Raw genomic sequence first — 128,834 nt, 5'->3', positions numbered from 1 at the left:
CTCCGACGCACCTTAAGATCAGGTCGGGTGGGAGTATTGCGTTTGATGAAGTTCTTTACGACACCCCCGCGTCCTGTGGGCCCCGGGCTCGCGAGCAGCTGGTGTCGCTGCACGGCCTGCAGGAAGTTTTTCAATGGTCTAACAACCTAAGAGGAGAAGATGGAGGGGAAGTCAGTACCTGCCAGGAAAGGGAGGCAAGGAAGGGCCGTGGCACCCGCTCACCTTGCTAGCCGGAGAGGAGGAAGGTGGAGTCTGGTTTGCTGAACTCTTGTGCTTGTCATGCAAAGGGGAAAGGGTGTGACCCCCTGGCTGCTGCCCATTCCATATAACCCCCATTGCTTGTTTATAGCTTCTCGTCCTGATGGCATTAAGAAGAGGCACATTAGGCGACCGGCACGCTCCCCAGTCTGGCCAGCAGCGTTCACCTGCTGTTACAGCCTTCCCTCTGCCTGCTCGCTGCCACCGGAGGACACGGGACTCCTATGAACCCCGTCGGCCCTGGGGCGGGCGCACCATCCAGTCGTGACCGAGGACAGGACAGGCACGCGACAGCGCGGCAGGGGAACACCCGTGTTCCAGAGCCGCGATGTACAGCATCGCACTCGCTCTCCTCCTCCGCTCCGAGTCCCGGGGAGCAAGATGTCTTTGTTATATCTGGCATTAACAGCACAAGACAGACGCAACCCCTCTGTGTTCGCAACTGCCCAGCCCAGCTTACCTCACTGCCAGGGCTTCTCATGCTTTATAAATACTTTGGACACTCGCAGATTTACCTGTGTCAGAAGTGACTTCACCTGCATCCCCTAATTGCAGGGAAAAACAGGGGGGGCTGCTTCACTGCACAATCAGGGCCCCATCCAGCAGCAGCCCTGAGGAAAGCTGCAGATCCTGACCCATCACACGGTGCTAAGCATCCATGTGAGAACAGAGGTTGCTGGATTTCCCCTTCCCATCCACTACCCACAGCAAATTCACCCCAGCAAAGCCAGGACAGGAGACCGAGGGCAAAGCTAAAAGCAGGCGAAATCTCACGTGAAACACCAGCAATACAAGCAGTGAGGAAACAAGTCGGGTATTCCAGACACTTGCACAAGATAAAAATAAATAAGTCAGTCACCTTCTCACGTTGCCTTCTTTAACTACTCCCGGACCACCCCTTTTTGAACCACGCAGAGTCACGTCTAAGCTGTGAGTTAACCACGCTACCTTAGTCACCTTTGCGGGTTTGTGCATGAGCTCACGTGCCTGCTTCCCAAGCCAGACCTGGGTCCCAGACCCAAACAAGGCTCAAGAAGTCACAAGGAACTCCCAGGAGACAAGATTTGGCCAAAGAGGGTTTCAAAACTACACTGGAAGGGGGAGTCGGGGGGAAGGTAGGGAAACAAACACCCAAAGCTTTTTAAAACAAATTACTTAAAAGGCCAGGCCCAAGTCCTTCCAGACCACCGGTTCACTCCTCCCTCCTTGCAAATGTCTCATACCAGATGCGTGAGGGATTCTCCTGGGACTTGGCACAGCGGGGTTGTTCCTGGTTCTTGTTCTGGCGTTCGCTGTTTGGATTTACACAGCTTCCTGTGAAGAAATCTGTAGTTAGCACCACGTGCAAGGCATCCCGCAGGGCTCTGATTCTTGTCTCCAGCTCTCCTGTGCTCGGAGCCCTGTAGCATGTAACCAAACTGAGAAACCAGAAGCCTGGATGGCTCCCTGGATCATCGGTGCTGCATACGCACACCGTGACGCATGCTGTAGTACCCGTCCTGTGCAGACCCTTCTGAACAGCCACAACCTGTCTCACCAAAAGGCCTCCAGCTGCTCTCCCCGCCACTCCAGCTACAGCTGCTTATCAGATCCTACGGTTCCCGTGGGGGATAGACAAAAAGCCTGAATCTCTCCCTCTCTTTGCTTTGAGGCACAGTAAATAAACGGGACCTGCAAATCCTCACATAATGTAAACCCAGAGGAAAGGGGTGTCGGGGAGCTTTAACAGAGTGTTACACTATGTGCAAGACTCCAGGTCTACGAGCAAACTCCTTCCAAAGTGTCCCCACTTACTCATTAAGCAGGCTGACATTGGACAGGGCAGCATTTGTCTCAGGGCTTGGGCACGTTTCCAAGATGTCCTTGCTTATCTAATTGCATGCCTCACCTCTTCAGGAGATCAAAAGTTTACTTGAAAAATTACCTTGACTGGTCAGAGGTGGTTTTGTTTCAACGCAAGTGCCAGATCTCCCACAAACCCTTATGCTGACTCCCTGGTCTGTGTGTCTTTGGGGCTTCATGCAAGAAAAGCAAAACCAACTCAAAGTTACCTTCATTGTTCCCTGCCTGCTGCTCAGGAGGAGAAAAGCGCTGGGCAGGAGGGCTGGCAGCTTGCATACTTTTGCTTGAAACGAGGACATCTTCAGGACTCTGCGGGAAAAGAAAACAAGCATCCTCTTAGCGCAGCTGCTCCAAATAACAAGGCTACCACGGACCTGCTGCCCCAAAAAAGCCAGTCACTTCCAACTGCAATCCAGCTGCTAGGCTAGCGCCTGCTTCTCCCTCGACTAGAGCTGTGCTGCACGGATGCTGAATGCCCCGTTTCAGTAACAGGGGCTCTGCTCCTGAAACACCAGCCTCCGCAGGCAGGACACTTGCCCAGCACTTCTCAACCAGAGCAGGAGCTTTACTGAGCCTGGACTTCAAAGTCAAAGTGCCTCGAGAATGACAGGCAGCTTCTGCACCCCTTGGAGACACCAATTTTCAAACTACGGATATTCCAGTCCTGAAAGAAAGAGGAGAGCCTGCACCGTGTGCCAGATTACAAGGCCATTAGGCACTTGAAGTACCATTACCGTATATTCCCAGGAGGACAAGCAAAAAAGTCGCTGCAGCGCAACACCCTTCCATGTTACGAGGCTGCCCGTACACAGGCCGTGCTTTCCCTACCTGCTAAGCCACCGCCGCGAGCCGGAGCAGAGCCACCTGCCCCTTCCCCAGGGCAGCAGGGAGCTGCTCCGCAGCAGTGCCCACCCCTCTCTGCTGGACTGGTTTTCACCTCGGCTCTCGCAGCACAACCCCACAGGAAGATTTTGCCAGCTCCAAGGCGGGGATGGGTTTCTTTGCCCTGCTAGCACTGCAGGCTTACGCTAGCTTGTTGCGTACATCGCCTCGGCGGCCAAGGAAAGCACATCAACTTGAGCCGCCCTCCTGATTTTTGTAGCTCAGACCAGCCATGCAACAGAGACAGGCTAAGAATACACAGTTACCATGCCCAGCTGACAGGCAAAAGCTTGCTGACTCCCGGGAACCCAGCCAAGCACCTCTAAAAACTCCGTCTTGAAGAGGCCTTATCAAGGCACAAAATGTCTCTGCCCACCAGGAGCCGAGCGCCAGCCGGCCTGACCGGCTGCCTAAGCTGTCCAGCCCAGCAGCGCCTTCGCTGAGCTCGAAGGGACGCGACAGAACGATGCCTCGGCCACGTTCCCTGCTCGCGGTGGCAACGCTCAGCAAAAGGTATCAACTCAGGCAAGGTGCCCAGACAAATAGCGTGTAGGCTGTTCCTTAGAACTTACCTTTTCACTTGGGGGATTCAGTTCCAGTCCAGGTCTGTAAAAGAAGAGCTATTTTAATTATTTCAACTCTCTGAAGGGTGAGTTACAGGTGATAAAAGTATGATGGAGCCAGCATATGGGACCCCAAGGAAAGTGCGGATAAATCTAGGTATATCCAGAGGCACAAGCCTGTTTCAGCCAGGCCACACAGAGGTGGAGCTGTAAATTCTTCTGATGGACCGCTCCATCGCACTACCGAACACCGCGCTGAGGAGCCTTGTCCCCTTCTGCCGAACTTCCAGGCAGCAGGCACAAAGGGAGCTCCGACACCACCAGGCGTTCGGAGGCCGGTCACAGCCAGGAATCCCGGGACATAACTCGCGTGATGCCAGCCCACGCCAGGCAGGGCAACTGCTGGCAGCCTCCCAGGCCTTACGGCATAGGCTGGACCCCCGCTACCGCAGTGATTAACCTCACCCTGCTCCGAACAGGCTTCTGAAAAGGAAGGGCTGCGCCTGAACAGCACAAACTTGGAAATATCAACCAGCCCCAGGTGACAACATCACCTAAACAGTCTGTTACAAAACCAGTCCTATGTCTGTAATATAAAAGCGACCCATAGAGCTTCCTTGCAGGGTTTTCTGTGGTTCCTTCCTGCCTGCTTTACGTGGTAGCCTCACCTCATGCTGCTGGTCGCATCTTCTTCCACAAAAACCTCCAAGGAGCTTTGACCTGGAGGAGAAGAACATAAGCTAGCTCGGGGATTTCATCCTGAGGCTTCCCAACAGCAGCAACGTGTGCGTGGTAGAGCTCAGGTCTCTGTGCAGGCTTTCCTCCCAGGGAACACGCCGATTGCTCATCTCAGCTTTCCACACCAGCACCACCACCTCCCTCAAGTGTCACTGACAAACTGGTGTAGGCTGGGAAGGCAGAGAGCTGAAGCAGCAGCTCCTCTGCCTGCAGACTGCTCCAGCTGCACAAACACGCTCTTGCCTGTGTCAGAGATAGCATTTCCCAGTCAATTGACTTCAGCTCCTGCCTCCCTACACGGCTTTCTGCAGAGCTTTGGTGGATTTAGGCTGATTTCATTCCCCCCATAACACCACTTAGCTGAAAGTGTTATAACAAATGCCTAGATACAGCGTGACTCAAAGCTGACAAAACTAAATACCAAAGGCCTCAGCGCTCTATTAGAAGCCAATCTGACTTCAGAAGCAATGATTTTAGAACGTCCAAATAGCAAAACCTTCCGAGGAGCAGTGGGAACAGAGGATTTGAGGAGTTCAGTGCTACCAGGAATAGCCTGGATTTCTGAATCTCGTTCCCTTCGATGACTGCACTATTTGGTTCTCAGTCCATCCACTCTGTCTTCACCCAAAAAGCATTTAAGTTCCTCTGCCAATTTCAGCCGAGTTTCAGGGGGTGGAGACATATAGTTCCTATAGATGTTTTTGGAGAGCTGGCAGAAGACACTGAAATTAAAGCCCCTCCCCGGGAATGCGATCGTCCCTTCTGATCGGCCAAACGGCACACGTGGATAGAACCAGCCAGACCGCGTTTTCCCCTTCCCTCTTGTCTTTTTGCCCCTCCGCAACCCGCGTAACCCAGCCTCCAGCCCCCGCGCCCCAGCAGATGCTCCCTTCGCCCGCTGCAGCGAAACACGGCCCGAGACGTGGTCCACAGCGGACGAGGACCTGAAGATCGCGCCCCGGAGGGGCGGCAGCCACGAGGGCTATCGACCAGGAGGCTAAGGGGAGCTGGAGACAGCCTTAACGCGGATGAGCAGCTCCACAGCTGCTTACCCCCCACACCGACGCCGAGAAGCTGCTGTAGCCAAATGAATGCACTCAGCAGCTGAAAAACTTACAGCTCACTCTGCTGGAGGCAGAGGATGATTCTCGCGCCGCCGCCTTCTTTGAAACGGCCCTGCTGATAGACCTCCGGATCATGCTCTCCCTTTTGCTGGCCAGTGAATATTTTTCTGCCAAGGAGGCCCTGCGGCTCTTGTGGGGGCCGCCCGCAACGCTTCGGCGCCCAGAGCAACGGCGCGTTTTGGATCTCGCTGTGGTTATTTTGCTGTCAGAGTCCTGGAAAAGCCCCTTTTCGAGGCCTTGAGGAGACGGATCTCCTTGGAGCGTGGCAGGATCTCCTTTTCTAGCAGCCTTGGGAGTGGAGGTACTTGCTCTTCTTTCGGGGGCCTCCTCCCCCTCCCTGGCCGCCTGGCCAGCGGGGACCTCGGTGACAGCAGACGCATCGTGCCGCTCAGTGGCTGCGTCCCCCTCGGGCAACTGCCCCCCGGTAACAGCCTGACAGGCTGGGCCACGGCTCTCGGCGCCCCGCGGGCAGTCCTGGCAACCCGCCGCTGCCACCGGGCCCCGTGCCCCTGCGGGCCGCTTCCCAGCCGGCGCTGGGAGCTCGGCGTCAGCCCTGTCCCGAGGCCCCGCCGCGCCGCCGGGCACGGGCACCTCTTCCCCCCGACAGCCGGGGTTCTGGGGCTGCTCTTTGCTGTGGCGCCTTTGGGAACTTGGCTTGATGCTGCTTCTCCTTCTGGACAACCTTAAATAAAAACAATTTGAAATGAAGCCATGAAGAAGTCTCCTGCTCCCAAATCATTTTTAGACAAAAAAAAACAGACAAGTTTTGAAGCGACCCTGTAGGCTTCTTCCCTCCACCGTTCCCCCTCGCAACCCTTCTCTGATCACTGGTGAAACGCAGGAGCTGAACCTTGAGAGCTCACAGATGCGCTCCGGCAGATTTAGCTGAAACACCTTAGAAATTGCTGCTTACTGCTCTCTGCGAGATGATTTTTTGCTGGAGGTTACTGCTCTGTACCGTGGGCAGGAACGCCGGGCGCACACCCGCGCTGCAGCCCTCCCAGCTGCCAGCCCGGCACACCGGGCTGGCCCGCAAGTAAAGGTTGGATCCTACGGACACAAACCGGCGGCTGAGGTACCAGGACGCTCGTGTCCCCGCAGCCAGGAACCCACAGCCCCAGGCGGAGCCGACACCAGGGGACAGCACAGTCACGGTGGTACAACAGCTCCACGCTGTTTGCCTTGAGCAAAGCACGGACATCCACACGGGGAGGGATTTGGGATCGAAGGTATCACAGTCTCCCATGATCAGCTTCGCGTGGCGGCCTGCCCTATAGGGATCTACAAGATCCCGGCCAGGAACAGAAGGCTCTGCCGCTCTCTGGCAAGCCGCTCAGTATCAAACACATCCCAAGCACTGAGAAAACACCCATGGCTCTAAAGGCAGAGTTTGTGAAGAGGCCGGGAAACACAGCCATGCTGCCACACGTGGTACCCGACAACGTCACCCTGAGGAAGGCAACACAAAATACTGTACAGTCAGGACCCATGAATTCTTTGAATTGCTGTTATTTAAGAGAAAAATGATGGGTACAGTAACTGTCTCTAGCTCTATTGCTTCAGTTAAACCTGACCAACTACGGAGAGGCTTGGGGAGCTTCGGCACCGAAATCCTCTTTGCTCCGTTAGGTAACTTGCCACCAGAGGATGGAGCCGCACACTTGATCAGCAAGTCAAGGAGATCAGGTGGACAAATCCAAACCCAAAGGACAGCTTTGGCTGCCCAGAGAAAGGCGGCTTCCGATGCCAAAGCGACCCAGAGGTAGCCAAGGTAAAGGGCAGAGATTGGAGACACAGAGGAGATGGAGAGCTAACGTGGAAGCGCGCACCAGCCAGAAAAGGCAGCTGAGAAAACCCAGCACGGTGCAAGAACAAGGTTTTACAGCCCCTGGTGCAAGACCACCAGCAAGCAGTGACTTGTCCTCCTGCCAGCATTCAAGCTGACACCCTCTGCCTCCCTCCAGCCTCGTTCTCTTAACTCCTCTTTCTGACCTCTAGCAAGAGGAGGGACTTTCTGCTAGAATGAGCAAAACACTACTAATTGGGAAATGTGTAGCTAACAATACGCTAAGAAATGGGTTGTAAAATACATACCGAGAAAAACAGAGCAAGGAGAAAAACAACAATGGCCTGGCCCCGCAGGACGGAGCACAACGTGCCGAACCACAGCACGACCTTCCTGTTGACAAGTGACCGCCCGCGCATTTTGTCGCATCAGCAGATCTTTCTCAAAACTGAGTTTAAATGAGGAAAAATACACGCAAGACTTGTCTTCTTCAGGGGAGCAATCCAGCGGCTACCTGGAACCTAACAGTATGTCTTAAGAGCTCTCCCCGTTCAGATCTGCAACATTTTCTTCTCCTGCCCTCCTTCACCACACACACACACACACACACACACAAACTTCCCACGCTTCCTTACTATTCTTGCTGTTCTCTCCATCCTCCCTGTCTGGTTTCTGACAGTCTTTTAGTTCTAACTCTTCCTCTCCAACTTCTGTGGGTTTTTCACCATGGTTATCAAAATTTCAGTGCCTTAATGCATAAACAGTTACTACTGTGTGCCCAGTGACGAGGTTTGGGTCACCCTACAGCGACTGCCAGCACACCTACCCCCAGCCCACGCTGCTCGGAAGGGAGGGCTCCCGACCCGCCTCGCCGCTGACACCCGATCAGAGCAGATACGCAGTCGGCTACCATGAAGCGGTGGCACCGAGGAAGTTAATTAGCATCACAGCCATCCCTGACTACGCACACAATTAAATCATGCCCTACGCCATCCTGCCTTGGCATCTGTTTGCCGGCAACTGTTGTCTGCTTAGGACTAGTTTTAAAAACATCAAGTACAGCTGCTTCTAAGCAGATCCCTTGGAATTTCCACTTCGGTTTCACCGCTAATCCCTCTGAGCCTTTCTGCCTCCCAGCTCAAGCAACGACCGCAGACGCGCTGCCGCTGCGCGTCGCTGGCAACAAGTTCCGCTCTCAGGTACCAGCACAAAGGTTTAGGGCGTGAACACCAGTAGCAACCTCGGGTCAAAACCGTGCTGAAACAAAATCAAACCACACAGAAATGAAATTGAAACAGACAAGAAGATAGAGTATTTATTGTTGTTTCTAACCAGAAGAAACAAAAATGAAAGAGAAGGAAACCAGCCAACTCCATCCCAAACTTTCACAAGAAACAAACGTTGATTGATCTTGACGTGCTCTTTTAAACATATTTGCTAACTCAGGGAATAAAACAGCTATTTTATGTTCTTGTGCATGTGGAAACAGTTACTATTTTGCTTCACTCCTAAACGCCGTGCGGCGGGGCCAGAACAAACCGACTCGCCTACCTCCTCCTGTTTGGCTCCTTATTTTCATCTTTCAGGCAGGAGGATGGCCTTTTCTTGGGACGTCTCCTCTGTGATGGTGTTTTGGGCATTAACTGGGGCTCAGCCCCCAAGTTGCTGTTGAGCAAAGGCAGAAGACAGATTGCTCCCCCCCGCTGCCTACAACGCTACCACCCACAACCTACGCAAAACGGGGGCTCATCGAGAAAGAGGAGCGAAACAAGCGAGGGAAAGGAACCGGCCGCGGGGCCCAGCCCCGGCTGCGGAACCCACGGCCACGGCAGATCCCCGCCACACAGCTGCGGAGCCCCCCGCCCGCCGGGCCTCGCCCCAGCGCTGGCCCCCAGCAGCCGGCGGCGGTGTGAGGCCGCCCGCTGCCCGGGGACAGGGCGGGCCCCCACCTCTCCAGCATCCTCAGGCCCTGCTCCTCCACCTCCCGCAGCCAGGCCAAGTGCTTGTGCTCGGCGTCGTGGAGGAAGCGGGAGAGCCGCTGCGCGCACACCGCCAGCAGCCCCGTGGGACCGGCAGCCTCCGCCATGGCCCTGCCTGGAACACAGAGGGAGAGGCTCGCTGGCAGCCGGGGAGAGAAGGGAGGCGCCAGGCCCGCTTCCCGCCCCGGAGCGGGGTGCGAGGGCAGGCCGGGACTCGGGGCTGCGCCCTGGGCAGGCCCGGAGCTTCAGCCCCGGAGGCCCCCGGGGCCCCGCCGCCTGCCGCCCCCCGAGGCGGAGCGGCCCCGCGGCGCCCGGCCCCGTTCACCCCGCGCCCGCCGGGCACCGCCACGCCGCAGCCTCCCCCTACCGCCCCCACCAATCACAGCGCCTGCCCCCCGGGGCGGGGCCGCTTAGTGGTTACTGCCCACGTCCATCACTCCCCCGCCGTTAAAGCCCTGCAGCCTATTTGCCTGCCCCTTCAAGCCCCGCCTTCCAAACCGAGTCCTCCGCGACCACAGAGACCGGCGAGCAGAGGGGAGCCGATTTTGAGCGCTCCCGTGTCGCCTCGCAGCCAATGGGGAGGGCGGGCGGGGGAGCGGCGCGGCGGTGATAGGCTGGCGCGGCGGTGACGTCGCGGGGCGGAAGGCGGGCGCTAGATTTGAATTCCAGGCGGGCGGCGGGGCCGGGGGCGCGCGCGCGGGCGGTTGGGGCAGGGGCGGCCGAGGCGATGATGGCGGCGGCGGGGGGCCCGGCGCAGCTGCCGGCCGTCTGCAACCGGCGGCTGGCGGAGTTCCTGCGGCAGGTGGACGACACCGACCTGGTGTGGCTGCAGGAGATCCGCGAGGAGGCGGTCAGGATGTTCAGCAGGTACCGGACCCCCCCCGCCCTCAGCGGGCCGCTGCCGGCCGCTCCCCGCGCTGACCCCCCCGCCGCTCCCCTTCCCCTCGCAGCCACTACAGCGACGAGCCGGAGCTGATGCCCAAGACGCCGTCGCAGAAGAACCGGCAGCGGAGGAAGCGGCTCTCCGCCCTGCAGGAGGAGAGCCAGGAGCCGGGCAGGAAGAGGTAGGCCCGCCGGGGAGCGAGCGGCCCCGCTCCGCGCCTGGGGCCGGGCCCCCGCCAAGGGCCGCGGGGGGTAACCCCGTCCCGTTCCCTCCCTCATCCCTGCGGTAGGCTCTGGCCGGGCGCCGTGCTCCGGGGCTCGCTGCCTGCTGGCACAAGCGCGCCGTGGCACCGCGGGTCCCCTGAAAACATGGCAGTTTGTCCCCCGGGTCCCTGCGGTACCTCTGCGCTTCTTCGTGCTCTCTTCCACTCTAAAGCGATTGCGTGCGTTAGCTACTTTCTGCGTTAGCCGCTTTCCGCAGCTCTGTGTACGTGCAGCTCTTGGAGGGGCTCGTCCCAGACGTTCAGCTTCGTTCCTTTGCGCGTTCCCGTTTGTGCACGGAATGGCTTCGGTCTGTTCCTGAATCCAGCTCCAGTCTAATGCGCTGTTCCCATCGCTAGGTTATCTAGAAGGAGGAACAGCAGTCGCAAACTGGTGTCCTCCGTGCGATATTCTCAACGGCTCCGAAATAAAGAAAACCTGGAACTAATCAGGGCTCAAGCCAAAGAAGTCTCTCCACCTCAACGTGTGACAAGATCCCAGGCTGCAACATCTGCTAAAAGCTCAGAGGTCGTTCCTGAGACCCCTCCTGTCCAGCAAGTAGAAGGGAAGTTTCCCTTCGTAGAAGCTGATGTCAGTGATCGCGTTAGCGCAGAGATGCACCTCCAGAAGGGTGCATCTAAACCAGCAGAGCAGCTCTCCATGACCATCCTCTTGAGCTCAGGTGATGGCTCTCCCGAGGAGAGCAGGGTTGCCAAATTGCCGCATGTGCCTGCAGCCTCTGAGCTGATGGTCCCTCGCACCCCTGAGGCAAATGATGCAGGAGAAAGCGAGGCTGTGCCTAAGCTGCAGACAGCAAAGGCAGCTAATAGTACAGTCATCTTAAGCGAAGGGCCGAGCCTGGAGGAGGGAGATGACTCTGCTCAGGTACAAGAGGGGTCTGATAAGGAGCCGTCCCAGCGCATAAGGGAGAGCCCAGGGACGCCGACAGGCTCGAGGCAGAGCCGTCGCTCAGTGCGCAGAAGCCTGATGGGTAAAACGTCCATGACTCGCAGAACCTCCTTGGCAGAGAAGTACTCACTGGCCAGCAAGAGGGAAAGCATGATCCGGAAATCTATCACCAGGACAATGATCAAGAGGAAGGCAGCTCGAAAGTCATCGGTGTCCTCCAGTCGCATGGACGGTAAGTTTGAATATCGCCAGCTGAGTTTGCTTGGCACCGTTCCTGCTCTTTTTTGTTGATCTACTGCTTTTTGCTGCTGAAGGAAAACAATGTTATGGGGCTACCTCTTCAGTTTGGGTGCAGCAGCTGATCTTCCTAGGCCGGACAAGCTGCAGTTAAGCATGGATGCTCTAACTGGCTTTCTAGAGACCTATGTGACTAGAGAAACCCAGGTAATGGTGCTAGTTCGTGGCCTATGAATTCAGCCTTGTAAATCAACTGGGGGAACAGCCTTAATGTCTTCCGAGTTTGGTGGTTTGCAAAGTTAAAAAGGAAACTAGCTGGCGAGGGGGGCTTGTGGCTGCCTCAGAGGGCTACGGGCTCTCACAGAGGCCTGCGTGTTCTCTGGGAGATGAGCTAGCTATCACAAATTCACTGCTCTTTAAACAGAATCTGGCTGTTAGTTTTAGAGCTTCTCTTTTGAGAAGGGAATTTTTGAGGCTGAACTTTGTAAATTTATTAAAAGCCTTCCAAACTTGTGCAGTTTGCAATAGAGGCAGGTTTGGGTGAAGGACAAACTGATTTAAATGTTCTTCTGTGCTACCGGAATGCAAGCATGGGATTTAGTGCAGGAGAACAAAGCGATGCCTATACCCTCTCTTTTTATTCAAGCTGAGGGAAAGGAGTGGCTAGTAAGTGGTGGACTAGTAAATGGCTCCTGAAATGCAGGGGACGCCAGAGAACCTCTTCCACGTGATTTGATGTTGCGGAGAGATTGGCTGTTTCGCACAGCGTACTTCTGGGTTTGAAGGGAGAACTCATACAGCCGAAGTAACGTCCCTGTGGTGGGCTCATCTGCAGCGTACTAGCTGTGTGGGATTTGTGCTGTACAAAACGGACTTTTCTGGAAGAGTTATCCCATTTTTGCTGTAGAAGGATGTATCTGGAGAAGCACTTTAGTGGTTTTTTTCCATACCAATTTAACTGTTGTAGCTGAATGTTTTTGCAGAACGAGAGCACAGCGGTCCCCATTACAGGGTTCCCTGTGCTGGTAACGGGGTCGTGTGGAGATCTCTGTGAGTGTCCAAGCGCAGTGTTGAGGGCTCCCTCAGTAAAAAATGAAACCGCAGGGAAGTCTCATCTGTAACTTGAAGAGGCACTGAAGAAGCTTTATCTACCCAGTTTAAATGACCAGGCTGCGTAGTTCGGATCTGGATTACCTGGGAGGTTTAAGGGAGGATTTATTTCTTCCCTCTGCACTACTTGACACGGTTGTTCTTCTGGCTAGTCAAAATTTCCGGGTGTAAGGAGAGGAACTGAGATGTTTCAGGTGGCTCCAGTTAAGCTCGTTAATGCTTGAAAGCCCAGAGCACCTTAATTGGCTGCAGAGTGTCTGCCGTGTCTCTGGTGCACCACGTCTTGCACTGGATGCGCGTGCAGCGCCTGTGTTTGCGCTTCCTTCCATAACGTCTGCAAGGGAAGTGTGGGAGCAGACTGCGTGCTCGCACGCTCCGACTGCACAAAGTCTGCTCGCGTCCTCCACTCAGGCTGAAGCTACAGCGCCTTATTAATAATTAACAGCAGTTTCCGGCTGTGCTGGTACTTAAAAGCCAGCTACCGCTGAGCCAGCCGGAACGCTTAGCAGGAAGCAGCGCTCCGACTGTAAATAACACCGCTTTTAACTACCGCTAATATCTGGACGTGGCCCTGCAAAATGAGTCTAAGCCCAAACCTAGTCACTCTTAATGTAAGCTCATTGACTCTCATTTTGAACTCATCTATAATTGAAAGCATCTGTTTTCTTATATTAAAATTGCAGGCAGCGTTTTCCCTAGTGCTACTTCGGTGTATTCAGCTGCCCTTGCTTGTAGCAGCGTGCGCTTGAATTGCGGGCGGTAACCCAGGCGGCAGCGCAAATGCCTCCACAACAGCCTGGAGTGAACTTGGCTCCTGCAAAGAGTCTTGGCCCGCACCTGTACGTTACAGCGCTGGCTTTTTTTTCTTTTCCTGCAGTCTCCAGCTCTGGAGAGGTGCCAGAGGATGAAGAAACAGTTGTCAAAACTGGGTGAGACTACTTTAAGATATTTCTTTGTCCTTAATATCCTGCTTGGAGGATTTTTTTACAGTGGCGTTCTTGGTATAAAATGCACTGCTTGCAGATAACAAGTGGCTGCCCAGTTTCCTTGATGTTATTAAACATGGCTGCATTTTTTCTTTCTTTTTTTTTCCCTAGGCCTCCTCCTGGACCTTGTACCCCGTCCAAGTTGGTAAGATTGGAGCAGAGATTAAACGTATTTCTGGTTGTAGGGACTTGTGAGCAAAATGTGTTGAATACACCTCTCATTTATTATTGGGGAGCTCTGGCCACAGATGGCCGGACTCGGTCAACCTGCTGCAGAGCACTTGACTGGAGAAGGCATAGAGCGCTCAGCTCACGTACGTGCATGAGCCTACCCATGGCCTCCCTGGTTCCGATACACAGGCTAGAGAAAGTCTGAGATTGTCGAGTCTGTTTTAATCACAATGTTCCAAAATCGGCAAAACAAAACCCAGTAAAGTTTTATTTGGAAAATGAGCACATGTGACCCAAGGCTTATTTTGGATGCAAGCAGAGGTGTTCTGTCAGTATGGTGTTACAATCCAGATGCTTTCAAAGCCAAGGCTAGCTTTGACTAGAAAACAGCGTTCTCTCTGTCATTTTGCATAAATATATTTAAGTGTCAATGATGGGTTGATGCACACCAGCGCTGAATACCGACCTTGCTGTTGCTGGCATTCAGAGTTGAGTCTTGCTTTCTGGCTCTTGCTAGAGATCAGTTGTACGAAAATTCAATCCTGACTCTAGACAGATAAATAACCCTCTTATAATTCAGGGAAGTTTTTTTCAGTTGGACAGGGTTTGTACACTATTGCTATTTCTGTATTTTTAAAGCTTCTTTTGACCTTTTCGTTAGGCCTGCAAATTTTTCAAGGCTTGTCAGTTTCTCTTAAGACAGCGACAGAAATTTGTAAATATCATTCAGATCAAAAGGTATCCCTCCACAATTGTCACTGCCCTCCTGAGGAAGAAATCCCAGGATTATGTCAGCGTTTTGTCCAGAATAATTTTCAGTAAGCAAAGACTGAATTAATGGAGCGGAGCTCTGTGGCCTTAAGCGCTTCTCCAAGCAAGGACAGGCTTATACATGCTTTTATGGCCGTGCTTGTCAGTAGATCTGCAAAAGTTCAGATAAACTCAGTTTTTCTCGTGCCTCTGGGTTTTTAGCTTGCCTGAGTTAGAATTGTAGAAAAGCTTTAAGGGAAAATGCAGAGAAGAGAAAAATGAGCAAACGGCTTCACAGATTGTGAATAGCGGAGTCGTGTCTTCCGTTTCTGTACCCTGATGCGCTTATAAATACAGTCTAGTCCGTGCAGTGTATTTGATCTATCCTTGAGCCTCATCTTTTATTTCTGGACCACTGCTGTTGGGAGCGGGACCTCGTAGCCTGTCCCGTCCCTAGCCTGTGCCACCAGGTTACCTTGCCCTGTCTGTCGATCAGCAGTTTTCCTGGCAAACCAAACGTGGTTTGGTTTCTGCCAGAGCCTTCCTCTGGGAGCTGTGAGCAGCGTGGAAATGTGGGGACTCGGCAACCTTCTCAAACCAGAAAATACCTTTGTCTATAGGAACGTATAAAGACAGTACCTGTATGCCTGCTGTTGCTTAAAGGTCAGATTCTTCTCAGGCCTGATCTCGGATTAATTAGATCTATGTCCTTCTCTTAGGCTACAAGATGCTTCCTATACCTACCCGTAGGATAAGACGCTACAGAAGCATTTGGGGAGGCTAAAGTTTCCATGCTTCTTTCTTGTCTTCCCAGCTCCTTTGTGTCCGCCAGCCTGCATGCTGGCCAGCGTGGCTTTGGGGAGTGGAGTTAATGCTTGTCTTGCTAGCGGAGCGCAGGTTTCAAAAGCCGTTGCCTGCTCTCTCACAGGGGTATAAAACCATTATCGCAGCGGAGTTTTGTATCGGTGTAAGTGCAAAGGCAGCAAATGGCAACGCATACCGCATTCATAACAAACAGATCAATCAAGGGAATGAGCTGTTTGCTGTCTCCCTGTTTGTCCATTCATCACTGCTAAGGAAAATGAGCGCTGCCTGACGTTGCCAGAAGTCCAGCAAGCACTAACAGATTTCCAACTTGAAATGCTTTTGTCCTTAATAGTTTATGAGTTTGTTCAGTTTATGCAGTCAATCCCTCATTGCAGATACTTGCCTCCTGTTAACGTCTGTGCTTCTAGTGGTGGCACGACATCAGGGAATTTACCAGGATGGTGTCCCGAGGTATTTTTCACAGCTGGAGGTTAGGGCTTCGCTCTGGGCACTGGCACCAATACTTTACACTATGCACGTGGTTTTGCATTCTCTGGTAATATTGCAGACAGCATCCTTGTCAGAGTGACATCATGATTTGAAACAGTAATTGGCTGCTTCTGTGTGCGAATTGTGCTGAAATCCCTTTGCTTTTCCCACAGAATCCCCAAAGTCCGCGAATGTCACTTCGCTCTCGAACCGTCAGCAGAAACGAACCGCCGCAGGAGACGAGCAGCAACGGTAGCTTCCAGAGGGTTTTTGTGGCAGGATTTTAATGAAAGTCATCACTTTGTTGGGAGGCTGACTGGGAAGTTTGCAAGATTGGCTAGTTAATTTCAGAGCCCAGTCGGAAAGACTCCTCTAATCTTTGACAAGCGAGGACTTGTTTCAAGAGATGAGCAGTTAGGAAGTTGTGTGCTGGAGTTGTTTTCCACCCTGGGAAGTGCACAGAAATGGAGATGGAGGGATGCGTGTTCTCCAGGTTATGGGAGGCCTAGCCGAACCCCGTTTCTGAAGCAAGCAGTTGCTCTGTATCTGTGCAGAACACAACAGCATTGCATTAGTGCAGACTGCATACCACAGATTACTTTAGACAGCTTTGCTTTATTTTGTATTCCTCGGTTTGAATGGCGCTGTGCGGTTGCTTGCTGAAAGCAAGAAAGGTCCTGCTGTGCATAATTCATGGCAGGGTTTTTTGCTATTTAGTAAGCTGCTAAATCTGTTGTCTGCTTTCAAAGCTGTGTTGGAAGGGACTTTTTTTCTGCTAGAACTAACTGTGTAACTATGTTTTCTTTCAGAAAACAACTTAAATAAGAACAGGGAGATCCAGGAACCACCCCAGAGTGCCAGGTATGTTCGTAGAATCATTCCGGTTGGCAGGTGCCTCTGGAGATCCGTAGTCCAGTTCAAAGCAGGTTCAACACTGAAACACCCTTAAATGGCTTCAGTCTTTTGTGACCATGAAACTTTTGCAATAAGCTTTCTCTGCCTCTACGAGAAGAGGATTTAATTTGTATCTTCTGTCACATTAGAAATTTTTTATTGGATATCTACTGGTGCATACACAATGAAATATCTTTTAAGCTAGGATAGTTTTATGACCTTTTTTTAAACCTGACTTTGAGACAATCAGGAGGATTTGCCATGGATGATGGACTGTAGCTTTCTTGCAGGAGAAAGCCAAGTTACAAAAGAGCTGTGGACGAGCGCTATGACAACCAGCACGCAGAAGATGGAGGGCTTTCTCCTCCCAGAAGAAAGACCCCATCCCCTACCTTTCCAGCCAGCAAAGTAAGATCCACGTAACCCTGATGCACTTCACCAAGACCCGTTTCTTACTCACGCTCCTGAGATTGTTTTTGTCGTTCCTCTCCTAGGTTGTGCGTCCTTTCAAAACATTTTTGCACACTGTGCAGAAGAACCAGCTCCTCATGACGCCAAGCTCCGTGGGGAGAAATGGAGTAATAAAATCTTTTATCAGGTACAACACTCCTCTCCAGTCTGATCCCAAGGTAAGACGAGACCGTTGTAAGCTACTATGTGATGGTCTGATGAGTGTCTAAGTTAAAGCACAGATGTGAAAGAAACTTTTCAACCCATATTAAACTAAGAAGTAACTTTAAGCTGTCTGTTCACACTTACATAAACTAAATGAAATTGTGATTAGGCAGCTTCCTAAAGAGTTCTAATTTGGACTCTAAGCTTTATTACTGTAGTGTTCCTCTGTGGTATTAGCAAGTAACAGCTGGGAAGGAAAACTGGGAAATGAAAATGGAGGGGATTTTGAATGCTGCAGTTGAGGTGTATATGTAACTGAAGGCTGCGCATCCAAAGTCTCCTTTCTAGGACTTTTCTAATGAGTGAGATCTGAGCAAATGCCTCTTAAATCCAAACTTCTGATGTTCTGAGGTTTTTCAGACCTTTGAAGCAGGAAGAAACATGAGGCTGTCCTGAATAGGAGACTGCTGGGTCAGTGAGACAAGTACGCCAGCGTCCAAATCTACTAGGCATCTTCTCAGTGTAGTGTAATTGTTGCAGCCAGCAAAGGCAAACAACGCACCTTTGCTGTTTGGGGGCAGATGCCTCTACCTATGCGATACCACCGCGAAGTTTACAGCATCACAGGGGAAGCTCCTGTACCCCAAACAGTGGTTGCTTGGGTGGATGGGGCTGGAGAAGATCTGGTTCTAGATTTCCAAAGGGCATTCATTTTCCCTGTGTTCTGCTTACACCCGGTCATAAATCATGATCATCTAATTACATGGGCTGGACTTGCAGTAGGAATACTACCTGCGTCGCTGATGGGCAGCCCTCACTCTTACCTGACCTGCGTTTAGATTTGGTATTTAACGCAGAAGAGAAGTCAGTGCTCAAGGAAAAGCAGGTTTCAACCAGCGAGCTGTAGCTCCTATTCTAGAAAAGCACTCTGGCAGTGTCGGGCAAGTCCGAGGGCGTAGCTTCGTGGCTGCGCCTAGGGACATGCTCGAAGCTGGCATGCCGAGCATAGGTTGCTCGTACTTCCAATACCCAACAACTTGCCTGCAAAATAAGGTAGTTCTAGGGCTTGTTTTCACTTGCAGGAGAGCTGGGGAGGGAGAGGAGGGCATGCTGCAGAAACTGGTTTTCCTGCATCTAGCTTATATCTGGCAGCCTGATATCAAAACCACTTCGTATCGCTTAAAGCTGTCACGGTTGTGCTGCTTGGAGTCTTGCTGTACTCCAGCTAAGAGAAGTCCGTCCTTAGGAAGCAGTGAGGGACTCGGGCTTCAGTCTCACTGGTGTTCCTGCTGCCGTTAGCGTCTGCATTGGCAGAGGAGCTAACAGATGAGAAAAGAGGCTTCTGACTCTTTGCGTCCTTTGTTGCTGTCAGTTCATTGAATGTTATATTTTAGGTTCCATTTCAGTGCGGGCAACTTCCCCTCAGGACTTTTTCTGTGTGGGGGCTAAACATAACTAAATAGCACCAGAGCAATAAGATATAGTCGTTAGTTTTAAATTAGCCAGTTTGGATACTAAGAACACTAATCGTTTACAACATGGAGCCCGGCATAAGGTAATCACTTGAATATTTCACTGTGCTTATCAGTGGGTTTGCGCTAAGACCAGGCCTGTCATAATTAGGCATCTGCATTATTAAATCTGGCATTAAATTAGTGTATCTTAATCTGTTTGCTGTGACTGTAGTGATGGCTGGATCCTGCTCTTCTAATTGGCAGGCTACTTAGGCTGAGTTAGCTGGACTGTTCAGAAAAATGAGAAAAATGCCCTGCGTTTCTGTCTAGATGACATATGGGGCTGGCTGTGTGCTCAAAACACGCTGTAAGCACTCTGTCTACTTGGTGGTGGTTTACCAGGAGATAAAGCTTTGTGGGAAGCAAAGATGCCAGTGGGAGCTCTGAGTTGAAGCAAGCAAGGTGTTTCCTAGAGCACCATCTGTCCCCTGCGCGCTGCAGGAAGTTAGTCTCACTGCCAAGCATTAGCGCTGCTTTTTTCGTTCTTTTTACCAGCATAAATCGCAGTGCTCTCTGTCTGCCGTCTCTGCGGGAGCTGCCTGGACTTCAGGAGCTGATGCTTCTGTTTCAACTTCCCAGCTTGTTCTCTTGCTCTCTAAGATTAGCACCCCTGCCTTGTTTTCCGTCGCGTCTGCTCCCAAACATCCGTGACCACATCACAGGCTACCTGAGCCCTGTTTCAGGGTTGTTACCTGGTTGTTACTTGGTTCTGGCTGCAGTTCCTTGGTCTTATCTCTGGGTCCTTACTTAACCTGAGCAAGTTGAGGTAGAAGGAAGCCCTGGCAGGTATGGGTATAATCACATTTCAATCCACCTCAGGAGAAGGAGAGACAGAAGCTAGAGACTCTGAGGAAAAAGCAAGAAGCCGAGCAGCTGAGAAAACAAAAACTGGAGGAAGAAAAGAAACGGCGGCTAGAAGAGGCAAAGCTGTGAGTATATGCTTTCTGCCTTGTCTGGACTGCTCTCTCTGCGCCTGTAGGTCCCTATATTGAGGTCTTCTATCTTGCAGAGCCCATACATGCAGCAAAAATTCTTGTCGGCTTGCTCTCACACCACAAAGACAGCATTTGTTCTCATAGTATCTATCTAGAATGCTAATGAAAAGTTAGCTCTCCTAGCTGACTGCTTCTTCAGCTTTTCGTCTTAAGTCCTCTGTCTCAGATGGAGCTTAAAAATATTGCTAATGTTTAAATGAATGGTGTTCTTGGTTCATTGAATTTCCTGCTGCCCGCGAGCTGTGTCTGTTGGCCTTGTATTTGAGCTGTAAGGAGCTCATCTAGCTGGACTACAGTGCTAACGTTGCCCTGTGTCCTGTAGGAAGCGCGAGGAGCGCCTGCGCAAAGTGCTGCAAGCTCGGGAACGGGCAGAGCAAATAGAGGAAGAGAGGAAAAGGCGCATTGAGCAGAAGATAGCTCTGTTTGATGAGAAGACTGAGAAGGTAAGGCCCAATATACCTATAGAGTTTATTTGGGAGAATAAATAATCTGTTGAGGTAGCTGTGATGCCACACGAGTGTGCCTTCCAGAAGGAGAGGAGCTGAGGCTGCTTGAAATCTGGAGAATGAACCGGAGAACAGTTGACTAAAGAACTTTCCAGAAACTCGGTGATTCTGAGTGACTGCCTTTCTCTTGGTTACAGCAAATGGCAGATGAAAACCCTTATTTTCCAGAATTATGAATCTAAATGGGCTTTATTAAGCCTCTGTTATTCAGATGGGAGAAGAACTTCAAGTAGATAAAGCCAGCCTAATGGCCCTGAGGCTTTATCTACTTGAAGTTGTTCTCCCATCTGACTAATAGATGGAGAGGTGAAAATAAACATCCTTCCTCCGGCCCTTTCTCGTATCTGAGACTTTCAGATAATTTGCGCATGTGACCGTAGCAGTAATTTGTCTGCTTTAATTATCTCCAGCTGCTTTTCTTATTTCATGGTTCTGAGAATATATTCTGATGGCTTTTGTGGTATTAGATCTATAAATACCAGAACAGGATCATCTCTTCCTGTGGAGATGTAAAAGAAGGTAATTTCCCTAAATATTACCTTTTTAAAATAAAGCACAGGTCCCATTAGCTCCTGGTGGCAAAAAAGGGAGCTCTTGCCCCGTGAGAGGGTGGGAGCTCTGCATCCTTGGGATTCACTGCTCTGATATTTCACATGCAGGGAGAGCTGTCCCATCGGAGACTTAGGTATTCACCTAGCTTGTGTGCGTGTCTTAGGTGCGGGAAGAAAGGCTGGCAGAAGAGAAGATCAAGAAGAAAGCAGCTGCCAAGAAAATGGAAGAAGCCGAGGCGCGGCGCAGGCACGATGAAGAGGCCAGAAAACAAAAAGCACTGCAGCAGGTCTGTGCTGGAGCCCATCCTGTCGTCCTGCGTGCAATTAGAATGGCCGCAATCTGCCATGGTCTTTGTGAGCAAGGAACCCAGCGGGGGCACTAACACGAACCAACTGAGTGAAAATTAGCGTAGCGAGGAGGCTTTGTCCTTAGAGCCCTCCGCAGTGTGGTGCTTCCCCTTGCAATATGCTGTAAGCTGTTAGTGGCGGTCGTGACCCACGCTTCTTCCGCAGTTCTGGGCAGATTCTTACTAAAGACCTCAATTTGTGGATCGGCAAGTATTAAACTCTCTCAGTTAAACCTGTCTCTCGGAGATCCAGAGCGTGGTGGCCATTAGGCCCTTTGGGGCACATTGTGGGCAGGGAAAGGCCAGCACTGAAACAGCTGGAGAGATGATGCACCTACCTTGAAAGCGCGGGGACTTCAGCCCTGCTGTGTACCGATGGGTGCCAGAAACTTGGGTCAAATAAGGTGTTCCTGCTCCCCTGTTCTGGAGCCTGTTTCTGTATGATGTAAGGTGGGTAATTGCCTTGTTGGGCTTACCAGGAGGAGGAGGAACGTCGGCACAAAGAGCTGATGCAGAAGAGGAAGGAAGAGGAGCAGGAACGTGCCAGGAAGATTGCTGAGCAGAGACAGGCAGAACAGGAGAGAGAGAAACAGCTGGCTGCAGAGAGAGAGCTGGAGAGGAGGAAGGAACAGGAGAGGATCCAGGCAGAAAGGTAAGACAATATCCATTTATGTACTAAATTCTGTGCTGGGACTTTGAAAAGAAGCAGGAACAGAGGGCACTAGTGAGAGGCCCAAGCAGCGAAGAGCTACTTTGTGCTGTTGGTGCAACTCTGGACCATCAGGTGTACGGAGCTGCCAAGCAGAAATTCTGGGCTCGATAATGTGGGAAGTGTGGTGGGGAGTGCACCGAAAAGCTGTGAGAGAGGGGGGCTGCAGCAGGCACCGGGTGGGAGGGTGCCCTGGGTGGTTTTGAGAGTAACGGTCTGTTGCTTTGATTCTCAGGCTACGTGAGCAGCAGGAGAAGGCTGCTCGCCTGCAGAAGGAAGCGTTGGCTGCTAAAGAACAGCTCCACAAGGAGACAGAGAAGAAAGTAAGTACTCTCTTTTTGTAGATGGGTAGAGCCACACGGATCGGACTTCAGTAGCTGTTACTGTTAGCAGCTGAGCTGTGAAGCTATTAAAACCCTGCCCAGTTGCACTTCTGAACTTGAGCCAACCAAAGGTGCTTTTACCCAGAGTCTGTCCTCCGTCCGTTTCAGAAGGTATGCTTGCGCTCTTTCGATGGCAGCAGCGCAAGAAGAAAGGGCAGGTAACGCACACGTTGAATGGAAGTGAGGTTTTCGGCTTTTCCCCCTTTCTGTGCCCTGGTGTATCTGTACCTCTCGATATCAAGCAATAATTAATCCCAGACTTTTCATAAGCAACATCTCAGTTTTACATTTGTGCCACCTTCAGCAGAACCACAAGTACAGACTGTCGACTGTCAGGTTATTTTCTACAACAGACATGCCAGCATGGATTAACTAAGCAGGTGGTTTTGCTCATGGTGTTGAAGAGGGAACTTTTGATGCCTTGGCAGTCCCTGCTATTTGAATAAAGCAACTGCAGCTGGATAGGCTCAGGTTTTTGCTTAACTCGCAGCATGCATTTTCACCGGAGAAGAGCTAAAGCCCACAGGTGTTGTTCAGGTCGCGTTTGGAATGTCCCTTCTGAAGGATTTGCACACAATAATTGCTGGGAATTGGTAGCAAACCCTTTGCTGTTTGGACTGCTGCTTTTTGGTTTATACAAGGTCTGTTACAACTTGCACTTGCGAGACGATTTGTGCGAAAGAACAGGAGGTTGGAATAGTTGATTGGAAATTGTCCAATGTTTGTCTGAAATCGTTGTCACTCCGCTTAGCAGGGCTGTGGTATTAGCAGGCTGACAGCAGCTCTCCAGCTGCCTTCAGGGAGCCGAATTCCTTGGTGGGGATCCCGGCGAGCTCCTCGCCCTCTCAGTGAGCTTTGTGGAGTTGACGGGCAGCTGGGGGTAGACCTGTGTACAAGTCGTCCTGCTGTTAACACTGGGTGGGGTTTATTTCGCTTAATTTTAGATGTCTGCTGTTTGAGTTAGCAGCCTCTCGGTTTCCTTGAGATCCAGCAGGAAAAACTAAGCATTCGTAGGGTGAGATTCTTTTGACCTGAGTGGGACAGTTACTGTACAACGGGATGACTTGGCCTCTAAAAACACTGCTTATTAATCTAAAGAGAGGCTAAGATCAGTAGCACAGACTTTTCTGTCCGCAGATGGTCACCTGGGTTCTGATGTTGATATCCTAAAGATAAAGTCAGTCGCAGGTTTTTGAAAGCATGAAGTCATTGCATTATGGGAGGAAGGCAACTAACGCTCTTAGATGGGACGGCCAATTTGTGCCGCTTTGTGAGGAAAGCTCAAACTGTTGCATTGCATTTGTTCACCGTCTGCACTGTGTTCAAAGTGCTCCTTAGCATCACAAGTAACAAAGACTTGCAATTAGATGCTTAGATGGTTTTTTTGCATATCAAAAAACCGGATCCCTGGATGAACAGCGTAGCTTAGTTCATAAGATTAATTCATTTGTGATGTCGGCTTGCCAGCAGGAGGAGCAGAGGCTAGTAGAGATGAAGAGGCAGGAGCAAGAACAGAAGAAACTGCCAGACAAACAAAAGGCTAAAGATATAGCCCAAACACAGCACCTAGAAAACAAAGAGGTAATTCTGTGCTCTCTGGTGGAATTTCTTTAAGGGATGACATCAGAGAACTTTGATTCCAGCACTGACATGCTGTCACGATGGGCGGTTTTACCCTCTGCTTTTTATATTCCCCTTCAATAACGAAGGGATTCGGTAAGCTTTTGTCCTGGTTATCTGAGGTTGACTCCTGGTGGCCTTGAGTATTTAATCGACCTTTGGGGAGTGAAAAGGAGGGAAGTAGAGTATTTGCCAGGATTTTCTTGTTGTCAGGATAAGGCAGTGGCTGTTAAAGCTGCCTTGCCTTTCTAAGCTCTTTAAATAAATGCTGGCTGGACCTCCCAGGCAGCAGCAGTGCTGCAATAGCGTTATTTAAGCTCAAAGTTGGGAACAGCCACAGGATGGCAGCAGAGTCTGTGGAAGAGTACTGCATTTGTGCCTCGCTACCGAGGGAGCTTGAGACGATCCTGGAGGTCAGGTACGCGTCTTGAACACTGGAGGCCAATATATGGATCTTCATCTCCTTCCAAAGCTATACATTTTAATCTTTAAATGCAAAACCAGTGAAATATGAGTTAATGTTAATGGACACAAAGCCATGAAGGCAGCCTCTTATGGGGAAGAAAAACGGTTTCCAGCTGTGTAGAGATACTTGTCCCTCTAGTTAAGGACTGACGTGTTTCACAGCTAGTGAAATCCGCGGTTTTAAGTTTTTCGTCATCACTTGCATTTCCCTCAGTCATGCTGTTCCCATCAAAATCATGATAGTTTGTCTGGAGCTGATATGTGCGTATTCTCTACAAGGTAATATGCAGTTGAATGTTATTAAACAAGCCTGAAAGTTTGGTTGAAGAGTATTTAAGGCCCATTACTCGGCTCTAGCTTGGAGGATGTAACAACTCCATTTAAGCCTTGCTTGAACGGAACGGAACTGCTGTGTCTATATTCGATGCCTGTATTGCTGGCTTGTTCATGCCATACATAGCCAATTAAGCAGCCTAATTAAACAGGAGAAGGCTATGCAAAGTTGTAATTGGGTCAAAACTTTAGAACTTGGGTCAAGTTCTCGGGTCAAAACTTCAGGACTGCCAAACTTCAGGTTGTGCAGTTACGCAGTAAAGCAAGAGGCGGAATATTGAGGTATTCTGGGCTACAAGCGTCTCACCGCGACTCAGAAGCGTAGCAGCACTATTGCATCTAATGCCTGTGGAATATATTTGTCTTCTAGAATTCACCTGCCTGCAATTCCTACGAGATGACTCCACAGGCCCAGAAAGAGCGAAAGCCCCCCGCGATAAATCCCGACAACTACGGACTGGATCTGAACAGCGATGACTCTACTGATGACGAAAGCCAGCCTCGCAAGCCCGTCCCCGCCTGGGCAACTGGTATGTGTTAGCAGGTTGAAACCTGTCCTGAGATCCCCCAGCAAACCCTACTGCAGCTTTGCTCCAGTGGATAATAAGACCTGGTTTAAGATTTTGCCCGGTTCCTCCTACTTGCATGCTGCAGTTAAAGTGCTAACCTCTAGCAGCGTGGCCGGAGCGCTGAGACAAGGGCTTCTCTGCCACTTGGGGAGCTTCATGGGACAACATTGGGGAGCAACACTCCTTTAAACTGCCTTAACAGAGCTGCTAGTGTCACTCTGCCAGCGCGAACGGAGTCATTATGAACTGGTGCTCTGGCCTTGAGCCTGCTTGACACCGACTTATCTTTAAAAAGCAAAGTAATGCCAGATGTCACTGGCTGGGCTCCAGACGGGCGGCTGTTCTGGTTCTGTGAAATACTCCGTTCCATAATTTCATATTCTGCCTACCCCAGGGGAGCTAAGAAGCCACGGGGAAACTAATGGCATCTGCAGGAAGAGAAGCTGAGAAACCTCACCTCTTGCAACCTTATTCTAGTTCCTGGACAGAATTCAGTACACGCAATACTTGCCCTCCAAGTGATCTATGCTGGAGCTTTAGGCTTAAACAGGGTGCTTTAAATCCTCAGATACTGCAGGGTTTCTCCCATTTGTGATCTCAGTGTGATTGGAGATGAGGAGAGTAGGGACACATTGCAAACAAACAGCCTACACAGCAATTTCAATTAAAAACATTAATGAAAATTTAATCTTTTGTTTCTCCAGGGAATCAGCTTACCCAAGCTGTAGTCCGGCAGTACTACAACCCTCCCAATATTGACGCGATCTTTGGGGTGATTGCAAGCCCCAAGCTGGAGGACATCTTTTACAAAAGCAAACCGCGCTACTTCAAGCGCACGAGCTCTGCGGTGTGGAATTCCCCGCCATTTCCAGGTGCCAAATCGGTTCTAGGTCTGCCATTCAGCCTGAAAAAGTACTGAGGTGGGCAGGGGCTGTTCCCTGCGGAGCAGTGGGTTTGCGTGTCTGTCTCTCTAGGTGAGAAAAGAGTTACTGTTCAGTATCTGTAAATCTTTAGGTATTAGCGTTGAATAAATGTCAGCTCTTACTGGGCCTCTTGCATTTTCTGTTTTCAGGGCTTATTTTCTCAAACTTAGGCAAAACAGCAGGCTTTTGGGAGATACTGCCTCAGAAAGATGCATCTCCTTTTACCCTTAGCTTTAAGCTGGCAAAGATTTAGACCTTTAGGTCACGAGAGTGCATCACCTAAAGCTGTACGATCCTCCCCCTTCAGCCAAGCAGGCCTGCTGGTAGCTGCCAGCAGCAGGTGAACGCTGCCTGGCCGTGCTGCCCCTGCCCACCTCGTGGCTGAAGCCGAGTACTTGTCCAGCTGGGCACCCCGGCGCTCTTCTCGGCTAAAATCCCAGTGTGCACCTCTGATGTTCTCCAGAAGCAAGACATCAGCAGGTGTGGTCGTCATCATCTCCTGCAAATGGCAGAATGATTTCATTTTTCAGTAATACACTCGACGCCAACATCGAGTGCAATTACGTGCAGAAGCTAGATTGATACTTGTGTTATTACAGCTCGGGCTGAAATGCCCTGAGGATTTTATTGACCTTTCTTCAGTTGCTGGAGAGAGATGTGACCCTCCGTATAATCCCGTCTCCAGGAGTACCCAGGTAGCAGCAGCAGGCTGTGCTGGTTTAGGCTTTGTTAAGAGAAATTGTACAAAGGTTCTGATAGAACTTTGTTTCTCTAATTTAAATTCCGTGTCTGTGGCACAGACTAGATCGAAAGGATGAGTTTAACCGTAATCCCTGTCTTGCTCTTTTCTCCTCTTGGCCGTTTCACTTGTTCAGCATCAAAGCTGGTTTTATTTCTAGGCCTGTTTTGCACTTCGTGTTCAATAAGGCACTGTCAAATGGACTGTTACCAAAACAATTTCCTCTTAACAGCAAAGTAGCAGCTCAGAATGTCAGTGCCAAGAGCACTTGGTGTTTTACTCATTCTTTCTACACTTGACTTGCAAATGGCACAGCCGCCTGTGTTTTCTCTGTAACCAGCTCCCCTCCAGAGAGGGCAGAGCTCTCAGACCAGTACGTACCGGCAGATTTTAAGGGAAACAGTGATGTTCGTTTCTGTGGGTTGTCGTGGAAGCCTGTCTTCTGCAAATTAGGCAACCTCTATGGTTCTTACCTCAGATTCACCTTTTCCTTGTGGCTTGATTTGTTTTAAAGATGGGGGAGTGTTCGTGGCTGCGATTTCAGTACGCGAAAGACTGAAGAACACCGTTTCTATGTACATACAGCTTGGTCCTTCAAAAAAAAACACTGTACGGAGATTATACAATGTGTAAGGAGACGTCTGCCTTTCCTTGTGCATACAGTTAATGAACTCTTTGTAAGCAAATGTCTTTAAAATGACGTGGGGTTTTATATTTAAATACGTCGCCTGCTAGATGCTATGCTATTGATCAGTGTTTATATCTGCGAGATGACTGTACTTTGAGAGATGCTCTGTAGATTGAGTTTTGTATCTTAGAATGAACGTAACCTTTTTGTAAGAAAGCTTGTGGGAATGGCAAAAACTTTAAAGTCGAATGCTATTTGAATGTCTGACAGTTTGATAAAAGTGAGTTAAATCGTCTCCTCTGGGCTTCTCTTCTGGATTCATCACAGTGCCTGACCCTGAGCTGGGCCTCCCGCCTGCGGGCTGGATTTCAGTAGGTGTTGCACAGGCAGATGTTAGAAGTTGCTCCCGAGTGAAGACAGTCTTAACCATAAAACCCCGGTTATTCTGCTGTTGTCCAAGACAGATTGCTGGTGGCGTGCGGAGGTTATTCCGCCCCCCGGCTCCGAATCAGCTCTGCGTTCTGTTGCCCGTTCTGACTTATGGAGAAGTTTGATAAACGCATGGGTGACACAATGGCGAGACCCACCGAGCCTGTCGCTGCAGCCAGGGCCCAGCGGGAGCCATGGGGGGTAAAGAGGGCAGGCATGAAGCAGTATTTCCCAAGTGTGTGAACCTGGCCAGCAGTAATTTGCAACGCTTTATTCCACTGGGGGGAAAAACCCAATAATCTGATAATGTATTTTCTTTTCTAGTTACTGACGAGTCCAAAAAGGGGGTAGGGTGGGGTGGTGGTTAGCATTATCTCTTTAATCACGCTGAGTGCTAGATACTTTGTGAAAAAGGAATACTGGGAATTCAAACAGCCAGACAAAAGGTTGAGAGGGCAGATTCTTGGCCAAGAGAAAAGCCGTTTCCAGCCTTCAAGGACCACTTCAGCTTAGTAACAGTGGTAAAATCTGTAACTCTGACTTTCACCATCAGATATGACTTGCAACGACGAGGCAGATTCTGGCTTCAAGAAGGCCTCAAAGCAAACAGTCACAGTATCGCTTCTGAGCCATTTAACTCTTTATTACAAAATTACCTGAGATTTGTGCTTCTGTCAGATGCTCCAGGCTCCTCCTTGAAGGTAAGCAGAGTGGGACGACGTCTTGCAGACTTCAGCAGGTACGTAGAAAAAGCAGCTAGCCCCTCTGAGCTAAGCTGTCGTGGTTCACCATTGTTTAGAGCACTTTAAAAAAGAAAAGAAAAAAAGATGGGGACTTTTCTTACCAGGTCTCGGTAGCACACGATCAGGACCAGGAACGTGAGCCAGGGCCTCAGCACGTCCTCAGGATCACTGACGTTGCAAAGCGCTTCCTCCAGGTTTGTTTTCAGGTGGGATCCCAATCCTATTTGGGCTCAGAGGTGCTGGAAATCTAGCAAGAAAAGCTAGTTTCAAGTAAATAGAACTACTAAAAATCACTTCTAAGCATGCATGAGAGCTTGGCATCCCAGCCAAAGCCTTACTGAGCTTCGCTTCCCGTTGCCCCTGCCCACGTACACTTAGGACTTACTCTGGCATTCCCTTCCCGACATCAGACAGCCGAGTACCCTTTCTCCTTTGAATGACATTAAACCCAGCACGTGTGGCTGTTCCGCAGCTGGAGCGCAGCGGCGGCGTTTTGTGGCTGATGCCTTTCTGGGTCCTCCTTCCTCGGAGGATGTGGCCGTGCCCGAGGAGAACGGCCCCGTCCGAGGCAGCCGGCACTAAACCGCAGCTGGCAGCCGAGCAAGCACGAAAGGGTTGCAGGGTGGCTGGAAACGCGGTCTGGGTGTTGCCGCAGGCCTGGTTCAGGGTCTTCTCTAGTTTCTGCCTGTAACTTTCCGTTTCGCGGTGCCAGGAGCGCCTTCTCCGCCTCACCTGCTCCTGCCCCGAGCCCAGGTGGCTGCCTCTCCTCCAGCGCGTGTTTGCACTGCGCCCAGCACCGGCCCCGGGAACAGCAAACAAACGAACAATCCCCCGGGGCAGGTCAAGCCAGGGTCTGCTGCTGCTCGCCTGCAGAACATTGTGTTTGTTAAGCCTTTTGCTGTGCGCCTGCAGCCTCAAACGTTCGCTAATAAGGCGGTTGTCTTTGGTTGTGTCCTGTAGGAAGGTCGAGCTGTGCGTTCCCCTGAAGGCTTGGGGGCTCCCCTGTAGCCCCCGACCCTGGGCTAACGTCGTGCTCTGCAGCCGCGGCCCCGCCTGTCGCGGCCTGAGCCGCGCGTGCCTGCGGGACACCGGGGAACGGCACGCAGAATGGTTGCAAAAGCGTACAGGTTGTATGCACCTGGAAAGAAAAGAAATAAAAGGGAAGCAAAAAAAAAAAAAATTAAGTTTAGCTTAATGCTTGTGCGGTACAAAGTGAGAACGACGCGGGCACCGCTGCCAGGAGGCCTCCTTGGGGATGGCGAAGTGCCTGCGCCCGGAGAATTGCCTATGCTCAGAGTCCGAACATATTCAAAGCAAGAAAACCGGGCGGGTTGGGTGCGGTGCCATCGTCCCACAGCGCCGGCGGGTCCCCGTAGCGGGGACGGGCGCTGCGTGTCTTCCAGCGAGCAGACAATAACGGGCTGCGTACGCCAGGGAAGGATCCGCTCCCCTCCCGCTCATCACAGCCCTTGCTGAGCTGCTTGTCGCTAATCGGGGCAAATCTGAAATTCACACTCTTAAACTAGAATTGTATACATTCTTTGTTTAAAAGAGCACGAAAAAAACCCCTCATTTTCAAGGGCACCCTTGTTCACTCCCAGGGGGATCCACTCCAGGGATGCAAAAATGAGGACAAGCTCCTGCCGGGACAGCCGGTGGGAAAACCTCCCGGGAGCGTTTAAATTGAATTCCTTGGACTTGCAGCTTAGAAACCGAACAGCCCCAATGCAAAGCACGGGCTCAGCCCGCGTCCCGGGAAGCCTGCGATGCTCCGTGGTCATTTTGCGTTCAGGAGGCCAGACCCCCTCGGTGGAACGAGACGGAGAGCCGGGCTGGGTGGGATTGCGCCCGCGGCCCTGCTCCGGCCTCCCGCAGCGGGGCTGCCCGGGCACGGCGGGCGCCTTCGGAGGCCTTCTGAGAGCAGCAGCGTTAGGTCTGCAGCTCAAGAACCAGCCATCTGCGCCGAACGTTGCTTCAGCTGGCCAACCGTCCTTGAATTTTTACCTTAAAAACGTGCTTCACTTTTTTTTAAGTTCAGGAGTGACGCTGTGATATTATTCCAAAGATTATCAACGTGTCTGATGCAGCTGCCAGCTGGGCATTCACGGAGGCCATTTCTCCATGCCTCAGCAGTGCACGCTTGGCCGAGAGCAGCTGCTAAGCTGTATAGAAGCTTTGAAAGATGGTCTTCCTTAATGTGTGGTTATTGTCATTCATGCATCAGCCTATTTTTCATATATATATGTATTTCCAGGCCACCACAGATGAGGATACTTAAAAAGACACGTTAGTCCCTGCAGAATTGGAATTATAGAAGAGAAGCAAGGAAAACAATAGAAGAATAATTATTCTCTTGCACGAGAAGCGGCAGCAGTTCTGCATGAAATCACATCAGAAGGCTGGAACAAATGAGCTTGAAAGCGCCTTGGATAAAATGGCCTGATGCAGGTTCTTGGCTGCCGATTTTGCGGTTCTGCATCTTCCAGGGACAGAGCAATCTCACTCCTCGTGCTGAGCTCCCGAGCCCACGCATCCCGCACCTAATGTCAGCGCGAACTCTCGCTGACGGGGCGCGATGTTCGTTGTTCCAGGTCCCACGGCAGCAGCCGAGGAAAGCAGAGGTCACCCACATTTGTCATCTGCTCGCTTCATAAACAAGCATGACCTGGATCCAGTTTTAGTGCAGCTGCGTGACCTGTTGGGCCCATTCCTCCCCTCGCGTTGCACCGTCCCCACATATATACCCAGGTCCCTGCGCTGGCTCCAAAGGGCGCTCGCTGGCCTTCCCAGCTTGGCACACGACAGACAGAGAACGGCGCGCTCTGCCATGAAGCTGGCTGTTGCTCTTCTCATCGCCGTGGTGCTCTGCAGCTCCCTTGGTAAGTTTTGCCAATTAAAAAAAGAGAATTTTAAATTTTAAATTTTTTTTTTTTTTTTTTTTTAAAACCTTGAACTCATTAAACTTCTGCACAAAGTATTCAAACTATTCAGAGTGCCATTAAAACCCCCGGTAGAAACTACTCTAGGAAGCAACTGAAAGGCATCTTGATGCCTCGTTTAAGATTTGCCGAGAAAGCACGCCGTGTCCCTGCCGGCAGAGACGCAGCCCCCTCGATCGGCACCGGAGGCTTTGGTGATGACAGGGAAATTCAGCTAGGTCAGACGAAGAAGAAAATACCAACCACAGCAGCTTGTGGAAGGTATCCAAGAATTTATTTCACTTGGACACTTAGAGCAGGGTTCATCCGACTCAGTTTGGTCTCTGCACGGTGATGGCCAGTGTTCGCGTACCCACCCTGGCTCTCCTTCGACTCGAGGGACCGGGTGAGTCGGTGACGACGCGCCTCATGGCAGCCCGGCACCTACGCTCGGTCAGACGATCGTCCTGCTGGCTCCAGCGACTCGATCGGGCGCGGGGACTCAGCCGTAAGCAAAAGAACCCACCATTACTCTGTTGTTCAGTGCTGGGTAACTACTACCGTTACCTACCGTTACCTCCAGCCTTGGCTCCTTGAGCCCACTAAGGAGCCTCCTCTGAGGCAACACGGAGGCCAAAGGGCCAGAAACCAGAAAATAAACATGGGGAACGACGTAAACTTGGAAGGTGAAAACGCCTGTGGACCCAGCCGTGACGCGACGCGTTGAGGGGGCGGTGGCGAGCTCGCAGCCCGGTTAGCCCTCCCAGGCTACCCGCCGGGAGGGAGCTACCAGCAATTGGCGTAGGAGGAACGGCAGGGTGGGCAGCAGCAGGCTGCGCTCTCCACGTTACCTCGTCAGCTGAAGAACCTAAGGGTTTTATAAAAGCAGGTGAAGTACATGGATTTCAATCAATGTGGCTCTCACGTTAAACCCCATAAATTAAGAACAATAAAAGGAGAAAAAACCCCAGAATTTTACTAGAAGGGACAGAACTTAGCAGGCTGATGATTATTTTTTTTTTCAGTCAAGGCTTAGTGATTAAATCAAGACAACTCGTACAAAGAGAATATGGAAAGGAGATCAAATTGCACGAGTAGCCCTGGAAAACCCAGCAAGGTCTTGGAAGAACAGCACGTTAAGTGTAAATTCAAAATCAGCCTTTTTAGGCAGTTGTGCAGGTACGACATCAGAAGGCAACAAGGTTTGGACTTGAAGAAAAGAGATGAAGAGAGCAGAAACATTTTCAGTTTACTTTCATCTAAAATGCTGACAATTCCAGAGACAGGAGGAAAAATGTAATTACTGAATATTACAGGTAACCAGGGTGACGAATACACAGACATATTCAGAGAAGGGAGCTGAATGGTTTTTGGTATCTGGCTAGAGAACAGGGAATAACGTACGGAGCAAAGGTGCATGGAAAAGAGAAAAAAAATCCCACAAAGCCTGAGAAGAAGCTGGATCCAGAGAGAGAAGGGAAGACAGAAGAGAGGAGGGCTGAGGACCAGGCAGGCAGAAGCTTGTCCGTGACCGGTGGGATTCCACCCAGGGACCTGTGCCACAGAGCAGCTCCTGCCGTGGCAGCCTGTTTTCTCTGAAAGCTTTAAAAAAAAGCCCTGCAAGGCTGGGAACGCGCTCTGCAAACACTCGGTGTGACTTGGGTGTCGCTGGGGGGTGGAGGGGGTTAGAGGGTAGAGGCTGGATCAGAGCAGGCGAAGGGTTTGCTCATTGCACTCCACGTTGTCTTTCGTACCCCAGGGGCTGGCTCTGCTCATGAGATCGTCCCCAGCTTTCTCCAGACGCTGCTCGAAGGCTCTGCGGAGCAGCTGTACGCCGGGCCAATTTCTCAGTACAAAGTCGATGATGTGACCAGAGCCGCTCTGACCGCGTTGAAGGAATGTATCGACGGGCTTTCTCCTCAGCACGTAAAGGCCCTCCTCGCTCTGCTGGTAATTCAGTCCTTTTCTTGTCCCCAGAAACGCCTCTCACTGGGCAGCCGCGTACCACACCTGGGCACGCAGCACCCAGACACCCTCACTTAAGCACCCCTCGGCCCCGGGCCCCGTTGCGCACCCGCGCGAAGCCCCCACGCGCTTTGGGAGACCGTGCAGAAGCGACGGCTCCACAGCACGCGCGATCCTTGTCCTCTCGCCCAGAAGGGACGGGCGCGCCGAGCGCCCGCTGGAAGGCGCCTGCTTCACGCAGCCGCGTTTTTCGGAACGGAGCCGGGGCGAGAGCAAGCTGCCGGGCGCGAGCAAGGGTCGGGCGCAGGCGACGCTCGCTCTGCGCTGGCGTTGGCGCGGGGCCTGGCGGCACGTCCCGGCCCGGGCAGCGCCGGCGGGAGGGAGCCGGAGCCCCCACCCGAGCCCTGCCGGGGGCTCCAGCCGCGATCCGGAGCCCCGGCCCCAGCCGGGGCCGGCTCTGCTCTGCACGGGCCGTTTGGCAGCCCGCGCTCACTGCTCCCGCTTGCTCTTGCAGAGACTCGTGCGGGCAGAGGCTTGAATGCACAAGCGTCGGACCCAGCCGCTGACAACGCTTCTCCACCGCTTCCAGCTGCTGACGCCCGGCGCCTCCGGGGAAACGGCGACGACAAAACGCAGACGCCCAGGTGCTGGCAGGGCTTTTGCCGCGCTGCGGGCTGGGTGCTGCAGCCGGTCACCTGCCAGTCGAGCTTAGATCTGCCTCCTTCAGAGGTAACACGGGGGTCCAGATCAAGTTCAGATGATGCTTCAAAACTGCTTCTGTCCTCTGTTTTGGTAAATAAAGGTCTCGTTTTCTCCTCCTTGCTGTCAGGCGGAGACGCTGTTTGTTCTGACAGAGGCCAGCCAGCAGCACTATCAGATACACGGGCTCACCCGCCGCACGCACACGCACACACGCACGGGTCAGCAATTCGGCCCCGAGCGGCCGGCGGGAATCGCGCCCCAGCCAAGGCGGCTTTCTCCCCGTGCTGACCGCTTTTCCAACTGCAGCTGCACGCGTAAAAGCGAAGGAGGGGGAAAGAAAATCCTCTAGAAATAGTTTCATCCCGGGAACCAGTCCGAGCTCCCAGCCTTGGTTGCTCCCTGGATGGCTACGAGCGCACGGGCTCCCCAGGCGGCAGTTGCTTTGCTTGTTTTTCACGTGGATTTTCTGGTGTTTCCCAAGAAGCTGCTGTGGCAAATTGCAGGTCGGGGCCAAGCCAAATAAATACGCATCCTCAGAAAGGCTTAGCAGCTCCTTCAATTTCACAGAGGGTTTTTTTTTTTTTAATGTTTTTGTATTTTTGATCTTTTCGTAAACGTTTTGCTAATGTTTCTGTTCCGGACTCAGAGCCTTGTCAATTCCTAAGGCAACATAAATCTAGGGATTCCCTCTCTGTCAGGAGCTGGCAAGACACCAAAGCTCAGGGTACCGGGAACCACTCACTGAATATCTTTATTTTCCTCTGTCTCTCCCTGCTTAGTAACTGATCACTATAAAGTAATAGCGAACAAAAAGAAGGTTGTTGCAGACAGGGGGTCCCTCGACTGGAGAAGCCAGAGCGACCGAAACGAGAGCTTTGCTCTCTCACTGCCCTCCACCACCGCGATCGCGGCACAGACCTCTTGGGCCCAGCTCGCCCTCCCCAGGAAAGAACACGTGGGTTAAGGGACAGCCGGAAAGTAAGACACGAAACACAAATCCCAGGTGTTCAACTGTACATTCCTGTATTCTGTGACATCAACAACAACAAAGAAGCAGGGGGATGCAGCAAGCGGGTCAGACACCCGCGGGAAAGGAGCTGCCTAGAGGGAATGTCGGAGTCCGAAAGTGGGAGCGGGTGCCCGGGGCTTGATCAGCGTCACCTGGGAGGGGAAAAGTGAGAAGAAAAAAGATGTGCCCGTGGCGCCTTGCTCTCAGGAGGGCTTGTTCTCGGCGACGGCCGGCCAGCATCACCAGTCGGTGTGCGTGATTTGCCGTGCGCTGCCTGGGCACGCGTAGCGACCGCCCCGTCCCGCGGGCACGCTTGTTGGACGCCTCCCGCGTCAGCAGGGCATCGCTGCTGCTCTGCTGCCGCCGCCGCTCGGCGTTGCTCCCCTCTTTGGGGAGGAACGGGAAGGCAGGAGCGTTCCCAGAAGCCCCGTCGGAAGGGGGAGATGCTTAAGGGCCGGTCGTGGCAGAGCCGAGGAGGAGCGGCGGGCGGGCTGCCCTACCTTTCCCAGGCAGTAGCCTGCCGGCCCCGGCTTTGGCCGAGTGCTCTTGTGCGCTTGGGGTCACGTAATACAGGACCGTACGCTTGCACACCTGGGATTTGTGTTTCGTGTCTTACTTTCCGGCTGTCCCTTAACCCACGTGTTCTTTCCTGGGGAGGGCGAGCTGGGCCTGGTGTTGGCAAGCAGGATTTGGTGTTGGCAAGCAGGATTTGCCCTTGGGGGCTCTCTGTTAGCAAGGTTTAGGAATACCTCTGTGGTGCCGCTTCTGGGAGTTGGTCCTTGCAAATGAAGGCAGAGGGGCCTCTCCCCAGGGCGCAGAAGAAGCCGGGCAGACTCTCGTCTGCGCGCTTTCTGGGTCACGCAGAAAAGCTGGATGCCGGGCGCAGCCGGGGGGCGTCCTCAGATCCCCCCCGAGAAGCCCAATGCCCCGAGCTGAGCGAGGGGGCACCGTGGCCAGACCACGCAGCCTGGCGCTCAGCAAGAGAAGGGGCACTGGGGGAGTCTTTCCAGGGCAGCCGGTGGCCGAAAAGGGCTGGGCATCGGTCTGCTGGTGAGAGGCGGTCGGTGGTTGCCGGCACATCACTCGGCTTCCTTTTTTCCCCCCTGCACTTGTAAAACTGTCTTTATCTCGACCCTCGCGTTCTTCTCGCGTTTGCCCTTCCAGTTCTCTCGCCCACCCCGCTGCGGGGAAAGGAGGGGGCGAGTGGCGGGGGGGGCTCTGGTGCTGGCCAGGGTCAGCCCTCAGCTTCCAGCCTCGTTTGACAGCGATACAGAAACGGCCTTGCTCCAGGGCGAATGAATGCTGCGAAGGAGCTGTGACCGCCGGTTGCTGTGCCCGCGGTCGCCGGCAACGGGAGATCCCCGGCCCGGGGCTGGAGAGGCGATGGCGGCGAATGCCCAGCTTGCGCTTTGTATCGTGGGGTGCTTTTCCGAGAGGTCCGTGCCGCGATCCCGGCGCTGGAGGGCCGTGAGAGAGCAAAGCTCTCGTTTCAGTCGCTCTGGCTTCTCCAGTCGAGGGACCCCAGTGGCTGCAACGCTCTTCTTTTTGTTCAGGATTACTTTACAGTGATCAGTTACTAAGCAGGGAGAGAGAGAGAGGAAAATAAAGATATTCAGTGAGAGACAGGGAGCGCAGGGTTCATTACACTGACACATTCTATACAGAATAACTTTTATTTTTCTCCATTAACAATTAACACCCAAGTAAAGAGAAGCACGCAGCTAACAGAGGTGAAACACCGAATATCTAACATGCAGCTGCAGCAAAGAGGAACAACAGCTGCAGAACTGGAAGAACGACTGAAATCGGGTAGTTTTCTGAAGACATGGGAGTCGCAGGCCTCGGGGAAGCGGCACCGAATTCTTTGGGTTTGAAACACGAAGCAGGGGGATGCAGCAAGCGGGGTTTCCCAGCGCAGCGTGCGAGCGGGTCAGACACCCGCGGGGAGAGCGTTGATCTCAGCCAGTTTTAGCGCGGCGGGAAGAACCAGTGCTACCCCAGCGCTACGCGGCAATTCCTCTCTCGCTGTTCAGTGAGAAGCCTCGGAAGAGGCATCCAGACGTTCATCGTGGCTTTGGGAAGCGCTGAGCACCACATCTCCTCAAACACCGCTGGGAAACAGCACCGGGGCTTATCTTCGTGTTTTGCATGCCTAGTTTTTCAAGATTTTGGCAATTGTGACGGCTTCATGCCATCGCTAGCTAACACAAGGCACAATAAACACTCCTCATTATCACGCCAGTTTTTCTGGCCAACTTCTTGTCAGATCCGATTAGATCATTACTGTTTTTCTCTCGTCACGTAGCTAGCAAAGAGCTCGTAGTAGAAGTGTCAGCTCTGCCATTCCCTTCTTGCTCCCCTGCGCTCGCATTATTAGCGCGATCTGCAACGTGCAATTTCTTTGCAGGGATCTTTTTAAGCCTTTCATGCACTTTGTGAGGGTTAGTTCAGTTAAAACAAGGCACTAAGCCCCGCTACACCAGAACCCCCCATAAACGCCCCGATCGGGGCCTGTGGGAGCTGCGCTGTGTTGCAACGGAGCGGGAGCGAGCAGGAGTGCGGGGCTGCAGGGGTGCAGGGCTGTGGGGGTGCAGGGGTGCAGGGCTGCGGGGCTGCAGGGGTGCAGGGCCACAGGGGTGCAGGGGTGCGGGGCTGCGGGGCTGCAGGGGTGCAGGGCCACAGGGGTGCAGGGGTGCGGGGCTGCGGGGCTGCAGGGGTGCGGGGGTGCGGGGCTGCAGGGGTGCGGGGCCGCGGGGCTGTGGGGGCTGCAGGGGTGCGGGGGTGCAGGGGTGCGGGGGTGCAGGGGTGCGGGGCTGCAGGGGTGCGGGGCCGTGGGGCTGCGGGGCTGTGGGGGCTGCGGGGCTGCGGGGGTGCGGGGCTGCAGGGGTGCGGGGCCGTGGGGCTGCGAGGCTGCGGGGCTGCAGGGGTGCGGGGCTGCAGGGGTGCGGGGCCGTGGGGCTGCAGGGGTGCAGGGGTGCGGGGCTGCAGGGGTGCGGGGCTGCGGGGGCTGCAGGGCTGCGGGGGTGCAGGGGTGCGGGGGTGCAGGGGTGCGGGGCTGCAGGGGTGCGGGGGTGCGGGGCCGTGGGGCTGCGGGGGTGCGGGGGTGCGGGGCTGCAGGGGTGCGGGGCTGCAGGGGTGCGGGGCTGCGGGGCTCCTGCTCTGCGCCCCGGTGCCCGGCGGGCGACGCGGGGCTGTGCTGGCCCACGGCCGGGGAGGGCACTGCGGCAACCCGTGTCTTCAGCGTTAGTAAAGCTAAATGTCTTTATTTTTTAGGTAAAACCCCAGGCTCGCGTGTTTTCTTCTTGCACCAGAGAGCACTGAGCACCCCGCCTGTTAACCCGGGCCGCGCGGGCCCTGCCCCTCCTGCGCAACAGCAGCTTTTCACAAGCCGCCTCCCATCCCAACTTTTTTCCGTTTTTCTCCGATCCCTTTAGTGCCCCCCGAGCTCCAGGCGCCTTTTGCCGAGACGCTCCCCGTTCACCGCGGGGGTTTAAACCTTTCCCGAGCCCCGAGCGGGAAGATTTCAGCGGGGCTGCCGGGCCCCGGGCTCCCGGGAGCGGGGAGGCGGCAGCCCCGGCGGGGGCAATTAGCGCCGTTACCTGCGCGGCGATCGCCTCCCGCCCCGCGGCTCCCCGGGAGCATCGCCCTGCGCCGGGGCCGCCCCTCGGCCGAGGCGGCGCCGGGTGTCCCGGCCGTCCCGGCCGCCCCTCGGGGTAGCGGTCGCGGGGCGCGGCCGGAGCCCTCGCGGTGCCGCCGGTAACCGGTAACCGAGGGGCTCCGCCGGGGCCGGACGCGGGGCCGCCACGGACCGGCGGCGCCCCGCGCCCCCTGCGCGGTAACCGGTGACCCGCGGAGCGCGGCCCGCGCCCCCTGCGCGGGAGCCGGGCCGGGGGGGGGGGGGGGAGGCCGCGGCCTCGGGGGGCCGGGAGCGCGGCCCCCCCCCGCCCCAGCGCAGCCGCCGCTCGCCGCCCCCCGGCCGGGGCGGGGCCCCGTCGGCGCTGCGCACCCTCCTGCTGCGGGCGTTCCCCCGGGCTCCCGCCGCCCGCCTCCCCCGGGCTCCCCCCGCCCGCCTCCCCGGCTCTCTCCGTGGGCTTCCCCCCGCCCGGCTCCCGGGCTCCCGCCGCCCGGCTCCGTGGGCTCCCGCCGCCCGCCTTCCCGGCTCTCTCCGTGGGCTCCCGCCTCCCCGGCTCCGTGGGCTCCCGCCGCCCGCCTCCCCGGCTCTCTCCGTGGGCTCCCGCCGCCCGGCTCCCGGGCTCCCCGTGGGCTCCCCCCTCCCCGGCTCTCTCCGTGGGCTCCCGCCGCCCGCCTCCCCGTGGGCTCCCGGCTCCCCCCGGGCTCCCGCCGCCCGCCTCCCTGGCTCCCCCGGGCTCCCGCCGCCCGGCTCCCCGGCTCTCTCCGTGGGCTCCCGCCGCCCGCCTCCCCGGCTCCGTGGGCTCCCGGCTCCCCCCGGGCTCCCGCCGCCCGCCTCCCCAGCGGTGCGGCGTTGGCTGCCGTTAGGCATCGGCACGTGGCTGGAGCCCAGGCTTCGACGCACAGACCGCCAGTCTCCCCTGCAGACACCGGCAAAAGGCATCTCCCTGCAAGCTTCCCCGTCGGAGCGTTCCTTGGAGATCAAGGGAAAAGCCTTTCGGCATCGCCGCCCCTCCAGGCTGCCTTTCCCCTGCAGCGCTGGGGAGGAACCCTCCGAGGCCCCTTCCGACCCGGGCTGCCGCGCCATCCCGTCATCGTTGCCTTTTCAGACTGGGATCGGTGGTTCTTCCTCCTTAACTGCGGTGGTCTGGGGACTCGCCCGTGGTGCTGAGGCCCAGCCCGCGGCAAGAGGTCGCGCAGAGCGGCTCTGCGTCTGGCTGCGCCCCGGAGAGAAGCCACCCGTGTGCTCTGAAAAGGGACCGCCGAGATGGGCTGTGCGATTGCCGAAACGGGACCGCCGAGATGGGCTGTGCGGTTGCCGAAAAGGGACCGCCGAGATGGGCTGTGCCCGGAGGCAAGGCTGGGCCTGCGGGACGCTGGGCCGCGGGGTGAAAGCGCGTCGGGCAGGGCCAGACTGCGTTCCCGGGGCAGTGCTTGGCTCCGGTCAGCTGAAACGGCGCCGTCGGAGCGCTCGGCCTTGCTCACACTGTTGGGTCTCGGTGCTCTCCCCTCGTCCTCCTCTTGCAGTGTTTTGGTGAGGCGTAGGCGTGCAACAGGGAGAGCCGGTTGTCCGCAGCTGGAGCTGCACAGACGAGGTCTTGGGGGCTGTGTTGTTTTATCAGGTGCCCAGGGATGGAATGGATATGGATATAAATGGATCGAATCCATACTGCGAACGTTTTGCTGGCGAGCAGCAGCAATCCCGGTCTGGTTTCTACTCATCAGGGTTTCAGGGCCTGTCCTTCCTTGGATGCAGCGCTCCGAACGGCAAGGGTGGTTGTTCCAAAGCTGGTTCTGAGTGGCAGGCAACAATTAGCGAGTCCTTCCAAGCTCTGGTCCCAAGCACTTTGAGTACTACTGTAAATGTTTGGTTTGGATTGAATTCCCTACCGATTTTCCTCTCTCCGAGCGAAGGAGATGCCAGGGTTACGGGCTGGGAGTACCTTGAAACGCGGGCTGCAGGCTGGAACCCTCCCCGCTCACCGTTCACGCTCAGAGCGGCGCCGTTCCTACCAGCGGTCGGACCCGCCGTCGGGGGAGCGGGGGCAGATGTGAATTGTGCCGTGACCCCTTTCTGTGGCAGATCCAAGGATTAAGCTGGGCTATCCCGGGAGGCGTGTCGTGTCTTCTCACGGGATCGTACCGCTTTTCACACTGCGCTCTCCCTCCGCAGGCGTGTGTGATAGCGGGAGGCTGTCTCTGGGCTTGGGATGAAGAGAGGAAGAGGAGCTGGCGAGCGCGTTTTGTTCAGATGCATTTGTGCCTGGGGGCAAAGCTGGCCCGGGGGTGGAAGAGACGGGCAACGGGGGAACGCCTCTGCTGGCTCACCTTCCCTTCCCGTGGAGCAGCCCGTGCTCGAGAGCACAGATCCGTTTGTCCCAGAGAAGGGACGCTGTCCTTCCCTCGGTCCTCGCTGGGCCGGTGACTTCGTGCGGACTCAGGATCTCCAGTAGGAGAGCGTGAAGCTGCAGAGGAGTGGGGGGGAGCGTGGAACAAGACGAAGAGGGAGCCGTTTCCTTGGGCGTTGGGAAGGGACCCTGTCCCTTCTGGGACTGTCCTCTCCATCCCACCTGCAAAGGAGCAGCCGGGAGCTCTGGGGTTGGTGCAAATGTGCCGCCTGCCCAGTTTTCCCTTGTGAATCGCTGGGCATCCAGCCTCCCTTCAGGTTTTGGCTGTAGTCAGTGCTGCCGCTGAAATATCCCTTTTCCTCCGGGTGCCTCTGTGTGCCTGCTGGAGATGCGGAGAGGACCACAAGCGTGGTCCAAACGAGCCGACTGCCCAGCCCGTGCCCGGCGAGTGTTGGATCCCGTGCTGCCAGGACGGCCGCGCGTATCTGCAAAGCGGTCAGCACGGGGAGAAAGCCGCCTTGGCTGGGGCGCGATTCCCGCCGGCCGCTCGGGGCCGAATTGCTGACCCGTGCGTGTGTGCGTGTGCGTGCGGCGGGTGAGCCCGTGTATCTGATAGTGCTGCTGGCTGGCCTCTGTCAGAACAAACAGCGTCTCCGCCTGACAGCAAGGAGGAGAAAACGAGACCTTTATTTACCAAAACAGAGGACAGAAGCAGTTTTGAAGCATCATCTGAACTTGATCTGGACCCCCGTGTTACCTCTGAAGGAGGCAGATCTAAGCTCGACTGGCAGGTGACCGGCTGCAGCACCCAGCCCGCAGCGCGGCAAAAGCCCTGCCAGCACCTGGGCGTCTGCGTTTTGTCGTCGCCGTTTCCCCGGAGGCGCCGGGCGTCAGCAGCTGGAAGCGGTGGAGAAGCGTTGTCAGCGGCTGGGTCCGACGCTTGTGCATTCAAGCCTCTGCCCGCACGAGTCTCTGCAAGAGCAAGCGGGAGCAGTGAGCGCGGGCTGCCGAACGGCCCGTGCAGAGCAGAGCCGGCCCCGGCTGGGGCCGGGGCTCCGGATCGCGGCTGGAGCCCCCGGCAGGGCTCGGGTGGGGGCTCCGGCTCCGGCTCCCTCCCGCCGGCGCTGCCCGGGCCGGGACGTGCCGCCAGGCCCCGCGCCAACGCCAGCGCAGAGCGAGCGTCGCCTGCGCCCGACCCTTGCTCGCGCCCGGCAGCTTGCTCTCGCCCCGGCTCCGTTCCGAAAAACGCGGCTGCGTGAAGCAGGTGCCTTCCAGCGGGCGCTCGGCGCGCCCGTCCCTTCTGGGCGAGAGGACAAGGATCGCGCGTGCTGTGGAGCCGTCGCTTCTGCACGGTCTCCCAAAGCGCGTGGGGGCTTCGCGCGGGTGCGCAACGGGGCCCGGGGCCGAGGGGTGCTTAAGTGAGGGTGTCTGGGTGCTGCGTGCCCAGGTGTGGTACGCGGCTGCCCAGTGAGAGGCGTTTCTGGGGACAAGAAAAGGACTGAATTACCAGCAGAGCGAGGAGGGCCTTTACGTGCTGAGGAGAAAGCCCGTCGATACATTCCTTCAACGCGGTCAGAGCGGCTCTGGTCACATCATCGACTTTGTACTGAGAAATTGGCCCGGCGTACAGCTGCTCCGCAGAGCCTTCGAGCAGCGTCTGGAGAAAGCTCGGGACCAACGCGGCGTGCAGACCGGGAAGATAAACCCCGGTGCTGTTTCCCAGCGGTGTTTGAGGAGATGTGGTGCTCAGCGCTTCCCAAAGCCACGATGAACGTCTGGATGCCTCTTTTGAGGGCTTCTTATTGAATAGCGAGAGAGGAATTGCCGCGTAGCATTGGGGTAGCACTGGTTCTTCCCGCTGCGCTAAAACTGGCTGAGATAATGCATGGGGAAAAACAGGGAGCGAAAGTAAAACGTTGTCCTCTGTGAGAAAGTGCCGTGTGTCCGTCCGAGGGGACGGAGGGAGAGACAGGGAGCGCAGGGTTCATTACACTGACGCATTCTATACAGAATAACTTTTATTTTTCTTCATTAACAATTAATGCTGCTGCTCTGCTGCCGCCGCCGCTCGGCGTTGCTCCCCTCTTTGGGGAGGAACGGGAAGGCAGGAGCGTTCCCAGAAGCCCCGTCGGAAGGGGGAGATGCTTAAGGGCCGGTCGTGGCAGAGCCGAGGAGGAGCGGCGGGCGGGCTGCCCTACCTTTCCCAGGCAGTAGCCTGCCGGCCCCGGCTGCGGCGTTTGGTTGCCTCCAAGTCCGGTTTTGGTTCCCGTGGTGTACGCGGGAGCCCGTTTCTTGTAGACGTCCAGCTCCACCCTGGGGAAGGCAGCGGGACCTGGCGTCTGGGAGAGAGGCAGGAGGCTGCTGGGCGCCAAAGGCGGGTGGCGGCTCTTGGCGGCCGCCGCGGCGGCTGCGCTGGTTGAGCTGGCTGGGCAGAGCAGCGGCGCGAGAGGCACGGAGCGGCGGGAACAGGGGCGCCTCGCGTTGCCCTGCGGAGAGGCCGACTTCCCAGAGGAGGAGGGAGATTCCCGCTGGTGCCCACGGGCTTTGCCCTGGCGGAGAAGCGTGGCTCCCCTTGGAGAGGTCTTCGGCAAAGGCGCCGCGCTTCCTCTTCCCCGTCAGGGAGTAGCAGGGGCTGGCGCGGGCGTAGGCTGCGTTGGGCCCCGCCAGCCTGGGCAGGGTGTAGGCGCTGGGACCTGGGAGGGGAACGGGGGCGAGGGCGTGCGTGAGCCCTGCCGGGAGAGGAGCGGCGCCCGGCTGGCAGAGAAGCCGCCCGCCAGGCCGGCCGCGAGGCGCGGGACGAGGCCCTGCCCTCTGCCGACGCCTCCGCCCTGGGTCGCGGGCGGCACGTGTCGGCCGCTCCGAGCCCGGGCCGCCGGCTCTGCTGTGGGAGGGGAGAGGTCGGCGCTCCGGGCGTCGGGCGGCTTGGCAAGAGGCGGTTGCGTCCTGCCGCGCGGGCTTTTCCCCGGGCCCGCTGCCGGGCCAGACCCGGATGAAGTCTGCAGGGCAGAAACGGGCGCGAGGGAAACGCAGATGTGATCTGTGCGTGCGCTCTAGGAGCCGAGTGCTCTTGTGCGCTTGGGGTCACATAACACAGGACCGTACGCTTGCACACCTGCAATTTGTGTTTCGTGTCTTACTTTCCGGCTGTCCCTTAACCCACGTGTTCTTTCCTGGGGAGGGCGAGCTGGGCCCAAGAGGTCTGTGCCGCGATCGCGGTGGTGGAGGGCAGTGAGAGAGCAAAGCTCTCGTTTCAGTCGCTCTGGCTTCTCCAATCGAGGGACCCCTGTCTGTCTGCAAGATTCTTCAGATGCTCCCAATCTCTTCCAGCAGGAGTGTCCGTCTGTCTGTCCATCTCTCCGAGCTGTTTGGGGAGTTCATGGTGACTAGGCTTCTCAACTTCGATGCCGCAGAGACAGATGAAGCGACTTTTCCAAAGCCACGCTGGGAGCGTTGGGACAGCGATGGGAAGTTTGATTCCGCTGACTGCCTCAGCGGTGTGCAGGTATTTACACCTGCAGTGGAAGCGTCCCCGGGTTTTCGTGCCCCGGGGTTTTGTCCTTCGAAGCCAACGGCCCCAAGCATCACCCAGCCCTTTGTTTAGTGCCCACCAAGGGTTTTGTCCCTGACTTTGGTGGTTTGGGACCCTTCTGGGCTCTCTGTCGTTGCTGTCAGTCTGTCGCTGTCTCGTCCCACGCAGGGACAGCTCGGGGACTCCCTTCAGCGCGTGAAGCCCTGCTGTGCCGGCTCTCCCTGACCCTGCGGCCGCCCTTCATCCCGCCTGAGCCGTGGGATCCCTTTTTCCAGGGCCGGTGCTCAGAGGGCTGCTTCCCCGGCACGGCCCTTCCCCGACCCCAGGCCCAGGGCACTGCCTGCGCCCCTGCCCCTGCTCGGGTCCCCCCCCGTCCCCTTGCAGCCCCCTTGCTTGTGCGAGGCCCTGGGCGCCTGCGAGCTGCTTGCGAGGCGGCTGGGAGGGCGGCGGCCGGACAAGGCGCCGGGCGCCCCCAGGTTGCTCACGAGGGGGCTGGACGCTGCTTGGGTGCTCGTGCACGGCACCAGGCGCACACCGCGCGCTTGTGCGAGGGTCTGGGGGGGAGAGGAAGGGTGCTTGTGCGAGGGGCCGGGTCTGCCTCCCTCCCCGTGGGGACACAGGTGGCCAGGGGACGCAGGCATCAAGGTGACCCCCCTTCATCCCTGCACACCCCCGCCGCCCCCCAGGGACCCAGGCATCTGCCCCTGTTGTGTCCCGTCCCCTCCCCAGGCACAGGCAGGGGACACCAAGCACAGCTCACACATTTTATTTATTGTCCCCGACTGTGACAAGGGGGCTGTGCCCAGGGTGTTCCCAGGCGGCACAAGGGGATGTCACCAAGGTGGGGGGATGATACGGGGTGTCACTGGGGCCGCAGGGACAACACGGGGTGTCGGCACACGTTGAGGGTGTCACAGGGGTGCGGGGACAATGTGGGATGTTACTGGGGCTGGGGGGAAATGTGGGGTGTTACTGGGGCTGGGGGGGGGTGACAACGTGGGGTGACCCTGTGCGGGTGTGGGGACAGGGGCTGTCCCTGCCTGTTACCGTGGGTGGGGACAGGGGACATCCTTGTGTGTTGCCATGTGGGGGAGGACACACGGAGCGTCCCCATCTACGTGTGGGGACTCGCAGGGTACAGCTCTGTCCCCAGATATACAACAGGACCCAAGACGCGTCCCCTGTCCCCCCGCTATGCGATGCCACGTCCTGTACATCAACCCGTGTCCCCGTGTCCTACCCGCGCTCGCAGATGAGCTCGACGACGCTGTGCTCCATGGGGACGGGGTCGAGGCAGCGGTGGGCGGCGCTGGCGGCCACCTCGTCCAGCAGCCCCTGCACCACCCGCTCGTCGGCGGCGAAGCGCCAGAGGTAGAGCTGCAGGTAATGGCCGTCCACCTGCACCTGCTGCAGCCCGAAGCGCCCCAGCGTCCGCAGCCGCACGCACTCCAGCAGCGTCTTCAGGCTGATCTTGATGATCCCAGTCAGCACCGACACCTGGGGACAGCAGGGACATGTGGCACAGCGGGACAGGGATGCCCCCAGGGCAGGAAGGCCACGAGTCACATCTGCAGGGGGACTGGGGACACTGGGGACGCCCCTCTGCAGGCCAGCAGCTCCTAGGATCCTCTCATCCTGGTCACCAGGCCCCAGGGATCCCGTGAGTCCTGACACACGGGATGTGGGGACACTGGGGACATGGGGAACGGGGGCTCCTTCGGCCTGGATTCCTCAAGTGCAGGGAGGCCCCAAGTCCCACCAGCATGGGCACATGGGTGACACGAGGTGGGCAGTTCGGGGACGCGGGGACCGGGGGGACCCCTGGGGACCCGGGGATGTCCCCATGGCCTCACCTTGTTGAACTCAACAGGGCTGAAGATGTCGATGCGTTCGGAGAAGAGCTTCTGGATGTTGCTGAGCAGGTGGGTGTCCATGGGGGCGCTGGGGACGGTGACACCAGGACAGTCAGGGACACGGGGACAGCCAAGTATTTGAGAAAGCCAAGGGGTATGGGGGCAGGGACACAGGGACCGTCAGGAGACACCGGGATGGGGACAGAGAGATGGTCAGAGGATGCAGGGACGGTCAGGAGATACTGGGACTGTTTGGGGACACAAAGACGGGGAACGTGAGGCTGGGCGGTGGAGGTGGGGACAGTTGGGGAACGTGGGGATGGTCAAGGACACGGAGAGGAGACGATCGCGGGACTCAAGGCACGTGGGGATCGTCAGGGGATACTGGGACAGTTTGGGGACGTGACGAGGGCCACGGGAAAGGTGTAGCGGTTACCACAGGGGTGACAGAGGGAGCGCAGGGGTGACAGGGTGGCCCTGGGGGTGACCAGGGGTGGCCGAGAGGCGGCCTGGGTGACAGGGCTGACCTGGGGGTGTAGCTGGGGGCGTAGCGCCCAGGTGCCCGCGAGCTGCTGTAGACGGAGAAGGCGCGCCGGCTCGAGTCGCTGCTCTGCGCCCGCCGCACTCCCTCCTCGAAGAGCTGCCCCACCTGCGGCACCACACCCTCTCAGTGCTGGTGTCCCAGCATCCACCCAAATACCCTCTGGGACCCCCCCAAAGCCACCCCGGATCCCCCAAATCCTCTGTGACCCTCCCAAACCCTTCTGCGATCCCCCCAAGATCCTCAAGGACCCTATGGGGACCTCAGGCGTCCCCTCTTGACCCTTCAGGGACTTCAGCCCCCTGCCCCAGGACCCTCTGGGACTCCCAGGAACCCTCCGAGACATCTGGGAATGACCAGGGGACTTCAGGGACCCCTGCAGAGGCCCTCTGAAGACTTCCTAAAGTCCTCAAGGACCTTATGGGGACCTCGGGGCCTCTCCAGAGACCCTCTGGGATGTCTGGGACCCCCCACAGGACCTCAGGCCCCCCCCAGCCCCTCTGGGCTCCTGGTGTTGCCCCAACCTGCACATCAATAGCGGTGATGTCCTCGACCACGCGCTTCATGACAGCGCGAACGTTGCGGGGTTCGACGGTGCCCAACCAGTCACGCGTCTCCACGCTCTTCCTGAGCATCTGTGCCACCGCGGCGCCCTGGACCTGCACGTAGTGGTCGAGCAGCCGCTGCGCCGCCCCCCGCGCGTCCGCACACAGCGCCGGTCCCGGTGTCACCGCCGGGCCTGTGTCCTGGGGGTGCAAGGGACAGGGAGACATGCGGAGACACGCAGGAACACCCCCACGCCTCGGCGCACGGCGCTGTCCCCACCGTCGCCACTGGCCCGGTGGCCTGGGGACACAAGGGCCCCCCATGCCTCCGCCATCCGATGTCCTGGGGCACAGGGACATCAGGGGACATGTGGGATGCTCTCCAGGCCACTCCACCTGCAGCAGCATCACTGCCACCCTCATATCCTTGGAGCATCTGGGGGAACCTGGGGACACGCAGAAGCTCCTTGGGGACATTTGGGAGATGCTGGCACAGGTAAGGACCCTTCTGCCTCCACGTGCACTGCCATCCCCAGGGTCACAGCCTGGAGGGACATGGGGCACCAGCAGGGAGGGGGACCTGGGGACATCTGGAGGCACACAAAGATGAAAGGAAGATCCCCACACCTCCACATACACCATCGTCCCCACCACCGCATCCTGGGTGGGCACAGGGCCACAGAGGAACCTGGGGCCACTTGAGGTCCCATAGGGCCATTCGGAACCCTCTGGGGCCGTTCTGGGGACAATCGGGCCATTTTGGGCCCACTCAGGGATGTTTTGGGTGACACAGAAGGAAGATCCCCAGGCCTCCACGTGCACCATGGCACCCGCCACCGTGTCCTGAATGGACGCTGGGACACAGAGAGATGCTGAGCCATTTTGTGACATTTTGGGGACATTCAGGGTCCCTTTAGGGCCATTTTGGGGCCTACTGGGGCAGTTTTGGGGGCTCACCTGGGGAGGAAACTGCTCGTCGGTGAGCGTGAGGATGTAGCTGATGGTGGTGGCCTCATAGTCAAGACAGAGGCGGGCGAGGAGCAGCAGCAGGGCCGGGGGTGCGGCGGGGGCCCCCCGCTCAGCCGGGCCGTCGGCAAAGCCCCGGGCGGTGCGGCAGAGCCAGCGCACGAAGGCCACCACCAGCCCTTCGCGCACTGCCTCCATGCAGAACTCCCCCTGCGACCGAAAACAGGGGGTTACACCCCAAAAATACAACCCTGGGGCCACAAAACCCCACAAACTACCCCGTACGAGATCCACACCGCCCCAGCGACCCCCAAACTGCCCTGTGCAACCTCCAAATCGCCCATGACCCGCCTGGTCTGCCTTGCGCAAGCCCTGACCTGCCCTGCGCAACGCCCAAACTGCCCTGTGCCAACCCCAGATTGCCCCAGCGACCCCCCCAAACTGCCCCACGCCCCCCCCAGCCCACCTTGAAGTAGGGCAGGCTGGCAAAGGCGACGTCCTTGGCGGTGAAGAGCTGCACGTAGGCCAGGACAGCCTTGAGCTGGCCAAGGACGGAGGAGGCGAGCGTGGCCAGCAGGTCGGGCAGGCCGGGACCCTCCTTGCCGGGGGGCCGGGGGGCGGCCAGCGCCTGGCGCACATCGCCCAGGCACCCCAGGAAGAAGGTCTGCAGCGCCCGCAGGTAGCGGTCCACCCGCTCGCGCGCCGCCCGGGCCACCAGCGCGGCGCCCGCCTCGGCCCCGGCCGCGGGCAGCAGCTCGAGGAGGGCGCGGAGGCGGCGGTGGAAGCGGTCGAGCGCCCGCACCAGCAGCGAGGTGTCGCCCAGGCCCCGCTCCAGCGCCAGGCGCCGCTCCAGCAGCTCAAAGTAGCGGGTGGTGAGGGTGGCGGCGAAGGCTTCCAGGCGGCCGTCCCCAGCCCCCGGGCGCCCCTCGAAGAGGCTGCGGTACGAGGCCGCGAGGAGGCACAGGTTGCCCACGAAGGCCGAGCTGCCGCGGTCGACGAAGTCGAGGATGTCGGAGGCGGGGGGCGGCGTGGCGGCGGTGCCGGAGGGGTCAGCCGGGGGCAGCTCGGCCTCCAGCGCTGCCAGCTCGGCCTCGAGGCGGGCGCCGGCGTGGCTCAGGAACTCCTCGCACAGCTCCTCAGGTGGCTCTTCCAGCTGCAACAGCATCTCCACGCACTCGGTGAGCTCCTTGGGGTCCAAGGTGTCATCCCTGGGGGGGCGGGAAGTGATGGGGTTACTTGGGGACGGTGGCAGGTTCCGGGGTTAACAGTGGCACAGCAAGAAAGCAGGGAATAAGCAATAAAAGTCACCAGCAGGCTTCAGAGTAAACAGTAATTATTCAAAAAAACAAAGGGGAAAAAAAATACTTAATAGCATCAGCATATTCCGAAGTTAACAGTGGTTATAGCAATAAAAAACTCACTGAAGATCATCAGTGGGTTCCAGAGTTCACAATAATAATGAAAAATCACTGAGGCTCCTCAGTGGGTTCCCGAGTTATCCCCTTACCATAACCAGGTGACAAAACCCCACATCACGCTGCCTTTTAAAAGCTGTCGGTAGCGGTCACAATCCTCCCCCTTACCCTATGAACGTTCTGCGCCAGGGATGGCTCCTGGGGCTGCTATCAATATGCTCCAGGGTAAATGCCCCCCTCCCTAGGATGTTTCTTGGGGGCTGTTATCATTAGGCTCCAGATTTAACACCCCCGACCCCTTAAAAAACTGTCTCCTGTACCTCTGTAGGTTTCAGAGTTAACATACCACAACCACCACCACCCCTCCAAGAAGGCTGTTTACTGGAACGGCTATCATTAGTCTCCAGAATGAACACCTTCTCCCCCCCCCCCCGCTCTTTCCCCGAGCTGTCATCAGTAGGCTCCAGGGTGAACATCCCCTCAAACCCCATTTCCCAGCGCTGCCATCAGCAGGCTCCAGTGTGAACGCACCGGAGGCGTGCACGGAGGCGCTGGGCCAGGTCGGCCATGATGGCGTGGCTCTCGTCCTCGATGGCGCGGAAGGAGGGCAGGTGGCGGTAGTGGCGGAGCACGGCACGGGCGCGGGCGTGGCAGCGCAGGGCCCGCGCAGGCTCCGCCCCCGGTGCTGCCCACCGCCGCAGCCGCCCTGGCACCTCCACCAGGGACTGCAGCTTCCGCAGCAGCGCCTGCACCCCTGGGGGGCCGGGGGGGGGTTAGGGATGGGGGCAAGAAAGGGGCGGGGCCAGATCGCAGGGCAGGGCCAGCCGCTGGGGTGGGGTTAGCAAGTGTGGGTGGGGCCAGGAGCTGGATCTGCCCCCCTGGGGTGTCCCGCCCCCCCCGTTATCTGCCCCCGACACCCTGGATCTGACCCCTTGGGGTCTCCCAACACCCTGCTATCGGCCCCCAAACCCCCAGATCTGCCCCCTACCCCCAGATCTGCCCCCCCTTGGGGTCTCCCCACCCCCCTGGATCTGCCCCTCAGCCCTCCCCCCCATTATCTGCCCTCCAACCCCCCAGTTCTGCCCCATACCCCCCAAATCCGTCCCCCAAGGTCCCCCCAACCCCCTTCAATCTATCTCTGCCTATAAGATCTGCCCCCAGGGTCCCCTCAACCCCCAGATCTGTCCCTCAGCGCCCCAGATCTGCCCCCCAAGGCCTCCCCCAACCTCAAGATCTGCCCCCCAACACCCCAGACCTGCCCGCTCGGGTTCACCCCTCTCCCCGTACCGGCAAGCTGGGCGCCGCGGCGGTGCCGGTCCTGCAGCGCGGCGCTGACGCGGGCACTGGAGGTGCTGATAGCGGCCATGTTGGCAGCCAAATCGTCCATCTCTGCCTCCATGCGCCGGAAGTCAACCTTCATCTTTCGGATGGTGTCTGGGGAGAAGGAGCCGGCCGCCTGGGTCCCTCGGCTGCCCGGGGCCCCCCCAGTCCCTCCCGGCCGCCTGGGTTCCCCCCGCTGGGTGCTCACCAGTGGCGGAAATGAACTTGTTGTAGTTCTCGTAGAGCAGCGTCTGCATGTCGCTGTCGAGGGCGCGGATCTCCCGCCCCAGCGCGGCCTCCCGGGCCAAGAGCTGGCCCAGGGGGCACTCGCTGCGCACCTGCAGGGGGGAACAGTTGCCGCCAATCCCCCGGGGGCCTCAGCTGCCCCCTGAAGCCCTGACGCCCCCGGGCCCCTCAGGGCCGCGGCTGCCACCCGGGGAGCCCGAACTGCCCCCAGGCCCCTGGCCGCCCCCCGGGGCCCTCCTGGGGTCCTCAGCTGCCCCCCGGGAGCGCTAATTGCCCCCCGCCCCCCCCCAAATGCCCCCCTGGGGCTTCAGTATTGCCACTGCGGGGTCAAGGGTCACCTTCGTAAGGAACACTTCCGGGTCGAAGTGGGGCCCGTTGATGTCGGCGGGGTCCGGGGCCGCCTCCGCCGTCTCCGCCGCGGACGGCCCGTAGTACCGCTGGAGTGGCCCGTGGGGACGCCGCCACCCGCCGCCGCTGCCGGTGCCGCTGCCGGTGCCGGCCTCGGGGCTGCCCGCAGCCCCGGTCCCCGCCGCCTCCACCTCCGCCATCGCGCCGGCACTTCCGGTCCCGTCCGCTACTTCCGGCCCTGCCCCAAGCGTCACTTCCGCCGGAACATCCCCGTCGCCGCGGCAACCGGACGCCCTGCCTGCCATGGCGGCGGCGCCCCGGGCCCGGCTCCGGCTCCGGCTCCGGCTCCCCATGGCGGGGCCTTCGTCCTGGCCTGCCCCGGGGCCGCTCCCGGGGCCGCGGGCCCCCGCGGGGATGGAGGAGCGGCAGGGGACGCCAGCCCCCGAGGGGTGAGCAGCCGGTGGCGACCCCGTCCCTGGCCCCGTGTCCCCCGCCCTCCCTCCCCGCCGCTGCCCGCCTGCCCCGGTGCCTCCCCGGTGGCATTTCCCCATGACCCCCGTGGGTCTCGGTGCCCACGCCCCCCCCGGAGGGTCCCTCCCCGGGCCCCGGGCTGGCTGGGGACACCGCAGGGGACACGTCCCGTCCACTGGCACCTCCGCGCCGAGGGCTGGCAACGGGCCGCCAGCTGATGCCGGCCGCTGGAGCGCGACGCCGGAGACGCCGGGGACGGGGACATCGGCTCCAGCCGTCGCCTCGCCCGGGCAGGCGGCGGGGTCTCGTCGCTGCCCTTTGCCTCCAGCACGGGACCTTTCCGTTCAGAGGAGGCGCGGGAGGGCGCGCTCTGCCCGCCCCGAACTCCTGTCCTTGCCTCCCCGGGCCTCCCCGACGCGGGGACCGACGCCGAGCGGCGGCAGCAGCCGAGCAGCGATGCCCCGCCGGCGCGGGAGGCGTCCAACGAGCGTGCCCGCGGGACGGGCCCAGGCAGCGCACGGCAAATCACGCACACCGACTGGCGATGCCGGCCGGCCGCCGCCGAGGACAAGCCCTCCCGAGAGCAAGGCGCCACGGGCGCGTTTTTAAGTGTTTCTTCTCACTCTTCCCCTTCCAGGTGACGCTGATCAAGCCCCGGGCACCCGCAGCTTCCCCGAGACCTGCAGTCCCACCTTTGGACGACTAACTGCGTTCTACTAATTCCAGTAAACAACTAGGAGCACAGGGAGTCAGAAAGCGATTTCTTTCGGTATTTCTTGTCCATTATTACCAAAGGATTCTGCCGATGTTTGCCGCGGCGATCCCAGCTGCGCGATGCGCTTTAGCTGCTGCGTTACCGGTGGCACCCGCGTTCAGGGGCAGCACGGACCCCGCTGTGCAGCGCCAGCCCCCCTGACGGGCCGGAGATGCCCTTTCCGGGGGCGCCGCAAACCCACTCCTGAAACAACAGCGCACGTCCCAGCGCCGATTCTGGGTTTGTTACAACTTCCATAGAAACACCCCCAAATGTTTTGCCTATTCGCCTTGAGCTGGGTGTGTGTGTGTGTGTGCAAGATCTGCTTTCTCTAATATTTACGCCTCAGAAGAAACATTGTAAGGGGCAAGCAGGAAACCAAATCCACAGACTAAACAAACACCCCAATATTTAGATAACATGGAAGGGCTGGGTGGCGGGATATCTTCAAGCGTTTGTCCCGCGGCTAATGCTGCTACGCGTTTGATCCCGCGCCCCATCCTTCTGCTGCTTTCAACTACTGTGTTGCTGTTGTTGGGATTAACCCGTATTCTGAATTCTTTCTTCTCTCAGATTTTGCACTTCCTCGGCGCCTTCGCTGCTGCGCAAGTTCTTTTGCAACACGCCTGCGGGTTACGCACCCGAACTCAGTTTTTCCAAGAACTTCCCAATGTTGCAGCTCTGAGTTTCAGAGGGTTGAGCACAGTTACACGGTGCTGTAACCGGCTCCTGAAACGAGACTCCGTATGCAGATAAATACATATTTTTTAAAATCCTTTTTTTGAATTCTAGAGGAATTCAAAGGATCAGAGAGAGCCCCTTCCCAGCCCGGGCGGCTCTGCCCAAACCTCCCTATTCCAGTTCATTGAAGACGTGCCGTTTCTGGGGATGACGGTGCAATTGGGCTGTGAGGCAGCAGGTTCCCTACAGCGCAAGCAGAACAGCTGAGTGCTCTGACCTTGGTATTGAGCCTTGCTAACGCGTAAGTGCCAGGAAAAAAACACTTGAGCAAAAAATTCTAAACCCAGAGCTTTATTTACAACAGTAAAAGCCAACCAAAACCACCACTGTTGTGAAGACCAGGCTGCTCCAGTGGCCTTTCATCCGTCTTCTGTTTCGGAAAACCAAAACAAACTCGATCAATTCACCCGTCGTGCTCCCAAATGGAAGGAGTTCGGAGCTGCCCCATCTTACCAGAGAAGCAGGAAGCAGAACCAGAGAAAGTCGTTGCTGCCTCCTTTCTGCCCGCCTTCCCTGCACGTTTTTCCCCAAATGTGGCAAAAAAAGACACCTAATCCAGTTAGGGTGGTATTTTGTTTGCAGTTTGGTACAGCTGGAATAAAGGACAACACGGTCCGTTTCCAGACCCAGGCCCGGGTTAGCCAAGGACAAAGGAATTCCTAATGGGCGCAAGGGGAAGGCCAAGGGAAGCACCCAGCCGTTGATGAATACAGGCTTGCTGGAGAGGAGGAAGACTACAAAATCCGAGGAGGAATGCTTTAGTCCCGCAGAGGTGGTTGTTACAGGAAGGTAAGAGAACCAAACAAGCACAGACTTTCAAAAAGGAAAACCAGAAGAGGGGAGCAGCTGGTACAGAAAACAGACAAGATGAAACACAGCAGCTCTGCTCGGCTGCTCTGGGAAGTGACAGGTTATAGCACAGGCAGCGGAGGCTGGTCTGAAGAGAGAAAGAGCGTTTTATTTTAAATTCTTTTTTCTTTCTCCCAACAGGCACAGTATTTTTAAAGTTACAGATCTCTTGCTTCAGTCATAGGCAGACTTAAATAACTGAGCTACGGAAGAATACAGCTGGGGTCGGGACGCGAGCGAGCGGCCCGGTGAGCAGCCCAGCGAAAGGCAGGGAGGGTGAAGGGAAGATGGAGTTCCCAGATACGGCGCTCCCGGAGCTGCCTGCGCCGCCTCGGGAGAGGACATCTGGCACGCGCCGCGCGTTCACCGGGAACGACTGCTTTGTAAACAGAACTGTAGGGATGTGCCTTGCCACGCCCCTCACGAGCATCGCAGGCACGGGTCCCCAAAGCGCTACGAAAGGCAAAGCAAGAGTTTCTTAGGTTACCTTCTACATGAATAAATAAATAAACAAATCAGCCCTCCAACCAAATCCTTCCTTGACCTCCCACCGCCCCCCCAGCAGCACTGTTTAGGAGTCTCCCTTGACCTCAACCTCTGCCTTTAATTGCACAACATCTTCCCACAGTGCTCTAACAGCAGGGTACTGTAACAACTGAAATTACCTGGACCTTTTGCTATCAGATTTTCTTTACACTGATTTAATAGTCTAAGGGAGTACTGGAAGATACTGTATGCGTGTAAATCAACGTGGCTTACGGCCTTTGCCCCTCCTTTCTTGCAGGGTTCATCCCCGGCTTTACCCAGAAGGATGATCAAGAAGACCAAGCTAGCATTTAAATGAAGTCTTGCTCCTCTGCAACTCTTTGCTGCAGCAATTAGAGAGCATCAGGGTCCAGATCTACTGCTAATTTCATTTCAAAGCAGTACGGATTTCATTTCAAGCCAGGGACACCCAGGATACGAACAGGTCTCCAAGTCAAGGGGAAACTGAGACCAGGTATCAGCCGAGCGGCCACACTGGAACGTAAGTCACACGTTCATACTGCCAAATCTCGTAAATCAGCATCCTAAACTCTACAGCTTCCAAAGCTCGGCTGGTTTATTAAACTTTTGAGTATCGACAAGTCTCTGGATTTGCCAGCCACCTCTCACAAGCCTAGTACCGAATATCAGTAAGGGAGGTAACAGAAAAGTGGCCCTTCAAAACAGGCTGCAAGACATGGACGACAAGGCAAGAGATAAAGGTATAAGCGTTGAACAACATCAAAATCGTGTTATACGTGAAAATCCATTTAAAGTCAAAGAAACTCATTTTATAAAGAGATGTCTGAGGCCAGCCAGAACAACAACAAGAAGGCGGCGGAAAGAAAAGTTATTTGGAAGGTCTGTCTGGAACATCTCAAAGACTCCACCACAGGGCAGACTGCGAAAGGCGTCGAACAAGTCTGTCAATTGTTGTGGTTTTTGTTCTGTAAAGTGTGCCGAACACCAAGCTCAAGTCCCTGCTTTGGACACAAGATAGTAGAGGATGAAGAAAACGACAATCAGTCCTGCTGAAACAGAACAGAGCAACTTGCGATTATCCCTCCCGGACCGTGTCATGGTGGAGAAACGCTTCACACTGCCAGTTAGCAGGCCAGTCACACTCATAAAATCTGAATCCTGAATGGGAAAGAAAATTAAGATGGAAGCATTACAAACAGATGAATATAGCCCTGCGGAATCTCCCCCTTCCTGGCTAAAAACCATTTGCACAGTAGCCGTCCGTCTCTCCGCGCCCACCGCGTCTCTCTCGGAACGTCCTTCCCCTCCTGTGCTCCGGCTCCAGGAGCGGCACCGCTCCCACCACGCCCAACACAGGGAAACGAAAAGGACAGGGGAAGGGCTGTTCCAAAGGCCTCCCCAGCTGCCTCCCCTCTTTTAAAACAGGGTCAGGCTACCTGCTGCTGGACTGTTCAGTTGTACCTACGCCGCTTACCCTGCCTGGAACAGCTTTTTAACAGCGACTCTGCAAGTGAATGCTTCATCCAAAGGAAATGTCCCTACGTGAAGCTGGTGCCATTAATGTACACCGGGGCGGGCTCACAAGCACAGAAAAAGGTGCCGTTTCTTGCCATTAGTTCTATTTTTTCTTCAGCGTGTGCAACTCCACCAAAGGGTGGCAAACAATTCTCAAATTAACGCAGTTTAGGCATATTCATTTTGACTTCTGGTCTGGTTTCCTTATCCACAAACTACTTGGAGCTTCTGCTCATGTTGCTCCCGAAATGCTTCAAAACCTTCTCTGTAACAGAAGCACAATTTCATGCTGATTGGGGCATTCTTCTTTACGGTCTTTTGCCATTACACCTTTTATTCTGATTCTCTGTTCTAGTTTTCGGGCTGAGCAAATATCCATTTCAGCCAGTCCAACACTGTCAGCATACACCGTTATTAAGCTTCCAAGCTGAGCTTACACCTTTGACTCAACTGGTTTCAACACTACAATTATCTTTTCTCTCGCTTCCACGCACCAGCGCTCCAACACCCAGCACTTGCAGAAAAGGCTCTCCAAGCACCAGTGCTACGGTGCTAATCTCCTTCTCAAATCTCTGGGCTGGATTCCCTTCCTCTCGCAATTCAGTTAGCGAATTGCCTTTCTCCTAAAAAGCCTCGCAGGTACCCCCTCTGCTCCAGGAATGTGCTGTTCTGGCCTTTCCCCAGGGCACTGTGATTTCCATCAGCAACCACAGCTTAAGAGGCAGATTACTCTGGAAAGCGATTCTGGTTTTATCGGGTGTTGTGCGTCAGAAAGATAACAGAACAGGGCGCCGAGCAACCTGAGTGGACGCAGAGCATCAGCTTTGCTCCTTCCAAAGACGTCGGGGAACTACAAAGCCCTGACAGGCAGTCTGTGTTTCAGGTGTTACAGTAAGGAACCCCGACAGATTTATACAGCAATACCAAAAATCACGGGAGCAGCTGAGGAACAGGCCCATCTCCCAGCATTACCCACAGGAGGCAGCTCTTTAATCCCAGTAAGGAGCTCATCTCCGCGTCGCCCGTTCGGACAAAGCGATACCAGCAGCTGCTCAGAACCTGATGTTTATCAATCAAGAAGTCCACTGGAAACGGGTTTAGTTACATTCCCTGGTTTGCCAAACTGACCACTGGGCTCTAACTTTGTCTGCTAACTTTGAACTGCTATTAAACTTTCACAGTCAAGGTAACTGCTGAGAGCCAGCACAAAAAAGCCACGCTTTTTACATTTCACGGGTTCCTTACCATGCCATCCAGGTAACGGTTTTGGTCGTCAGCATCTTTGTCAATATCCAGAGCCAGCTACGCAGGATAAGGGAGGAAACGGTTATTAATGAACTTGTAATGTAGAGAGAACCTCTAACGCATCTAGTGCTGGTAACATTTGAAATGCACATTAGAAAAGCAAGCCGCTGCTTCTCCGTCTCCTACATAGACGGACAGAGGCTTGTTCGGTCGAGGGACAAAACAAGATTCTCATTTTGGTTTCAGGTTGTTGAACTTTTTCAGCTCTGGAGCGCTGAAAAGAAAGCTTGACTCTCTGAAACTGTCCTGTACAGGACAGGAGCATTTAAACGCTGGGAAACAACAGCAGGAATTCAGAGTCTTCCCTTCTACAAGGCAAGTCACTGACTTCTATTAAGCTCTAAATCAAAGTATTTGATGTTAGTAGGAGCAAACTAGCTTTACGAACATCACTCACAGAGATGTGTATTTTTCAAAACTAATTTACCTGCCTTTTCATTGTGACCTTTTCCCCGAGGAGGAGCGCTTAGCGATACCCCTCTGCGCAGCCTTTATGCTTCTCCCTGTGCCTAAAACTCCTTCCCCGAGTGCCGCAAAACCCACATCATTCCCATTAGATGATGTCCCTAAACCTCCAAAGGAAAGGCGAAATTCACAAAGCTGTCCCGGGCATTTCACAAGTGAAAGTTAACCATTATATCGCCCACAACTAGGAGTCATTAATACATAGGAAGCCCTCTGTTTTGGCCCCAGGCTTGCATCTCCGGCAAGACCCTGCACAAACAACCTGGACAGCCGATGCCCGTTCCTTCACCGCGGCACCTGGCGCGAGCTCGGCGACTCACCGACTTCAGCCTGGTGACCTTGCTGGCGAGGCTGTCTGCCATACGCTTGTTCTCTACGTCCAGCATATCCTCCACGGCATTTGGACTCTGACCTGGGGGGAGAAAAGAGGAGAATGTGGTTTATCTGGCCTGATACGAGTACCGGTGTATCTGCTCACCCAACGTGGCGGGCGAGGCAGAGCGAGCTCGTTGCCCAACTGGTCTCTGGCTTGCCACGGAGGCTGTTACAGCCGCCTCCCCGCGGGGTTTGCGCCACGAAACGCTCCCAGACTCTTTTTGACGAGCACACACCAAGCTTTCCCCCAACGGAGCGGCCAGAAACCCCGACAGGCGCCCGAGCCGCCACCGCGGCCCAGCGGCTCGAAGCAGCACAGGGGCTTCGTGCCCCAGCGACGCCTCCAGCGCTGCCCCAGTACGGGACTGGGGCGAAACCCAGCAAGTCCGGGGCCCAGGCCGCCTCAGCCGTGCCGGGCCCCCCCGGCCGTGCCTCCCCGGGGCCGCCCCCGCCGCGGGCCGCCCCCGCCGCGGGCCGCAGGCCTGAGGCGGCTCCCCAATGGCGGCGGGAGCGCCCGCCTCCCCTCGGGCCGCTCAAGCGGCGGCGGGGTCCCTCGCCCAGCCGCCCCCCGAACGGCCACGGCGGGGGACCGCCCGGCCCCGCCGGCCCCCGGCCCCTCACCTCGGCCCCACTCCGCCATGGCGGCCACCGGCCCCGCCTCGCCGGGCGGAGCCGCGCCGGCCCCCGCCTCCGCAAAATGTCCGCCGCCCTCCTCCGCGCTCCCCCCGCGGCGGGGCGCCTGGCTCCCGGGCGCGGCGGCGGCCGCTGCTCCGCTCCCGGCTGGTGCCGGGGCCCCGCAGGCCTGTCGCTGCGGGCCGGGCCCGTCCCCGCTGCCGGCCGGCCCCGGGCGCACGGCGGCGGCCTCGGCGGGGCACGGGCGGGGGAGGGCCGGGGCCAGGAAATGAGGCAGGAGGCCGGGGCGGCGGAGAGGAAGGCAGCGGCGCTTCCCTCCCCGCCCCGGCCCGCCGCCGCGCCCGGCTGCCTCCCCCTCCCCGGGCCGGCCCCCAGCCGCAGGGCCGAGGCCGCCGGCGCCGGGAGGGCGGCGGCCGGAGCCCCGGGGTGCCCGTGCCCCGCCCCGGCCCCGCCGCCCCGGCCCGTTTCGGCCGTCTCCGAGGGATTACGTGCCGCAGGTACCGCCAGCACCGGGCCCGGCTGTTTTGGGGCCAAAAAAGGGCTGGAAGGGGTTTTGCAAGGCGCAAAAAGCGGTCGGGGAGGGAGGTGAGCGTGCGGGGGGCGAGGCGGGGAGCGGGGCAGGTGCCGCCGCCTGCTCCCGCCGCCCCGCCGGCACGGAGCGGAGCCCGCCCGCTCCCTCGCCGCCCGCCCGGGCCAGCCCGGCCTCCGCTGCTCGCCGTGCGCCGCTGCCAGAACGCGGAGCGGGCGAGTAACCTGCTGTGGTCGCCCGAAGCCCTGCGGGCTCTCGGCGCAGAGCTGGCCCCCGGGGCCGGCGGGGGTGCTTGTCGTTAGGTGCGACCCGGGCTCGGTCCCATCGCAGAGCGCGGTGCGTAGCTACACCGAGTCTGAACAGAGGTACGAGCTCCCGTAGGTACTCAGGTTTGCTAGATTTTCCATCGTTTGGAGTTACTTTCCGACGCTGTGGACCGGCGTGGCCCTACAAGCTGTTAAACTTGTGCCTGCGTCTAAAATAATCTCATCGGCTGCGTCTCTGCGCATCTGCTCGTTTGCGTTATTATCGTGAGGCGCGTTGTCTTCCGCGATGGTATAAAGATTTGGGCGGCGGAGGCCAGCCGCCCCCCATACGTGCGTTTTCACTGCGTGTGCGGTCTATCTGCCGTAACCTGGTGCGCAGCCTGTCCCTGGCACAGCGACTGCAACGAAATCCTAATCATCTCTTTCCTTCCACCACCTTAAAAGGTAGCTCCACCTTGGGCCCGGAGGATGCTTCCCGGTCTGCCTGGCTTCCCTCTCCATCCCTTTCTACTCCACAGGAATGTTTCTGGGTGTTTTTTCTTCCCCTCCTGTGCAGTAACAGAAATCAGGCCAGCCAGGGGAGGAGGAGGAGGAGGCAGAGAGCTATTTCGGGGAGCTGCTGTTATCTGCTCTGTGTTAATCCCCTGGCGGGGTGGGGGGAAGGTTTTCCCTGGGTGCTTTACTGGGAGGGCATATATTAAGCGTTGAAAAGCAAAGAGGAAGAGGAGGATTAGAGGGAGAGAGAGGAAGCTGGCTGCTGGTTTTACTCGGGTTGTCCATCTGCTCTGCTTTTATGGATGCAACAGCGTGAGCAATCTCATTTGGGTTTTTTTGTGTTTTGGCTTTTTTCCCTCCTTCCTTTCTCCACCCCTTTCTCTCTCCCTCTCAGATATCTGTGCATCGAGGGCCTTGCGCATCAGCGTTATCCTGGAGCCCTTGAAGCCCCCTCGCTCCCCTTGCTCCTGGTTTCACCCCCTGCTGCAGCTGAGCTGTTGCGATAATGGAGCTCAGGGCTGTGGTAGCCACCGTGGAAAGTGGGGAGCAAGACACGGTTCTCAAGGTGCTTCAGATCTACAACCAGGAGGTGAGTGAGCGTCAGGCCTCTGCCTGACGTCGGCTGCTGCTGTTTACGAGCCTGCAAGCAGGCTGGCCATGTTGTGGGATTTCTGTGCCATCCGGCTGTCCCCAGTCTGTCTCCTCTGAGCGCATCTGTCTGCCTTACTGCCATTAAAATGTCTTTACTGTCTTTTACTTGCAGATGGTTTACTGCTTGATGTTTTGCTAGGAAGCAGCTAAGCAGCCCCTCTTTATCTTGGTTCCTTTGTATACTGGAAGTAAAGCATGTAGAAGGGATTATTATTATTATTATTATTATTATTATCCAGATCCCAAATAAAACCTGGCAGGGAGATAAACATCAGTGTGAAGACCAAGTAGGAGGAACTTTTATTTTAAGGCAAGGTTTGGAGGTAATAAAACTGAGGGCTGGGGCGGAGCTGCAGGTGGAACGGTTGTCGCGATTTGCAAGTAAAAGATCGTTAGAGGTGGACAGGGACGAGCTGCTGGAATTCGGTACAGGTGCCTGATCTGAAAGCTGACAATAAGAAGTAAAGAATGCATACAGAATATCAAAAGAAGAATGGCTGGGAAGCAATGATGGAAGTGTTTCTAGCCTTAAAGAGGCAAAAGATTATCTGTGGGGGTAAATCCCTTTTGAAATAGACTCTGGTTGTCAGGGAAATTTCCTTCCGAGGGTTTCCACCGGGGTAGGGCTGGCCCTGCGGATCTCCGTGACTCATTCTGCACCATTCCTGAGTAGGTGGGAAGCCAGCGGGGACAACCTGTGAATATTTTGCACGAGTGTGCAACTATTTCCAGCAGTCGGTTTTGAAACAGGGGAGATATTAGCTAAGAAGGAGCGGGGCCCTGTTAAAGACAGTCTGCAGGATTCACATCACCTACCGCAGGCGTAACGCTGGAGAAATTAGGAGTGCAAGCAGAGTTTGGTGTGTAACCAGCTTGAGGCATCAAACCACGATGTTTCCTGTCGAATTCCTCCAGCTGGATCCTTTGTCGGTGTATCAAGCGTAGGAAACTTGCGAGAATGTCAGTGGTTTTGCTAGCCCGTCTGGAAGAAATGGAGCAATCAAAGAGGATGATGAAACTGCAGATAAACTAAGCAACTTCCTTGCATCATTTTTTACTGTAAAAATTGGTGGTACTCTATCCTTTTTCTGGTGATACTTTTTAATTCACTATTGCATACGCAGTCAATTTTTGATTGCCAGGAATAAACTACAGCTGAAGCAAAAGCACAGATATGGCAAAAATATACATGAAGGAGATTACAGGAGCCCGCCAAGAAGATGCGGTAGGAAAAGAACAAGTGGCATGGCTGTCTGCAGAGCACATCGGTTCCAGGACTGAACCGCCAGTTCCTCGTAACGTGGTGCAGCAGCCTGTGCACGGATCAGCTCGCGGCGCTGAAGCACGAGGGGGCAGCCCCGGCACCGCGCTGCAGGCGTACGGCTGTCCGGCCCCCGCACCTCAGGTTTCTCCAGCAGCGTGTCGGCATCGCTTTGTCCGTCACGCCTTGCTCTAGGCTAGAAAGACCAAAGCCCTCCCTGGGATCTTGGTGACTGTGACACAGTTTGCAGATCAACGGTATCTTCTACTTTTAAGCAGACAGGAATTGGCAGCATGTAAAAAAGGGGGTGAATGGCAGGGGAGACTACAGTTGCAGAGTGAGCAAGTCAGGGAACACCCGTGATCTCCAAACGCTCAGTGCAGTCAGTCCCAGGCTTCCCTGGGCAGGGAATCGGGTAGAGTTAGACAGCTGGACAACTCGTGAGGTGATAAATACAGTGGGAGAGAAGCTCAGCTGGTCAGACCTATGGATAGGATAGCCATGAGCTGCGGTTACTCAAGAGCAGAATAAGTCCGGAGTATAAGAGTGATCGGTTGTGGTAGGGCTAGTTACTGTTATCGAGCAGCTCTGTAAGTGTAAGCAGTGTAACTCGGTAAAAGGTGACGGCGAGCGCTGAGAAAATGATGGGAGAATGATGATGCAATTATACCTGCATATCTCTATCTATAGATACAGCTGTATCTATACATATGTAATTAGTGTTTTATAAATTTTAAACATTTTAATTCTCAAAGCTCGGACCAAATGCGCTCTTGGTGTAAAGGAGGATTGCCTCATTCACTGGGAAGTGCTGCTTTTCACCAGGGCGCCTGTGATCCCCTGTGCTGTCTGGTTCATTGGAAGCAGACGTAGCCAGAGAGGAGACTGTCCATCGAAGAACAGCCAGAGTAGCGAGGAACGCAGAAACGGTTCCTGTGAACAAAGAGCAGGACTGTTTATTGAGGAAAGGAACGTGATGGAGGTGTAGAGATCAGGTCTCTTGTATTGAAAGAACAAGACCTAAATAACCACAGGGATCTGTTCGCAGGTAACAAGGAGACAGTACTTTCTGTCAGTCAGGAAAAGGAACGGTGAATACCAAGGGGAGAAACGTGTAGGCACAGCTTGGTGGTGTCACTGAGCAGAGGAATCAATGGCTATGACAGGATATTTGGATTGTGATGATGTGGGAGAGGGCAATGGGTGATATTCGTCACAAATGTTTTTCAAGGATGAAAAAGGAGGAGAAACAGAGGCCTCCACAATAGTGGGGATCTCGCTCAAGGAAAGCACTTCAGACCCGGTGGCATGGTCCATGTCTGGGCTTTTCAAACCAGATTCATTCCCGCTAGTTGTGCGGCACGTAGTTGGAGTTGCCTGAGTAGGAACAGTGGTGGAAAGAAAAGGCAGGGCTGAAACAAAAACCCCAGTGGCAGGGAAGTTTTCCTTTTGCCTTGTTCCTCAGGAGCTCGGGCTGCTTGTTACGAGCACCACGAATACTGTGGACCTCTGAGCGCTGTGGCACTCCTTGCCGCACTGGTTCCCTGCCTCGGTGCCAGCGGGGGCTGTTCTTGAGGCGATGGGTTTGCTTTTGCAGTGTGTTTGGACTTGCTGCTTTCCAGCTGAATGGCCCTTTCCTGCCTGGGGGGGAACAGTTTTGTGGATTTTTAACCTATTGCTTTATTTTGATTGTTTCTGTTTTGCCCCCACAGAAATCTCAGTGCTTCACTTTTGACGATGAGGAGCGGGAAGAGAGGAAGGTAGGCATGCTCTTTGGTTTCTTCCTCTAGGCAGATGGGTAAATCTGCTGCTCCCTACTCGTGTCCAGCAGGGCTTGGTGGTGGCAGCTCCTACAGGGAAAGAAATGAGTGGTTTTTCATTAACTTGGTTAGGGAATGGTATGCTCAGAGTATTTGCCTCCAATTTTTCCATCAGTAGTTGGTGGTTTAGGATAAAGGCCAGCGTTCTTCCAGTATTAGCAAGCCCTTTGGGTTCCGTGATGCATATAGTCTCAGCCACAGGTGTATAAAAAGCGTGATCCTTTGTGTTTGTGGCATGAGTCTGCTAGGCAAAGATCATAGCAACATGCAGACCTCTAGAGGGTAAGTGGTTTTGCTGGGAGCCAGCTGCAGGATTTGACTAAGGCTGTATGTTAACAGATACTTTAAGCTGCCGTAATCTGGCACTCAGTGGAAAGGAACGCTCCGGCCTGTTCATTTCTGCTCTTGCAGTCTTTCATGCCAGGGCAGACCTTTGCATGGCTGCACAGGGTTGGTGGGCTGATCTGCCTAAAGACCAACGCTTTTTTTTTCCTGGATTGTTTTCCAGCTGGATCAGTTTTGTGGGCCAGTTCATTGGTGGATTGCGCTAAGGGCTGTGTTAGCACATCAGGCGTGGACCAGGCAGCCAGGGTGGAGAACGGGACCTCTTTTGTCCGTGCTATTGCCAGCTAATGCTAGCATGAAGTTTTTCCAGCTACAGCCTGATGCGTAGGACCAGATCTCACAAGATCCGAGCGCTTTGCCTTGCACTGACTTGCTGTTTGAGCTGGGACTGTTACGCAGGCTGTGAATTCAGGCACAACCTCAGGGTGCTCCACTTTTGGGGCGTATGTCACGAAATATGGATTGAGCATTGCCATCTAGCTCCTGGTGCTCAGTTCTTCTGAAGGTTTAGCCCGGGGCGTGAGCTCTGAGATCTCTTTAACCTGAGTCAGTCAGAGGCTTTGGTTACTTACGACTGTATCGTCAACTCCTGTGTCTGTCTCCTCGTATGGAAGGAGAAGAGGAATGACTGTACTTCCTCGCTTCTCAAGGCTGTGATTGTGGGGCATACTTCATGAGCTAAGCCTTGTTCAGTTCTGCCAGCCTCACATTAAGGACTAAAATTCCTTTTTTCTTCATTCCTTCCCTCAGTCTTTTTACTATTGTGAAGTATAACTGATTAGGCTGTGTTAAGCCAATTACACTGCGTGATAGCAAACCTTGTAATCTTGGATTCTTTTGCTCTTGTAATATGCATGGAAAGACGCGCTCTGGTGTGGTGTGATGCTAGAGAGAGCTCGTGGGACCTTACCTCACCGAGGCGTGAACGTCTATGCGGTGGATTATAGTGTAACGTGAGGTGTTGCTACACGTGGTTCGAACCAAGCTGCGCTTGGTTGTGTGAAGCATTACCTTTGCTCTTGTACTCTTCCGTTGCTTGCTGTCACATCCGATGCTGTTAGCCGCAAGGGTTGGACTTTCAGCCGCTGCGAATTGGTGTTAGTGGAGCTCTGCCCGTCTGTACCTGCTGAGGATCTGGGCTAGTAGGTCTCCAGACAGCACTGAGGTTTAGGGAGGTACTACTTATTTGAATCTCCTGAGGCCTTTTCACCTCCTTTCCTAGGGCATCATGTTGTGTTCTCGCCTCGCTTGGGTCCTTTTCCCCTCCCTCGGCAGTTTTCTGACGCACCTCTCAACTTTTTCGGGCTGTTTCTGGAGCACCCAAAGCAGATGCCTCCCTAATCTTAAGGCTCTGGGTGGGAATACAGAACTTCTGGTAGATTGGTTGTTGCTCCTCAGTGAAGCCATAAGGGACTCTTTTGACCTGCCCTCTCTTAGCTTAATGCAGCTGTCAAGTAAACCGTGTTAGCCTGAACCATCCTAACCGTGGGTGAAGCTAAAATGTGCGATAGTAGCAGTTGCCTGTTCATACTCTCCCCTTACATCTCATACCCTCTCCCAGCCGTTCTTTGTTTCTTGCTGGGTGTCCTTGCTCGAACTGGGTCAGGGTCAGATGCCAGAGCCAAACGCTTCCCGAGTGCTGCCGAGTGCACGCCTGAACCAGAGCCATTAGCAGGCCCGTCTCTAGAAGACGCTCACATTTTTCAGGGCAGAGCATTACAGGGTGGTGGGGGAGCACCGAGAAGTGTCAGTGCATGAGGCATTGCTTGTTTCCAACCGCACAGAAAATGGCCCAGCTGCTGATCAAGTTCCTGGAAAGAGAGCTGCAGCCGTCCTGCCAGGTCACGTGCTTGGAAAGCATCCGCATCCTGTCCCGGGACAAATACTGCCTTGACCCTTTCGCCACCAAGGAAGGCCTGAAGACCCTCTCCAGGCACGCTGGCATTGATTACTCAGAGGAGCTCATCCGGGAGGTCCCAGACTTGGATGTAATCCTGGAATCCCTCAAATGTCTCTGCAACATTGTCTTCAGCAGCCCTAGGGCACAGGAGCTGACAGCTGAAGCCCGGCTGGTGGTGGGCCTGGCCAAGCGCATCAAACTGTACAACGAGAGGAGCCTTCCTCATGAGGTCAAGTTCTTTGACCTGCGTCTCCTGTTCCTGCTGACGGCGCTGAGAGTGGACATCCGGCAGCAGCTAGCCCAAGAGCTCAGGGGCATTAGCCTGATGACAGATACCCTGGAGCTGACCCTTGGTGTCAAGTGGATGGACCCCTACGAAGTTGCCACCGAGGAGGGACTTCTCCCACCTCTGCCTCGGCAGGAGACGGAGCGAGCCATGGAGATCCTGAAAGTGCTCTTCAATATCACCTTTGATTCCAGCAAGAGGGAGGTGGACGAGGTAAGCTCCTTGGGTGTCCCACCCCACTGCATTCGCGTGTCTCCAGGCTGTGGCTTGACTACGGGCTTTCTCCTCCACTTGCCTTTCCTCGTATTACATACTGGCCCTCATGCAGCCCCCGGGAACGTGTAAGGGTAGCAAGAGACTCGTGTGTCCGGACCTTCTGCCCTAGAGCACTGCCCCTATCCAATGCATCATTAACCCCTGAGACTGTTAGAGCATTAAAATTGAAAAGTTGGGCATTTTTCTGTCTTAATGACACGATTTGTTGCGCAAGTGGGAGAGCGGAGCCCCCAGGTAACTTGCTTCTGAGTGTGGCCTGGTACTCTTTCACCTTCTGGGCAAGGTCAACGGAAGGTGTGATGGAGAACATCTCTGGCTAAGCCATGGGCCTGTTTTGGGGCCTCTTCCAGCCCTTGGCTCAGTGTCGTAGAGTGAGGGGAAAGGTATCGGGCAGCAGGAAGACTGTGTGTTGACCTCAAAAGGAGAATCGGGAGGCTACCTCCACTCACACACCCTGCTGCCCGTTATCAGGCTGCCGGAGGGCGGGATGGGGCTGCGGGCTGCGGGGGCAGCAGGCTCTGGGGCGCGGAGGATCCCTTTTGCTGATCAAGGTTTTCATTTTCTGTTTTGGGGCCAGGAAGATGCTGCGTTGTACCGGCACTTGGGTGCCCTCCTGCGCCACTGCCTCATGATCTCTGCTGATGGAGAGGACCGGACAGAGGAGTTCCACAGGTCTTTGTTAGATAACTCGGTCGTGATCTTCACTAGAAACGGGCGTCCCCAAGGCAGATCCTGCCTGACCTTGGCATTAACATCCTCTGCTTGTTTGGCGATTGCTAAGGTCACTGCTGAGAAGCAGGCGTCTTTGGTTTGGCCTGCAGGTTCCTCGTGCTGCTAGAACTCGGAGGCAGCCCTGCCCTTCCCACAGCCAGATTACGTGCGCTACTGCCACAGCCTCCAGGGCTGCAGGAGGAAACGTTTTCTCCAGGCCTCCCTGACCCCAAGGGCCGTATCGACATCCTGCATCAACCTCCCCGGCAGTGCCACCCGCTTCAGTGGGCAACTTGCCAGAGCAGATGTTTGGTACTTTTTAATTAAAGAGTCCATGGGCTGGCCTTAATTAACTGTCTGTCTCTTGAGCCAGGCTGAGAAATTGCCTGTGTCGCACTGCTGAGCATTATTGGTCCAGGGGTGTCGGCTTTGAGCAGGTGACACCGTCCTGCACCCAAGAAAACGACAGTCGGAGGAATCCTAGGGAATGCATTGCATTGACCATCAGGGTGAGAATGAGCGATGCAGCAGGAGACCGTAGAGCCAGACCTTTGGCCGCCCAGATTGGTCCTACTTGGCCTCTGTGTCAAGATCGATGGTTTCTCAGTTGTCACTGAAGTCTCTTTGGACTCCCAGCAAATAGTTCAACTACTCAAAAAGCAGTTTAATTTATTCCCTTTTAGTGGTGTGAGGAGCTTGGGATGCAGCCCAAAGACAGCTTGGATCTCAGGGTCCTCACGCTCCTGGAAGTTAGTGATAAATCTTCATTTCTGGATAGCTGAAGAACTTCTGTGAACAGAGATCCATGACAATGTGTTCACTTCTCTTCTCTTTCATGTGTTCAGTCATACGGTTAACCTTTTGGGCAACCTGCCCCTGAAATGTCTGGATGTCCTCCTGACCCCGAAAGTCCGGCCAGGCTCGCTTGAGTACATGGGTGTCAACATGGATGCCGTCAGCATCCTGCTGGATTTCCTAGAGCGACGCCTTGACAGGGTAAGTTGAGAGGCTGCCGCGTGAGTTCGTCACTGCTCGTTTTCACAAGTTCACTGCAGGGCACCTTTCTTTCAGCCTGTATTCATCCTTGAAAAGCCCGGTGCCAACACCACAGGAGCACCAGCAGGGCATGGTTCGTTCGGAGATGTCCCTTTATGGAAGGGACAGTTTTGAGCAGAGGCAAAACTGTTACGGTTGGCAGGACTAAAACAACATCTGTCGACTGGGAGGGTAACTGCGTCATTGCTTTATGGACTGCAGGTAGCGAGATCAGTTGAACAGTAGATGATTAGCTGGGCGATTGAAATATCGGTGCTCTGTTTCCCTCAATAGCGATCCGATGGGCAGCTTCTGGAAGCCTGAATTTGCATTATTTTCAAGCTGGCTGTGGTTTTCAGTCTCTGGAGTTATTCCAAAGGGCTGCCAAATTTTACTGCAGCACTTCTCTACTCTGGATGCCCTGCACAAATATTTCTAGCAGTGCTGTGCCACAGGAGCGGCATCACTCCTCCTGCTTGAGGAGTGATGAAGCACTGAGATTCCTGCAGCAGAAGCTGGAAAGCTTTGGTGTCCGTCTTTTTCCCTGATGGTCTGTACTGATGTTCGCCACCACAAGCCAGACAGGTTGAGCTCAGTGTGACTAACGTGGCGTTTGTTTTGTGGATGCTTCTGCAGGGCCACAAGCTGAAGGAGAGTTTGACCCCTGTGCTGAACCTGCTGACTGAGAGCGCTCGAGTCCACCGCCAGACGAGGAAGTTCCTGAAGGCGAAGGTATGCTGTAGCTCAGCAGAAGTTGAATGATGCTGCGCTGAGGAGAGAGGAGAATAGCAAACACCTGATTATTGCCATCCTCCAAACAGACCTCCTCTCTCTCTGCTAGGTTCTGATATATGAGTGGTTGAGGCCTTTGGTACCCACAGTGTTTTTTCCACGTCTCCCACGCTCTGTGGATTTATTAGTTTTAGCTGATTTGTAAAACGCATGTACATTTTCCCCTGTCTGACCTGCCGTTGCTGTTCCAGCTCCACTGATCACCCCTCACTGTGGCCTTGTAGGTGCTGCCGCCGCTCCGGGACGTGAGGAATCGGCCGGAGGTGGGGAACTCGCTGCGGAACAAGCTGGTGCGTTTGATGACCCACATCGACACCGACGTGAAGCACTGCGCGGCAGAGTTCCTCTTCGTGCTCTGCAAGGAGAGCGGTGAGTTGCAGGGGCTTGTCGTGGGCTTTGGTGACAAGGAGTCCTGGAGCCTGGCCTCTGGGCAAGCCAGGGAGAGTGGGACGGGTGACCCTTTGCAGCCAACAGGAGCTTCTCTCTTCCCTTGGGCCAGATACCCTGAGTAGGGAAAAGTGGAGAGTATCCAAGTGGTCTGTGGGAAGGAGTGGCTGTCTCATGCCAGCGGTGAGCAAAAAGCTCTGCTGGAGGACACCCCAACGCCCTGCAGGCAACCCGGCCTGCATTCAGACCCCCGCCCCGTGCCATTCCTGGTGCACAGCGCGGGAGCCTTGCTCCCTCTCGCAGAGTTCAAAGAAGCGTTGGCATTTCTGGGTCTCCGTGGCCTTGCACGGATCTTGCTGTTGGGGCACACGGGAGCAAAGAGCGCTGGAGAGGCAGGAGGGGAAGCACAGGGTGGTCTCTCTCCCCTTCTCCCGGCAGTGTCACGGTTTGTGAAGTACACGGGTTACGGGAACGCAGCTGGGCTCCTGGCAGCACGAGGCCTCATGGCTGGTGGTCGGGAAGAGGGAGAGTACTCGGAAGATGAAGACACAGACACTGAGGAGTACAAAGAGGCAAAACCCAAGTAAAGAAGTCTGCTCCCCCTCTTCCTACACCTTCTTCCCACACCTGCACTGCCCCTTTCTTCATCCGCCTTCCTGCCATCTCCCTTGTCCTGCTCTTTCATGTGCGCATTTCCTTCTGCATTACTTAGCAGTTTCACCCCTAGCTTTGATGTCCTGTCCCACCCTCTCTGCCTGTTCCCTGGGCGAAACGCCTCCCTGGCCAAGCTGCTCGTGGTGTGGGTGGTCACCGGGGCAGATACTGGGTCCCTGCAGCTGGGGACAGCCTCTAGAGCAAAGGGGGTTCCTTCAGCCGGAGCCCATTCCGCACCAGAGCTGTTCAGGGTGTGCCCGTGGCAGCACATCCCTCTCTAATCCATATCTTGCACCTGTTTTGGCATCCGCACGTCTCAGTACAGTGGCAGGCTTTTACTGTGCGCTGGGAGAAGGGTGGTCCCTCCTGGCAGCGGGTTTGCAAGTGCCAATTACTCCTCTCCATCTCCAGAGCCCTGTGCTGCTGGAGTGAGCTGGCTGCTGCTTTTTCTTTTTCTTTTTTTTGTTTTCTTTACCTGCCAGTGGGTGGTGGTAACTCGAGGATGAGGGTGTGCAGGGAGGGCTGTAGGGCTGTGCTCAGCTGTGGGTCCCATACTTTCTAGCGTCCTGGTCAATGTGGTCTGCAGGCTGGGTTTGGGCTTTCCTTTTCTGTGTTAGCTTTTTGCCTCCTGGCTTCAGGAGAGGGAAGGAGTGCCACCTGCCCTTGTGCGCCTGGTTTAAAACTGCACTGTGGAATTGGCAGGATGGGGGTGTTGCTCACGCCAGAGAAATGGTAGGGATTTGTAAGGGGGGACGACCGTGCGCAGGACACAGAAAGAGGTCGGAAGCACCACGCTGCAGTGCGATAGCGCTGGGGGCTAACTACGCGCAGCAGCGACAGTCAGCCTTGCCATCGTGTTCCTGTGCTCAGTAGAGGCAAAGGAGGTTTTTAAGCAGCCCTTTTGTCGCTCCTCTGCTTTACCTCCCTCCTTTACCCAGCCTCGCTCTTCTTTTTGCAGCATTAACCCTGTGACGGGACGCGTCGAGGAGAAACTACCCAACCCCATGGAAGGGATGACTGAAGAGCAGAAGGAATACGAAGCCATGAAGTTAGTCAACATGTTTGACAAATTGTCCAGGTACTAGAAAACTGTGTGTGTTCATGTCTGCGTTACACCTGCCTGTCTGTGACTGACATTCATCACAGAACTTTCTTTGAGCGTATTCCCAAGGCCACCACTGCCTGAAGGGATGTAAGAGAGAGAGTGGGGGAGATACGTGGGGAAATATTTCCTTAAGCTGGGCTCGGCTACGTGCAGGGGAAGGCACTGCAGGCCCCACACACCTCTTTGACATGATGGCGTACTGTGAAATTCCTCTACGTGCCTGCACTGTGTTTGCAAGCACCTTCTGCCTCGCCAGGTTTGGCCCCGTGCTCCCTAAGAACAGCAGCCGCTGTCCTGGCAAGGCTGCTCCGTAGGAAGCAGCGTTGTGGGGACAGATGGCAGCCAGTGCCACCAAGTCCCTTTCCCTGCAGGAGTCCTTTCATCCATCATTAATAGGTGCCACCGAGAAGAACCCCGAGCCTGCAGCTGGGTTCAGACCACCCCAAGGGCGGGAGGGAAAAGGGCAGCGCGTTTACCACATGTATTTCCATCGTGCGTTAGAGGGAGAGGAGCACTGATGCCAGCGCTAGTTTTCCTCTGGCAATCCTGTAGCACGCAAACAGGTCCCTAAAACTGAGCCTATTCCAGGGAACCTGAGAATGGCAACACTTGGGGACTGTGCTTCCAGCCGTCGCCTCAGCGTGCTGGAGTGTTTATGGCTGGAAATGTCCCCCACGTCTAAAAAGGGATCCTTGAAGGTGGCCCGGGGCTGTTCTGGGCTGCCTCGGGGCAGTTTCCACAAGCCCCACGTTCCTGCTGTAGTACTCGTCTGTTCCTGCAGTGTCTGCTGCAAATTTGTGTTGCCTTCCCCCCTCTCCTCCCTGGTTGCAGAGAGCAAGTCATCCAGCCCATGGGCATCACGCCGAGCGGCAACCTGGCCCCCATGGAGAACGCCATCCACGATATGGCTGAAGAGAGGTCGTCGTCCGACTCGGACCTGGGGCTGGACTGATCCAGACCTCTCGCCCCAGCCTCGGAGAGCTGGGGAGCCTCCGTCCGCTCTCCCTCCAGAACTGGTGCTGTACCCAGAGGCTAGTGCTGGGCCAGGACTCTCCCTGTGGGATCTGGATCCAGCCTGGACCCCTCAGTCCACAACAAGGAACACCTCCTGCCTCCTTCTCGGCTCCATAACCACCTCTCCTTCAGAGGGTCTCCATGGCCCGGCTCCACCTTGGTCTCTCCTGTCGGCAGCCTTGAGGATTTCAGGCTCCAAATTGCTTCCAGGACTTTCCAGTAGGATTTTTTTTTTTAAATACGTGATGTTTGGGAAGGTGGGGGGGATCTTTCTGTCACGCCATCAGGGTTCAGTGATCTGCAGAGCATCTTGTATACGTGCCGACACTTGCGTGGCCGCTCATCGGCGTCGCTGTCCGTGGCTACGTGTGGCCGGCGCCGCTCCCCGGGACCGCGGCTGGGAAGGGGGGGCTGCAGGGAGGGGGGGAGCGGTTACTCGCGGCACTTCTTGGGGAGCGCTGCCCGCGGGCTGTGTCGGCACGCTGCACCCACCTCACCCGCGGGTAGCCGTACGCGTGCGTGCTCCGTATGGCTGCGAGCGTGGCGGTGTCCGTGCAAAACTGGGGGTGTGCGGACTTACGAGTGCGTGCGCGAGCGCAGAGGGGAGCAGCGGTGCGTGCGCTGCAGGGAGGCGCGTAAAGGCTTTGGGTGAAGCTTCCAGCGTTCCCATCGGCCGCAGGAGAGAAACGCGCAGGTGGCTGCCGGGAGCACGGGTGTTCAGTCTCCGGCACCATGCAATGTTCCTGTTACCACGGAGTTTAGTTTTTGGCGTTAGCCTTTCCCCATCTCACGCTTTCCAAATGAAAGGCCAAAATCCCTGCTTTCTGCTGCCTCCTTGGCTTCCCCACAGGTCTGCTGCTGTTTGCACCCAGGGGCTGGCGTTGGTCCTGTCCTTCGCTGTGGCTTAGATTTGTCTTTTTTTCTGTTTTCTTTAAAAAGAAAAAAAAAAATCAAAATTGTTTTAAAGAAAATCTTCCAGTTTGTCTCATGTACCAGAGTTCCAAAGCGCATTAGCACAAGTAGGAATGCAGAAGTGATGCTAGAATAAAGAAAACCTGACAAACGGGCGCGTGGCAGCGATTCATTGAACGCGATGGCCCTGGGCAAGTAGGGAAGTATCTGTGCGTGTCTGACTGGCGCACGGTTCTGCTCCGATCACCCTGAACTTCACAGTGTTATTTGGGAGGTAAAATTGTCGCATTAAAGTGGGGCGAAGCCAGCACCCTCCCCTCGAGCGGAGGGTTTGCAAGCGTTCCTGCCCGTGTATTTTTAGGAGTCGATGCTTGCTTTCTGAAGACCGTCCCTGTGGGGTGAAAAACTGAAGGTGTGCTCCGTTTAGTTTAGTTCTTCAGGGATTAAGAATTTTTTTCAGTCGTCATGATTAAAGTTCCAGGCTCTCCCGGGGGCACGCAATATTCATGTAAAACTGACCCGCTAAGATTCACGGGTAGGCTTCTGTCATGAGAACAGCTTCAGCGTATCGCAGCTGGAGTTTTTAGGCCAACTGCACCTCTCCTTTTTTTTAAGGGCTAGCAAAAAAGCCCACCCCAAGCCTTCTGTGCGAAAACGCAGACCTCTCATCTCTGTACAGCTGTTCAAGCTCTCCAAAGCTTTCCGTGCAACAGGAAAAGCGGAGGGGGTATTTCTAATGCAACGCTTCCGATGTTGTTGTGTTCTAGCTTCCTGTCGTGCTTAAAGCCCTGACCCGCGACGGGCAGGCCCTGCTTTGAAAAGCCGCGGTGCAGGGGCTGAGCTGGTGGAGTCACGGCATCGTTTGGGCTGGAACAGACCCCTAAGATCGTCAAGTCCAACCAGCCCGGCACGGGCCGCTTCTGGGGTAAGGGTTTGTAAGCAGGGTAGGGTTTAAAACCAACGCGTTGCCACCGTTTTCGGTGTGAAGCAACGTGCCACGAGGCTCCGGGTGCTCTGCAAAGTGAGAGAACGGCCTTCTGCTTTTCCCGAGGCTGCGCATTCAGACGCGGCGGCTGGGCCGGTCCCGGCCGCGAGCAGGAACGCGCAGCTACGTTTGCGCCACGCGCTTGGATGAGCGAGTCTGCGCGTCTGGACGGGGACGCGCGCAAGCCTTTCCTCGAGGAAGCAGCTCGGGCACAAGTGCCGCGCTCTGCTCCCAAAGCATCGGCAGCAGATGTGCCAGGCTTCTGCGGGGTCCCTAGAGCCGGTCTGATTTAGAGTATATGAGTTTTGGGTCCAAACACTGCTAATTCGACAAACAGCCATAGGACGGCGTTTTGAGGCTCTGGCTCTGCCCTGGGAAGAGCTTTCAGGCACAGAAGTCAGTCACGGTGTTCCCGTGTTGCGTTACAAGACACAGCTCTGCGCTCAAGGGCTTTTATTCCCTCGCTCGGGTTTTCTGGGGTTTAGCGTTAACCGTAACAAATCGGTGGCGGGAAACGCTTTGCATTTTGTTGTGCTGTTCAGAGCTGGTGCCGACTGGGATCGCCTCCGGAAGAGTCGCTGTGATGAACAGATGGGTCAGCGGCTGGGTGCGACGTCAGTCCCCGCGGCCAAGCCTGGGTGCTGGGCTGCTGACAGCCATGCCCTGTTGCAGGGAGGAGGCTCTGCCACACCTGGGATGGGCAACGTATGTCTGCTAGGGAAGGCGCAGGATGTCGCTGCGGTGCTTGGACCCATACTGCCTCTCCCTGGGATGGCGTTTACAGGGGAAAGGCACTTGTGCAAGGTTAAAAAGAAGAAGAAAAGAAAAAAAAAAAAAATTAAAAAAAGCAGGTGAAAAGTGTGTTGGTGGTGGGGACAGAATGTGTTCAAGTGCTAGGGAAGGTGTGAAGTTTACAGAAGAACCAGTAGGTGACATCAGCAAAAGAATTAAAACTCTTTTTATTATTAAATAATTAACACTACAGTGATTCAAAGCTCTTCCAGCAGCTTGAGCTGGCATTCCTGAACAGGAATCGTCCCGATTAGCAGAGATTTCGTCTGAAGAATGACCACTACAGCTCTGCAGCAGCTGAAAGATGGTGACCAAGAGAAGAGCGTCCGAGGAGGAGCTGTGGAAGGCGGTGGTGGGTGCTCCGTCCGGCGGGGGAGCTGGAATACTCACTCCAGACCGAAGCGATTCTGCCCTGCCCTAAGGCCTGATCTTTATGCCGTTTTCAGCTCCTGATTCTTGAAAACCAGGCCCGCGGAGGCTGGACGGCTCCGAAAGGGAGGCCAGACAAGCTGGCACGAGCCCTGGAGCTCCCGGCCGCTGACTGGCCGCGTGGCTCGACATGGTCAAACGGCGTGCTGACGCCGTGGAAGAGGAAAGCCTCTCCTAGCGGGTGCCGAAATGAGGTAAGGAGGAGGGAGCGGTGCTCAGTGGCTACGTCAACTGTTCTGAAGTCTCGGGTAGGAAAGCCTTCACGTGCAGAACCAGTTTGCAGCCTGGCATTTGGGCTTCACTCCCTTCGGCCTCCCTCCCTCGGCGGGCGAAGGCCTCTCTGCTCTGCGTCCAGGCTGGCTGGGCTGAGCCGCGAGCATCCCCTCCTGCCCAGCGTGCCGGTCCCGGGTGGGGTTGCTGCTGCAGAGCCGGACGGCCTCTTCCACGGCTCCCTGCTCCTCTGTCTCTGTCCGTGCTGGGCACAACGTCTCCTTTTCAAGGTGAACATCGCTCTCCAGCGGCAGGGAGCCAGCTCTCCTATTTCTCTTTCGCATCCAGCTAAAAATAGAAAGAGCACACAGTGTTTACTAGGGTGCGCGAAACCTTCCAGCCCGCCAGCTCAGCCAGCGATGCGTCCTAGCACCCCAGTCCCAGAGCAAGGAGGAGCGTGTTTTTCATGCTTTACCACATTTGCATCAGCTTTATCCATCAGCGATTTAGAGCAGCGCAAGCATTAAGCTACGGGCTGGCTCACTTACAAAGGCAAAATGGCTTGTAGTGAAAAATCAAGAACCTGACCAAAGGACTAATCGTTCCTGTTCATTCCTGCCCCACGATCTGACGAAAGTAAGAACAACCTGAATGTTAAAACTGGAATCTTGAAGCCAGATTTTCTCTGGGGTCAGAAGTCACATACGGACAGTATTAACCCTTAAAAATACAAGGGGCTGCTTGCTACAGCGAGCTGGCAGAGCCCTACTGCAGACAACGCAGCGGTGCCCATTTACGCAAGCGGAAGAGTTGGCCCAGCCCGCGAGTTACAACTTCTGCTTAAATGGAAAAAAAAAAAAAAAAAAGTTTAAAAAGCGTTTGATGCCAAATGTGGAAAAATCTTCCCAGCAGGTCTGAAGTGATGTAATACCCAACGCTAGCACGAAACTCAAAGTGATGAAGAAGTGGCTCTCCTACAATTTCTCACTTCTGAAGATCTCAAAAGATGACAGATTTAATGGCACAGGGAACTAAATGATCGGGGGGGGGAAGTCAAGGCTCCAGTCAGCAATTCAGCGCTGTCGGGTGGAACGAGCACCCTCGCTCCTGCCTGCTGCTCGTCGCGCGTCCGGCCACTGCAGCACCTTCTTCGGTCTCGGCCATAGCGCAATTGGAGCCTCCCTTTCATTACTATTATTACTTATTTCTCACGATGGTCAGAAAAACCACTGGAAATGAAACGAAAGCAATAACTGAGTGTACAGAAAGTGGAAAGCTCCGCTAAGGTGATGCGTGGCTCGGCCCCTTGGTTTATTTCAGCAATTATTTGTGTTACCGTGGCATTAACAGCATCACGGGCTCGCAGCCAGGGAAAAAGGAGCGTAAAAACCAACGCCCGAACGGCAGCATCAGCACCCGAGAGCGTGCCCTGCTGCCCGTCTGCGCGCTCGGTGGAGCTTTCCAGTCTCCTCACGCGCGTCGGAGGGAAGCACTGCCTGAAGAAGAGACTGCCAGTGTTTTGTGGCGTTCAAGTGCAAAGGTGAGTCCTCTGCTGACTTAAAGATTATACTGGATTAATTTAACACAGGTGACAGGGATTTTCTGGTTGGTCACTTCCAGCTCCAGGAAACTCAGCCTTCATCTATGGGGCTTTTTCAGTGTGGTTGGGAACAAATAAAAAAAAAAAATAGGTGAAATCAACAGAAAGCTTTTCAGTAATCAAGCGGGGCACTGCTGGAAGCAGCACTAAAGCACTCTCATTCAACCCGAAGCCTGGCCTTTTCCATGCTCTTCCTATTTCATCTGAATGTAGATCCGCATCCTCCCCTTCTGTACCACTGAACGTTCGGCCACGCAGCACCCTGCTCCGTGGCACCTTCACTGGGAAACAGCACTGAGGTTTGCCTTGGTTGTTTTTTTTTTTTTTTTTAACCTCTTTGCACTTTTCTGTGGTCCTTTTCTCTGAATGCAGACTGCAGGCCTGGCCGTGCCTGTGGTGCAAGTCTGACCCCAGCAAGCGCAAACCTGCTCCCCCCCGGAATAACTCCAGCACGAGGAAGGCAGAGGCTGAGGGAGGGAGACGGGGCTCTGAGCCCCTTCCCACCTTTTCTTTTTCCTTCCGAATTAGTGTTTGCATCTCTTCGCTCCAGTCCAGCAGCTCCACCAGCTTCTCGACCCCGCTGACCACGTCCCCCAGCTGGGCTACGTCATTGTAGCGTTGCTGCCAGGCGAAGGGTCCCACGAGATCTCGGTTGATCAGGACTCGGGGAACGGAGCTGCGAACAGCTCCTGCCAGGCTGGCAAAGGGCTCCACCTAAAGGAAGGCAACCCGAAGGAGCAGAGACGTCACCCGCTGAGGGGCACCGCGGGCACGAACTCACTGCGCGCTAAGCTTGTAACCGCTGTGGTTAAGCGTTCTCCCACCGGGGGCTAAGCTACCCCGGCTCTGAACAGGTTGCGGATGTCACCGGTTATCCGGTGGCCTTTCCTCAGGCAGCTGCAAAACTCATCTCTTGCTCTCCAGGTGCCCACCTTTACCAGGAGCACACAGGGGGTCGCCCAGAGGGGGTCTCCCAGAGTGCATGCACCCTATTTCTTACCCTGCCACCTCAAATTTTGCCTCAATAACCCAGTTTCTCGCCTTTTCCTCTAAGCCCTCTCTCTCCTCCGGAGTCCCCTCAGGCCCCGTTTTCCGTGTGCCTTTTTGTCCTTGCGAGCGGGGGTTTCCCTTGGTCCCAGACCTCCAGGGACGTTCCGATGACGAAAAGCAGGTCTGCCATGGGGAAGTCTGTCATGTGCAGGAAGAAGCGCTGCGGGAGCTCCTCGCCAAAGAACACAATGTCAGGCTTGACGACTCCAGTGCAGACGGGGCAGTGAGGGACCTTGTCTGCCATGACGTCCCCCTGAAGCAAGAGCACCCAACACCGCTCGTTACGGGGCAGCGCGTCCCTGCACAGCAGGGTCAGAACGACAACACATCCTCGCAGCAACATCCAGCCCCAAGTCTGGTCCCCTCCAATAAAACCTCTTAGCCCTGAAGGCAAAACAACAGGCCTACAACAGCTTCTCCTCCTCGCGTTAATCTATGTGTCAATGCCCAGCCGCGACCACTCACCCTGAAGTCCTCTCCGGGGAACTTCCTTCGACAGACCGTGCAAGTGGCAGTGGCAAAGGTGCCGTGGGCTTCCACCAGTCTATCGGGAGGGATCCCGGCAACTGGAACACAGTGCGTGGGAGAGGACCAGCTCAGCGTGAGGTGAACCACAAACTCCCCATTCACCGGGCATTTCCCCAGTCCCGCCTCCTGTTCTGCTTCTCACCCTCATCTCTGCCTGCCGCTCTGCTGCTGAGAGATGGGGAAAAGAAAACTCACCTCTCTCCAGCCCGTCAATGTTCTGGGTATAGAGGCGCAGGAGGAGCCCTTTGTCGTGCAGGAGTCTCAGGAAATAGTGGGCGTAGTTGGGTCTGTAGTTGCCAGGGTAGAGCTCCTTGGCCAAAGTGAAAAAGGGCTTCGGGTTGGCAAAGAAATACACCAGTTCGAAGATGGCTTCTGGGTAGGGGATGTTGTACTGCTCAAGGTTACTGTAGAGGCCGCTCCCCGGGGACCTGCAAAGAGAGGAGCGGGGCTGGTAGTCAGAACGCAGGAGGAGATGCCACCCACCACAGAGCCAGACCAAGGCATGACGGAGCAGCCGGCCAGGCCCCTGGTTCTCTCTGGCTGCTTTGTGCTGCCCGTTGGGTGTCGGGAGAGCAGCTCAAACTACCTCTGCACAGAAGGAGAACCTGCCTCACAGCCCTGCCCTACGGGCACCCCGCCTCCTCCTGGCTGCAGAGGTGCGCCCGCAGTCGGAGGAAGGGAAGGCTGCGCTGATGTGCCGTGAGGCCCGTGCTCTCTTCCAGCTGGAGCATCTCGAACCCGCGCCACGGCCACATTGGCTCCTCTCTGGTGGCCAAGGTGGTGCGGTGAGTGCGGCCACAAAATCGAGCAACAGGCGTGACTTAACCGTCCTGGAGACCTGGGCCAAGGAACGGCCCAAAGTCCGAGTGGTGACGCCAGCTGCCTTTGGCTGGGGAAGGAGGATCAGCAGGCACGGAAGCTCCTGTGCCTAGTCTAGCCTGGCACAGATAAACAAAACGGAGGGGTGAGAGGAGCAGCAGGCACCAGCATTGTCCAAGCTGAAGATCTTGGCCCTCCCAGCACTGAAAAAGGACAAATGAAACGATGGAGGCATCACCTGAAATCCGGGATGCCACTGGGGGTGCTAATCCCAGCGCCGGCCATCACCACCACTCGGCGACACTCCTTCTTCCGAATTAGCTCTGCCACGTCCCGCAGGGTGAGCTTCTGCTTCCCGCCGTCATCTCCCCACCTGCCCGTTCCTAAAATGGCTCTGGCAGCAGCAGACAACGAGAAGGGCCTGGTCCCTTGGGTCCTGCTCGGAACAGAGAGAAGCACAGCAGGGAGCCTACTGGCAGCGAGCTCAGCTGAGAACTGCTCAGGGGGAGGAAACCACCCCAAGATTTTTGCAGAAAGCTCTCCGTGGGCAGGACTGTGTGCTAGTGCGTAACAAGGAGAAAGCTTAACCCTTAGTCCAATGCATACCCCAGGAGCAGACACCTTCCGTTGCACTTTCTCATGCAGATCTAAAAATAGCAAATCACTGGTGCCCCTAAGAGAGGGGTTTTTTGGGCAGGGGGTGGACACAGGGCCGTGGGAACAGTGGCACTGGGCCTCACAAGTCCGATAGTCGATTTACACTGCTCTGGGGATAAGGAAGACTCTTTTCTACGTCCTGAGTTTCAACAGGGTGGTGCAGCCACCCTGGGACAACGCCGCCCTGGTTAGCACAGGCATTTCCAGTTCTGTATTCCCCCAAGGGCTCTGCCTTGAGAGAGCTCCACGCGTAAATGCAAGCGCCTAAAGGAATCGCAGGTCAGCGCTACGCACAGCTGGGGCAGAACAGTCGTCGTCATCTCAAGGAACGGCCGCTCCCCAGACCATTGCGCTTGCTGGCGCAGGACGCCGTGGGCCGTCCAGAGAAGGCGTGGGGGTGCGAGGAGCCAAGGGAGAGCGGCTGGACCTCGGCGGCCCGCAAACAGCAGCTACCGGGCCGCCGCTGCCGACTGCGGCCTCGTCTTCCCAAGGGCACGGCTCTGCCTGGCCAGGCCCGCCGCCGGGCAGCCCGGGTCACGGTCTGGCACCCGCTACCGTTTCGCTGGCGACTCTCCCCGGGGCCAGCTCTGCCTTCCCGGGACGGCGGCCCGCCTGCCTGTTCGGACAGGAGCGGCGGTGCCCCCGTGCCCTGCCTCCAGCGAGCCCCGCCGTCCCTCCCCTTCGGCAGCCCGGGGCGGAGGCCTGGGGGGCCCCGGCCCTGCCGGCCCTACCTGCGCGCTGCGGGGCCGGCCGCCCCCGGGCCGTCCCCGGAGCGAAGGGAGAGCCGGGCCGGGCCGCCCGGGCCGCCGCCGCCGCCATCCCCGGGGCCGCGCTCCCACAGGCGCCTCCATGCTGCGGGGAAGCAGAGAGAGGACGTTGGGGGAGAACCGGGCCCCCGGGCCCGCGCCCGCCCCGCAGCGCCCTTCCCCACGCCCGGCCCCGGCCCCGGCCCGCCGGGCCTCACCGGCCGCCAGGACCCCGCCGCCGCGCCGCGCCCCCCGCTCCATGGCCGGGGCAGCGGCCGCGCTCCCCGCCGGGCGCCCGCCGCCGCGCTACCGCACTCTCCCGAGTAGGCGCGCCCGCCGCGGCGGCCGCCCCCGGGGCAGCGCCCCCCCCCGTCCCCCCCGCCCCCGGGGCAGCGCCCCCCCCCGCCCCCGCCCCGCCCCCGCCCCGCCGTTTTGGGCCGTTTCGGGGATTTCGGGGCGGGAGGGGGGAGGCGTTGCCATGGCTACGGCGGGGCGGGGAGGGCGATCGCCGCGGGGCCCTACGGTACCCAGCGTGCGCCGCGCGGCGCCGGAAGTGAGTGTGCATTTCCGGCGGGCGCGAGCGCGGGGGCGGCCGGGTGCTGGCGTCGCTGCCCGCTGCCTCCCTCCCTGCGGCCGCCGCCATGAAGGACGTGCCCGGCTTCCTGCAGCAGAGCCAGAGCTCGGGGCCGGGGCAGGCCGCCGTGTGGCACCGCCTGGAGGAGCTCTACAACAAGAAGTGAGCTGGGGCGGCGGCGGGGGGGTCGCCGCTGTGGTAAGGCCTGCCCCGGGCGGGGGGCCGCTGCCCTCGGCGGGGCCGGCCCGGCTCTCCCGGGCGTCCCGGGGCGCTGCTGTGGGGCCCTGCCCCTCCGCACAGCCCGCGGGGGCGGCCGTCTGCGGGCCCGGCTGTGGCGCAGGGAGCGGGGCGCCGGTGCGGTGCGAGGTGCCGGGCTGAGGAGCCCGCCCGGGGCCGGGCTGCTCCCTCTGTCCTTCCCCTGGCTTAGCGGTGGTTTAACCAGCGTGTACGTAGCCGGGGAAAAGCAGGGAGCTGATTTCCGTGTGATTTTCCTTGATTTTCCTAGCATAACTTTCTGTCAGTGTGCGGGGGGGGGGGGGGTGTCTCTGCCACCGGTTTTTGTTTCTGGTCCGTCTCCGCCCTTAGTCACAGCAGCCGCAGGGGCAGGCGGGTTCAGCAGACTCTTGAGTGTGGAACACGGGGTACGGCAGGCGTTGAGGGCCTGATATAAAGCGTGAACTCACCAAGCGACCTTCTTGTTTCTTAAGGCTCTGGCACCAGCTGACTCTGCAAGTGTTGGACTTTGTTCAGGACCCTTGCTTTGCCCAAGGAGATGGACTCATCAAGGTGAAGTGCTTGATTGTGCCCAAGTGTTTTATCTTTTCGTAGCAAAGACAAACGACGGTATTTTTGTGCTAGTGAAAAATAAGCAGCCTGTGACTTGTCTCTGGGGAATTATTAAACGAAGTGAATTCAGCTGTCTGGGGTCCATGCACTCGTGAGTGTGCAGGATTTTGTCGGTGTATGAAAATTCTGCTAAAATTAAATGTGTCAATTTTAGCAGTTTTAAAATGATTCTTTAATTTCATTCACTTGAGGGTTTGTTTTTTTTTTTGGAGGAGGGTGCAGGGGGAGCCTTTTTCTTTTCCTTTTGTAACAAGGGGTTTACAACTGCAAGCGTAGGATGGATTGTCAGGTGTTCACAAGTGCTTCGAAGTATTCAGTAAGTTATTTCACCCCCTGTCTGGGAACTTCTTCCATTTATGAAGATAACGTGTACTCGGTCCAGAGTTGCATATTCTCTGGATGCTACAAGTAATCAAGTATTTTGCTCTCTTTTGTGTTTTTAGGTTAAAATTCAGTTCCCCAGGAGGTAGTTATTTCCATGATAAAGAGCCGTGGGTTTCCAGAGACAGTCTCTTTTCTGAATGCGTGCAGAGAGAAACTTGAAAGCTCTAGGCCTGTGCTCCCGGTACAGCGATAACCAAAGGCACGCACGAGGCCAGCCCGTAGCAGGGGGGCGTTGTGTTGTAGTCCCTGCTAGCTTGTGAGTCTCCTGAATCGCTCCTTGCAGTTGGAAGGAGCCTGCAGAGACAGAATTATCGAAAATGAGCAATTTTTGGCTCGGGGATTCTGTGCAGTGTAGATGCTTCTGTATTGGGTGCCCGCTACTTTGTCGGAAAACTGAATTGGGGTACAGTGAAAAGTGAGTGTTGCAGCTGAAATATCCCTTTGCCCTGACTGTCGGTATCTTTGTGCCTACAGCTGTATGAGAACTTCATCAGTGAGTTTGAACACAGGTGAGTGAGTTTGCCTGGTTTTTAGGTTTGTTTTTAGGTAACCTGCTGTTGACTGAGCCTGTTCTGACAGTGAGGTTTTTGTTCCAGGGTGAACCCCTTGTCCCTGGTAGAGATCATTCTTCATGTGGTCAGACAGATGACAGGTAAGTGTCCTTACCTGGCACTTACGGTGTTTTTTAGCAACTGATGCCTATGAAATGTAACCAGTTAATAGTAACAGCTAAATCTTCACTGTTAAGCTGTTGTCTTTCTGGTGTATTGAAAAGGGAAAGCACTAACTCAAGAGCTTAAATAATTACCTCTACATAGAGTAGCAAATCTACTGCTTCGCTGGAGAAGTGGCTGATGAGCAGAAAGCCCGACCTACGATAGCAGCACCTTTTGAAGGCTGAGCGGTACACTGTAGAAAAAATATATTGCAGTCTTCATGAATCCAGTAAAGGATTTATTTCTAGATTGAGATTTAGTTCCATGGGAATTCCTGATAGTGCTGCCTTTTTTTTTTTCTTTTTCTCCTTCAGATCCCAATGTGGCCCTTACTTTTCTGGAAAAGACTCGAGAAAAGGTATTTTTGAAATTGCTTTTCCTGGTAGTCCACCTACAGGAATAATTTTGCGTGTGAACGTATATGGCAGAGCTGAAGCGGCAGACGTGTGTATGTTGAAGGCTATGCTGGAGAATACCTGCTCCTTTTCTCAGTGAACAGCTCTCTGTTTTAGTGCAGAAACACGTTAACAAATGAAATGCAACCAACGCGGTCTAGGTTTCTAGAGCCTACCTGGCTGCAAGGGTAACACTCTCTAAACACGTATCTTTGTGAAACTGCAGGTAAAAAGCAGCGATGAAGCTGTCATTTTGTGTAAAACAGCCATTGGGGCGCTCAAGCTGAACATCGGAGACCTGCAGGTCACCAAGGTGAGGTGATGACTTGAGTAGTCCAAGCGTTCGGATGTTTGGGAGCGCTGTGACACGCTTCAGCGGTTCCTGCAGCGTGGGCGTGCCCGTGTCTGTGCTTCAGTTTTGAATGAGAAGATGATAAATTTGCAGCTCCTGGGATTTCCAGGAAGACCTGCGGTTCTGATTTACATCTTAGAGGCTGTAAAAATGCTAGTACAGTACTTATGGCCGAATCGCTGAACTTTCAATAAGGTTCTGATGCACGTAGCCTTTGAGGCGCTGTTGCTTAGCGGTGGCCTGCAGCTGGTCACTGCAGCTGTTGCTGTGCACAGCTCAGAAGAGAGGGGAAAAACTATCCCAGTTTGGAGTTTCGAGGGTCTCGTGAATACAGCAGTATGTACGCTGCTTGTCGGTGAGCTGCGAACGATGACTGGCTTAGCGCATGCTCTCCTGCGCTAGGCGTGTTGTTTATTTCATCTCTTGGCTTTTTTTAGAACCATCTCTTAAAGCTGAAGTTTTTTCACGCAGTGCAGCTTTATGTCTCTTAGAGCAAGTACAAAGTTTGGTGGATATAAGTATATATAAAGCATGTGTGTATAAGTATAGCTGCAGGGTTGGGTTTTTTGTGTTTTGGTCTTTTTTTTTTTTACCTAACCACTATGTAAAGGAAGAATGCCATTGCTTTATCTTTAATACTGTGGTAGTGGCTTTGGCTCTGGTCCACGTGCTCTGCTGCTGAGTGGATGTTACTTCTGGACCACACAGGAATGGGGCAGCCCTTACAGCGGGGAAGTAGAAGGCTGGGAGAGCACGGCTGTGTGTGAGGTGTAGCTTCACCTTAACAGACAGGTTTTCACCCCCCTCTAGGAGACCATTGAGGAGGTTGAGGAGATGCTGAACAACCTCCCTGGGGTGACTTCAGTTCACAGCCGCTTCTATGATCTCTCCAGCAAGTACTACCAGACGATTGGGAACCATGCCTCTTACTATAAGGACGCTCTGCGGTTTCTGGGATGCATTGATGTTAAAGATCTGCCGGGTAACTCCTCCTTTGCCAAGCATAGAAAGTCCCAGGTTTCATTCTCTGTTTCATCCCTTCAATCTGAACAAATGCACTGGCAGAGAACAGCTTTCTCTCAACATTGCTTTGAGTCTGCTGTGGTTGGGCCAGGATCTAGCTAGAAAGAGGAAGAACCCGCAAGAAGAATGGCCGAGTAGGATTCTGCTCCTGAGCTGCGTTGAGGTGATGGAAGGAGGGAAGTGCCCCCACCAGAAGGGACAGCTTGTTCTAGTTCCCAAAAATCTTCAATACCGATTGAGAAAGTGGCCCTTTTGTGCTGCTGCGGTGGTTGCTGCAGGCTTCCAGATTTCAGGCTTGGGAGAGGATGACAAGGAGGGCTGAGAATGACTTGGTGTAGGCACAGAGAGGAGGGTGAGGGAGGGGTTGGTGGGGCTTAGACTGCTGCTTCATCCAAACTATTTTTGTTTTGGTTTTTTATTTGGTTATTCTTTGGTTTTGTTTTTGTTTTTCCAGTCTCGGAGCAGCAGGAGAGAGCCTTTACCCTGGGACTGGCAGGGCTCTTGGGAGAAGGTGTTTATAACTTTGGGGAGCTGGTAAGTTGATGCTGCATTGCTTCACTTGTTGAGTATCAGGAATTGACTTTACCCTATTAATGCTGTCCTGCCTGGTTTCTGCAGCTCATGCACCCTGTTCTGGAGTCCCTGAGAAACACGGATCGGCAGTGGCTGATTGACACGCTTTATGCCTTCAACAGTGGTAACGTGGAGACATTTCAGGCTTTGAAGTCGGCGTGGGGTCAGCAGGTGAGTGAATGAGTTGCTATATTGCTTAAGGCCTGGGCTCAGTACTTGCAGAGGACACTTAGATTCTGTGGACCTTTACCTTAAGGATTCCTGACTCTGGAGCGTTGGTATAATTTTAATTATAGAAGCAGTAATGTTTCTTTCATCTTGATACATATCACTAGTTTTCTTTTGGCTTCCCTCTGTGTCTGGGTGATTGAAAGAAGTAAAGAGAAATCTCTCGTGATCCAAGGGGAAGGCAAACAAAACCGTCATGCAGTCCTGCACGGGAAGATAATCTCTGATTTAATTTCCATAATGCCGTTCACTCAGTAGTAAACTGCTTCCCATGTAAAATAGTGGTTTTCCCTTGTGTTCTAGGAAGTTTGAGGAAAACAGTGGTGTTGGATATTAACTACACTGGCTATACCAGAAATTATTGACATAGCAGTAATTTACAGGTCGACTTGTGTGTCCGCTTGTGCAAGGCTGCGGCCTTTGGTAAAAGGTTGCCTGCCGTGTGAAGTGCGGCCTTTAATCGTGCAGTTCTTACGGTTTGCTTTGTGGAACGGGTAGCAAGTAGTGGGTGGGTTGTGATGGCCGCCTCCCTCCTAAGTGAGGGTAGTGGGTCCCTGTGTGGCTTACTCCTGTGCGTAGCATGCTGTTCTCCCCGGGGCAGGCGGGGGAAGTAGTAATGAACTTATTTGTTCCACTTCATCCTCTTACAGCCAGATCTGGCCGCAAATGAAGCGCTTCTGCTGCAAAAGATTCAACTGTTATGTCTGATGGAGGTGAGCTGAGAACTGTGATGCGTTAAATGTGGGAGATGGCAGGGGACTGCTCCAACCGCCTTTTGGTGGGGGTAGCGCTGGTAAATACTCTGTTCTCTGCTGGGGGCAGCCATTCGCTCCTCTTGGAGAAACTCGTGGGTATAAATAGGTGACTGCAAAATTTGCCTCTAGGTGGTGCCAAAAGGCAAGTACGGCTAGGGAAAAAGCCTCGTGGGGTACTACTTGTTTGCAATTTCAAGGGGGTGTGTGTTCTTTCAGGCAGGATATGGAGGTGGGAAGGAAAAGAGCAAGCTTTGTATCTTGCGGGTGGTATCGGAAATGGTAACTCTTAAAGTATGTTCTAGTATAACAGACAGATGACTTTCACCCGACCGGTGGAGATCACGTTGTTGCCTAGGAAATCCGCTGCTTGGAGCAGCGAGTTGTGTGTGTGGAGGAGGGAGCGGTACTACTCCTTTCTGCTGACATAAATGCATTTTTCTGTGAAGTATTTTAATTAAATATGAGAAATGGAGTTGCTGCTGCAGATTGAGAACTCAGCGGGGCAGTCGGAGGGAAGCTGTGCGCGCTGTTGGGGAAAAAACTAAAACTGCATGGGATTTATTTTTTGCTTTGTTTACTTGAATTCAGATGACTTTCACCCGACCGGCCAACCACAGACAGCTCACTTTTGAAGAGATTGCTAAGAGTGCCAAAGTCACTGTGAATGAGGTGAGTTCAGGTTTAGCCAAACTTACTAACGTCTAAGTTCTGAAGATCTAAAAGTGTCTGGATAGACCCACTCCCATAGGTAAACTCTAAGTAGAAATGTGCTCCCCTGTTCTTGGGCATTTGGAGAACTTTTTTCTTGGTTAAGAAGAAATTAACTGCTTGGTGCTCCTGTTTCTTGGCAAGTCAGAATCGTTTAGGTTGGAAAAGACCTTTAAGATCATCAAGTCCAACCATTAACTTAGCACCGCCAAGTCCGCCACTAAATCATGTCCCTAAGCACCGCATCTCCACGTCTTTTAAATACCTCTTACCTGCCGCGTGACTGCCTTTTCGGTACGGGAAGACTGATGAGGTATCCCCAAGCTGCCTCTTATCTAGGCTGAACAAATACAATTTCTTTATAATGCCAAGTTCTCAGCCTCCCAAGCTCGGTGGCCCGTTGCTGGACTCTCCGGTTTTGCAGTGCCCCCCCTCAAGCTGAAAGGGGGTGATGCAGAAGAGCGCGGTGTCGCGGGTGTGCTCCAACAAGTGCCGAGCGGAACAGTCCCGGCCTTCCATGTGCTGGCTGTGGTCTTGCTGCTGCAGACCAGGACGCAGTTCCCCTTTGTTGCTACAGGGGCACGCCCCTGCCTCTTGCACAGTTTGCTGTCCCCCCGACTCTGCTCCTTCCCATCAGCGTGCTCCGCTGAGTGTGCTCGGCGTATACCGCAGCCCGTCAGGCCTCCGTCTGCGCCGCTGCTGGGGATCGTTCGGTCCCGGCTGCAGGACGCCGTGATAGCTTCGCTGTACTTCATGTGACTCATGTTAGCCCAGTCTATCCAGGTCTCTCTTCGTGGTAGCTCTTGTTTCCAGCACATCTACCTCTCCCTAGCGGGTTGGTGTCATCTGTGAAGTTGTCATCCGGCTAGCTTAAAGATAATTAAATCATTAAATCGTAGTCTGGGTATCAGACCCAGGATCGACCCCTAAGGAGCGCTACTTGTGACCAGCTGCCTGTTCAACTGCAAGCCGCTAGCCACTGCCATTTGAGCTCGGTAGTTCAGCAGATTTTCCGCTCATCTTGTGGTCCTTCTGCCTGTCCTGTGGCTTCCCAGCTTGTCAACAAGGATGTGGTAGATGGTCTCGTTGAGCCCTTTGCCAAGAGAAAGGTACGGGGCACCTACAGCGCTCCCTCTGACCGCTGAGCAAGTTCGTTAATTTAAAAAGGCAACCACAGCGGTCAAGCACATGTCACCTGTGGTAAATCCACGTTGACTTTTTCCAATTACCTTGTTCCTCCTGGGATTTCAGAGAAAAGAAAATAAATCTACTCTTAGGGAAAAGAACTTTCTCCTGTATGTTTAGATGTCGAGTCTCAAGGCAGTATGCTAACCTAAAAGAGGGTGGGTGTGAGAGCGGCTGCAGTTGCTCTTCATTTTATTGTGTGTAGTAAACAGTCTTCCAAAAACTAGTGCCATTTAAAGGTTTTATTCATCTCGGGGGAAGCTGGGTGATCCTCAAGTGTTTCCTTGAATTATTATTTTATTTTTAGGTGGAACTGCTGGTGATGAAGGCTCTCTCGGTAGGCTTGGTAAAGGGCAGTATTGATGAAGTCGATAAGAGGGTGCACATGACATGGGTGCAGCCACGCGTGTTGGATCTACAACAGGTAATGACCAGGTTGAACGTTAGGGCAGTACTAACTTGGTTTGTCATGCGAGGTGACCTGGAAATTAAAATAAGAACTATGAAGGGTTACTGTCTGAGAATTAGCCTCCCTCGTGCTGCTTGAAGATGCTCCGGGAACGAGGACGTGTATCAGCTTTTCCTCATTCCTTTTTACGTTGCTGCCTTTACCTTTTACTTTGGGTATGTGGTGCACTTTGTGTTTTGCAGTAAGTAGTTAGAAACCTGTCAGGAAATGGAAGAGACGTGTCGCTAATATGCTATTCTGAAAGCCACACAAACCACCACAAAACACAAACGCTGTGACGGTGTTGTCCAGACGGTTGCAGACATCTGTGTGGCTGCTTCGAGCCTAAATGCATGAAACAAAATCTTGGCGTTTCTGGGTTGTAGGTGGCACGCTTGTCTTGGGAAGAGAGAAGTTCAGGGTGATAAAGACGAAGGTGCTGCAAGAGCTGGGGTTGTTCAGCCTGGAGGAGAGAAGGCTGCAGGGACACCTTATCGCCGCCTTTCAGTACTTAAAGGGGGCTTATAAGACGGACGGGGACAGGCTTTTTAGCAGGGCCTGTAGCGATAGGACAAGGGGTGATGGTTTTAAACTGAAAGAGGGGAGATTCAGACTGGATAGAAGGAAGAAATTTTCTATGCTGAGGGTGGTGAAGCACTGGCACACGTTGCCCAGAGAGGTGGGAGATGCCCCATCCCTGGAAACCTTCAAGGCCAGGCTGGACGGGGCTGTGAGCAGCCTGATGCAGTTGGAGATGTCCCTGCCCATGGAAGGGGGATGGACTGGATGGCCTTGAAAGGTCCCTTCCATCCCAAAGCATTCTGTGATTCTATGGTCCTTGTAACACTTCAGGAGACTGTATAGGCTGCCTTTACCTTAAAAAAAAAAAAAAAAAATCAGTACATGGAATGCTAGCTGCAAACAATTCCTTTTGTGCCTTTCTTTGAACATTGCTGTTTTGATGGTAAAAGATGTTGAGTAGCACCCTTTCTAGATGCGTGGGGTTTTGAGAAGTTGTTTGGGATCTCAAGTGTTTGTCCTTAACGGTGAGTGTCGGTATTTCCAGTAGTTGAGGCATTAAAGTTATTGTGGGCTTGCCTTGCAGATCAAGGGGATGAAAGACCGCCTGGAGTTCTGGTGCACGGACGTGAGGAGCATGGAGATGTTGGTGGAGCACCAAGCTCACGACATCCTAACATAGAGGACCTTGCACTACCCCGGGAGAGCAATTGCTGCTGCTGCTAGCAGCACTCAGACCACTGACTCTGTACTGAATTATATTGAAGGGGGGTGGGCGGGCAGAGGGGAGAGCAGCTTTGTGACGCTTGTTCGGAGGAGTAAGTGGCCTTTCGCTGTGTAACCCTTTGGTGCTTGGAGTCAAGATTTCCCTATGCGCTGACATTAGTGGCACTGCCCACGAGAGCTCCCATCCTGCTCTCCTAACGGAGGACGCAGGCTCCGGTGGCTGATCTGTCAGTCTTGTTACCAAACCGTTGTGGGAGGACGTGCTGCTGGTCGCATGTTGCGGGAGCGGAGGCTGTTGGCGGGGCGCGGGGGCAGCAGCAGCTCCCTTTCGAACGCGGGCTGGAGAGGTGCCTGACCGTGCGAGGTCTGTCCCAGAGGTACCGGCCTCGGCGGGGCGCGACCTTCCCGGCAGCCTCTTGCCCCCGCAGCAGCCCAAAGGCAGCACTACTGAAATCATCTTTCTCCTTTCGCCCTTTCTCCACAACCCCTCCTCCTCATCTGCAGTAGAGGGAGTGTTTACTCCATCAAAGGGTTTTTTCCAGGATTACCGTTTAGTGGATGTGTTTTTATATACTTTTGGGGGTGGTTGTCTTTTACGAACACTTTGTGCTAAAGTGAGGTGCAGCAGTATTGCTGGAATAAACTTCTCTGCCTTCCCTTTTCTGTAGTTCCTGTGTTTGTCGTCTTCGTAACTTGCAGTTGAGCCTCTGTTTAAAAACACACTTCCTTTTAGGTTGAGTGTTACAAAAAGCCTTTTCCCACGAACAATGCAGACTGAAACTGTCTGTTAAGCACGGGTGGGGTTGGTACGGAGTTTACTTAGCACGTAGTACCCGGTATGTACTATGGCAAGTCCCTTTCTTTTGTGGGAAGCTGCAGTCCTGATGCCTTTTCTCAAGTTGAGTAAGCATTATGGTCTGCAAAGGACTAAATACGCCCTGAGACAACAAGTTTTTGTTCTGCTTTTGCCTCTTAACAACCGCTGCTTTAAAAGCTTTCTGTAATGTAATTGTTTTGCCCTATTGCTGCTGCGAAGTCTTTACAGGGATGGAAGATAATTGTGCACAGGGAGAATTTGAAACAAACGCAGACCTGACCTGGAGGCTACCTCAAGCCGCCATTTGGATGGCAGCGCTCCTAATTAGAAGGCAGTAAGAGCAAACTCCGCGCAGGTTTGTAACAGTAACTCTGAATTGAAGGGGGTCACGTTCCCACGCCTGCCTAAATTCCTCGGGATGTAAGTGGATTTTTAAATGCTGCTGCCGAGGCATCCACGGTCAGGTCTTGCTTCGCAGCGCCAGTTTGATTGCTGCTGCGATTCAGGAGCTCTAGTTAGCAGTTTGGTCCTCTGATGTCACTCTAACAGCCTGTACTGCTGGAATTGTTACACTTTGCATGCTTTTTCGAGTTTGCTGTCTTGACTCTGAGGGTTTAATGCTGGCAACGGAAAAAAGAAAGCATGTGGCTGACGCTAGGCTGCTCTGCGGGTGCAAGGATGCTTCAGGCAAGGGAGACCTCAGCTTTTTAAAAACAGCAACAAAATCAACTTGTCAGACCCTGCACCTGGTCACCCTCCACCCTTCTGCCTCCCTAATCGGTTCTGCCCTGAAGTTCTCGCTGGTTTGGAGTTGTTCAGTCCTGAACGCCTGCCCCTTCCCTGTCCGGCCGCGGGGGCTTGTGCTGCCCTCGCTCCCTCGGCCGCGGGAGCGTGCGCCGAGCCACGTTGTTTTCTCCTCCTGCGTTGTGTGATTTGACTTTCCCTGGTTCACGCTTCATCTTGTCTTCCAAAGCTCGTTCCTGGTGCCGTGTTTACTGACTTCGGAACAGCGCGCGGAGGAGACGGGCGTTCTGATCAGGAAAGCATTTCCTTTGTTTCATAGCGAAGGACAGGAAAAGGGCTGCAGAAAGCACAATCTCCGTGGTCGCGTCATGTCGCTGCGAGTAAGCGAAATGCCACCCCTGCGGCAAAGCTAACGCCTCGTAGGGCTGCTGTCGCTGCAGGTGAGCATCGAAAAACCCTGCAGCGTTACCCTTGAAGCGGCGCTGAAGTCCTCTCCTGAGAGCACTTGCACACCCTCTTGTGCTCTGGGGAGCGCGCGCTCCTGTGTAAATTTTGGAGCAGCCGATGCAGCGAGCGTGAAGCTCTGCAGCGAGCTACGGCAGCTGGTGCAGAGGTTTTTCCAAGCTCTCTGGAAGTGTTATTTGCTACCCAGACCTCCCTGCGTGGAACAAGTGCTGGCTGCCTGCCGCCCTACCACAAATAACCGGGGAAATCTGGTCCGCGTTTGGGGGGCGGAGAGGTTCTTTGGGTGGGAGGAAGAGCAGTCGGATGCGCAGCGCCCCGACTGCAGGCCATTTTAAATGTCGCTTACAGCCTTTGAGTATTCTCTTGCTAGGAATTTAACTTGATTTTGCTTCCTTGCTAACGCTGAGAGTGGTTCCTTGGTATCTGCCCTGTGCTTCGCTGCAACTGTACAAGGTAAAAGCTCCGGCGGGAAATACGCCTCCCTGCTGCAATCTCCTCAAGGAATACCGCCGGCGTATTCCTGCGCTGCCCAGCAGCAGGGTTACAGATCCCTTCCCCTGCGAACAAGCACAGGGTTGAAGCAGAACAAACGAGCCATTACGCTGAATGCTAATGTGAATTTTAATGCACAAACTCGGAGGGTTCCTTCCCGGTGAAGGCCCGTTTTGCGGTCTTATCTTCGCTCATGCTTCTGCACTCACGGGGTGCAGGTTGTTCTTGCCACTTCTTAATTTGACCTGCTCTTGTAGTGCTCCACGTGTGCCAGGATCCAGGCTGTCGGTATCAGGAAGCACGCGGACATCACGGAAAACGCGATGACTTGCTCCTGCCGGCGGGAGAAACAGAAGAATTAGTGGGATGGCTGCGTGACGGCCACGTTGTATGCGGGGCTCCTGGGGCGGTCACACGCTGGTGCTGCCTCGTGCAACGGATCAAGCGCGCTTGTCCCTGCTCCTTGCTCTTCCCAGCCCCCGGCTGTCGGGTGGACGCACCCCGGGGCCTTGGGAGGGAGATCGGGGCAAGCACAGCACCTTCCACCAGCGGTGGGCCAAGCGGGCTGCTCTCCAGGTTTGTTTCCATCGCTCCGTGTTTCTCTGTCGTGATACTCACTGGGAAATCGGAGCAACTTGTGACCTTCAGTCCGCAGCGAGCTTGGGCTCCAAGTGTTTCCAAAAGCAGCTGCGCCTGACTTTCAAATGACTTTGAGGTGTGAATTGCAACCAGCAGCAGCCTCTCCTATTTCTGGTCCACCAGGGCAGCGCTTAACCCCTTGCACTGTCATCTTTATTTCTTTTTTTATTTGGCTAGAAAAAGAGTCTCCAGGCTCGTGGAGCACTTTGTGGCAGACCTCGGAAAGGCGGCATGGGCTGAACTCCACAAGCAAGGGGTGGAGGTGAAACCCAGCCGGATTTCTGGTGAAAAGCGCCTTTTTCCAGCTCGTGCCACCCGGCCCAGGAGGGTCTGCGGGGCCGGAGCCGCTCCTCTTTTGGTGGGGATCGTCCCCAGAGGGAGGAATGACGGAGGGCCCCAGAAGCTGTGGCTCTGCGATGGCAGCAGACCCTGTCCTTGCCCACGGGGCCCCCCGCTTTGGGGTGAGTGTCCCAGGAAAGGGGGGGGCCGGGGCCCAGGTCTGTCCCTGTGCTGGCGGGGTGCCTGGGGGGACTGCCGGTGCCGCTGCCCCTCCTCTGAGGTCCTGGGGCTGCCCCATGGCTTCCCCCCCCGGGGGCACCCTGGGCTGCGGGGACCCCTCGGCAGGTACCCTAAAGCCCAAAGGCTAAAAAGGGGGCCGAGAGGATAAAATAAAATGGAAGGAAGAGCCAGAAGGGGGGAGCGGGGCCTGTCCCCCCCATGGGGGTGCGGGCTGGAGCTTGCACTGCTCTGGGGGCGCCTTTCCTCCTTTCCCCCCCCTCTCCCCTTTTGCTTTCCCTCCCCACAGAAACAATCTGGCAATAACGGGGGGGGCTGCGCCCCTCCGACACCCTCGGACCCGGGCGGCCCGTGGCAGCGGTGGCTTCCCCCCTTTCCAGCCCCCCGCAGGCTACTCACAGCAGCGGAGAGCGGGTGCTCGGGTGGCTTGGAGGTGACCTGCGCCCGGGGGACCCGCGGGGTCCGCAGCACGGTGGCCAGCAGCCGGGAGCCCCGCTGAACGCCCCACATGGCGGCGGCAGGGCGAGCGTGCCGCGCTCACTGCGGCCGGCTGCAGCTGCCCGGGCCGTCACCACCGCCCTCCCGCTGCCACCCCTCCTGGGCACGGGGCCTGCCGCTCCCCAGGGGCACAGCTGCGGGAAGCCCTTAAACGGCAAGATTTCCCCAAATGGATCACTACTTAATTTTTTTTTCTTCCCTTAAACATGTGTGTGGGTTTTGGTGTTTTTTTTTTTTTTTTTTTCTTTTTCCTCAGCAGCACCCAACTCCCCATGCCGCTGAGGTCAAAAACTGTGTCCCCAGCCAGCAAGGGGGGACCTCTCTGCCACGCTCTGCTGGAGAGCAGACCTCTTCTCTTGGGCTTTTTAAAATTTATAACACTCAAAGCACAACGTGCTCTTTTGTAAGCTGTTGCAGACGTGGTGCCTGATCTTCTCTCTCTGAGCACAGCGAGCAGCACCTTGCCCATCCCGGCCGTGGCGGTGGCTTCTCCATCTTTTGCTGCCCAGTGTTTGCACGGGCTCAGACCCGCGTACGCGGTGGTGTCTGTCCAGCAACCTGTCGGCCACCGACCGTCCGAGGTGCTGACGGATCTGCTGTGCCAGCGTTTGATCCAGCTGGGCTGGAGTTTGCAAAAGCAACTTCCAACTTGCCCCAGCCTCGGAGCAGAAGTGGCTGAAAGCCTTGAGCCTGGGTCTTGTTCCTCCGATATGTGGATGCTTGTCCATGGGAGAAGCAGTGCCCTTTTCAACTCCAACACGTGCCTGCTTCGCTGAATAGCCCGGCTTTGTCCTTCTCTCCCTTAAAATCGGCTCTGCAGAAAGTTTGCCAGGACTCGTACGGACCTGCTGAGTTCTCCTTCCCCGAGTCGGGGATGCCACCTTCCTCTCCCTGACTTTCCTTGCAGCTCCTGGGGCTTCATGGTCGCGGCAGGCTCTTCTGCGGGATGAAGTCGGGTCTTGTCTTTAGAAGGAGGTCGGAGCTCTTTTCCCAGAAGAACCGTCTCGGGAAGGTGCAGGCTTTTACCTTAAAGCGGCACGACGGGCTGCACGGGCCGTGACTGGTCAAGCACAGGTTTGTTATGAAAGATGACTGCTGGAATTTAAAAGCAGTAGCAGAATCCTCTTACCTTGTATCTGCTGCTTGCAGCTGGCTTTCCAACGGATTTCCCTTTGATTCCCTGCTCGTCAGAGCCTTTTTCCTACCAGCTGGCAGTCGGCAATCTGTGCAGCAGAGACAGAGCTGGGGGATGGAGCCTCCGGCAGCAACGAGTTTTCTTTTGCGCAGTTCCACAAAACGCCTGCCTCTGAGAAAGGGGACCCTCGAGGATCCCCCCCAGATGGCACCTCACACATCTGCCTCCCCCTTAGCCTTGGGTGGTTTTCTAGAGCAAGCCCGTGTTCTGCTGTGCCTCGGTGCTGCTGCTAGTGCCGGCGCTGCTGAGCTGCCTGGCCTTGGGAGCAGCTCTTCCTTCTCCTTCTCCGGAGAAGCACCCAGGCACAGCCGCCTCCCTCCGCCTCACCCCGGCTGCTTGCGGGCCGTGGGCGCCTCTAGCTCTGTTTCTGTTAGCCTAGACCCAATGCTAAAGAAGGACCTTTCTGCTCGGGGAACTGCTCAAGCGAGGGCTGCAGTGCCCCTCTGCCGTTCGCTAGCACCGACGCAGGCATCTCAAACCCCCTCTTGCCACCGACCCTCGCGTTTTAGGGTGCAAAGGAGTGGGAGCGTCCCTGTGCCTCGCTCCCTTCCTGAAAGCCTACCGAGGAACCTCTTTTGCTCCTGTAGATCAAGCTGCTTGTCTCTGGCAAAAGCTCGCGCTGAGGAGCCTTGCTGGGCTTAACGGGGTGACAGCAAGAGTGGCCACGTCGACCCGGGGCAGCTGTGAAAGGCTTGGCTGTGTTTTCTGTGAACAGGAGGAGGAGAAGCTTGCTGAGGAGCAAAGCCTTGCCAATTTTGTTTTGAACAGGAGCTAAAGAAAAGGACCAATTGAAATCCTGGGGAAACGGCTGGTGGTAAAGATGTGGTCAATGGAGTTCCCCTGAAATTCTTAGAGAAACTTGCCCGTGCTGTGACTTCTCCAGGAGAAAAACATGTCGTGCAGGTGAATAAGGAAAAAAAAGCCTTCAGAAGCCCCCCACCCCGGGCCTCGCTGGGCTCCCCGCTCCGAGGTGTGCGGGGGAGCCCGCCCGCTCCCTGCGGCTTGGACGCGTTCGCCTCTGCCGCAGGCTCAGCCCGTGCCTGGGACCAGCCGGTGGTCGCGGAGATTAAAGACAAGACTAAATTAAACTTGCTGTGGCAAGGTGTGAGTTTAGATCCTTGAATACGAAAGGAGGAGAGCTGGGAGCAAATATTAATGGTTGGGCTCTGCCCTTCCCCGCCTGTGGGGGTTTCTCCAAGGCGCCTCTCGGGTATCTGCAGCAATAGGGCTGATCCCGCACGGCTCTGCCACGCAGAGAGCATCCGCCGCTCCGCTGCGTTCCCGGGAAGCTGGTGAGGAGAGGACCGGGAGCAGCTGACACAGGAGCGCTCTTTGACCCTTTTCACCTCTCGTTTTGGTAAGGAAGGCGTGCAGCAGCTCTTTTTCTTAACCCGGATACCCTTGCCGGCCTCCTCCTTTTCCTCAGCTTCCTCCCGGGGTGTTTTTTGGCAGGAAGGCCGCTCCAGGACACGTTACCGTGTGTGCCCATGGAAAACCTTCCCTTCGGTCCTGTTTAGCATGGCTGGACCCGGAGCTGGGACAAACACCACGGCCTTTACCTGTGCCCCCCAGTCTCTTCCCCACAAGCTGACGCCACCTTTCCAGCGCGTTCCTCCTGACTCAGGCGATGGCCGTAGCTGTTCTCCTGGCGGCTGGCAGTGGTGGGCTTGAGGCTGAATCCGGAGGGGCTCGTCCCGCCTTGCTCCGGAGGAGGCGGTGAGGAGCTTTCGCCTTCCCCAGGCAGCAGCCGGCAGCGAGACGCGGTGTCTTTCACTGCTCCTGGACTGAGCAGACGCATTTTGCTTCCTTAACGCTGGTGGCAGCTTTGCTCGAGTCGGACGTTGGCTTTTCCGTGGATTTATGGAGAGGAGAACAGATGTGTAGTATCCATCCTGTAAACGCTGGGTTGTTCCATAAGGTAATCCTCCCCTCTGAGCAGCAGGGCAGAGGCAGCAGGTTGGTGAGAGGCACGGCATCTGGCTGCGGTGCTCTCCGCGTCTCCCCTGCTCCACGAGGGCAGGACCATAGATCCTCCTGCTAAGAGAGGTTGGTTTCTACAAGGACCAAACGTGCTGCACAGGGACGGGCAGGACAGAGAACCGCTGATGCGATGGCCCTCCGACACCTGCGGGACACGGGCTGTGCTCGATGGGGGCTGAGCAGGGGACCTCGAAGATGCTCCCGCTGCAGGAGTGTGAGGGCTGACGAGCAAAAGCTGGGGCTGCCCCACGCTTGGGCTGAGCCCGGAGATGGTCACAGCGTGGGGAAGGGAGCAGGAAAGGCTTTGGGACAGAGGAGACGTAGGATCGAGTAGCAGGTGGATCGGGGAGCCTCCATCTTCTAGTGAGTGTTGCCAAGGGAGCTGGAGGCATGTCTGGGATCCAGGGGGAATATTCCTTTAGATCCACAATACCTCGCTCCCCCCACCCTTCCCCGAGCTTGGGTTTGCAAGGCAATGCTGCCGTGCTGTCCCGTACTCGCCGTGTCTGATGGGGGGCGAGTGTCGACGGAGAGGCCGTCGCGCCCGTTGCTGAAGGGCATGGCAGGGCGTGGGGTGGATTTGGGCTGTTGCGTTCAACAGTAATGGGAGCTGCTTTTTGGCTCGCCTGCGACACAAGGCAGCCGGAGCTCTGCCAGCTCCAGAAAAGGTCCGCAGGGAAGAGGATAGCTTGAGCCTTTGCCGCGGTCGGAGGACACGCGCCCAGCACCGTGACTGCCAGCTGCCTCGGGGACTCGCACCGGTCGCGCTCGGTGACGGATGTCTGCGGAGAACCGCGTTGCAGCGAGGCGAGAGCCGGGGCGCGGGCACGCCGGGGCGGAGAGCTGGCTGGGGCCGGGTGCCGCGGCCAAGGCGGTGCAGCCCTGGTGCACGGCGGAGCTCAGCCCGGGAAGGGCGGGCACGTCCCTGTGTCACGGCAGGTGAGCTGGGGCAGCTTGGTAAAGCGCGGCTCTGTCTGTAACCGGGCTTTAGAAGCGGTGGGAGATGTCAGGGGCTGGGAGAAGCGGGGCTGGGTGCCAGCGGTGCCCCTGCGGCGCGGAGGTCGGGGCGGGATGCTCGCCGGCACCGGTGCTGCGCCCGGAAAAGCGCGCTGCGGTGCGGGCAGCGGGCTCACGGGGAGGAAGCCGGGAAAAGCGCGCCAAAGCTGAGGCCCGCATCCGCTCCCTCCGAAAGCGGGCGAGGGAAGGGGTTAGAGCGCGGCTGGGGACAAAGGCGGTTATCGCACGTAGCTCCTGCTGCGGAGGCGTGCGTGCCGCTCCCCCGCGCGCCGGCCGGGGCGCAGCCGCAGCTCTCCACCCAGGCCGTGGCTGCGTTTCTCAGGCAGCTTTTAGACGATAAATCAGCGGCGAGTGGTTTTTCTCTCTCAGTTCCTCCTTCCCCGGAGAACAGGGCAGCCCTGGGATCTCCGCGCTCCCTGCTGTAGGCAATGAGCTCATCTGGGCAAACACCTGCATGTCAAGGTTTATTTATTTTTTTATTATTATTTTTTTTTTAAGAAGGGGGAAAAAAAGTGGTTTCCTTCCTTCCCCAGCTGGGTAACTTCCGTCCTGCCTCCCGCACGGGTGCCCCGCGGCAGCCGCCTCCGCCTGCGCGGCCAGAGCTCACGCTCAGCCCCGGACCAAAGGCAAGACCTAACCTCCTCGCTTTCCGCACCCCTTTTGCTTTTGTTTTGTTTTTTAACTTCCCTGAAGGCAGGAGGAGGATTTTTCTCACAATTCAACCTTGGGCGCTGCCGGGCGTGCGGAAGCCGAGCCCTTGCCGAGAGCTGCCAGCAGCCAGCCGCTGTCGGGGAGGGATTTTGGGGACTGCCGGCCTGGCTGGGTGGGCTCCCGCTGCTCTCGGGCCGCCCCAGCTGCCTTTCCAGTGCCTGGCTTTATCGTTTCTCTATCATTCTAGTGCTTAGCACTGTCAGGCGCCAGCCACAGCTCCCTTTTGTAAGGTGCTGTTTATATGTGTCTGTCTGTGTATATATCTTTAATATATTTTTATATATACATTCTATATAAATATCTCTCTATGTATTTGTATATATCAATGAAATAAAAAGCTACTACCCCAGCAAGCCAGTAACTGAAGCTGAGCTAGAGATGCAGGAGCGAGGGGGAGCACAGGGGTCCAGTGAGCTGGGAGATGGGGAGGCACCGGGGCCGCAGAAGGGTATTTAATAGTGTCACGGAACAGCGTTGGGAGGAAGAGGAGGAAAGAAGAGGAAGGTGGCTGGCTTGTACTGGGAGAAACTGGTGAGATCCTGCCACAGAGAGGGCGGCAGCAGAGAAAGGGGGGGGAATCGGAGACGTGAGAAAGGCGATGGGTCGGTGCGGCTTGGGTGAGCCGGAGGAGCTGCCTCGCTTGGCTGGGAGGCGGCTGGAGCCGAGAGGGAGCGAGGGAAGCTGCAAAGGGGGAGATGAGCCCGGGCGGAGGAGAGCTGCCCCAGGCGCTGGGAGGAAAGCTGGGATGGAGGGAAACTGCTGGTAGAGGCGCTGGTGGTGATCAGAAGGGAGACCGAAAGAAACGGAGACCCTAGGAACGCCATGGGGCAGGTGAGCAGCCGGCCTTGCCGCTGACCGGGGTCTTACCAGAAGGCTGCAGAGAGAGAAGCAGCTTGCAGCCCCTGCTTTTGGCTGGCGTCCTACACGGCCGCGCTCAGCCTGCCCCGAGTCTGTCCGTTCAACCCTTGTACCTGACTCTGTTGTTGTTCTGCAGCTCCGGTTGGTAAAAATGGCTGATGGCAAAGAGGACCCTGCCGTGTTCACCTCCGCTTCTCTGCCCTCGGACCCGCGGCTGCTGGCTACGGTGACTAATGCTTACCTGGGCACCCGCGTGTACCGGGACATCCTCCACGTCAACGGCGTGTACAACGGGGCGGTGGGAGACACGCACCGTGCCGACATCCCCAGCCCCGTCAACGTTAGGATGACGGTGCCCGGTGCAGACAGCCTGGCTGAGACCTTCACCTTGAACACCCGGACGGGTAAAGAGCAGAGCACGGGCAGGGATCTCCCTGTCCTGCTGCCTCCTTTCAGATCCCTGCCTTGGGCACCCATCGCTCTTTCCCTCTAACTGCTGGTGACCCTCTTCTAGAAGTCGAGAGTCTCTTTGCCTGTGCTGCCTCTTCCACAAGGTCACGTCTGTCTTCTCCCCATTCTCCGTTCACCTGCGGGGGGGTGCTCTTCTGAAGCCATGTTGGAGCAAGCGGAAAATTCCCCTTTCTTGTGAGAATAAGAGCGATTTTCAGGCTGTATCTCAGTCCCTGCTGGAGCCAGGCTCGGCAAACGGTGTTTAATCATGAAGCCTGGTAAAATATTTTATAGCACAAATCATTTCTCGGTGGCTTGGCCAGAGTCAGTGTTAACAGTGTTGGCCAGACAAAAGCTGTGTTTGGATCTGGACCTGGGAAAGGCAGTTCCTTTGCCAGTAGGAACCAGTAGATAGGGCAGAAGTGGGAGTCCGGGGCAGAACATCAGGAGCTGATGGTTCAAAAGGCTGATGGCTCTCGCTGTGGTTACAGGAACCTTCAGCCATGTGCTTCGCTCAACTGATTTTAAAGCCACCCATCAGATCTACGCTCACCATTCCCTTGTCCACTTGATGGCCTTCAGCATCTCCATCCGACGATCAGCTCACACCACCCAACCCATCGCGGTCCAGCTCCAGACTCCTTTCGTGCCAAAGAGCCAGGACTTGGACCTGACCCCGGGGCCAGACTTCCAGGGAGCACAGTGAGTTTCGATCACGGGGGGACCTTGCCCTGAGTACATCCTTCGCGGGCTGTTGCACGTTGCCCTGCTCACCGTTAGGAAACTGCAAAAGTAAGGCTAGAGCTAGACTGAAATGGTAAGTAGCGTGGAGGCTTGTGCAAACCTGCTTCTTCTTGGCAGGTATATTAAAAAAAAAACCCAAAATTAAGTATAGAAACATTTTTATTCGTTGTAACTCCAGAATTATTACTTATACTGACATGTAAAAGAGCAACGAAGGCCCCAGGGACAAGATGTGATTGCAAAGAAATGAGTTTGGGGAAGACAGGGAGTTTGGAGGAGATGACCTCTAAACATGGCTTGCTGGGACTGGGGACCAGTTGTAAGGAATTTCAGTCTCCCGCGCTTTGGGGGTGGGACGGCAGCTGAGCTGAAGCGTGGGGACGAGGGGGCTTCCATCCTAGGTGGGAACGGGAGCCTGATGCTCAGCGGCTGGGGAGGTCCCCTCTGCCTGGGTGGACGTGCCCAGAGTCCCACCTGCTCCGCTCTCCCTTTCCCCGTCGCTTGCCCTCTCCTGCAGCTACGTCTACGGGAGGACGCTGGTTCCCGAGGTGGAGGGGGGACCCCGTCCCACAGTTCACATGCTCTGGACTCCCGTGCCGGAAGCCTTGACGTTGCGCGGGGAGGAGCCGGAGCGATCCTGGGAGTTCCTGACGGCCGTGGCCGAGAGCGAAGAGGAGGCGAAGAGGAGCTACAGCGAAGGGCTGGCCCTCATTGCTGCTGGCTCCCTGCACTCCTCCCACGTCCACGCGTGGGCCACGCTGTGGCGAGGCTGCTGCATAGACCTGGACGGACCTCTGCCGTTGAGGCAGGCCCTCTACGGGTGTCTCTACTACCTGCTGAGCGCCCTCCCGCCCCCCGGGAACCTGGGCTTCCTCTTCCATGGCATCAGCCCTGGCGGCTTGTCCAACGGCACTCAGGGCGAGTGCTATTGGGGACACGTCTTCTGGGACCAGGTGGGTGGAGGCCACGCTAGCTGGTAACCCGGGGGCTTTGCACAGCCCCTGGGACGGAGGAGACTCAGCAGGAGGCTGCTGGGGGGCCTCCTTACCCCCAGGTGGGGGTACCTTGGCACCAGCCTCTTGGGGGGAAAGCATCCTCCTACTCCTTTCGTGACAGCTACCCAGACCCAGCTTGGTCCCTGGGGTAACTCCTCTGGGTTGTCCTCTAACTCAGAAGCAAATTGCCTAAATCGAAGCTAGATGCCTGGGGCTGCTGCGTAGCCAGTGGGGGCGAGGGGCCAGGAGAGACCCCGCCGCAGGGCAGCCCCCTTCCCCAGGCTGAGGTCTGGGGCTAGGAGAGTTCAGGTTGCTCACCCAAGGGAGCTTCAGTGACTAGCTTAGAGCACGGCCGCCAACTTCTGCTGTTTAAAGTGAAGCGAGTTGAAACCTGCCCTTCTCCTCCCACCTTCAGTGACATCGGCGAGCCCTAGTTTGCCTGAACTACTGAAAAAGCAGACGTGTTTTCTGTGATGGGCACATTCAGCTTTTAAACGTAGGTTTGGTGTGTACCCAGCTGGGCTGGGTGGCTTTGCCCCAGCCAGGGGCTTAGATCTGCTCTCGGAGCAGCCGTGCCAAACGGGTGCACAGCTCTGCAGCTGGATAACGATCGCGTGGCGTGAGCAGGAGACGCTGCTGGATGGTGTCGAGGCTCCTGTGCTAAACCCAGCCTGGGCTTTCAGTGAGCAAGGGCTTCTCAGTCCTGTGGACCATGAGTCCTTTCTTCCTGGTGACGCGTGTGGTTTTGACCCTCTCCATAGCCTCTGGCTTTGGAGGACTCCTGCCTCCCTTCTCCTGCGTGATGGGAGGTCCTGCTGCGATCATCCTAGTGAGATACCAGAGAATAGCAGGCATGGGCAGGAATGGTCCCTTGTGGATTTATCCCTTTTAATGAGCCCAAGGGACAGCACCTTTAAGTAGTAGCAAAATCATGGTCAGAGCGTTTGGGATGGGGGCAGACTCGAAGGGTGAAACTGGTGTGAGCATTTGGGTGCCCCACCAGCCAATCCCACCATCTTGCCTTGCTTGGATGTTTCCAGGACACCTGGATGTTCCCAAACATTCTGCTGTTTTATCCTGAAGCTGCCCGAGCCATCCTGGAGTACCGGATTCGCACGCTGGAAGGAGCCTTGCGCAACGCGCAGGAGCAAGGCTACAAGGTGGGGACAGAGATGTTGGGCGGAGGGCAATGCAGCCCAGCCACCGTCACCCAGGAGGGCAGCGCGGTGTTGCCCTTCCTCTCTGGCTCTGGTTTTAGCCAGGGGCTGTGAGCAGGGCATTGCCTGCAGGTGGTGGACTGGGGAGAGCATCTCGAGATGTTGTGCTCAGCAGCCTCGGGGATGTCTTCTCCTGGCAGGGTGCTAAGTTCCCATGGGAGAGCGCAGCCACTGGCCGGGAAGTTTGCCCTGAGGAGATCTATGGAGCCCAAGAAATCCACGTCACTGGGGACGTTCTGATGGCCTTTGAGCAGTATTATCGTACCACGCAGGTAAAGGGAACGCGTGCCACCTGGATGGCCCGGTGGCAAGGCCTGCAGGGCATCTGGTGACTGTCACTGTCTCTTCCAAGAGAAACTCTGCTGTTGTCTGCTCCCGTCAGAATTGCCGGTAGCACCCCGGGGTGCCTTCTTCAGCCCTGCCTCCTCTGTCCTCGCTCCTTGTGGGCAGCTCAGCGTCCTGTTGGCTCAATCCAGGCCAGTTTTCTGACCTTTTCTCCTGCTCCATCCGTCTCCTTAAAGCTTCTGTCCTCTTGCTGAGTTCGGATCTGGTTGAGGCTTCCTCAAGTCCCTGTTTCTCTCTGGCTTTGGCTCCCTCCAGGACCAGAAGCTGTTCAGGGAGGATGGAGGCTGGAAGCTGGTGGGTGCCGTGGCTCAGTACTGGTGCAGCAGGATGGTGTGGAGCGAGGAGGAGCAATGCTACCACATCAAAGGTACTTCTGCAACTGCCAGACCTGTTTGTAGGGAAGGGGTTTGTGAGCAGAGGCTCGGAGCCCCTCCAGCCAGACGTGGATGGGAGTGCGCAGGCTCTTCGGTCTCCTGCCCTCTGGAATATCTCACAGATAATGTTTGTGTCTGCGTGAACACGGGACGAGATGCTCAGCTCTCTTCCAACGCCACAGTGTCGGTTGTTTTTTCTCTCAGCCCCTCGCCACTCATAGGGCACCTCTGAATGTCTCCCTCCACGGTGGTACAAGCCGATGCCACAAGCATGGGTGCCTTCAGATCTGCTGTTGCGACTGGTGGCACTTAGGAAACAGTGCAAAGGCTTTAGAGAAGAAGGACTTATCTTTTCTAAGAGACCTGGGTTTAAATCCCCCAGGTGTCTGCAGTTTAATCCCTTGAAGGATGTCTGGTGCTGTTGGTGCTGAACAAGTACAGCTGCTGATATGTCTGGCAGGGCAAAGCGGCTCTCGGCAGGCAGCAATCCTGCTGAAGCACGTTATGTTAACGAGTGCAAGCTACCACTGATGGGCTGCTTCTGAAAGGGGACGCTGGGGGAGAAAACGAGAAGAGAAGGAGAGGTGTTTGTGGGAGGAGGGTCTGGAGGAGAAGGCTGGATTAGAGCCAAGGAGTCCCGATGACTGGGGTGATCGGAGCTAGAAGAGCCCCTGGGGTTGCTGCAGGCTGGCTCTTGGTGCAAGGATCTTTGGAGACAGCCCCAGTGCCCCCAAAGGAGTCACATATTTAAATGTCTGTTTTCACATTTCTCTTGGGAAGTGGCTGTCTCTCCTCCTGGGGACAATCTGCACGAAAGCAGCAGCAAAGGGAGGAGCTGAGCTTGTAGCTAGGGTAAGGTTTAATGACTTGATTGGCTTGATTGAATGACTTGAAGGTCACCTTGCCTGTGAAGCGAGGGGGGTGCCCTCAGGCTGAGGTATCTGCTGCCCATCAGCCGAAGCTGTAAGCCAGGTTGTCTCTCTTTTGCAACAAGCACCGCTTAGTTCTCCTCCATTGAGTGTTGCACCGAGATCGCTGTGGGACCCTGCCGGGAGCAGAGAGGCGACACCTCGCCGCGCAGGCGGGCATCGCTGCCATGGGAGGGGTCCCCTTCCCCGAGGAGGGGCACAAAGCCATGCCAAACCTCGGGTCTGCTGCGGTGCGAAGTGTCCCCTTCCTCTTCCTCCAGGTGTCATGCCTCCAGACGAGTATCATTACCGGGTTGATAACTCTGTTTACACCAACGCCGTGGCCCAGCGCAGGTAACGCGCATGCCTTCTTGAAGCCTGGCCCATCTCTTCTTTTCTGCCTAGCAATCTGGCAGGGGCAGGAGGCAGCAGGGCTCCCGCGTGGGACACACCTTGCCTCTCTTCGCATCCCTCTGTCCGAGCTGGTCTCCTTTGCCTGCCCTTGCAGGCAGCAGAAGGAAGCAGGTGGTCCCGTGGGGGTTCATCCGACCTGCTTCAGGTGTCCACATGAGATTGAGAGGCATTTCACTTCACAGGAGGGTTTCTGTCCCTGCGTTTTACGAGATGTCTATACAATTGCCAGCTGCAGACATCTAAAGCTAGTGGAACGGACTCCCAAGTCCAGCGATAAAAGCTGTTTTCTCAAGCTTAAGCTTTGACCCGTGTTCTTTCGGAGAAGCTGTTTCTTTGCAGTTATGGTTCAATTAGTACTTTCTGTTCCCTTTCTTCTCTTCCCCTCTCCGAGGGGGTCACAGGCACCCATGCCTGACATAAAGCATTGTTCCTCACTTCTTCTCAGCTTAAATTTTGCAGCTGATGTTGCTCGGGACTTCTTGATCCCTGTGCCAGAGGAGTGGGTGGACTGTGCCAAGAAAGTCAAAGTGCCCTTTGATGCAGAGAAGAAATATCATCCCGAGTACGATGGTTACAGCCCAGGTGAGCGAAGGGGCGGCAGCAGACCTTTGAGTTGGCCACTGCTCTTGCTTTGTAAGCCTGCGAGACGCGGGGCTCTGGCTGGTTCAAACGCGGGAACGGCGGCTGAATGGCTGGCCGAAATAAAAATCTCTAGCGTTGCTCTCCAAGTGCAGCATTTGGGTTGCCAGTGTGGAGAGCCCGGCTTGTAGATGTTTTTTCTGCCTCTTGGCGGATCGTTTCTCACTAGTGGGCTCATAAAATTAGGGAATTTGGGAACACAGAGATTAGGAGGAGACTTTTAGTACTGGGCTGGGGGTGACATGGTTGGTACGAACCCACTGCTGACAGTTAGGGCTATCTTTCCAAGGTCAAGTGCTGTGCATTGCCCCTTCGGCAGCCCCTGGCCCTCTGGCAGTGAAGGGGCCGGTTCCAGTGGAAAGGCATGCCCGGTTTAGTGCCCCTTTTCTCACAGTTATGGGCAGGGTAATCCGGGTGCACGGGGTCGTGGGAGCTGTTCCTTTGCACCTGAAGTTTAGGTGACACCAGCCTGGGTGCCGTCACCTTAAGGCTGTGCCAGCGTCCTGCCTTGACACAGCTTCCAGCAAAGACAGCACCGAGCACAGACCGTAAGCTGCTCTTCTGGTCTGCCTTTAGCCAGGCAGCAATGAGCTGCCCTCCCTGCAGCTCCGCAGCCTTGCCCCTGTTGATGTGGCGTTTGTTGTTCATAAACTTATTATGATTCTGTCATAAACTTATTATGATTCTGTCATAAACTTATTATGATTCCGTGTGAGTCAGGTTTGTTCCTCGTACGAGTAAATAGACAATCAGTCTGCCAGGTACTCCCAGCTGGCATCCGTGGTCTGACCGGCTCCTGTCCCCAGGGGAGCCTGTGAAGCAAGCTGACGTTGTCTTGCTTGGATTCCCGCTGATGCACCCCATGAGCGCTGAAGTCCGGAGAAACGACCTGGAGATGTACGAACCCGTCACCGAGCTGGATGGGCCAGCCATGACCTGGGTAAGGAGAGGGGCGAAGCCCGCGGCGGGATTCACCCACGAGGTGGCCGTTTCCAGCCGAGTTAGTCGCTGCCGGCCCCGTCAGCGGGCACGATCTGTCAGACCTGCTTTCAGCTCTAAGGGGCTGTGGACAGTGCAGAGGTAGAGATGTGCGCTGCAGATGCCTGCTCCGGGTCAGAGGGAGGCCAGCCGCGGTGCCACCAGAAGCTTTTGCGGTATTGCCACCCCTGGGGGAGGCAGCAGCCGGTGAAAGGCCGTTTTTCTCTCCTGCAGAGCATGTTTGCAGTGGGCTGGCTGGAGCTCAAGGAGGCGCAGAGAGCCCAGAGCCAACTGAACAAGTGTTTCAGCAACATCACGGAGCCCTTCAAGGTCAGCCGCGTGGCGTGGGTGGGTGCTTCCCCGTGACAAACGCCTCTCGTTTCTCTTGCTTGCCCCTAAGTGCTCACATCACGCTGAGAGGCACCGCTTGGGCTGGAGCCTGTGCCGACGGCGCGTGTGGTCACTCGGTTATTGTTGCATTGAGCCGGGTGGCTGCACGCTCTGTCTCTTCTCTGCGTGCTTCCAAAGAGCAGTAAGGAGGCACCTGCTTCCTACCAGGCAATACAAAGCCATGGGGCGGTATCGTGCTCGCCCCAGGCTTCCTTCTGCCTGCCGGGGATGGGAAAGGGAATGGAGACGGTGGTGTTGAGAGATGCGTCAGAGCCCACCCACCGCCTCACGCCAGGATGGCAGCAGGGCACGGTCACTGCAACACCCCACGTATGTGACAGTGACGATGATAAGCATATTCAAATCCATGACACTGTATGAAGAGTCCCAGTGCGACTGCTGAGTCATTTCTTTCTCTTGCTGGAGCAGGTCTGGGTGGAGAACTCGGATGGGTCAGGAGCTGTGAACTTCTTGACGGGGATGGGCGGATTCTTGCAAGCTGTCCTCTTTGGCTACACAGGGTTCAGGTGAGACCTATGTCACGTTGCATTTCATTTCTAAGGAACTGCATGTCACTTGAAACCTTCCTGTTTAGCTGGAGCGATGCGTTTTTGCTCATGAAAAAGAAAGGAACTTGCAGCATCCAGAATATCCTCCAAAGCTCCCAGCAGGTAACGAAGAAATAGGAACATTAACGATCCCAGATGAACTGTGGATACTGGGGACAGTTAGTTGCTGGCGGAGAGCAGGGTGGAGTTACCAGAAATGATAAGCTTTGGTCCATTTCTCCTCCAGCTACATCAGTGTTGAAAGCCACTGACTTCAAAAGGAGTCAAAGCTAAGCCAGCACTGAGCTCTCCAACACTAGTTGCCACCCTCAGTGAAGAGGGCCGCCTCTGTGTGATCTCAGGATTGCGGCTAGCCCGGATCATTTTGACATCTGCCTATCCGAAACACATCCAGACCTGCCTGCTCCGTAGGTGGCTGCAGCTTTGGTTTCTTCACTAACTGTGGATGAAGCTTAAACACTACGATCCACCGATTACACTGGCCTTTTGGTTAACTAATGGAAGCGAAAGTCCATACAACCACCTTGCAGGCAAATACGAGACTGCTTCTTATTATACCTTGTACACTGTGGCCTTTCTAAGGGGACCTTTGTAAATGGAGAGCCCGGTCCTCCACCACCACACTGAGCTGCCGTAGGCCTGTTCCCGCTTTAAAGACTGGAAACAGATTTGGAATGGGTAAGAGCCTCTCTCTGGGTCACTTGATGAGTTAGCTTCCCAAATGCGCAACTAAATGTCATTCCCTAAGTCCGTCCTCTGGCTTAGCTATAACATCATCCTATCTCCTTTGGATGCGGTGTGGAAGGACCTTCTGCAGCCCGACTCAAGCACTCTGCCATCTGCACACGTGTGGCTCTGCAAGCCTCTGTGGAGGAAAGTGCTCAGCTGGCATCGCCACAGCATTAAAATATCTTAGAAAAAAACATTAAGCTGTTCATATAACTTCAAAGCTGTGTCTCATACCCAAAGCAGGCGGGTGGTTTCAACCCTGAAGCAACAGTCTCTTGAGTGAGTCTCTTAGTTTGACTGAGGACGGATCAAACTGACAAGCCTTTTGATTTTCAGCGAAACCTTCTAGCACTAACTATGTGTTTTTACTCTGTGTGTGTGGCCAGAAGCTGCTGAGAAACCCACCAGTTTCTTGGTGGAGCTGGGTGTGAGCTACCGTATTCCCAGCTGAAAACCGTAATCTCAGCTTTTGCGCGGCTCGAAGGTCTTCAGATGCTGTGTGTGTCAGGTTGGGCCCCTCTCGGCACAGGCTCAAGCCACAGGCTTTGGGGCTCCAGCCAACCTTCCACAGATGTTGAGATGACATTCATGCAGCCCTCAAGCCTGCGCTCTTGCCTTGCCCGTTGTAAACCACGGACCTTGGCTGGTGCGCTGGCCTGCCGCTGAGGCTCTCCGGTCTCTTGAGCCTCTCTTGAGTCCTCTCCAGTCCATTGAGCCCTCTCAACAGACTGGAGATGATGGTTAAGAGCTCTCACATGTCAAGATTTGAGTAGCAGGTAACAGTGACCATTGTTTTTTCTCATCCAAAGCCAAAACACACAAATGGGCTCCGTCTGACTTGGGGTAAGGGCTTGGAGAAAGGACTCAAGCCGTTTGCTTGATTTTTATCTTTTGGTGAAGGAGCACATATAGTGCTGAGTTTAAAGCCCTTCAAACCGGCAGGAGTGGGAGCTGATGCGGGTTTCTGAACGTCACCTTGCTGACTCACCCGGAGGGAAAGTAAAAACCGAGCTGTGCGGACACATCTTTGTGAGATGGCAAATTACAGAGGAGCGGGGCAGGGCTAGCAGTCAGGCGTGTCTTGCCATTTAATTGAGCAGAGCAGCACTTCCAGGGGCATCTCCACCAGGCGTGAGGTGAGCTCCCGTCTCCTCACCGCTGTCGTGTAGCTTTCAGAGCAACGGCAGATGAGAACGGATACTTGCTGCTAGGTACTTCGGCTGAAGCTGAACTTGCATCCTAAAAAATCCCAGCTACAGCCATCTCCTGAGCTCCTCACGTGGCTGGAGCTCAGTTCCAGCACATGGCCCAGAGCCTGCGCCCGCAGGTTCGTGTGACCAGACTTCAGTGGCAATCCCTGCTTGGGCTCCGTGGCCACCGCTGCTCGTTCCTGTGCCCTCTTCCCTTCCCCATCTCAGAGCAGGGTATTCCCGAAATTTTGCCAGCGTAGCAGCTGATGAAGCCACCCTCTGAACATGAGTGGGGAACTGAGCTGCCTTAAAAAAAGAAATGTTTTTTTCTGAACTGAAAGAGGGCCAGGAATGCCTTAGGGTGCTGGGCTGCGAAATCATGACCCGAGTAGATCTTCACCAGACGCTTCATCAGTGTGTTCGGGATTTGCCGGGAGATCCTCGGGATACACCAAGGACTCCTCCTGCCCGCAGACGCACGGAGTGACGGGGGGGCCTCTGGGATGTGCGAGGCTGTGCTGTCTGGGGAGGCGGCCGGCCCTGCGAAGCTGCCTTGCCCTGTGGCCACCCTTTGCTCCCACCGCTGACCTGCTCCTGCCTTCCCAGGATCACAAGGACCAGCCTCCGCTTCGACCCTGTTCTTCCCGATGACATCAACAAGTTGAAAGTCACCGGTGTCTCCTACTTCGGCAACAAACTGAAGTTCACCATCACCAAAGAAGAGATCAGGATCAAAGTGACCGAGCCTCCCCGGGCGCCCCCGGCATCTCCCCTGGAAGCTGTGCTGGAGGGGTCGGGGCAGCGGTTCCCCCTGCGTGAAGGTACGGTGTCACCGCCTAAAACAAAGGGCTCGGTTGCCTAAAACAGAGACAAGCTGGGGAGAAGCCATTCCCATATCTCACGCAGGTTGGGTTTTGTTGTAGGGCAGAGCGTCTCTTTCGCCGCGGCGGCCGGCTGGATTCAGAGATCATCCACCAAGGCGTTTTAAACCTTGGTTGATCTGGGTTTTACCCACCAAAGCAGCGGAAGAGTTGAAGAGCAGATGCTGGCAGAGGGGGAAGGTAACGGTGGGGTGGAAGGCGGGGGTCCCAGCCTGTGCCATACACCCTTTGCCCCCGGGGGACCCTGCGTGCCGTCTTTCTTTGTGGCCCTGGGGAGGGGTGGGGGGCTCGGAGCTCTCACCATGGCTAGGGTGGCAGCAGCTCCCCGAGCGATGCTGAGCTCCCTTATCTAAGCTGGGGGGCACTGAGACCGTGAACTCCCGCTCACCTGCCTTCAACATCTCTCACTTAGCAGAGGAGACAACATCAAGCCTGAAAGGGACTGTTTTAAATGAGTTTTCTAAACACCCATGACTCGTTTATGCTTTAAACCTCTGCATTTATAAGGGTGCCCCTGGCTGATAAATCTGTATTTAGTCCAGCCTGTACGTGTACTGCCTCCCAGCTGCTCCAGCACGTCCGGGCTCGGTCCTCGCCTTTTCCCAGCCGCCTGCCTTGCTCAGGGGGCTCAAGGGGCTGTGGAGGCTCGGCCCCCACTGTTTCACCACGTCACCCCTGCCCGCCAGCGCCCAAAAAGCGGAGGATCCCTGGGCTGCAGCGCATGGCTGCCTCTGGGGTTTCAATACAGCGAGCGACCGGGCCCCCAGATCCTGCTGAGCCCCTAAGGAGGAGCCCTGCCAAGGCAGCGTGGGGCCGCGGGCAGCGCTGCGGGGCGGGCGGAAGGAAGGCTGGGGCTGAGCGTTATTCTGGCACTAATATTAGTCACAAAATACAGAGCCAAAAGCGTTTTAGCCCCGTTTGGGCAGCGCATGGCTCCTTTTCTTTTGAGTTACTTGGCAAATAACATCCCTATCGTGTTTAACCCCTTATCTACATTATCATCTCTCTTTTCAAGCAGTTTTGGAGCTAAAGCCCTTCTAACTTGCTGTTTGAAGGGCTATAGGAAGCCCAGGCATCGGTTATCGTTAATATTATGCCTGATGACGATAAGTGCAGCGCTTTTCTCGGGTCTGAGCAGAGTCCTCCTCCAGCCAACTAGCTTCAGGGCGAGCAAAGACCTGCTGTGTGTTTGCTGAAGGCATTTTCAGTGTCCGAGAAAGCCCGGCGGGAGAGGATGGGGAGGGCTGTGGCCATGTACGCCTGCAAAGGGGGGGCTTGATACCCCCAGCACCCAGCCGTGCACCTCGCAGCATCGCCCCCTCCTGCATCCCCCTTCCCGGGGGTGGTCTGGGTGCCCCCTTCCCCAGCCCCGCGCCTTTGCTGGAGCAGACGCGGGTCAAAGCGAGGGGCTGGCGGAGGCACTCCCTGCCCCACCGCCGTCTGCCCTCGCTAAACCAATTCCGTGGCTGAATCCCGCGGAGTTTATAAAAAGCTCCGGGGCCGCTCCCTGCCGCAGGCAGCATGTGGGAACGCTTAGGGAAGGAGGCAAAGCGACTCCCCCGCCTTATAATTACGCTGGCTCTCCTTCAGGCCTCCTCAAAAGTTACCCAACCCCTAATTAGCAGCAGCTCTCGGCAGCAGGGCAGGGCAAGCGGCCCCCTCCGTCCCCTCGCCCCCCATAACAGCCCCGTGGGCTGCATTTGGGTTTGGATTTTGATGGGGCTGGGGCTAAAGCCCAGCTCTGAGCCAGGTCCCAGGTGGCCCTAAAGGGGGGTTTCCCCCCGAAAAAGGGATCCTTTTAGTCCAGTTTCCAAAAGGAGCCGGCTTTCTCCCGGGGAGGGCAATAGCGAGGGACAGCACAGAGCAGGGGGTTGCATCCTGCGCTCATCCCCTCTGTCCCTGGCTGGGGACCTGCTGGGGGACGTCTGCTTTACTGCAATGAGTTTGCAAGTCTCGGCTGCCCTTGGAGGGGACGACATCTCATCTGCTTGAGCCTCTCCCCATGGGGCCAAGAAACTTCTCTGCTTCTTTCCCCTCCTCAGTCGCAGGTGGGGCCCCGATGGCCTGTGGCTGGTTTAGGCTGGGTGGCTCTGAGGGTCAGAGAGATTATAACTTCTGGCTGCAGGGAGCACGATCAGAGCAAAAAAGCTGTGTTTATATTGTCCCTTTAGCACCCCCCTGCACTACACACAGGCACGCAGAAGACTCGCAGTGTGTGAAACAGTTTAATGCTTTAAATAGTAATCACCGAGGCTGGAGGGATGCTGTGCTCCACACGGGACAAAGGGAGTTAAAAAAACAGGGTAAACAAAAGTGATCAAGCTGCCCCAAGGAGCGTGGCCGGGAGCCGGGGTCCGTCACCACGGGGCTGGGGTGCTGGAGCGGGCAGGGGAGGGTGAGGGGAGACGCAGCGGTGTGGGAGAGGCCGGTGGGGCTGCGTCCCCCCGGCCACGCGCTGCCTGGTCGGCGTGAAAGCTTGCGGACGTGGCCCCGGGTGGCGGAGATGGGTGGTGGCTGGGTTATGCTGGACCAGTGGTCTTTCTGGGGGGGCCACCAGCAATGCGAAGGAGTTTCTACAAGCCCTTCGCCCACCGGTCACTTGTCCTCGTCATCGCTCCCGCTGAACTGGTAGGTGAAGAAGCCGACGGACTCCTGGGCGAGCTTGGAGAGGTGGACGACACCCGTGATGACCAGGGCGGCGAGCAGCAGCGGCAGCACCACGCTCCCTGCCGTGGCCAGGGTGTTGTAGCACCTGGCCTTGGAGCTGAAGCGCCGAGCGGCCTCCACGTCCCCGGCCACTTTCCGGTCCCGCGCCTGCAACAGCCGAGAGATGGGGTGGCAGTGCCCGGGCTGCCCGCGGCTCCCTCCCCGTGCCTCCTCCCAGCCTGGCTACGTGGCTTCGGCACCCTCGCAGCCCACAATTTAGCCCTCGGGGCAGTGCCACGCCACCAGCCAGCTCCCTGCCAGCCAAGAGGGTGGCCATCCATCCCTCCATCCCTCCCTGCCCGCCAGCTCCGCACGCTCCTGCTCCCCCAGCCCCGCTGCCTTTGCTGCTGGGATTTTCCCTTCTGCTTCTCTCTCGCTTCTTTCGGAGCCTCGCTGGCTCCAGCCCTCGCTTTCCGCCGTCTCTCCTGGCCCAGTCCAGCTGGAGCTGCTCCTGCCAGAGGGCAGGTGGAGGGGCTGGGGACATCATCTAGGAATGTCCCCTCCGGCGGTGGCAGGAGGCTGTGGTGATCGAGGGGGTCTCACAGCCTTGTTAATAGGTGGCAGGAAAAGCGTGGGGGCTTTACCAGGTGGTGGTGTCACCTGCAAGCAGCCTCCGGGGGGTGTTGGGCTCTTGTCCCCCACCCCGGCCCTCCCAGGCAGTTATTTCAGGTGCTCCGTGTCTCCTCGCAGCCCGTCCCTCGGCATCAGCGCGGGGAGGGCTGCCGGCTGACCCCAAACGTTCAGTCTCCCGTCCCCACTCGGCGCCCATACCTTGACGGAGAAGGCGAGCGCCACGAAGCCGAGGCAGCAGAAGTTCATGTAGATGGTGTTGAAGATGGACCAGACGAGGTGGTCGCGGGGCAGCGGGGAGGCGCCGCTGGTGGGAGACGGCTCCCGCTTGTGGGCCGGCGCGGGCAGGTAGTCCTCCCGCGGGTAGGAGGTGTCCATGGCCACGGAGAGGGGCACCCCGCGGCTCTCCTGCTCCACCAGCCTGGCTGGGGGAGCGGGGCAGGGCAGCCCCTTTATATAGTCCTTGTCCACGGTACGGCCTCGTCTCCTCTATATATAAACCCGAGAAATTACAGCCCTCCCGGGCTGTGGTTATCAGACATGCTTGGCTGGGAGCTAGGAGAAACAAACTTGGTTTTGCGAGCCTACGGGCTTTTTATACCCAGCCTTCCTCCTGCGATGAGGAGCACAGACGGCTCCAGCGTGACGGAGGGAGAGGCCGAGCGCGGCGGGAGAACTGTCGGGATGGAGCCACGGGATGACTTTGAAGCCAGGTGACCGCTGCCCCGAGGGGCCGACAGGAGACAGACCCTCAGTGCCAGGGTCTCTCGCTGCGCCAGCCCGCACCAGTACCTGCAGCCCAATCCCTCCAGGTGGTCTTGGCTGGGAAGACCCCTCGTTCGCAGCACGTTTGGGCCGCCGGGTGCATTAAATGGGAACTTAATACCAAAATGTGGAAAAGCTACTTCTATGGGGCTCCCTGGAAGTGGGAGGGGACGGGGCTGTGTGGTGGGATGGGGTGCGTGTGGCCAGAAAAACATGGGGTTTTTTTTCTTTCCTTCTTCTGTTATGTCTAAACTTTTAGGAAGAAACTTATCTGGGTTCTGGGCTGGAAGCGCTCTGCACTGCGGTGGGGATGGAGGCAGAGCTGTGGAGCCGGCAGCGGGAGGAGGAGGCGGCTGTCCTGAAGACGCGCGAGGACCCTCTTCTCCTTCCCCACTGTGAGTAAGGCGACAGCGAGGGGCTTTGGCAGGACGAGCTTTATTTGTGGCAACAGTGACCTGCTAACAGCTCGGTTAAACACCAAAAAGCCCAGCGGCTCCCTGCCGAGGCGCACAAGCGAAGAAGAAAAGCCCGTCCCACCCATCCCCTTCCATGCGATGGCCGTGCCGGGACACCCAGGGGTGCAGGCAGCAAGGGGACAGGGCGTCGCTCTCTTTCCCCCGTGCCGTGTGCCCAAAGTGGGGACACGGGGACATCTGGAGAGGAGGAGGAGGAGCGGGGAGGAGAAGCACCCCACGGGGTGGCAGCAAGCAGGTCGGTGGCCGCGCGGCGGTCAGGTGAAGATGATGTTGGCGACGATGGCGGTGACGATGGCCACCACGGTGAGGACCAGCAGCACGGAGCAGACGATGTTCCACACCCTGGCACGGGCACCGTGCTGCCGGGCACCCTCCAGGTCCCCCAGCACCTTGCAGTCGCGGGCCTGTGGGGGCAAATGGGGGGCGGGCAGCAGGGGGGGACCCGCCGGGGGGCGCGGCCCGGCCCGGGGGTGGCCGCAAGGTGGTGCTGGGTCCTCAGGGACGCGGTGCTGGGACCTCAGGGACGCGGTATCGCCCCGGGACGGGGGCACTGCCCGTCCCCCCCGCCCGCAGTCCCGGCTCTCGGGGCGGGCAGGCTCGGCGGGGGACCGGACCGGGGGGTCCCAGGGCAGGGTGGCATCGGGGGGTGCTGGGATGGGAGACCGGGTCTGGGGGTCCCGGGATGGGAGGGGGGTCTGGGGCGGGGGTGGGGGATCGGAGGGGCCCGGGGCGGTGTCGGAGAGGGCTGGGGCGGGGGGGCCGGCATCGGAGGGGGGGTCTCAGTGCAGAGGTGGGGTCGGGGGGGTCCCGGGCTGGGTTGGCTCCGGGGACCAGGCTGGGCTGGCTCGGGGGGTCCCGGGAGGAGCTGGCTGGGGGGCGGGCTGGGCGGGGGTCCCGGCAGGGCTGGGCCAGTGGAGCGGGGGCGGCGGGTGGGGGTCCCCGGCCCGGCCCCGCTCTCACCTTGATGGAGAAGACGAGCGCGGGGAGGCAGAGGCAGCCCAGGTAGGCGATCCCGTAGCCCACCAGGACGTTGAGGAGGGACCAGACCACGTAGTCCCGGGGCTGCCCGTCGGGGCCGGCGGCGGGGGTCGCCCCTCGCCCGGGGGCCGGCAGCGGGCTGGCCGCCTCCGCCTGCCGGGGCTTCATGGCCGCGCCGAGCCGGGAGCCGAGGGGCCGGAGCGGCGGGGAGGCGAAGGCGGCCCCGCACCGCCCTCAGCGCCCGCCCGGGCCCCCAGCGCGGGCGGAGCGGCCCGACGGGCCCGGCCCCCCCACGCCCCCCGGCTCCTCCGGCCCCCCTGGTCCCCCGGCTCCCCCCGGCCCCCCCACCCCCCCCCGACCCCTCCGGCTCCCCCCGGGCCCCCCACACCCCCGGCTCCCCCGGCCCCCCCACACCCCCCGGCCCCCCCGGCCCCCGGGGCTCGGCCCCTCCTCGGCGGGCGGCACCGCCACCCGCGGCACGGCCACCCGCGTCCCCGTACCCCCCGGCGGGTGTGGGGCAGCTTCGGGGCTCAGAGGGGACACCGGGGACCTCGGGGGCTCACAAGCCAAATCTCCCCTTCGGAGAGCCCCTCCCCTGGCAGCGAGGGGTGGGGAGATGGCACCGAGGTGGGGCAGGGACGGGCGTGGGCTCGGCGGACGGTTTCAGGGCGCCGAGATGAGGGGCGGGCGGCGCAGGGAGCGGCGGGACCCCCAGCTCCCCCGCCGCGCCCCGGCTGCCTCGGCAGCGGAGCCCGGCGGCCCCCTCCCCGCCGCGGCCATCGCCGCCTGGGGTGGAAGATAACGCGGGCAGGAGGAAGCACAGAGATCGGTCCCGGAGGCATGTGCGGCATCTCTCGGTGCCCCAGAAGCCCAGGGAGGACGCGTGTGTTTATATTTAACTAACAGCACCAACACGGCACTCCTTTCCAAGCCCCTTTCCTGCTGCTCTTCCTCCCCCAGCCCTGCCTCCCCGCTCCGCGGAGTTACGGGGTAGCCCCGGCCCCCCGAGGTGGGGATGCCTGGGGGGAATAACGCCTCCCAAAACCCGAAAGCATGACATTTCCAAGGAGAAGGGCGGGGAAGGAGCTTTATTTGCTGTGAGCTCACCCCATGGGCTCGTGCTGAAGAGCGTTGTCTCAGTCAGGGTGCGCCAGGAGGGTGCCTGAGGACACCCCCTTGCCCAGTGGCAGTGGGGAGGAAGGTGCCACGGGGGCCGCACGGCTCCCCCACGGGCGAGGCGGGTGGGTTTCGGATGAGCGGGGCGGAGGGGAAGGAAAAAAGGAGGCCCCGGTGCTGCTGCTCCTCGGTGGGATGGGGTTAGCGGCGGCTGCCCGCCTGAAAGCTGTTGTAGTACAGAGCCAGCAGCACGATACAGATGATGGTACCCACGATGCCCAGGCAGCACGCCGCGATGTTCAGATGCTTGGCTGTCCTCCCGTAGCTGTCGGCAGCTCCCGGATCCCGGGCAATTTTCCTATCTCTGGCCTGTGGATTGGGAGAGGGAGATGGGCAGTGAAACAGCACGAGCCAGAGGCGGTGGTGGCGATGGCGATGGGCTGAGGGGACATCCCGGTCTCCCGCGCCACCGAGCAGCTGGCCTGGCCGAAGCCTGGCACCGGGATCCACTGGGCTCTGCCACAACCTCAAGAAACCCACCCCGACGCGGGGGAAAGGGAGCTCGCGGCAGCCTGGAAGTGCTTTCTTAATGGCTTATTAAAAGCCATTACGCTTGGCAACGCGCGGCGCAGTCCTCTTGGGGGGCAGGGGCAGGAGGGGGAGAGCCGGGCAGAAGAGGGGCTCCGGTTGGGAGCGCCCACACGGCAGCGCCCACACGGCGCTTCCGCGGTGCCGGCAGATACTGACGCGCACCACTCTATGGTTATCAGGTCGCCCATTTAAAATGATTCGCTTTCAAGGTAATAAAGGAGAAAGTGCGCAGGGAGCAGCCATTTCTTATCTCAGGTAGGGGCAGAGCCTCATGGTGGTTTCGGGAGCGCCACAGAAGGGAGCCGGGAGCCGGCTGCCTGCCTTATCCCCCCGGCGGGAGACGGTTTGGGCCTCGCTCGAGTCTGCGGGAGCAGAGCTGGACCCGCCATGCTGCCTGGGTCCCCCTTTCCCAAAGCACCAAAGGAGGACGGGCCGCTCTCGAACGGTAGCTTTGCCGGGGACGTTGGGTGCGGAGTGGCGTGGTGGGGCTGGATGCGGCAGGAGGGAGCGGGGGGAAGGATGGGGAGCGAGGTGGGGACGGGGTGATTTGGGGCAGGGTGGGACAAGATGGGACAGGAAGAGATGGGATTAGGGAGCCCTGGCATGGGGGCAGGCAGCAGGCAGGACCCCCGAGCCGGGCAGGGGGTGGTGGGATGGGAGTGACTTTCCCCTCACCTTGATGGAGAAGACGAGTGCGATGAAGCCCAGGCAGAGGGGGTTGCAGAACATAGCATTGAAGAAGGACCAGAGCACAAAGTCCCGGGGGGTGGGGACGGGCTCCGGCTGAACAAAAGAGGTGATGGTGGAACCGAAGGCGGTGGCTGGGGAACCTGCCCCGTTCTGGCCGTAGGGCTGCATGTTGATGCTGACGGCGCGGGGGAAGTTCTCCATGGCAGCCCGGCGCTGTCGAGGAGCAGAGGCACAGGTGCCTGGGCTAGCCACAGGCGAGGAGAAGGGTTTGCCAGGGTGGGGCCACCCCGCCTGACATCACGCAGGGCACCGGGGCGGGCACAGCGGCGCTCTCGGGGACGGGCCGTGGGGTGGGGTGGGCTCCCTGGGCGGGCTCAGGGCTTAGGGCCAGGCGGAGGGGAGAGCCATAGCCCCTGGCATGGTCTGGGGAGCAGGTGGACAGGGGTCCCTGCGGGTCGGGCGATGCCACGGGGCCGATGCCTTGCCTATTCCTCTTTGCTTTTTGCCCTCTCACACTGATAAGCGATTTCTGCCCTGGGCAAGTCAGGTTACTCAGTCACAGTGGGGACATGTGGCACGGGAGGACAGCAGGGACACGCCACTGGTGGAGGGGCAGCCACCAGCCCCCCGAAACCCCCTCCCCAGCTGCAAACCAGTGCCGAGGGCTTGATCCCCATCTGCGGAGGCCAAAGCCAGCAGCAGCGGCGGGGGCCACCCAACCGCTGGGTTTGCATGTTGGGTTCCGAGGGGTTTCTCCTCCCTTTGGTTTCGCCATCCCTGATGAGGTCTTGCAGCCGTGAAGAGGTCTTGTGGCTGCCAAAAGAAGGTTGAGGGGTAGAAAAAAAAAGAAGAAAGCATCAAGAAAGCAGCAGGGAGGTAAAAATCATCTGAATCAAAAAACCAGCAAGGCACGGAGCTACAAACTATGTGGGTTTTGGAAACATCAGCATCCGTCCTGCTTGGTGGCCAGCTCCCGGAGGCCGAGAGGCTGACAAGTGAAACATAGCCCTGATACCTTTTTTGAGAAATGGGTTTTTCCCCGCTCAGGAAGAGGGGAGGGTTTGTGCCAGGAGGAGGGCAAAAGCGTTCATCACCTGCGCTCGCTGCGGCGCGGGTTTTCTGGCCACCCTGCTAATTTGGGTGTAGATCTGAAAGTCCTGGCCCCTGGCGCCACTTGCCCGGCACCCGCAGGAAGCCAAAGACCGGTTTTCTTTTCTTTTCCTCAGCTATTTCTCTGTTGGCACGGGGCCGTGCCTTGAGGTTACCGAGGTTGTCAGGTCGTGGTGACAATTAAGGAACTGCTGCGGGAAGCGGGGAGGCTGGCAGGGATGGGCAAGGGGGGGATGGAGGAGGGCTCGCCGGGGATTTCAGGGGAGCGTTCGCAGTCCAGCCCCAACGCCCGATGTGTGGCACTGCGGAAAAAGCTGCTTGCGGGGCGTTCCCCGTTTTGGGGTGCTGGGGCCCCTCCATGGGGCACCGCCTGCTTCTCCAGCTCGTGCGGAGGCGAGGGGACCCGCGGTGTTGGGATGCTGGCCTGGGGCAACCGGCAGCCGCAAGGATCAAGTGCAGCCAGGTTGTTCCTTGTCCGTCGTTTCCGAGTGTCCGTTTAGGGATCCCGTTTCCCACCACCCCCGGCACAAGCGGGGTTACAGCTGGTGTCTCACCCACCTGAGCTCAGCACCAACCACCCACCGAAATTCCCACCTCCCTGCCCGTGTTTCCAGCTTCTTAGTTTATTTGCCCGTGCACCGGAACAAACGAGATACTAGAAAGCAGAGAGACGAAAGTTCAACCCACATTGCTGCTGCCGGCCGGGTGCCTCTGCCCGGCCCCGGTCCCCGCACGCCCCCGGCCCCTGGGGAGCTGGTTCGGTCCCCGGGGATGCTCATGAGCGGGGCCGGGCAGAGTTAGGGGGACGCGGTGGGTGACGGCTTTTGGGGCACGTGCCGGAGGGAGGGTGCAGGAAAGCGAAACGCCAGGGCAGCGGGTGGCTTTTGCGCGCCTGGAGGGAAGGGTCTGCGAGGCGAATGCGGGACCCTGAGGCTTGCGGGAGGCTTGTTTGGCTGGGTTGAGAGCGGCTCGCTGGGTTAGACGGCTCACCGAGGGCTGGCGCGGGTCCCGCCGCTTGTTCGGCGCTCGCTTCTGGCAGCGTGGCCGGAAGGTTCAAGGGCTCGGTGGCTGCTTGCCAAAAGCCTGAAGCAATTTCCGTGAGAGCACGAACAGGCTGTTCTCCTCCTCCGAGCACCGCTGCCCTGCTCCTCCCCACGGCGGGGCGGCAGCCGCCAGATCCAGTCCATTTACCCCAGAAAAAGGACTTTGCTCTCCCCGTTTTCAAAGCCCCCCTGCGCGGGTGTCGGCTGGGATAGAGTCGTGCTGCTGGCGGGCATGTCGGTGGCCGCCGAGCCAGGTGGGCAGCCCTGTTTGCAACCGGGAGCACGTGCTTGTTTGCTCTTACGGGAAGCAGCAGAGGAATATGTGATTCACTGGGAGGCTGGTGCCAGGGATCCTGCAACAAATAACCGTTGTGTTTTGCGGGCGGGATTTCTGACATCTTAGTCATAAGCGCAGCTTCTTGGCAGGAGCCTTATGTTCCTGGGAAGAGGAATAAAAAAAAAAGGCTTTTTTTCCCATCCTCTCGGGGCCCCAGCCCCGAGGACCTGAGCCTGCTGAGGGTGAGGAGCGCGAAGGCTTCCAGCGGGCTGGGGAAAGGGGAAGCCAGGCCAACCGCATAGTTGAAGCTCTGCCAGATGGACCTCAGCCAGGATTTTTCGCGGGGTCTTGCCCGGGTCACTTCGGACACTGCCAAAGGCGGGCAGCCGAGTGCCATGTGCCGGCAGCCCTGGAGGCGCGAGGATTGCTGCCCGCTTCCCAGCCCGCCTTACATCGAGGCGGCGGGGGCGGCTCGCCTAAGGCTTGATGCTGGAAAAGCTCAGGAGGGGAGGAGAGAGGGGTCGCCGTCTCGCTTTGCCCCAAAAGCAGCCCTGCCTGGCGGGCATCCCCATCACCCGGCGGTCCCAGCGCCGCCCCAGCCCTCCGGGCTGAGTTGTACGGCTCTCTCCTGCAGCCAGGCGAGTTGGGATGGAGCCACACCGCCCCCAGCTTCCCTTTCCCTCTGGAAGCCTCTCCCGGCTTCCGCCGCCCCGCGCATGGCTGCGGGGAGTCATGCTTGAGCTCATCGTGCTCAAGCCCTTTGCACAGCCTCCCCCCCAAATCAAGCTCCTACCCCCCTCCCGAGGGTCGGCGAGGATCGGGGTGCTCCTGGTGACACTCCGGCGAAGATGAGGTGCTACCCGCATCCTCAGGGTGAGCCTTACAACTGCTTTGCATCCCGTATGGGTGCCTCTTCCCCACGAGTACCCGGGTTCACCGAGCCTGGCGCATCCTTGAGCATCACCTCTGCGATGCTCCGTGCCCCGGGACAATTTCCCTCTGCAGGTACGTCCCGAGGGCGGGCACCGTTTCCCAGGCAGCCAAGCTGGGGGGGGACCCGAATCACCCCCTGCCAAAACGAAACTGAGCTGGGGGCAAAAGTGAAAGAAACCTTTATTTGAACCAGGTTTTCTCTGAACCAGGTGCTTCTCCTTAGGATTATTCTTAGAGGCACTTGAGGCTACAAAATCAGAGCGAAGCGGCAAGCAGAAAAGCACGCTCTTTCCCTTTGCTACAGCCAGTTTTTGGGTGCTCAGCTCCTGCCAGAGGAGAGGTGTTTCAGGCACCTCCAGGCAGGCCAACGAGGGCGGCCATCAGAGAGGGCTCCATAGGGGCTTTGAGCAGCGAGGAAAGCGGGACGGGACCCCAGCGGGCTCCGGGGGGGGCGCATGGAGGACATCCCCCCGCTCCGAGGGGTGGCGGGGGCTCCTAGCAGACGTGAGGGGGGATGCTCTGCCTGTGGAGCCCGGGAAGGGCTAAGTGGGGCCGAGGAAGGAGTGAGGCTCCTGCTGGCTGTGGAAGAGGTTCACCGCGGCGATGGTGCCGCTGGCGATCAGGGCGATGATGAGGATGACGAGGAAGATGTTGAGCAGCAGGGCGGTGATGTTCAGGTACTTGGCGGTGGAGCCGTAGCTGAGCGCCCCGCTGTAGTCGCCGAGGACTTTGCGGTCCCTGGACTGGGGAGAGGCAGAGGGGAGTCAGTGGGGTTGGGGAGCCAGCGGAGGGGGACGCCCGGGGGGCTCCGGGCTGCAGCCGGGTGGGAGGGGTGCTGGCAGGGCTGCGCAAGCCCGAGCTGCCGCGCTGGGCTGAGCTCCCCCCGTAACAGCAGGAGCACCCTGGGGTGCCAGCCGCCCCCCCGCCCCAGCCCCTGCCTTCTGCAGAGCTTCCAGCCAGGGCCAGGGCTCGGGGGGCGCAGGGGTGCATGGAGCGGGGGCTTTGCGGGGTCCATGGGGCACCCTTGGGTTGGGGGCTCTGGGGGGTCCATGGTGCTACCTGGGCTTGGGGCTCTGGGGGGTCTGTGGGGCTCTGGGGGGGTGCTTTGGGCACCCCAGGGTTGGGGCTCAGGGGGGTCCATGGGTCTCCCTGGGCTGGGGCGTCTCTGTGGGCTCCATGGGGGCTCAGTGGGGTCCATGGGGCACCCCGAGGTTGGGGGCTCAGTGGGGTCCATGAGGGCTCCGTGGGGTCCCTGGGGCACCCCGGGGTGGGGTCCACAGAGCTCCCTGCCTTTGGGGGCTCAGTGGGGTCCATGGGGCACCCTGGGGTCGGGGGCTCAGTGAGGTCCACAGGGCTCCCTGCCTTTGGGGGCTCCATGAGGTCGGGGACTCTGTGGGCTCCATGGGGGCTCCGTGGGGCCCATGGGGCACGTCGGGGGGGGGGTCTCAGTGGGGTCCCGGGGGCCGCCCCCGCCGCCGCCCCCCGCCGCCCCCCGCACCTTGACGGAGAAGACGAGCGCCATGAAGCCCAGGCAGCAGACGTTGGCGTAGAGCGCGGTGCAGAGGGACCAGGCCAGGTGGTCGCGGGGCGGCGGCGGCGGCGGCGGCGGCTCCACCGACACGACGGCGCTCGGCGGCAGCCGCTCCATGTCCAGCCCCTCGGGCAGCGGCTCGTAGGGCGGCAGCCGCTGGCCCAGCGGCCGCTCCATGCTCGCGGGCTCGGGCCGGGGCCGGGGCTGCGGCGGGGCGGCGCCGGGGCGGGCGGGCGGCCGGCGGCGGTTTCGTTTACCCGAGACCGAGGATGGGACGGGACGGGGCGGGGCCGGGCACCCCCTCGCCGGGGAGGGACCCCCCGCCGCTGCCCCGGGGCCGGCTTTGGGCGGGACGGGCTCGATTCGCTCCGGGGGAGCGGGCAGGGGGCTGCGGCGTGGGTGCGAGCTGGGAGCGGCGCCGGCAACCGGCAAGCGGCGATGGCGGGGCGTCGGGGCCTCGTCCGCCCCCCGCCAGCCAGCGAGCGGACGGGGGCCCGGGGGGCCGGGGGCCCGGGGGGCACGGGGGGCCGGGGGGGCACGGGGGGCCCCGCTGGCCCCAATGACCCCGGTGACCTCAGGGGTGTCCCACGCTGCACGACGTCACGCGCGGCGTGTGAAACCGGGGGACGTTGGGAGCGATGGCGCCTGGCTTCCCCAGCAGCCATCCGGCGCGACGCAGCCCCGCTTCCCTGGGGATGGCCGAGCGCCTGCCTGCCCTTGGGAAGCGGCGAATTCCTCGCCTTGCCCTGCTTGCCTGCGCAGCTTTGGCTTTACCTGTGACCCTGTCTTTGCCTCAGCCCACGAGTGCCTCACTTTTACCCTCCCGATTCGCTGCCCCATCCCGGCGCAGGGGAGCGAGCGAGCGGCTGGCTGGGGCTGAGCTGCCGGCGTGGTTAACCCACGCCAGTCCTTCTTGGCGCCCAGCGTGGGGCTCGAAGGGTTTGAGATAACGACAGATTTGACTGAAATGTGCTAGATTGAATTTATAGCCGTTACTGCTGTCTAGCTGTTAGTCGGCAGGCTTCTGTGCTTGCCACGGGGCTTGCTTGCCTCACTGTGTATTAGAGTCCAATGCTCATTAGTGGCCGCTTTTTGCTTTCGCTGCTTGCTGGACTGCTGTGCTGCTTATCATCTCACTCTGCTGTGCCTGGGAACATTGTGATAACAGCCGTGGCGATGCGCCTGGGCTGGCAGATGGCCAGGGCATAGCCACGGTGTCTGTGCTGCTGTACTGGACGGGCTGGGACTCCAGTGGGAACTCGAGACGCAGGGACTGTCACCTGTGGATGAGTCCATGCGGGAGCAGGACACCCCGAAGCGTCTGTGGCCATGGATAAGTCCGTGCCACAGCAGGTATAGCCCTGGAGAGACTGTGGCGCATCGCTAAGGCTCCACTTGGAGCAGGTACACCCCTAAGGGACTGCAGTCTGTGGATAAGTCCCAGCTGGAGCAGGGACAAGGGTAGGAGTTCATTGCAACGTTAAACCCGATGGTCTGGTCCAAAGGGGCCCGGGGTGGAGATTGTAATGGAAATACCTTTAAATTGTTGTAACTCATTATTTGAGTTGGATGTTATGGGAATTACCACAGCAGGAACCACCTGAACCAGTGGAGGAGAAGCCTTACAAGAAGCAGTGCAAGCGCAGCGGTGACCTGAGCTGAGCTGGCTTTGGAGCCCAGTAACCACCCAGCACAGCGCCTGAGCCACCACCGTCACAGATGGAGCCCAGAGTCGGGACTAAATGAGCTCAGTGGACATGGGTGGACATTTTACAGACACTTTACAGGTCCATAGATTTGGGGAATGAGATCTGTGTATTGTATCAGAGGACGGGAAGGGGGGTGGTGGGTAATGAGGGTGCATTGGATAGTGTGGGACCTGAGCGTGATGTAAACGGTGTGGAATAAGGGGTGGAGAACGTGCTCGTTTTGGCTGAGGTAATTTTCTTCCTAGTAGCCAGTGTAGGGCTGTGTTTCGGATTTGTGCCGGAGTGAGTGCTGATAACACAGGGGTGTTCTCGTTCCTGCTGAGCGGTGCTGACACCGAGTCCAGGCCTTTTCTGCCTCTCCCCGCACCGCGGCAGCGAGCAGGCTGGGGCACGAGGAGCTGGGAGGGGACGCGGCCGGGACAGCTGCCCCCAGCTGCCCAAAGGGACATGCCACACCGTATGGCGTCATGCTCGGCGTGTAAAGCTGGGGGAAGAAGGAGGAAGGGGGGGACATTCGGAGCGATGGCGTTTGTCTCCCCAAGTAACCGTGATGGAGCCCTGCTTTCCTGGGGATGGCTGAGCACCTGCCCGCCGAGGGGAAGGAGCCAATGAATTCCTTGCTTTGCTTTGCTTGCATGCACGGCTTTTGCTTTACCTGTTAAACTGTCTTTATCTCAGCCCATGAGTTTTCTCACTTTTACCCTTCCAATTCTCTCCCCCGTCCCACTGGGGGGGAGCGAGCGGCTGGGGGGGGCTTAGTGCTGGCCAGGGTTAAACCACAACACCCCTTCTTTCTTTGTTCCCCTTCTTTCTTTGCCCCCTTCTTACCTTCTTTTTCTTTCTTCCCTTCTTTGCCCCAGTTTCCCCCTTCTTTCTTTACTCTGTTCTTTCCCCCTTCATTGCCCCCTTCTTTCCTTGTCCGCTTCTTTCCCCCCTTCTTTTCCCATCCCCTTCTTTCCCCCCTTCTTTCCCCATCCCCTTCTTTCCCCCCTTCTTTCCTTGTCCCTTTCCTTGTCCCTTTCCTTGTCCCTTTCCTTGTCCCTTTCCTTGTCCTCTCGCAGGGTGGCCCAACCGCGAGCGTTTCAGGGTGCTTGCTGAAGAAGCCCTGGATGAGGTGCCCGCCGCACGGCACTGGGAACCCCCCTTCCCTCCCCGCTTTCAGCCCCGAACCCCAGCTCCCCGCTGCCGGCAGTTTGGACTTTCAGTGCGTGCCAGCGGTTGAGCCTGATGGGATCCAACTTCCCGGCCCCTAAAATGCCTGGCTGCACCGAGGGGAAAGGCTTTTGGCGGCGGAAGCCCTGGCCGGGATTATCGTCCCTTTGGCACGGTGCGGATCGCCACTCCCTGATTTTTCGAAGGGGGGGATTCTTCCCGGAAACCTCGTCAAGGCAGGGCTGAGCGCATCGCTGGGCGGGAGGCGGGATGTCGTGCGAAGGGCTCCGGCTTGTTCCTGCTTGTGAAATCCCCAGATCCCGCTGCCTGGGGGGAGAGTGGCTTTGAGCAGCCCCGGGACGGGCTGCGGCTGGCTCTGAGCTCGTCCCCTCTGCCTCTGTCCCCTCTAAGGCAGCCCTTTACTGGGTCCAAGCGGCCAGGAGCAAACTCCACTCTTGCAGAGGGACCCAAGCCTGGCTCCGACTCCGTCCCCCATAAAGACGGGGTGAGCCGGAAGGTGCCACTTGTCGGGGACATCGTTTGGGACCCGTGAAAAGCCCCGTGAAAAGCCCCGTGCTGGCTCCCGGCGATCCCCGAGGGCACCATCCCCCTTACGAAAATTCCCTGCCCTGACTATTGTACCAGTCTTTATAGTGTGACAGTGTATTAACTTTGTTACTATGTCTTAATTCACGTTACACACTGTAATATAAGGAGGTAATAAAATTTTACTGGCAACTCTGGGATTGTTCATGCTTAAATAAGACAAACTAAAGGACAGCCCGGCCCTGGAAAGAAGGACTTTGCTTCTCAGAAGCTTCAAACCATCCACGAATGATAAAGGATACCCTGGGACAGCCATGATAACGCCAGCGTCCTAGCCCCTCCGACACGGCTTTGAAACCCTTCCAGCGTTGCCTGGCATCAGAGCGGTAACTCTGGCAAGACTGGCTCCCGGGCCCTCTGGATCGGTAGACAAGCAGCAAGAATGCTGCAAAACTGGAGCTGCTTTGCAAAACTTGGCTATGATTAGGAATCGGTAGCGTGGGTGCTAGTGA

The 128,834-nt window shown here is 56.8% G+C and overlaps 12 protein-coding genes and 1 long non-coding RNA gene across 21 annotated transcripts in view; 4 read left to right on the top strand and 9 right to left on the bottom strand.

Moving 5' to 3' along the window:
* LOC309593177 (uncharacterized protein) overlaps positions 1 to 9,606 on the bottom strand; it is a gene marked incomplete at both ends in the record, with an annotated part of 15,849 nt that extends 6,243 nt beyond the window's left edge. The window contains 6 exons of the mRNA XM_082317331.1: positions 12 to 146; positions 2,310 to 2,409; positions 4,214 to 4,265; positions 5,401 to 6,089; positions 9,143 to 9,287; positions 9,594 to 9,606. Of these exons, the coding sequence (XP_082173457.1) occupies positions 12 to 146; positions 2,310 to 2,409; positions 4,214 to 4,265; positions 5,401 to 6,089; positions 9,143 to 9,287; positions 9,594 to 9,606 (1,134 nt within the window). The remainder of the gene's footprint in view (positions 1 to 11; positions 147 to 2,309; positions 2,410 to 4,213; positions 4,266 to 5,400; positions 6,090 to 9,142; positions 9,288 to 9,593) is intronic.
* A 293-nt stretch (positions 9,607 to 9,899) lies between these two features.
* Positions 9,900 to 26,194, top strand: INCENP (inner centromere protein; the record flags this gene model as incomplete). Its single annotated transcript, XM_082318172.1, has 17 exons — positions 9,900 to 10,039; positions 10,123 to 10,236; positions 10,675 to 11,456; positions 13,449 to 13,500; positions 13,669 to 13,702; positions 15,948 to 16,026; positions 16,584 to 16,635; positions 16,959 to 17,076; positions 17,163 to 17,297; positions 19,617 to 19,726; positions 20,115 to 20,235; positions 21,014 to 21,136; positions 21,676 to 21,848; positions 22,141 to 22,228; positions 23,756 to 23,869; positions 25,077 to 25,236; positions 25,980 to 26,194. The coding sequence occupies 17 exons, from the start codon at positions 9,900 to 9,902 to the stop codon at positions 26,192 to 26,194; spliced, it is 2,610 nt and encodes an 869-aa protein (XP_082174298.1).
* A 13,805-nt stretch (positions 26,195 to 39,999) lies between these two features.
* On the bottom strand, positions 40,000 to 52,275 carry VPS51 (VPS51 subunit of GARP complex). Of its 3 annotated transcripts, XR_014228860.1 has the most exons (12): positions 52,063 to 52,275; positions 51,687 to 51,816; positions 51,446 to 51,592; positions 50,690 to 50,912; positions 49,210 to 49,951; positions 48,735 to 48,953; positions 47,757 to 47,978; positions 47,219 to 47,340; positions 46,692 to 46,779; positions 46,079 to 46,335; positions 42,067 to 42,281; positions 40,000 to 41,966 (listed from the first exon to the last, which is right to left on the bottom strand). XR_014228860.1 is itself a non-coding variant. In XM_082318173.1 (11 exons), exons 1-11 carry the CDS (start codon positions 52,270 to 52,272, stop codon positions 42,230 to 42,232), a joined length of 2,412 nt encoding a protein of 803 aa, XP_082174299.1. In that variant the 5' UTR covers positions 52,273 to 52,275; the 3' UTR covers positions 42,027 to 42,229. The 3 variants fall into 3 exon arrangements, 2 of the variants coding, with proteins under 2 accessions (XP_082174299.1, XP_082174300.1); XM_082318173.1 differs by lacking the exon at positions 40,000 to 41,966 and having other exon boundaries at positions 42,027 to 42,281; XM_082318174.1 differs by lacking the exons at positions 40,000 to 41,966; positions 42,067 to 42,281 and having other exon boundaries at positions 44,137 to 46,335.
* Positions 52,276 to 53,816: 1,541 nt separating this feature from the next.
* BET1L (Bet1 golgi vesicular membrane trafficking protein like) lies at positions 53,817 to 59,814 on the bottom strand. The gene is made up of 4 exons (XM_082318194.1): positions 59,676 to 59,814; positions 59,000 to 59,091; positions 58,155 to 58,211; positions 53,817 to 56,552 (listed from the first exon to the last, which is right to left on the bottom strand). The coding sequence occupies exons 1-4, from the start codon at positions 59,692 to 59,694 to the stop codon at positions 56,385 to 56,387; spliced, it is 336 nt and encodes a 111-aa protein (XP_082174320.1). The 5' UTR covers positions 59,695 to 59,814; the 3' UTR covers positions 53,817 to 56,384.
* Positions 59,815 to 60,049: 235 nt separating this feature from the next.
* Positions 60,050 to 74,296, top strand: RIC8A (RIC8 guanine nucleotide exchange factor A). Of its 2 annotated transcripts, none has more exons than XM_082318180.1 (11): positions 60,050 to 60,184; positions 61,372 to 61,566; positions 64,602 to 64,649; positions 66,839 to 67,453; positions 68,094 to 68,188; positions 69,073 to 69,223; positions 69,899 to 69,994; positions 70,279 to 70,423; positions 70,880 to 71,024; positions 72,054 to 72,173; positions 73,032 to 74,296. In XM_082318180.1, the coding sequence occupies exons 2-11, from the start codon at positions 61,483 to 61,485 to the stop codon at positions 73,150 to 73,152; spliced, it is 1,620 nt and encodes a 539-aa protein (XP_082174306.1). In that variant the 5' UTR covers positions 60,050 to 60,184; positions 61,372 to 61,482; the 3' UTR covers positions 73,153 to 74,296. The 2 variants fall into 2 exon arrangements, with proteins under 2 accessions (XP_082174306.1, XP_082174307.1); XM_082318181.1 differs by lacking the exon at positions 60,050 to 60,184 and adding an exon at positions 60,252 to 60,581.
* Positions 74,297 to 76,051: 1,755 nt separating this feature from the next.
* On the bottom strand, positions 76,052 to 82,272 carry SIRT3 (sirtuin 3). Of its 4 annotated transcripts, XM_082318185.1 has the most exons (8): positions 82,161 to 82,268; positions 81,928 to 82,048; positions 80,778 to 80,975; positions 79,916 to 80,148; positions 79,658 to 79,758; positions 79,284 to 79,445; positions 78,647 to 78,856; positions 76,052 to 76,890 (listed from the first exon to the last, which is right to left on the bottom strand). In XM_082318185.1, exons 1-8 carry the CDS (start codon positions 82,201 to 82,203, stop codon positions 76,870 to 76,872), a joined length of 1,089 nt encoding a protein of 362 aa, XP_082174311.1. In that variant the 5' UTR covers positions 82,204 to 82,268; the 3' UTR covers positions 76,052 to 76,869. The 4 variants fall into 4 exon arrangements, with proteins under 4 accessions (XP_082174311.1, XP_082174313.1, XP_082174312.1 ...); XM_082318187.1 differs by lacking the exon at positions 79,284 to 79,445 and having other exon boundaries at positions 82,161 to 82,272; XM_082318186.1 differs by lacking the exon at positions 82,161 to 82,268 and having other exon boundaries at positions 81,491 to 82,042.
* A 211-nt stretch (positions 82,273 to 82,483) lies between these two features.
* On the top strand, positions 82,484 to 92,041 carry PSMD13 (proteasome 26S subunit, non-ATPase 13). 2 transcript variants are annotated; one of them, XM_082318182.1, is made up of 13 exons: positions 82,485 to 82,678; positions 83,224 to 83,302; positions 84,221 to 84,255; positions 84,343 to 84,398; positions 84,777 to 84,820; positions 85,084 to 85,170; positions 86,020 to 86,191; positions 86,687 to 86,766; positions 86,851 to 86,976; positions 87,684 to 87,746; positions 88,377 to 88,457; positions 89,989 to 90,105; positions 91,235 to 92,041. In XM_082318182.1, exons 1-13 carry the CDS (start codon positions 82,584 to 82,586, stop codon positions 91,328 to 91,330), a joined length of 1,131 nt encoding a protein of 376 aa, XP_082174308.1. In that variant the 5' UTR covers positions 82,485 to 82,583; the 3' UTR covers positions 91,331 to 92,041. The 2 variants fall into 2 exon arrangements, with proteins under 2 accessions (XP_082174309.1, XP_082174308.1); XM_082318183.1 differs by lacking the exons at positions 88,377 to 88,457; positions 89,989 to 90,105; positions 91,235 to 92,041 and adding an exon at positions 88,103 to 88,259 and having other exon boundaries at positions 82,484 to 82,678.
* A 1,962-nt stretch (positions 92,042 to 94,003) lies between these two features.
* LOC309593517 lies at positions 94,004 to 95,626 on the bottom strand. Its single transcript, XR_014228861.1, has 2 exons — positions 95,447 to 95,626; positions 94,004 to 94,226 (listed from the first exon to the last, which is right to left on the bottom strand). It is a non-coding gene; the product is annotated as an uncharacterized lncRNA (long non-coding RNA).
* A 3,966-nt stretch (positions 95,627 to 99,592) lies between these two features.
* On the top strand, positions 99,593 to 112,428 carry PGGHG (protein-glucosylgalactosylhydroxylysine glucosidase). Of its 2 annotated transcripts, XM_082318178.1 has the most exons (14): positions 99,593 to 99,659; positions 101,443 to 101,710; positions 102,248 to 102,458; positions 103,018 to 103,453; positions 104,536 to 104,655; positions 104,853 to 104,984; positions 105,313 to 105,424; positions 106,621 to 106,693; positions 107,199 to 107,335; positions 108,199 to 108,332; positions 108,605 to 108,700; positions 109,190 to 109,287; positions 111,855 to 112,069; positions 112,172 to 112,428. In XM_082318178.1, the coding sequence occupies exons 2-14, from the start codon at positions 101,458 to 101,460 to the stop codon at positions 112,234 to 112,236; spliced, it is 2,082 nt and encodes a 693-aa protein (XP_082174304.1). In that variant the 5' UTR covers positions 99,593 to 99,659; positions 101,443 to 101,457; the 3' UTR covers positions 112,237 to 112,428. The 2 variants fall into 2 exon arrangements, with proteins under 2 accessions (XP_082174304.1, XP_082174305.1); XM_082318179.1 differs by lacking the exons at positions 99,593 to 99,659; positions 101,443 to 101,710 and adding an exon at positions 101,782 to 101,860.
* Positions 112,429 to 114,335: 1,907 nt separating this feature from the next.
* On the bottom strand, positions 114,336 to 116,438 carry LOC309593512 (interferon-induced transmembrane protein 5-like). The gene is made up of 2 exons (XM_082318190.1): positions 115,607 to 116,438; positions 114,336 to 114,943 (listed from the first exon to the last, which is right to left on the bottom strand). The coding sequence occupies exons 1-2, from the start codon at positions 115,781 to 115,783 to the stop codon at positions 114,725 to 114,727; spliced, it is 396 nt and encodes a 131-aa protein (XP_082174316.1). The 5' UTR covers positions 115,784 to 116,438; the 3' UTR covers positions 114,336 to 114,724.
* A 157-nt stretch (positions 116,439 to 116,595) lies between these two features.
* On the bottom strand, positions 116,596 to 117,869 carry LOC309593514 (dispanin subfamily A member 2b-like). The gene is made up of 2 exons (XM_082318192.1): positions 117,607 to 117,869; positions 116,596 to 117,050 (listed from the first exon to the last, which is right to left on the bottom strand). Exons 1-2 carry the CDS (start codon positions 117,790 to 117,792, stop codon positions 116,901 to 116,903), a joined length of 336 nt encoding a protein of 111 aa, XP_082174318.1. The 5' UTR covers positions 117,793 to 117,869; the 3' UTR covers positions 116,596 to 116,900.
* A 584-nt stretch (positions 117,870 to 118,453) lies between these two features.
* On the bottom strand, positions 118,454 to 120,222 carry LOC309593513 (interferon-induced transmembrane protein 1-like; the record flags this gene model as incomplete). The annotated part of the gene is made up of 2 exons (XM_082318191.1): positions 118,454 to 119,109; positions 120,007 to 120,222. The coding sequence occupies 2 exons, from the start codon at positions 120,220 to 120,222 to the stop codon at positions 118,942 to 118,944; spliced, it is 384 nt and encodes a 127-aa protein (XP_082174317.1). The 3' UTR covers positions 118,454 to 118,941.
* Positions 120,223 to 123,545: 3,323 nt separating this feature from the next.
* On the bottom strand, positions 123,546 to 125,353 carry LOC309593511 (dispanin subfamily A member 2b-like). The gene is made up of 2 exons (XM_082318189.1): positions 124,883 to 125,353; positions 123,546 to 124,127 (listed from the first exon to the last, which is right to left on the bottom strand). The coding sequence occupies exons 1-2, from the start codon at positions 125,090 to 125,092 to the stop codon at positions 123,927 to 123,929; spliced, it is 411 nt and encodes a 136-aa protein (XP_082174315.1). The 5' UTR covers positions 125,093 to 125,353; the 3' UTR covers positions 123,546 to 123,926.
* Between the last annotated feature and the right edge of the window lie 3,481 nt (positions 125,354 to 128,834).

This window comes from Platalea leucorodia, assembly GCF_965183815.1.
Source record: "Platalea leucorodia genome assembly, chromosome: 7".
In the NCBI taxonomy this organism is placed as follows: domain Eukaryota; kingdom Metazoa; phylum Chordata; class Aves; order Pelecaniformes; family Threskiornithidae; genus Platalea; species Platalea leucorodia.
This window is presented reverse-complemented; position numbering and strand designations above follow the sequence as displayed.

What these genes read in the sequence shown, in the direction of transcription:
- VPS51 (XM_082318173.1), bottom strand. Translation starts at nt 52,272, where the DNA reads ATGGCGGAGGTGGAGGCGGCGGGGACCGGGGCTGCGGGCAGCCCCGAG. An exon ending in CAAGTTCATTTCCGCCACTG is followed by an intron (nt 51,593 to 51,686) that starts GTGAGCACCCAG and finishes CCTTCTCCCCAG; the next exon opens with ACACCATCCGAAAGATGAAG. An exon ending in ACGAGCAGTTTCCTCCCCAG is followed by an intron (nt 47,979 to 48,734) that starts GTGAGCCCCCAA and finishes TTGCACCCCCAG; the next exon opens with GACACAGGCCCGGCGGTGAC.
- BET1L (XM_082318194.1), bottom strand. An exon ending in AGGTCACCAGGCTGAAGTCG is followed by an intron (nt 58,212 to 58,999) that starts GTGAGTCGCCGA and finishes TATCCTGCGTAG; the next exon opens with CTGGCTCTGGATATTGACAA. An exon ending in ACCGTTACCTGGATGGCATG is followed by an intron (nt 56,553 to 58,154) that starts GTAAGGAACCCG and finishes TTTCCCATTCAG; the next exon opens with GATTCAGATTTTATGAGTGT.
- RIC8A (XM_082318180.1), top strand. Translation starts at nt 61,483, where the DNA reads ATGGAGCTCAGGGCTGTGGTAGCCACCGTGGAAAGTGGGGAGCAAGAC. An exon ending in CGGACAGAGGAGTTCCACAG is followed by an intron (nt 68,189 to 69,072) that starts GTCTTTGTTAGA and finishes TCATGTGTTCAG; the next exon opens with TCATACGGTTAACCTTTTGG. An exon ending in ATGTTTGACAAATTGTCCAG is followed by an intron (nt 72,174 to 73,031) that starts GTACTAGAAAAC and finishes CCCTGGTTGCAG; the next exon opens with AGAGCAAGTCATCCAGCCCA.
- SIRT3 (XM_082318185.1), bottom strand. Translation starts at nt 82,203, where the DNA reads ATGGAGCGGGGGGCGCGGCGCGGCGGCGGGGTCCTGGCGGCCG. An exon ending in GCCGGCCCCGCAGCGCGCAG is followed by an intron (nt 80,976 to 81,927) that starts GTAGGGCCGGCA and finishes TGTTCCGAGCAG; the next exon opens with GACCCAAGGGACCAGGCCCT. An exon ending in TTCGGAAGGAAAAAGAAAAG is followed by an intron (nt 76,891 to 78,646) that starts GTGGGAAGGGGC and finishes TTCTATTTTTAG; the next exon opens with CTGGATGCGAAAGAGAAATA.
- PSMD13 (XM_082318182.1), top strand. Translation starts at nt 82,584, where the DNA reads ATGAAGGACGTGCCCGGCTTCCTGCAGCAGAGCCAGAGCTCGGGGCCG. An exon ending in GAGACCTGCAGGTCACCAAG is followed by an intron (nt 85,171 to 86,019) that starts GTGAGGTGATGA and finishes ACCCCCCTCTAG; the next exon opens with GAGACCATTGAGGAGGTTGA. An exon ending in TTTATAACTTTGGGGAGCTG is followed by an intron (nt 86,767 to 86,850) that starts GTAAGTTGATGC and finishes TGGTTTCTGCAG; the next exon opens with CTCATGCACCCTGTTCTGGA.
- PGGHG (XM_082318178.1), top strand. Translation starts at nt 101,458, where the DNA reads ATGGCTGATGGCAAAGAGGACCCTGCCGTGTTCACCTCCGCTTCTCTG. An exon ending in CACCTTGAACACCCGGACGG is followed by an intron (nt 101,711 to 102,247) that starts GTAAAGAGCAGA and finishes CTGTGGTTACAG; the next exon opens with GAACCTTCAGCCATGTGCTT. An exon ending in CGCAGGAGCAAGGCTACAAG is followed by an intron (nt 104,656 to 104,852) that starts GTGGGGACAGAG and finishes TTCTCCTGGCAG; the next exon opens with GGTGCTAAGTTCCCATGGGA.
- LOC309593512 (XM_082318190.1), bottom strand. Translation starts at nt 115,783, where the DNA reads ATGGACACCTCCTACCCGCGGGAGGACTACCTGCCCGCGCCGGCCCAC. An exon ending in CGCTCGCCTTCTCCGTCAAG is followed by an intron (nt 114,944 to 115,606) that starts GTATGGGCGCCG and finishes CGGCTGTTGCAG; the next exon opens with GCGCGGGACCGGAAAGTGGC.
- LOC309593514 (XM_082318192.1), bottom strand. Translation starts at nt 117,792, where the DNA reads ATGAAGCCCCGGCAGGCGGAGGCGGCCAGCCCGCTGCCGGCCCCCGGG. An exon ending in CGCTCGTCTTCTCCATCAAG is followed by an intron (nt 117,051 to 117,606) that starts GTGAGAGCGGGG and finishes TTGCCCCCACAG; the next exon opens with GCCCGCGACTGCAAGGTGCT.
- LOC309593511 (XM_082318189.1), bottom strand. Translation starts at nt 125,092, where the DNA reads ATGGAGCGGCCGCTGGGCCAGCGGCTGCCGCCCTACGAGCCGCTGCCC. An exon ending in CGCTCGTCTTCTCCGTCAAG is followed by an intron (nt 124,128 to 124,882) that starts GTGCGGGGGGCG and finishes GCCTCTCCCCAG; the next exon opens with TCCAGGGACCGCAAAGTCCT.